We start from the raw sequence: 144,179 nt of genomic DNA, 5'->3' as shown, positions 1-144,179 counted from the left end.
GGCCCCGGTCACCTTCCCTCGAAGCTGGCCCTGCTCCTCTATATTGAGACCTGAAGGATGAGAAAGAATTAGCCTGCAGGGTGCTCCAGGTAGAGGTAACTGCCTGTGCAAAAGCCTGGAGGCAGGAGATCAGCGTGCCCTGGAAGACCTGGATGGAATCACTGATTCGGATGAGAGAGGGCAGGGGGGCATTGCAGCAGAGGGCAGAGTGTGGGCAAAGGGACAAAGATGTGACTGGAGCAGAGAGTTCCTGAAGACCACCCCGGAAGCCAAAAGGCAGCAGCAATGTGAGGGAACGTGCCTGGGAAGACCTGGAATGTCAAGTATAAAAATTAGAAGATTCAAGTGAGAAGGTTAGGAAAATGTGTCCAAAATGGTACTTAAGAAAGGTTGATCATTCTGTATTCCTGCTTATATTAAAAAAAAAAAAAAAAAAAAAAGAAAGGTTGATCAACAGAGAGCTGCTGGGGGCAGGATGGGAGGGAGGTGAGAAGCCTGTCAAGAGACAGTAAGAATTCTGTCCTGAGTTTATCCTAATTGTTAGATTCAAAGGGAGAAAGGTTGAGGCCCTGGCATTTCTGACACAACCTTGGCTTGAATCCTCGGATCCCTGAAACATTCTGTGGTAATACAGACGTGTAACTTGTTCCTTTTTCTCTGAATTCCATTTAAAAAAAGAAGAAAAGGCTGCATGTTATATGAAATGCTTATGAACACAGGTAAATCTATAGTGACAGAAAGTAGATTAGTGGTTGCCAGGGGCTAGAGGATGGGGTGAATGAAGAGTGACTGCTAATGGGTATGGGTTTCTTTCTGTTTTTAGTTTTTAGAGACAGAGTCTCTCTATGTTGCCCAGGCTGGAGTGTGGTAGCTATTCACAGGTGTGATCATAGTAGCACATTGCAGCCTTAAATTCCTGGGCTCAAGCAAAGCTCCCACCTCAGCCTCCCAAGTAGCTGGGATTACAGGTGTACACCACCATGCCTGGCTAATTAAAAAAAGGTTTTTTTTTTTTTGTGGAGACAAGGGTCTCGCTGTGTTGCTCAGGCTGGTCTGGAACTCTTGACCCCAAGCGATCCCCCCACCTTGGCCTCCCAAAGTGCTGGAATTATAGGTGTGAACCACCGCACTCAGCAAGATATGGGTTTTCTCTTTGGGATGATGAAATGTTCTGGAATTAGACGGTGGTGAAGACTGCATAACTTTGTGTGAATATACTAAAATCTATTGAAATGTATATTTAATTTACTTTTTAATATTATTATTATTATTATTTTTTGAGACAGAGTCTGGCTCTGTTGCCCTGGCATCAGCTTAGCTCACAGCAATCTCAAAGTCCTGAGCTCAAGTGATCCTTCTGCCTCAGCCTTCTGAGTAACTGAGACTACAGGCATGTGCTGCCATGCCCAGCTAATTTTTTTTTCTATATATTTTTAGTTGGCCAATTAATTTCTTTCTATTTTTTAGTAGAGAAAGGGTCTCGCTCTTGCTCAGGCTGCTTTCGAACTCCTGACCTTGAGCGATCCTTCCGCTTTGGCCTCCCAGAGTGCTAGGATTACAGGCATCAGCCACCATGCCTGGCTGAAATGTATATTTTAGAAGGGTAAATATTATGGCATGTGTACTAGATCTCAACAAGAAGGAAGGAAGGAAGGAAGGAAGGAAGGAAGGAAGGAAGGAAGGAAGGAAGGAAGGAAGGAAGGAAGGAAGGAAGGAAGGAAGGAAAGAAGGAAGGAAGGAAGGAAAGAAAAAGAAAGGGAGAGAAACGCCTCCTTTATAGCTGATCTTCACTAGTAACAAGCTGTGTGCAAAGTTCGGGGAGATGGAGGGAGTTTACTTTGTAGAAATTCAACACATTCAAGTTGAATATTAGACTTCCCTGTTATTAGAAGTCATTTTGGCTCCTGCATCAGCGGCTGGCACCTTCACCCCACTCGGCCCCTGGCCTCCGGCCCATTGCTGGTTCTCTTCACCCTCCCCCTCCCCCTCTTTATTTTCTCCTTCCCGATTGCTGATTGCTCACTGTAGATGTTTTTGTAAAGCGTTTAGCTGAGCAAAAGCATCATTGGCACAGGACCCGAGGTTTCCTTTTCTTAATTATCTCAAAATATTAATGGGGTCCAAATATTTTAGGTTACATGGATCATTTTTGTAATGCTTGAGTCCTGGGCTATAGGTGTTCCCGTCACCCAATTAGTGTTTATAGTACCCCTTAGTTTGGTATATTCATCCCTCCCCTGTCCACCCCCTCAGGTTTCCTTTAATGGAACCAACTCTCTTCAGGATTTAAGAAGCAGTTTCCCCCACTCTGTTACACTCTCTCCTGAAGGTGGCCACCGCTTACTGCCATTGTCTGCCCAGACTGAGTGTCGTGGAAACAGGGAAATGGGTCTGGTTGTAAAAGTCAGCCCCTGGTACATTGCAAGGGGTTCAGTAAATATTTCTGGGATGAATGGATGGGATTGTTTAGACCCCGCTTGAAGCCCACCTTCCTTTCTCTCTCCTTCCAGGGGATAGTTACGAGAAAGGATTAGAAGGCCCAGAAACTTCTAATGGGGTCAGCTATGGAAGACTCCCTGGCTAGAATGGTTGTATTGTCCAAGGAGAGGGAAGCTAGAGGTTCTTGGCGGACCCCAGGTTGGGGGTGGATGTGGGCCCAGAAGGGAGGAGGCAGTGATGACCTTAAGGTTCCATGTCTTGGTCCCTCCATGGGCCTGGCACAGCCAGGCTGGCTGTGGCTGCTCCTGGAGATCTTATCGGACCATGGCTGATACGTGGTACTGAGTCATGGGACCTGCGGCCTAGGAAAGAGTTCTGATGTTGAAACAGGCCCAGGGGAGGGGGCAGGGTTGGTATCTCTGACTTGCCACCAGCATAGACATCATCACCACCTACACTTCCTGTCACCCTAGGTCACCTTGATAGTCATCACTCATCTCTCAGCCTGTCACTCATTTGTCACCTTCACTGTCATCCCTGTATCACAACCACTTTCTTATCCAGGCTGTCACTTGACCCAGTTCCCAGTACTGTGTTACCTTCTCCAGCACTGCCACCATCCCTGCTCGCACCCCAGGCCCCAGGCTGTTGTCATCTGAACCAACCTTGTCTTCATCAACCTTCTCCACCCCAGCCCTGTGACTTGCTAGTCCCATTCCCATCCCTCCTGTCACCTTGACTGTCCCCATCTGTCCCTGTCACCTCATCATCTTTGCTGCTATGCCCCATCCTGGTCATATATGCCCTAACATAGTCTTCCACTGTTACAACCTGACTGAGACACTGGACCATCAAGACTTCCCTTTCCCTCTGTTGGTTCCCCATCACTGCCCATCTTCGCCTCTTCCCTGTCACCATCATCAACATCCTCCTTCTCTCCAGCCCCTCACCTAGGTCCCTAAATAGGCTTTCCCCTCTGGTGCTTTCCTCCTCAGCACATGCTCAACATGTACCCACCTTTAGGATTTTGCCCCTGGGTCTCCAGCCTCCAGCCTCCCCTGGGCTTCCCCAGCTGGACTTGCCATGCTCCTTACCTTTTCTCTCTGCCCTGGCCACGGGCGCTTCATTTTGGCCCCTCGGTTGGCTAGGACCTGAGGCCAGCACTTATTCCCAGGTATTGAAAGAATATTAGGTAGAGGTCTTGCCAGGAAGCCCTGAATCTTCTCTGCGTACACCTATGACACCTGGCAGTTGCCTCTGCTCAGCCTGCCCCTAAGATCCTCATTCATTAAGTTGACTATTATTTCCCTTTTTAGAATTCCCCAATGTCCCCACAGACTATTATTCAACCTGGTGACAGCCCCCTAGTACCTTGACTACCCATTATTTGTGTAATCGTATGTTTAAGGCCATCTTACCCAGCAGACAGGGCACTCTGGGAGGGCATTAACTGTATCTGTCTTGGTCACTGCTAGGTCCCCAGAACCTAGTGTAGTGCCTGGCTCTGGTAAGGGCTCAATAAACATCTGTTGAGTGAAGAAAAACCATCTATTGGGTCGGTAAATGTGCTGGGCACTGTGCTAAGTACCCATATTAACTTGTTCCTTCCCTGTTCTATTTTTGGCATCTCTTTCTATTTTATTTGCTTTTGAGCATTTCAAGAGCTTTTGACACAAACACTTCTGGCAAAGTTCAAGCAGAGAGAAGTACATTTCCAGTTAGTTACTCATCAGAAAGTGAGGACACAGGGAAAGCCAGTTACTCACAGAACAAGGAAAGCACTTTCTTATAAATCTTGAGAATCTCAGCAAGTAATGTCACCTCTTGATTTCATCTTTCTGTTCTCCAAGGGAGGCTGCTGAAGCTGGTGACTAAGAAGATCGGGTGAGGGGTCCCTGAAGAAGACCCTTTCTTCTCATGTCTGGAAAGCAAAGACTAGATCCTCCCTCATATATAAAACTGATGAGTTTGAGAGGTAAATATATAAAGGATTAAAATAAACATGGATATTTCTGTATTGGGGTTTTTTTTTTTTTTTTTTTTTTTTGAGACAGAGTCTCACTCTGTCACCTGGGTTAGTAAACCTGGATATTTCTCATATTCTTTGTCACAGTTGTTTCATTTCTGAGAATTCATCCTTTGGAAAATAATTGGAAACATAGACATAGCCTTTGCCCAAAGATCTTCATGGCAATGTTACTTATAATAATGAAACATTGAAATATAAGTGTATATTTATGAAAGAAAAAGTGAAAGTAAAATTCAAATGTTTGAAACAAACTAACTACCCAGTGATAGAAGATAGATAAAGAATGGTTTGCCTCTTAGTTTTGAAAATCTATTAAAAATCATGGTTCTGAAGAGTTGATAATTATTCTATAATCATGGCATTGGGTGAAAAGGGCATTATACAAACAGGCTTGTATAGAATTATTTTCCATTATGTCAACAGAGTACTTAGAAGGATTAATGGATGAAAAACAGTGAAAGCATTAATAGGCACTATGTTATTTCTGAATTGTGAGCAATTTATTTTTACTTCTTGTAGTGTCACATTTTCTTTGATGGGCATTACTACATTTACAATAAAAGCTGTGCATTTATAAAAAAGAGGCAAAAGTAATGTTTTATGTGAAAGTGTCAGTGTTTTATAATCCTATATTATTTTTTTATTTACTAGATTGTAAATTCTGTGAGGCCAGGATTCTTGCCTATTTCTCAGCACCAGACTTTGTAGATGTTGAATGAAAGGTGTTTAGTAAAGTACAATGGAGTTAATTAAATGAGCTTTTTTTGATGTATCTCTTTCTTCTTTTTACTTTAATTCTCCAGAGTAACCCTCCCTACACAGAAAGCAAGTTTTACAAAAGCAAAAGAATCCCACACAGGTGATGGCCTTTTTTTTTTTTTTTTTTTTTTAGTGGAGACTCAGTCTGCTCTCTGGGCTAGAGTGTAGTAGTAACATGATAGTTTATTGCAACCTCAAACTCCTGGGTTCAAGTGATCCTCCTGCCTCAGCCTCCCTAGTAGCTGGGACACAGATGTGTCCCACCACGCTTGGCCAATTTATCTATTTTTTTGTAGAGATGGGAGTCTGGCTATGTTGCTCAGGCTGGTCTCCAACTCCTGGCCTGAAGTGATCCTCCCGCCTCCGATTCCCAAAATGCTGGGATTATAGGCGTGAGCCACCTTGATTCAAGATGTGCTGTGAATTTGAGAAAATCTTATTAGAAATATGAACATAAGACCCTATTATGTACTCAGCCTGCTCCTCCTCCTTTGTTCCCATCTCAGAGAGGGGCACCACCCCACCAGAAACCTGGGAGCTACCCTACGCTTTGGCTTCCATGCTGCTGTATCCCCACAGTCAGCCGTGCGCCTCGGCCTCCAGCCCAGCCCCTTTTTCCATCCCGATGTGACTCCCTTTGTTTCCATCACAACCATCTCTTGCCTTTATGACTCCAGTGCCTCCTAACCAGTTTCTCTGCTCCACTCTTGCACTTCCCATGCCAAATCCCTGCCTTCTGAGCCACAGTCATGCTTTTGAGCTTTCTAATATACTAATCTGCCCCTGCCACTCCCCTGATTACAGACCTTCGGTGGCTTCCCTTCACTCTCAGGAGCAAGCACAAGACAGTTCATGATCCAGCCCAGGCTGAGCTCTCCAGTGTCATGGTGCTCCCAGCCTGCTCTGGCCACACATCTCCCAGGCTCCCTCTTCTCGGGGGAACTATCCAGCCCCTTTGTCTGACTCATCCTCACCTCTGCGGTTAAAGTGAATGTCCCTTGATGTTCCCCAGCCCCACACCTGGTTTGGTGCTCCCCTCTCAATTCCCATAGGCCCCTGTGTTTATTACCTCTAATATCTGCATTGTGACTTCTTGTTTACTCACCAGCTTCCCCACATGCCTTGAAAGTCCTCCAGGGCTGGGACTGTGACTTGCTTTCCAGTGTACATCCAGCAGCTAGCACTGGGGAGGGCTTCCATGGCATTTGGATAAATGAGTAATGAATAAATGAAGCGCCCTTGTAGGAACTGATTAACACTGCTTAATTTTTTTTTTTTTTGAGACAGAGTCTCACTCTGTTGCCCAGGCTAGAGTGCCGTGGTGTCAGCCTAGCTCACAGCAACCTCAAACTCCTGGGCTCAGGCAATCCTTCTGCCTCAGCCTCCTGAGTAGCTGGGACTACAGGCATGTGCCACCATGCCCGGCTAATTTTTCTATATATTTTTAGTTGGCCAATTAATTTATTTCTATTTTTTCAGTAGAGACAGGGTCTCACTCTTGCTCAGGCTGGTTTTGAACTCCTGACCTTGAGCAATCTGCCCTCCTCAGCCTCCCAGATGGCTAGGATTACAGGCGTGAGCCACCGCGCCCAGCCAACATTGCTTAAGATGCTAAGAAGTAGACATTCAGCCGGGTGCGGTGGCTCACGCCTGTAATCCTAGCTATCTGGGAGGCCGAGGCGGGCGGATTGCTCAAGGTCAGGAGTTCAAAACCAGCCTGAGCGAGACCCCGTCTCTACCATAAAAATAGAAAGAAATTAATTGGCCAACTAATATATATATATATATAAATCAGCCGGGCATGGTGGCTTGTGCCTGTAGTCCCAGCTACACGGGAGGCTGAGGCAGGAGGATTGCTTGAGCCCAGGAGTTTGAGGTTGCTGTGAGCGAGGCTGACGCCACGGCACTCACTCTAGCCTAGGCAAGAAAGAGAGACTCTGTCTCAAAAAAAAAAAAGAAGTAGACATTCAGAAAAAGATGTCCTAAAAGGACCCATAAATTCTCCAAAGGAGTTGAAGTTGTCTTCTAATCTAAGAAATAGTGTAGCCGGGCGTGGTGGCTCACGCTTGTAATCCTAGCACTCTGGGAGGCTGAGGCGGGCGGATTGCTCAAGGTCAGGAGTTCAAAACCAGCCTGAGCGAGACCCCGTCTCTACTATAAAAATAGAAAGAAATTAATTGGCCAACTAATATATATAGCCGGGCGTGGTGGCTCACGCTTGTAATCCTAGCACTCTGGGAGGCTGAGGCGGGCGGATTGCTCAAGGTCAGGAGTTCAAAACCAGCCTGAGCCAGACCCCGTCTCTACTATAAAAATAGAAAGAAATTAATTGGCCAACTAATATATATATATAAAATTAGCCGGGCATGGTGGCGCATGCCTTTAGTCCCAGCTACTTGGGAGGCTGAGGCAGTAGGATTGCTTGAGCCCAGGAGTTTGAGGTTGCTGTGAGCTAGGCTGATGCCACGGCACTCACTCTAGCCTGGGCAACAAAGGGAGACTCTGTCTCAAAAAACAAAACAAAACAAGAAATAGTGTAGATTTGATAGGCAGGAATTTGGGAGTGAATATGTAGATAGGAACAGCGGTATGCGAAGGGGAGGAGGCAATGGGAGCGATCCTCCTCATCTGTGTATTTTACCACTGACATTGTTTAGAATTGTTTATTGCCAATGGTGACAATAAGAAACAGACCAACTTTTGGGGTTTTTGTTTGTTTGTTTTTTGAGACAGGGTCTCACTTTGTTCCCTGGGCTAGAGTGCAGTGTCATCATCATAGCTCAGTGCAACCTAAAACTCCTGGGCTCAAGCAATCCTTCTGCCTCAGCCTCCTGAGTAGCTGGGACTACAGGTGCATGCCACCACGCCTAGCTAATTAAAAAAAATTTTTTTTTTTTGGAGAGATGGGGGTCTTGCTATATTGCTCAGGCTAGTCTTGAACTCCTGGCCTCAAGTGATCCCCCCACCTTGGCCTCCCAAAATGCTAGGATTACAGGTGTGAGTCACTGCACCCAGCCCAGTTTCATTATTTTTAAGTTCACTTCCAATGCTGTACCCCCTATTGGTTGCCCATGGGGAGGACTGCCCCCATTCCCACCTCCATTTAGTATGCCACAGGTAAGGATTACTGGGTGAGCTTGTCTGTTTTCCTCCCCTCAGAACTGAGCTGGGAGTGATTTTGCAGGTATCCAACCTCCCAAAACTCTGCAGGGTAAGGGTGTCCCTCCCTGTGACTCCTCTTGCTCCCTCCATCTCTCTCAGGGAAACCCTCTGAGTCTCATCGCTGGAGACTGTGGGAAGAAGGCCTTTCTGTGCAGGAATGGGAGCCTCTGCATAGGATCTAACCTGGGATCTAATCCTGTCCTTGCCACTAACCCACTCTGAGGCCTTGGGCTGGCTCTCAGGGCCTTACTCTGCTCACCTGTAAAATTGGGGTGTTATGTGAACTGGGCCTTGAGGTCTTTCATGGAAGGTCCCAAGCTGGGGAAGGAATGTCAGCCATGAGGATGAAGGGCAGTTACTCCCCCAGGCCTCCTCTTCCTGTGCTTCTCTCTGACCTGAGTGAGATATTATATCACAGGGGACTGGCTGGGTTGGGTGTGTCACCAGCAGGATGGAAGGCGAGTCTGGACAGGTGGATGGTGAAGCTTGGGCCCCAGGGTGGGGTGTGTGTGCATGTGTCCGGGAGAGGGGGGGAGATGGGGTGGATCCCAGGCAAAGGTCACGGACGGGAGAGGTGGCTCCAGCAGGCTTACTTGGTGACTACCTCCAGGAAATCCAGAGACAGACGCTGGGCTGGGCTAGGTCCTGGCTCTGCCATGGCCTGGGGAGGGGCTGGAGAGTGGAGAACAGCCCCTTGGTGAGGTCACTTTTAGGGTGGGAGCAAACATCCCTTTCTGGGAAGGAAAGGCAGTGTTATGAAAGCAAGAGCGATTCAGGGCTAGACGATAGGAAGGGCAGGTGATGGTGGATCAGGGAGAATGAGGTGTCTCCTTATTTGGGCTTCTTCTGAGAAGGGAAGAGAAGGGAAAAGTCATACCACCCAGACCCTCCATGGGAGAGAGGGCTGTCCTGGTAGAAGGCAGGGAGGATGAACAGGATGGCCTGGAGAACAGGGAAGTCTAGGCTCTCAGCCAGGGTGTGAGCAATTCACAGCTGAAGAGTAAACCCTGGGACACCTGAGGCTCAGGTCAGGCCAGCTCTGGACCTCAGTCTTTCCTCTGTGAAAAGGGGAGAATCTCCTTGGTCGCTGCCTATTTAATAGAGCTCAAAGACAAAATATCACTGAAGACTACGGAGTCTCCCTTATAAATGCATTCTGTAAGTCCTGAGGAGCGAGGAGAAAATACAGACGAAATCTGGGCTGAGTAGAGTGGTGAGGGAGAAGCCTAGACATGCTGGGGGGAGAGTGGAGCTTTAGGATGCAAGTAGATCTGACGGCCCCCACAACAACCAAGGACATTCTGACCCTGGCTTCACAGACATTTTGAGCCCCTGGATTAAGCCCCTCTCATTAGACCCCCATTTTCCTAATCCCATCTCTTTGCCCCAGGACCCCTCTGCAAAGTTCCTCAGTCCCTTCCTACTTCATTCCACACATATTTATTGAGTGCCTTCCATCTGCCAGGCATTTTCGAAACCCTAGGGATTCTGTGGTGAGCAAGACTTGTTGATCCTCATGCTCCTTTTCCTTCCCAAGGAAAACAGGCAAGAAAATAAGTGAGGTAGCCCAGCCTTGAGTGGCTATGAAAGAAAGAAGCCCACATGGCTGTGGGAACCCACAGAAGGCACCGCGTCCAGTCTAGGAGAGGCAGAGTGGACAGAATGTGGCTATCGAGTCTTGAAGAGTGAGTTGGCATTTGCCAGGAAGTGCTGTGGGGGATGGCACAGGCACAGGAAGTGGTGTGCTGGAGCACAAGAAGCAAGTGCTTAATTTTCAGGAATTTTGCAGACTGCTTATTAAACAATGCAACTACTAAAAATTAAATTATATAAACATATAATTAGCTAAATTATTTTAAAAACAAAGCTAATATGTAATCAAAACTCATCACTTCCTAATTATTATTATATTCTATTATCTATGCTCTTTAATGTATTTACATTTATTGTATCTTTAAGCTGAAGAAAACTCTTATAATGGTATGCTCTGCTCATCTCTTTCCAACTCCTTGTTCAGCGACATCACGTTGGTAGTTGGAAGCAGGCCACGGTGGAAATAATTTGCATTGTTGAAATTGACAGACACTACAAATCAGGGCTTATTTTGTCAATTGCACAGACCAGGGCTTGACCTACTATAGCCAAAAGGTCAAATCCAGCTTGTAAGCTAAGAATGGCTTTTATATGTTTGAAAAAAAATCAAAAGAAGAATGTATCATGACATATAGACATATGTAACATTCAAATTTCAGTGTCCACAATAAAGTTTTATTGGAACATAGACATGTTCATCCATTTACATATTATCTTATAGCTGCTTTTGTGCTACAATAGTAGAGTACTTGTGACAGAGACCATATGGCCCACAAAGCCTAAAATATTTACTATTTATCTGGCCCTTTACATCCCTGCTCTAGACTTAAGTGATGGAGAAAATGTTAATAATGCAGATTGATCTTAGAAGTGTATTGTGTCTGTAGCCATTATATTGTGAATAGCACAAAACATTGAGGAAACATTCATCTAATGTTTGAAAACTATCATCCAATTCAGCAAAAAAGGTCACTTACATCATTGGCAAATGGGTGATATTTCAACACATCTTCATTTTTTAATTTCTGTCTTATTCTTTAATGTAAATGAAAATATCAACCACCATTTATGCTGGAAGTACACTCATTAGTCAATGACATGAATGACTTTTCTGTTGAATTGGATAGTAATCAAGCATTTGTTCCTAGTCTGATTTTGTCAAATCCTATGATTTGCAACCATAGGTTGGCTGCAGATATAAGGGTTGGCAAAAATTAAAGAAAATATTCTATAGGGAGCAATTACAATAAAGACCACTGTATATTTTACTATTATCTGTAAATTATATGCTATTTTACAGTTTTATACCACTAAAATTTATAAATGCACATACATACATATGCATACATTTTTTATAAAGAGCCAGTTGTTATGCATTTACCAGCACACAATGGGTCGGAGAGTTCTAGGCAGACAGGGTTGAGGAGAGTCAGGGTGTTCAAGACAACATGAGAGGGGAAGTGATAAGGCTGGAACACTGGGACTGATGTGAGGGGCCTTGTGAACAAGGCTAAGGAGCAAGACACTGTGCTGAGGGCCGCTGGTAGCCAAGGAAGGATTGTGAGCCAAGGAGTGACCCCATTACATTTATGTTTAGAAGATCATGTTGACGGCCGTATAAGGATTGGATTGTTAGGGACAGGCTATAAGAGACTAAATTAGTGGAGGGAGGGAGAATAATAGTTGTAAACTCTTAAGAGAACTTAAACTATAGGCCAGGCTCTCTCCTCAACACTTCATGTGTGTGTTGTTAACCCACTTAGTATTCACAACAACTTCATGAGGTGGATATTATCTCCTTTTTACAGATGAGGAAACTGAGGCACAGAGAGATTAAGTAACTAGCAAGCAGCAGAGCTGGGATTTGAACCCAGACAGTCTAGCTTCAGAGACCACATTCTTAACCACTATATGTCAACTTTTCAGATTAGAAAGGTGGAGAGAGTTAGATGGTGTTTCTTAATTTTAATTCATGTGCAAAGTAGACCATGTGTTTGCAGATAAGCCTGACACCCAGTAGGAGCTGAGGACATTCTTTACACTTAGCAAAACTTGACTCAGTGACTAACTGGGTGTGCTGCTGAGGCAGGGGAGGGGCCAGGTGGACTTTGGGGGAGAATACACTCAATTGGGCTGCTCTGACCTCCTGGTTCTCTTCTATGTTTGCACACTGCCCCTCTGTCTGTAGGAAGTTCCCAGACTTGGGGACAGACTGAGCAGGAGTACACAGGTGAGAGAGGGCAGGAAGGTACAAAGCCTGTCTGGGCCTAGGATGGGGCTCTCTGGTCAAGAGTGTGTGAGCTAAGAGGAGTGAGAGGTGTGAATTATCATCAACAGGAAGGGCTTCCACAGAGGGAGCTCAGTTAGGAGGCTTGGGGTTTGGATAGAGGAGAGGAGAGAGGATGGGTCCTGCTGCCACTCTGGCTTTTCCTTGAGGGCATCTGTATTTAAGAGCAGAAGTTTGATAGTAGCCCTTGAAGCACAGTGGCAGACAGCTCAGCAGCAGATATGTATTTTAAAGGAATAGTGGTGCCTTTCTGGCATGAGTTCTGCTGAAAATGTGGGCAGGAGATAATAAGGGTGGAGATAGAGGGTTGGGGGGCATGAGGCTGGTGGCAGGGCGGGCCCCATGCAGGGTGTTGGTCCCCTGAGGCCACAACTGTCAACTTGGGGCTTCCTATCCTGCTGGCTCAGCAGGTCCCACAGGTTGGCAGGTGACTCACCCCTCAGCCTCAAATGGCCCTTGTTCTGGAAGGAGAAGGGGGTATGCAGAGTGTAGCACCTGTGTGTTTATCTATATGGATGCATGCATAGGTTGCATTACACGCCTGGCTCTGAGATGTGCACCTGTGTCTGACTATGTATATATACGAAGTCCCTGTGCACACTGCCCACATAGACTGCGTGCGAAGAGTGCATGTGGCACGAGGCAGAAGTGGTGTGGGTGAACACACAGCACTTCCCAGAGCACATGAGCATGGGCACAGGTGTCTCTCTGAAAGAGGGATGCAGCTTCAGAGCCTGGTAAGCCATCAGAGGAGGAGGCCTGGGTGGTGGTGGGTGGGGAGGGCTCCCTGATGACAGATCATCTTTTCCAAGAAGGGCTAGAGCAGCGGCAGAGCTGGGTGCCCTAAGCCTGTGGTGACGGCAGCAGCTTCCCTAAGCTTATCCCTAAGTCCCTGGCTGCAGGCCAGGGTGGTTTCCCCATCCTAATCTGGTGAGGGCATGCACACCCCACAGGCCACACAGGCAGGCCAGGAGCAGTGAGTGGCAGGTGGGCATTGAGTCAGAGGTTTCTTTTATCCCCTCTCTGGGTGGGAAGGACATAAGGATCCTGGTGGTGTCTGGTCTGCAGTGATACGGGGTGAGCACGTCAGACCCGGGTTGCACAAGCCCCTGGTGTTCGTGGTGCTGTATGCATTGGCATGTGCTGTGTGCACACTCGATGATTAGGTGTGTTGGCCCCTGACCCAGCACCCAGGGCCTGCCTAGTGCTGCCTTCCCATCATGCTACATGATCTAGGAGATGCTTGAAGTGGGGCAAAGAGTCTGGGCCAGGAGCCAGGAAGCCCAGACTACTCTAAGCTCTCACTTTGTGACTCTGGAGATGGTCCTTTACCATCTCTGGGGCTCAGCTTTCCCATCATAAGATGATGGGGGGCAATATTCCCTGTGGGGCCGCCTCACAGGGCTCTTGGGTAACAGATTCTCATGGAGGTGTACGGAAAGTCAGGAAGCCTGGTGCTGGGGGTTTTGTATGGGGGATGGTGGTGTCCCTGAGTTGTTCAGTTGAAGGACTCGGGGCTAAGATCAGGTAGTAATCTTCAGGGAACTTGTATTTCCCTGTAAGAGGTGTTCAAACCAAATGGAGTTGTGAGGCCTTTAGAGTTCTGGGGCTGAGCTTCAAAACAAATTATCAAAGTGACAGGCCAAGACCTGCCCTTGGTGAGGCTGGGAAATTCTCTCCACCCACTCCCGCCCCTAGGCCCCCACCCTGCTTGCTTGCAGAGGTAAACAGCAATGAACTCCAGACTGAGGAGGGGAATCAGCTCACATCTTTCCTTCCTCCGCGCCCCCCCACCCCCAGCTTGCTTTCTCTCAGGTTCACACTTCCTGGGCTCAGAGTTTTCATCCTGGGGCTGTAGGCTTAGCCAGAGCAAACAGAGACAGCACTAAAGTCAACAAACAAAGCAACACAGGTGAGGTGGAAAAGAAAACTTGGAAGCCACAACTAAGGATCATGGGCTGGGCTGGATGGAGTCATGTGTCTCTCCTCAGAGCAGGACCCTGGGGCTAAGGCGGGCCCTGTCAGTCCCTTGTGGGGTGCTGGAGATGGGGGCTGGTGGGTGGTTTCTCCAAAGGATTCAGGCCAAAAGCGTCGCTTAGACCGCCAGCAGGGGGCGCTAGCGCCAGCCTAGCGTGTGCTGAGAAAAGGATGTAGCTGGGAGTCTGGGGCGTGGGGTCCCCCTTTCCCAACCTATCCTATCAAGGGCCTCAGCTGCTGCAGAAAGCAAGTGGGAAGCTAACTGCGGGCAGAGTTGTGGGTAGGAGCTGGCAGGGCAGGCGTAAATATGCTGGAACAGGAGCAGGAGTGAGGAGTCCCAGCCCTCTGTCACCCCCGCCCAGGGTTCAGGGTCTTGGAGCCACGAATTCCTGGGGATGCTGAAAACACCCTCCACTTCTGCCCCCCATAGGGAGACTCACCCTCCCTGAAAAACTATTTCACTCCCAATCAGGGCCGGGGGAGCCCAATTCTCTCAACATACATTTATTGTGCATCAGCTTTGTTCCCAGTGAGGGACAAATCACTTGGGAATCTACATCTATGCCCCCAGTGGGCTCAGCAGGCAAGGGCTCCCCAGGAGTCTGCCTGCTAGAGGCCCTGTCACGCCTGGGTCCCCCAGTTGCTCAGAGAGCCTGCGGTCTGTTGACTGGGCGAGCGTTTGGAGGGTGCCTGGGGCAGCCTGGCTCCCAGACCCTGAGGGTGGACTAGGGGTTCATATCCAGAGAGCTGAGCTGCCAGGCTGCAATGGGAATAGCTGGGAGACCAGTCACTGGGCTGGAGCAGCTGAAGATGTGGGTGGAAGTCCCTGGACATCGGTCCCACTGTCTGTGGCATGAACACATTATACTCTAACCCCAGCCCTTCTGGGTTGGCCCTGGCTTCAGGCAAGAGTCCCTCAGGGCTGGAGATGGGTAGGAGGCATGAAGTACAGGGTTCCCCTTCCTCAAACAGGCTTCTTATCCACCACCCAGAGCATTTTCTGTTCCAAGCACTTGTCATGCCCCTTCCTTACCAACGCAATCCATTTTCTCAACAACTCTGCAAGGTAAGCACTAATATCTTCATTTTACAGATGAAGATGCCCAGTTAAATGTCTTGCTTTTAGTCACCCAACACAGATTACAGATGAAGATGCCCAGTTAAATGTCTTGCTTTTAGTCACCCAATGCAGATTAAGAAGCTGAGATGGATTCAAGTTCAGGTCTGTCTGTCCATAAAGCCTGAGCTACAAACAGCTCACCACCAAGGTGGGGCCCTGAATAGGCAAACCTCAAACCAGCCCCAAACTCAGGCTCCTGGCCAGGTTGTCCCTGAGTTTTTCCACTGCTTCTTTCTTCCACCACCTCAGTCTTTCTGTTATCCTCGTCATGATGTGCCTCTCATTGTGACTCTCCTCCCTGCTCCAATTAACCTGGTACCTGAGACTCCACCATTTTTAGAATCTTTCTTTCCTGTAAGTGTAAGGGTAAGAAATTGCTGCTTGAAGCTTTTCCTTTAACATGCTTTCTTATGGAAAGATTTTGAAATTGATTTAGGTAGAAACCAAAGGATAAAACCAGGTGAAGGACTGATGGTGGGAATGTAGTCATGGAGGGGTCAGGCTGTCACCCCTTGAGCCCACTGATTGGTCAGCATCACCAGGCATGGGGAAACTAGACATCATGTGACTCCTGATGGGATGCGATAGAAAGTACACAGCACCATCTACAAAGCATTCTCTGCTTCACACCACGCAAAAAATCAGACCTAAATAAAATCATACCATTAGAGCTAACTTCTTTTTTTTTTTTTTTTTGAGACAGAGTCTCGCTTTGTTGCCCAGGCTAGAGTGAGTGCCGTGGCGTCAGCCTAGCTCACAGCAACCTCAAACTCCTGGGCTCAAGCAATCCTCCTGCCTCAGCCTCCCGAGTAGCTGGGACTACAGGCATGTGCCACCACGCCCGGCTAATTATATATATATATATTAGTTGGCCAATTAATTTCTTTCTATTTATAGTAGAGACGGGGTCTCGCTCTTGCTCAGGCTGGTTTCGAACTCCTGACCTCGAGCAATCCGCCCGCCTCGGCCTCCCAGAGTGCTAGGATTACAGGCTTGAGCCACCGCACCCGGCCTAGAGCTAACTTCTTGTATATTCTAAGAAACACAGGAGATGGAGGAAAAGCCAAATGACATTACAAGGAAGCAGAGAGACAAATCTGGAACACGGGACTTCCTATAGGAGCTGATTTATTCAGCAAGCCAGTGACATAAACACATTAAAGTCTCAGAAAGGGGGGACTCTCTTGTTTAAGAGAACATTTAACTCAATGTACTATGTGAACTTGTTGAGATCCTGACTCAAATAAACCAACAAATCAATGCAAAAAGACACTCTGAAACAATTGTAGGTATTTGATCATTCCACGGAATTGTTCATTTTTGTTAGGTATGGCAATGATTATGTAAGAAAATGTTCGTATGTTTTAGAGATGAATACTGAAAAATGTAGGAATGAAATGATAGAGTGGCTAGAATTTGTTTTAACATACTTTAGAATAAAAATAGAGATTAAACTAGTTGATGATTCTAGAATCTGGATAAATGGGCATTCACATCTACTTTTGTGCATGCTTGAAATTTTCAGTTAGAAATGCTTTAAAGGGATGTGGGCATGTCTCTAGGAGTTGGGGTTGGGCATCTCTTGAGCTAGCCTGGCCCTGGAAAGACATCTCTGCTCACTCTGCATCCACCACCCTTGTCCTCTGACCTCCACATGATTGCAGGGAAGCCTTCTTTGGGACTGAAGCACAATGTGTTGTCCCTACAAGGGGTGCTGGGCTCTCTGGGTCAGCCTAGCCTAGCACAGGCAGCATCTCTGACTTGCACCCACCCTCTCCAACTCCACTCACACTCAACTCTGTGGTCAGTCACATCTTCCTGCCCTCTTCCTCGTCTCTCCTGCCATGGCAAGCCTGCCCTAAGACGTCCATCTTGGAGCTAAGGGACATCAAGAGGAGAGCTCAGAGTTGTGGGTATAGGAGGGACTTTGGCACCTGTCACAGTGGGGCAGGAAGATGAGAGTTGAGTTCATGTCCCTAGCCTGAAGTACCTGGACCCCACCCCCAGTTAGCTGAGACAGAAAGGGGTACAGATGATGAGATCAGCTCTCTGGATGCTCTCATGGCTGTAGAACAAGGCAACGGAGGCACCTAGACCATCATCCTAGAGCTGAGCAAGCTTTAGTCTGTCTCAGGAGAGTCCCTCCCCCAACCCTTACTGACTCTTCTAAATTCATTCACCAACATGTCCTCATTTCCTTGCCACTCTTCCATCTGACCATAACGTCAACCACAATCATATCATTAAACCACAATCATATCATTATCCTCTTCTATCACCTACATGATAAGTGATTCATTATTTTTTTAAATAAATTTTTAATTACTTCTTTTCTTTTTTTTTTTTTGCTTCCTCAGGATGTATTCCCAAGTCAAGTGATTCATTCTTATACTCTTTCAATTAATACCAGTTCAGTGCTCACGTTCTGGGGAATCTCAAACGAAAGCACGCAGGGCTTGTCCTAACAGCCTTGGAGAGAAGGCAAACAAAAGGATTTGTCAAAAGAGTAGTAAGTGCTGTGGCACTTACTGGCGCAGACAGGTGCTCTGGAAGCCAGGGCAAACTGGCCTCCACTCCTCCTGGGCTGAGAGAGAAGGCTTCACAGAGGAGGGGCACTTGAGTTGGCCCAGGAAGACTAATAGGAATTGTTCAGGCAGATCGGGGAAGTAGGGGAGGTAACCGCAGGTGTAAAGGCATGGAACAGCACAGCTGAAAAGTCCAGGCTGTGTTGCTTGGAATTTTCCTGTGCATCTTGGGGAGGGAGGCTTGGAAGACTTCAAGCATAGGGAAATCATGGCAACTTGGGGGCTAGAAATGTCGCTGTAAAATGGAGAAAGGGTGAGGAGATGCAGATTGGGAGATCCACAGAGAGAATCCTGGAGGTGGAATAGATTTGGGACAGACTGAGGGGACCACGAAAGAGGGAGCAGATGAGTGACTCCTGGAGGAAAAACTCCAGAGATGTGGTGGGGAGGAACATGAAAGGGGGCAGATGGGGGGAAGGTCAGATGAGCTCTGGTTGGCACAGGTAAAGGTAGGCATGCCCATTAGACATATAAGAGGGACAACATGAGAGGGAGCTGAATCACTTGTTCCTGAGCAGTGGAGTAAGTCTGGGCTGCAGATGGAGCTGGGGAGATGGCAGCAGCTGTGTGCTGGAAGAGGACCCGAGAGATGTGCAGGGCTGACGTCACCCTTACACACAGCAGGCACAGTACCCATGAACATGTTTTATCTAAGGACTCACAAAATGTCTTTTTTAATTTAAATTTTTAAATTTTTTTATCTTTTTAGAGACAGGATCAGTCTCGCTCGGTCTCCCAGGCTGGAGAGCAGTGACATGATCATAGCTCACTGTAACCTCAAACTCTTGGGCTCAAGCCATCCTCCCACTCAGCCTCACAAAGTGCTGGGATTACAGGCATGAGCCACTGTACTTGGTCCCACAAAATGTTTTAATTTGCTTCGAAATAAGAAAAAAATGAACTTGTAGACTGAAGATGTTTAATATTATTAATATATTTATGCCAGCACATTTATAAAAATGTTATAAAATTAAATTTTTTTTTTTCTGGAGGAAGGGGCCCCAAAAGGCAAAAATGCCAAGGGGATATATATCAAAAGGAATTGAAAGCAGGATCTCGAAGAGATAGTTGCACACCCAAGTTCATAGCAGCATTATTCACAATAGTGCAACCCAGTGTTCATGAATAGATGAATAGATAAATAAAATGTGGTATAGCCACACAATGGAGTATTATTCAGCCTTAAAAAAGAAGGAAATTCTCATACATGTTACAACATAGATGAACCTTGAGGACATTATGCTAAGTGACTTAAGCCAATCACAGAAAGACAAATAATGTATGAATCCACTTATATGAGGTATCTAGAATAGTCAAATTCATACAGACAGAAGGTACAGTGGTGGTTGCCAGGGGCTGGGGAGGGGAAATGGGGAGTTGTTTAACGGGTATAGAGTTTCAGTTATGCAGGATGAAAAAGTTCTGGAAATCAGTTGCACAACAATGTGAATACACTTACTAGTAGTGAACTGTACACTTATAGTTAAGATGGCAAATTTTATGTTATGCATTTTTTACCACAATAAAAAAAATGCCAGGAGCCTAAGAAAGTCAGAACAGGGCCCTAGGGTGTGGCAGAGACTGCCCAGAGATGGAGCTTGAAGGAGGTGAGAAGGCAAAAGGCTGCAGTGTGGGGCGCAATGCCAGAGGTGAGGGTCTCCCTCCCTCCATGCTCCATCCTTGTCTCTCCCGTTCAGAGATGCACTGGGGCATCCTCAAGCTGGGCTAGAAGCCAGGACACCTGGGTTTGACTCACCCTGGACCTTGGGCTCTGCCAAGAGCAGAAGAGACAGTGTCTGCCTACCCAACCCAGTCTGGCCCAGCCTGCACCTCAGGGACTAGTGCGGGTGTGGGAGGACCCTCCAGCGACACAGGGAGAGGCCTAGGAACCGGGAAGGCCCCACCCTGCCTAGGGTCCCCGTGTTCCACCAAGCCTTCCTGGCTGAGGCTCAATGCCTGTGGGGGCTGGTGCCCCAGACCCTGCCCCCACAGACCTCCTCTGCACAGGCCCTTGGTGCAATCACTGTGTTCCTGGAAAGCTGTCAATAGAATTCCACCTTCCCACTGGCTCACTTGAACATTTCAAAGCTGCTTTCTTGCTTAAGGAGGGCTCTCTATGATCATTTCCCATGGTCTCTATTCCCTTTGTCCTCATGGGGACAGCTATGCATGGAGAAGCCTCAGGATCTGAGCAGAGATGATGGGGGAGGAGGGTATGTCAGGGAGCAGCTGGCTTTGCTCATCTGGAGGGAGGCAGGGAGGTTGCACCACCAGGGAGCCCCAGTGTGAGTGGGGAGGCAGGGCAGTCATACTGCACTGGGGCTGCCTCCTTTCTCAGGTTGAGCAGGAGAGTGAAGAGAGTGTAGCTTGCCCTGGGGGAACTGAGATGGGCTCCCTGCCCACCCCAAGCCCCGTGTTCCAGACCCACAGCTCCTGACCAGATCAGATAGGGCACGTACCTGCATGGAGCTGCCCACTGACTGGGACTGTGCTGACGCAGGCAGGAAAATATTAACCCAGCAGAATGGGTGCATGCGTATGTGTGCACAACTCTGTGTGTGTGTGTGCATGTGTATCTTCACAGAGAGGCTTTCACATGCTAAACAAGACACAGATAGCACATGCATACACATGCACACTCCTGTCCATTAACACAGACATATGTGCACATATAGACATATAGAAAGACACAAATGCTTCTCACACATGCAGATAAATTCCTCCAGTGTTATCTCCTGGCTGCTTCTGTTAATGAGAACCCCTTCCCCAGGAAGCTTTTCCTGATAGCTCCAGCTCATACTACAAAGTAACGACAGGCCTGAGCTCTATCCCTGGTTTCAGATGCGAAGTTAGGCAGTTTGACATGGGTTTCAGAGTAGAGCAGGTCTGGGTTTGAATTCTCGTTCCTTGACTTATAGGATCTTTGCCCTGGGGCAAGTGGCTGTGCCTGATCCTGTCTGCCTTAGTCTTCATCTGCTCTGTCCTGGAGGCCCATCTATGACTCTAAGAAGAATGAGAACCTGGGCTGGGGGTGTGGAGTTCTGGTAATTGGTGGGTGTCAGAGTTAAAGACCATCCTGGGTCCTGCCTGTGCCCTGGCCCCGGGTGGTGGACCCTGGCCTCCTGGGGCAGGGGCAGAGCCCTAGTCTGGATGTTCCTAGTTCTGGGTGATTTTACGCAAGTTGGTACTTTGCTCTGAATATGTTTTCCAAGCTGAAAAATTAATTCGGAAGGGGACACTTACCTGGGTGAGGCTTAAGGGTCTTTTCCTTTGGAGCAGTCTTAGAATCTTCATGGCTTCAGGTGATTCCGGAGAGACCAGCATTCCTGGAGGGACCTACACTGCCCTCCCACCCCCATCCCTGCCCCTGGAGCCATTGCAGCTCCTTCCTTACCTGTTTACATGATGGTCTTCTGAGTTACACAAAGGATTCTGTGGCTCAAAAGAGTCTGAAAAACCTCAAGTGTAACTTACTTACATGATAAGTAAGTTATTCAAATGGTATGTTGGTTGAGACGATTAGTTGAAATGATTACTTTTTTTTGAGACAGAGTCTCACTCTCTTGCCCAGGCTAGAGTGCCGTGGTGTCAGCTTAGCTCACAGTAACCTCAAAGTCTTGGGCTCAAGTGATCCTCTTCCTGCCTCAGCCTCCTGAGTAGCTGGGACTACAGGCATGTGCCACCATGCCTGGCTAATTTTTTCTATATTTTTAGTTGGCCAATTAATTTATTTCTACTTTTAGTAGAATCGAGGTCTTGCTCTTGCTTAGGCTGGTTTTGAACTCCTGGCCTTGAGCTATCCTCCCACCTTGGCTTCCCAGAGTGCTAGGATTACATGTGTGAGCTAAATTTTGATTTGCATTTTCATTCCTAATTGGGTTTCAGTCAATTGTGTTTGCCCCACACTGTTTATAATAGATAAGAGCTGGATATGTTTAAAATTAAAGACAATCTCGGGAGGGAGTGTGTGAAATAAAAAAAAATTAAAAGCCGGGCGCAGTGGCTCACGCTTGTAATCCTAGCACTCTGGGAGGCCGAGGCGGGCGGATTGCTCAAGGTCAGGAGTTCAAAACCAGCCTGAGCGAGACCCCGTCTCTACCATAAAAATAGAAGGAAATTAATTGGCCAACTAATATATATAATATAAAAATCAGCCGGACATGGTGGCTCGTGCCTGTAGTCCCAGCTACTCGGGAGGCTGAGGCAGGAGGATCGCTTGAGCCCAGGAGTTTGAGGTTGCTGTGAGCTAGGCTGACGCCACAGCACTCACTCTAGCCTAGGCAAGAAAGAAAGACTCTGTCTCAAAAAAAAAAAAAAATATATTAAAGACAATCTGAATGCCCATTAGTAGGGGGATTCCACATTATGGAATATCCATCAGGTGGAATGCTGTACAGTCACATGCATGATATGAATTGGCATGCGAAGATATTCTCAGTTAATTTTGTTTTTTACATAGCCTTTCCTCTGAGCACTGAGTTAATGTTTGAATGAAAAAAAGTGTCTTGGCTGGGCGCGGTGGCTCACGCCTGTAATCATAGCACTCTGGGAGGCCGAGGCGGGCGGATTGCTCGAGGTCAGGAGTTCGAGAACAGCCTGAGCAACAGCGAGACCCTGTCTCTACTATAAATACAAAGAAATTAATTGGGCAACTAATATATATAGAAAAAATTAGCTGGGCATGGTGGCGCATGCCTGTAGTCCCAGCTACTCGGGAGGCTGAGGCAGTAGGATTGCTTGAGCCCAGGAGTTTGAGGTTGCTGTGAGCTTGGCTGACTCCATGGCACTCACTCTAGCCTGGGCAACAAAGCAAGACTCTGTCTCAAAAAAAAACAAAAAAGAAAAAAGTGTCTTACAAAACTTTATGTATCATTCTACTTATTGTTGACAAAGTGGGGCTGGCACAGTGGTTCACGTCTGTAATCCTAGCACTCTGGGAGGCTGAGGCTGGCAGATTGTTTGAGCTTGGGAGTTCAAGACCAGCCTGAGCAAGAGTGAGATCTCATCTCTACTAAAAAAATAGAAAGAAATTAGCTGGAAAATTAAAAATATATGGAAAAAATTAGCTGGGCATGGTGGCGCATGCCTGTAGTCCCAGTTACTCAAGAGGCTGAGGCAGATGATACATTAATCATAGTAAAAAAAAAAAAAAAGAAAAATAAATAAATAAATAAAAGGAAGCTGAGGCAGGAGGGTTGCTTGAGCCCAGGAGTTTGAGGTTGCTGTGAGCTAGGCTGATGCCACAGCACTCTAGCCTAGGCAACAGAGAAAGACTCTGTCTCCAGAAAAAAAAAAAATGTTAATAGTGGTTGAATTTTAGGTAATAAAATACTAAAAGAAAATGACCTGAGATTTTTAAAATTTATTTTTTATTCATTTATTTTTTACTTAGAACAGGCTTCAGTGCTGAATTTTTAAAAAATGTTAACAATTTCCAGTCCAGTGACAGACAATTAATTATGCCTGCTCGACTTGTCTGGCTATGTGTTCATAATACTTAAGTTTTGGCTAGGTGAACATTAATGTCCCCAATCACCAGTTCACACTGTAAGATTTTTAGTGTAGTAAGAAATGAGAGTTGATGGATACTGGATGATTTCCAACCTTTCACTAGCAAAAATAATTGAACTGCAGACAAAATTAGAATTGGAAAACCAAACAATTTCCAGAATGGGGACCAAAGACACATCAAAGTTTACAAAAATTGCCCTGTAGTGTACCAATATTACCAACTCATCAACCAATTTATCATTTCCACCAAATTAGTTTTTGACCTAATGGTCTGCTGCTGCCTTCACAAACCTTTTTTTCGGGGCTGCGTTTGGATGCTTAAATCAGCTGGGTAGAGGAACCTCGTATCTTCCAAACCTGTTTTATAGGTGGGGAAACAGAGGCCCAGGGACAGGGACTGAGCCAAGGGCACAGTGAATTTGATGCCCAGCTAGAACTCAAATCCACTTCAGCATGCAAGGCATCTGCATGGGTCTTCACTGAGGCTCACAGCTAGGGTTGCCAGATTCAGTAAACAAAAATGTAAGATGTCAGGCAGGACACTATGGCTCATGCCTATAATCCTAGCACTCTGGGAGGCTGAGGTGGGAGGATCACTTGGGGCCAGGAGTTTGAGACCAGCCTGAGCAAGAGCAAGACCCCATCTCTACAAAAACTAGAAAAAAATAGTGGGACATGGCAGTGTGCACCTGCAGTCCTAGCTAATTGGGAGACTGAGGCAGGAGGATCGCTTAAGCCCATGGCCCAGGAGTTTGAGTTTACAGTGAGCTATGATGATGCCACTGCACTCTAGCTGGGGTGATAGAGCAAGACCCTGTCTCAAAAAAAAAAAAAAAAAAAAAAAAAGTAGGATGCCAAGTTAAATGTGAGTTTCAGAGAAACAACAAATACATTTTTAGCATAAGTTTGTCCCAAATGTTGTGTCTGTGAAATTCAAATTTAACTGGGCATCTTGTATTTATCTGGTAACCCTACTCAACCCTGCTTCACAGAGCCTACCCTGTGAACAAAAGACCCCAGATGTTCCTTGTCTGCCCTCTGCTATTCCCACTGGCCCCAGAGATGCCCCAGGCCATGTCCAGACTAACATGCTTTGAAAGTCTGACCCTGACTCCCACCCTGGTGGCCTTTTTAGCTGCCTCACTTCTCTCCACAGCTGAACTTTCTGCCTCCTTAGCATTTGCTTCTTCAGCCCTGCGGACATCATCCATCCCGTCCAGCTCTTCAAGGCAGCTCTCTGCAAACACCTGCGTGGCTGGTCCTTCCCAGCACCCAAGTCTAAGGCCGCAACCACCTGCCAGCTCCCGTCTGGGCAGCCCAGTATCCTGCTTCTTCTCAGTCATCTCCTCTTCCCCAGAATCCCACCCCTGCCCCTTGTCCTACTCCCGGTGCTTCCTGGGCAATCCCATGGACTCCTGCAGTGAATACCCAGGGGCTGATATCTCCTGTTCTCTTTCTCCAGCTAGACCCCTATACCAAGCCCAGGCCTAGTTGCACCCCGGCCTGCTGGATGCCCCGGGGCCCCAGGAACTCCAGGTTGGCTACTTTGCTCTTTTCTTTCTTTAGAACACTTGCAAGGCTCCTCGGGCACTCAGGATAAAGTCTGAACGTCTTGGGCTAGCAGACAAAGCCCTTCACGGTCCACCTCTGACCACTTCTCCAGCCTTCTGCATGCCACTCACACTTCTCAGGTTTTCTCACAATCTCATCAGGCTTCAGATGGCTTCAAATATCATCATTCCCCTCCTCTCCCTGCTCATCTTGGAGGACTCTGCCCCCATGCCCATGTCATCTGTTCTGGAAGACCCTAGTCCCCTCCCAACTGGGTAAGCTGCTGCCTATGTTCCTTCCATCTTACCATGGAGTGTCCTAAGTTACCTGCTGCTTACCTGTCTCTCCCAAGGGACAGATGAGATTGTGTCTTCTCCACCTCTCCATCCCCAGCATCCAGCCCAGAGCCTGATCCCTGTTCCCAACACAGATCCCAGTTCCCTCCCTCACCAACGTGACCCCAGCCCAATCCAACTCTGCCCAGGCTCTGACCTCATCCAAGACCCCAGCTCCACTTTTCTGATCCATAGTCAGACGCGTTATGCACTGGCCCACACAGCTCCACTTTTGATCTTTTTTTTTTTTTTTTTTTGAGACAGAGTCTCACTTTGTTGTCCAGGCTAGAGTGAGTGCCGTGGCGTCAGCCTAGCTCACAGCAACCTCAAACTCCTGGGCTCGAGTGATCCTTCTGCCTTAGCCTCCCGAGTAGCTGGGACTACAGGCATGCGCCACCATGCCCGGCTAATTTTTTATATATATATATCAGTTGGCCAATTAATTTCTTTCTGTTTATAGTAGAGACGGGGTCTCGCTCTTGCTCAGGCTGGTTTTGAACTCCTGACCTTGAGCAATCCGCCCGCCTCGGCCTCCCAAGAGCTAGGATTACAGGCGTGAGCCACAGCGCCCGGCCTCCACTTTTGATCTTACTTCATCCCTGACCCTGACAGCATACATAGGAAAGGAACAAAGGCAGGTCTCTCCTACTTCCAGGGGTACGTCTCTGCCCTCCTGAACTTAGAATCTGTAGAGGAGCGTGAGGGGCAGAGGCTCAGCCTTCTGAGGCCACAGTGGAAGAGTTAACTCCTTACAGAGGACTTCTGACTAGGAACAAAGCCCTTGGACTGCAGCCTCCTCCTGCTGGGTAAGCTAGGAGGGGTGGGAACTGCGCCTATGCAGGTTCCAGACCTGGCTTGGTCTTTGGCACCCTCTAGAGGACGGTTTCATTCCTGGATCTGGACTTTGGGTAACCAAATCCTCTTCTAACAATGACGGGCTACAGGGCCACAGAAGCCCCCTGGACCTACTGCCCACAGTTCACTCACCTGGCAGGTATCTTACAGTTTGTAGACCAGTGACAACTCATGTCTCAGCACGGGCCACCTGTTCAAATCCCAAACTACACTCTGGGAGGCCGACGTGGGCGGATTGCTCGAGGTCAGGAGTTTGAAACTAGCCTGAGCAAGAGTGAGACCCCGTCTCTACTATAAATACAAAGAAATTAATTGGCCAATATATATAGAAAAAATTAGCCGGACATGGTGGCGCATGCCTGTAGTCCCAGCTACTCGGGAGGCTGAGGCAGCAGGATTGCTTGGGCCCAGGAGATTGAGGTTGCTGTGAGCTATGCTGATACCACAGCACTCACTCTAGCCTGGGCAACAAAGTGAGACTCTGTCTCAAAAAAACAAAAACAAAAACAAATCCCAAACTGCCTGCCTTGGGGCCCAGCCAGGCCCTGGCTCGAGAAGTCCTCTTGGACCGCAGCGGTCCTTGGCTCCCCCAACCCTGCCTCGGTCACTGAGCTCCCATAGCCCTGACCAAAGCCTCACACTCTGGTCCAGCTTTTGCCGCTTCACAGAGGCATCTCTTGCCTTTCCTAAGGGAGGTATTTCCTGAGGTCAGGGTTTATATTGCCTCCTGCTGGCCTCAGACTAGGACCCCCAGAGGACCAGGCCTGGGTTTCTACCCTCTCAGACTGAGGTTTCCCTGCAAGTATGGTTTATGCATCCTCCTTCCTCTCAGGCCAGGGGACCCTGAAGACCAGGCCTGAGTCTCCCCTTCCCCCTTCAGACTGGCGGCTCCCTGAGGACTGACCCAGGGTATCCACCCACCCTTTCCATCTGGCTGTTGATCTCCAGAAATTTCCACCTCCAGTGCCCATTCTGCACAGCTCTCCCCATGGCTGGGGGCTCAGGAGCCTCTGTAGCCTTCCCCAGGCCTGGGGCTCTGGAAGGGTTTCCTCAGGCTCTGGCCCAGAATCAGACTGGGAGGACTGGCCTTTCCTCTACGACCGTGAGGCCCAGAGTGCGAGCTCTACCTCTGACCTCACAAGGGCTGCCTCAGAACTCGGTCTCCATGGCGCCACTGGCAGGCGGAGGGATGATATTTTGGGCAGTACGGCTGGACTTGGCTCAAGTAGCAACAGCCAAATCCCTGCTCTACTGACCTCTCCCCTGGAAGGGCAGGAACAGCCCTTGAGGCTGCCTTGGGCGGGGGGTGGGGTGGGGGGTTGAGAGGCAGGCTCTAGACTGGAAACGGACAGCAGAGCCCCAGCTAGGGGTGCAGCCTGAGCTGGGGACAGTCATGGAGGAACGAGATCAAGATCTGCTTTAACTGAGAAGGCCCCAGAGCAGAGGCTGAGAATCATAAGCCACTTCAGCAGGGTGAGTGGGGCTCCTGCTGGAAGGTCGGGGGCAGGGTGGCCTCTCCAAGGCCCAGACCCAGAGGGCCACTCCCTGGGGAACACAGAGGGAGGAGGTGTGGCTGTGGGATTGTCTTGGGAGGAAGCCCCGGTTGGGAGTTGAAGGCCTGGCTTTCTGTTCTGGTGCAGTCCTGTGCTGCTGTGTGATATGGGCACATCACACCCATTCTCTGGGCCTCAGTTTCCTTACCTGTAAGTTGACTGTTGGAAGGACCAGCAGTGGAGCAGAAAATGGGAGGATATATGGGGCTGGGCTGTCAGCAGAGCATGAGGGTGGGACGATGAGAGAGCTGAAGACCAGGTGTACTGGACCAAAGCAGAGGGATGCAGGTCAGGGACAGGCCAACGGCTGGTGGTTACTCCCACTGGAGGCTCCTCCTGAGGGGCTGGGGCTGGGGCTAGAGGGTTTCTGCAATCAGGGTTGGGGATGTGAATTTGTGCTGCAGCTCGAGGGAACTGGGCTAGAGAACGAGGAGCACAAACAGGATGAGGAAATCAAGGGTTACTTTCATGCTGTCAGTTTGAGAGGAAATTGGGAGTACAAGGGGGAATTTTAAGGAGAGTGAGAGTGTAGACCTTTTGTTTTGAGGTGCATGGACTAAATGAGCTTTTAGGGCTTCATCCTGTGTATTCGTTGTGTGTGTGTGTGTGTGTGTGTGTGTGTGTGTGTGTATGTGTGTGTGTACGCAAGGAAGAGATCCTGGAAAGTCACAGTTTAAGTCAGCAGCAAGGGAGCTTGAGGTTAGACTAATGGCATGATACTCAAATATGAGAGGCTGCAGCCACTGAAGGTGGAGGCCTATTTCCGAGGTGGAGGGAGGTGGGGGGCATTTCCAAGGTCCAGAGCTGGGAAGCAGACGTGGGAAGGTCAGAAGGACCTCTGCAGGGCCTGGTCGGGCCTGAGGACAGCACGGGCAGGGTGGTGGGGGAACTCCAGGGCCTTTCCCCAGGGGCTGAGGCAGCCCCCGCCTGCTGGGCTGGGTTGAAGGGGTGGTACCAGCAGGAGCTGCCCCATGGCTTCTTCCCTAGGAGGCTGAGGTCCAGTGGGAATGTGGGGCCAAGTTCCATGTCGCCCAGCCCTAGTAACCTGTCTTTGGCTCCACAGCATCTAAAAATCTGAAAGACAAAATATGTCTCAAGTAATCGGGCAGAGGCGGTAAGCACCCCATCCCATCCCCCATCCCCAGCGCCATCCTCCACCCGGCACATTTCAGTGTCCCCTCCCTGGCTCACCCTCAGCCTTTCCATTGTGGCAGCTGCTCTCCCCAGATCCCCTCCTTTCCACCCACTCCAGCCCATGGGGCCCCACAAGAAGGGCCTCTCCCACCTGTCTCTCACCCCCCATTGAACAGCCAAATCTCAGGCTGGGCCTTGAGGTGAGGGGAGGCCCAGAGAGTCCCAGATGAGGGTCGGCCATGGGTCAGTGGGTTCTGACTGTCCCCATGTAGGTGGTACTCAAATGAATGGAACTACCACCTCTCCCCCTCTCAGGCTCAGTTCTCTACGGTGAATAAGAACCAGAGTCCTTGCAACGGCCAAGGCCCTGCCTATCTAGTTCCCTTGACCCTCTGACCACCCCCACCTCTGGCTGCCTGCTCTCCCCACTCCAGCCACCCTGACCTCCATTGCTCGAGTCCTTCAGCGACTATTCCTTCTGCCTGAGGCACCCTTCCCACGGTTACCCATTCGGCCCACTCTCTCACCTCTTGTCTTTGCTCTAATGACACCTTCTGATGAGGCTTACCCTGATGGCCCTGTTTCGAACACCTCACCCTACCCACTGCACTCCCAGTCCCTTTCTCTATTGTTTCCGCAGGACTTACTACCTTCGGACAGACAAATGTGCTTGCTTATACATTCCACTGTTGTCAGCTCCACGGAAGCAGGGATATTTGTCTGTTTGTGCACACTTGGATTGAGAGAACGAATAGTGCCCCTTTGTATTGATGTACTGATGACATTGCTGTCTCCAGCCCACATCTCTCTCCTTGGCTTTATTTTTTTATATTGTTTTTTATTTTGATTTTTTTTTTAGACAAAGTCTCACTCTGTTGCCTGGGCTAGAGTGCTGTGGCGTCAGCCTAGCTCACATCAACCTCAAACTCCTGGGCTCAGGCAATCCTCCTGCCTCAGCCTCCCAAATAGCTGGGACTATGGGCATGCGCCACCATGCCTGGCTAATTTTTTGTATATATTTTTAGTTGGCCAATTAATTTCTTTCTATTTATAGTAGAGATGGGGTCTCGCTCTTGCTCAGGCTGGTTTTGAACTCCTGACCTTGAGCGATCCACCCGCCTCGGCCTCCCAGAGTGCTAGGATTATAGGCATGAGCCACCGCACCCAGCCTCTCCTTGGCTTTAGATCCTGTTTCCAAAGACCCACTGGTGTCCTACAGGCAGCTCAGATCCCAGCTGAAAACAGCCTCCTCCACTCTCCCTACATCCACTCATCCTCCAGTGTCTCTGCTCAGTCAGGGTCCCCTTCTCCTCTGCTGCTCAAGCCAGATGTCCAGGTCCCTCTTCTCCATGCTTCACACCTAGTCACCAAGCTCCTGAAATATCTAGAATGTGTGTGCTTCCCTCCACTCTTTCTAACACCACCCTCCTCACGCACGGCCTTCAGGCTACCACCTGCCCACGTCAGAACTCTCTTCAGGCCTCGCCGCCCAGCCCTCCCCTGAACTTCCTTGGTCCCAGGCTTCCCTTGTCTGGGGGTGTTGCCATAACCGTCTCTTCCACTAAATGGAGCAACCCAAGGGTGGAGACTGGATTTTGACTTTGTATCCCTGGTGCCTGACTCATAAGTAGATGCTCAATAAATGTTTGTTGAATGGAGAAATGTTGCTTAGCAGGTTGAATAGTTGGCTTCAGGGTAGTTGGATAGTTTATGGTTGATTAATTGATTAGATAATTACATGTGTTAATAGGAGAGTAATTAAATGATTGATAGCTGGTTAACAGGAGAGTCAGTTGGTTAAACTGCTAGATTAATGAGTCAAAGGGTCAGTAAGTTGTTAGCTATTTAGTTCCTTGGTTAGCAGATTACTTAGGTAATCTGGTTGGCTGTTAGTTTCTTGGTTTATACGCTAATTTTCCTGGATACCCTCTTTTTATTCTATACTCTCTCCTTGAGCTATCTCATATATGCCCATGGCTCAGAGGACCATCTATCACCACATCTGGTGACCTCCACATGTATATCTAAGCAAGACTACAAGGCCAGCTGCCTCCTTATGGGTCATCTCCACCTAAGTGTCTAGCAGGCTCTTCAACATATCTTGAAAGGACCTTGTCATTCTTCTGCCTAAACCCACAACTTCTCTCCTGTGCCCCATGTGGGTCATTTTGCTGCTCTAGCCAGAACCTGAGGTCATCACTGAGCCTCCCCTCTCCATTCCCTTCTCTAATCAAACACCAAGTTGGTCAGGTTGGCTGTGCTCTCTGGCCATCTTCACTGCCGCCTCCTTAGCCTCAGGCCACTGTCACCCCTCGCAGTCTATGAGAGAGAGAGGGCTCCCGACACTCGCTATGCCTTCACTCTGCTTCCTCCATCTTGGCCTCCACGGTCTTCTGGTTGAGTTCAGAGTCTGTAATGTGGGCCATGTGTTCTTTGCCACCTCACCCTGGCCCCCTCTGCCCATCTTGTGCCACTTTCACTCCTCCTCTGGCTAGCCCATCCTTGCAGAATTCCTCTACACATCCTATCATAGCTGCAGGCCTTTGCACCTGCCATTCCTATGCCCAGAACTATCACCCGCCTCCCCGGATGCTCCTTTACCTGGCCAGCCTTGACCCTTCCTCTGGGAGAGCCTCCTACACCCTCCCCCCCCCCACCCCCTGCCAGGCCCTTCCCTTCCTCCACATGATCCCATGGTACCCACTCTTCACCTGTGGCAATACTTATCACACTTTATAGTAAGTAACCCTTTGCACTCGGATGTCGAGTGTGACTCGACACGGTTAGCAAAAATTATAGAGATTAAAATTACTCTTTGAATGTATCAATAATTTGAAATATAAAAAAATCCAAATAAATAAGTTTGTATGAAAAGAAACTTCAGTTTTTTATTCTACTTCTGTGCTTGTAAAATCTGGGGTATTTAAAAAATTAAATCCTGAGTAGAATAAAGGAATCAAGAAAAAAAGCAAGCAAGTGCAAAGGGTTAATTATTTTTCTACCAAAAATCTGGGATCACACCAGTGTCCTTTGCTGCAGTGCCTGAACACTGGAATACCAGGCATTCAATAAATCTTTGGATCATTGGCTGTTTGGTGGTTATTGTTGCTTTACTATGCCTTGCCTGCTGTGTGGTGATGAGGAAGGAGCCAGGCATCCAGACTTCTCTTGGTGTTCTTGGCTTCCTATTCTGTACACCTCTTCCCTGCCTCTGTGGTACCTCCCCAGGACTGTTATTGGGTTCCTGCCTGCATCAGGATGCTCACAGGAGGCGGCTGTAAGGGGATCCCTATATGATACTGCATGGGAGCTAGAGTTGGATGGAAGCCAGTGGTTGTCTAGGCAATGCTACATCCCCCTACATACACTCAGCCCTGGGTCTGTTTGTCTGGTGTAAGGAATAGAGCAACGACTGGGGTGGGTGAGATATGAGCATAGGGTCTCAGCTACCAAAGTGGAAAATGTTTTATTTCATTTTATTCCATGGCTGATGTAGGATGATGTAGTTGAGGGGCTGGTGTCAGCTTCCAGGCATCAAGACATTGAGGAGGGTGGGGTCACCAGTCTGAACAAGCACTAAGGTCACACTTAGAAGGACCTGCAGACCTCATTGCCTTCCCCAAACTTCAGTCCTCTACCTCTCCATCCATACAGATGTAGGAACATGCAACTCACTTTTTCATCTATCTGTCCATCCAAATGTGTACTTATTACACAAATTTTTATCAGGTGCCAAGCACTTTAGGAAGCTCTGAGGATCTAGTTGAGTGTAAGACAGATCCCCCAGTTCTCATTCATTCAACAAATATTTATTGCATATCTACTATGTGCCTGGCATTATTCTAGGCACTGAGGATACACCAGGAAGTAAGATCCAGTCCCTCCTTTTCTCCCTCCCTCTCTCTTGTTCATTCATTCACTCAAAAACATCTGTTTGTGTATACCTGGTTGTAGATCCTGGTGCATTTTGCTGACCCCTGCATCTCTGGCAGAACCTGGTGCATGTTTCAGGGCTCAGTGCTGTTTATAGAGCCCGGCAGCAGACTTTGCACACTCCATGCTGTTTGCAGAGTGCCTCATTATTGCCAGGCCCTGGCATGTGACCCCAAAGCTCTGCCTCCTGCAGCTAGGCAGACAGACAACTAAGCTCCACTTTTCAGCCTGCTCTCTCCCACCCTGCTTCTCCCCAGAGGCTCCTTAGCACCACAGACTTTACTTTCAACTCCCCACCCCTCACTCCTGTGTGGGAGGTGTGGGAAGGGTGCCTCATTTGTGTATCCTTCCCACGGGTCCAGTCCTAACTAGAAGGAAGTAGGGGGCCTGGCCTGGCCATCTAGCCTAGTTCCTCTCCATGTCCCTGTGGCTCTCAGGTGTCTCCCATCCTAGCTGTCCCAGCTGCCTTGGGCAAGAGGAGGTGTGGCTGGGGAGGTTGCTGGGTTACCCATTAACTCAACCATGAGTTCAGGGCCAATGGGCAGCAGGTGGACTTGAGTCTCCTTTCTGTCCATGGCTTGGGCTGCTGCTTCAGGTCCACCCGCAGCACCAGGATGAACTCCAGTTCGGTGATTACGTCGGTGCATACAACACTGAGGAGGCAGATGGTACAGGAGTTCCTGGCCGAGTGCCTGAGCACATATGTCATGATGGTGAGTGGGTGGGTGGCATTGGGTGGGTGAAGCACAGCAAGGGCAGCCCATGACCCCCTTCCCACTGCTGACCTTATGGGTCATGCTGTCCATTCCCCTGCCTTTGAGCTAGGAGCCTGGGAAAGAAGCAGAGAAAGGTAAAGAGAGGGGCCTTTCTCACCAAGTCTTCTGGGACAGAAAGGTCTCATAATATGTGGGAGTAGAGTGAAACCATGGGCTGGGGTATCCAGGGGCATGGCTAGAAGTGTGGACAAGGGAAACCAAGGGTAAAGAGATTGAAGAGAACCTTTGAATGTCAGGCTTTAAGAATTAATCCTAAAGGCAATGGGATGACATTGACAGTTATTGAGCAGGGGAGTGAGATGATCAGATTTAGGTTTTTGAAGGTAATTTTGGATGCAGTGTGAGGCCTAAGCAGGACAGGCAAGGCTGGCAGGAGGGAAGTCCGCTAGAGGCTGCGGTAATGATCTAGGATAGAGAGATGGTGGTGGCTGGTCTGTGGATGGAGAAGAAAGCCTGTGTTCGAGAGAGCTGTAGAAAGTGGGATCAAGGGGACTTTGCAAGCAGCAGATGTGGGGGAGGTGCTGATGTGACATTTTGGAGCCAGCCCAGCACAGGGTGAGAGGTGAGGTTGGTTTGGATGTGACCAGGTGAGATGCCCACGGAGAAATCCAGGAGAGACTTAAATATAGAGGTCTGGAGCTCAAGAGAGAGGCTTAGGCTGGAAGGAAAGGTTTGAAGTTCATCAGAATATGAGTGGTGTTATCAAAATTGTCCAGAGAGAGTATATAGAAAGAGAAAAAAAGAGGTTGAGGACAGAGCCCTGAGGAATGAAGAAGTATATACAAAGGAGCCTGGGAGAGAATGATCAAAGAGGTAGGAAAACCAGAAGGGACAGTGATACAGAAGGGAGGCAGTAGTTCCACCAGGAGAGAGAGTTAGCAATGTGGGAAGCTGCAGATGGGACAAATGAGGTGAGCACTGACAAGGCACCCTAGGGTGTGGGAACATGGAAGTCACTGGTAACCTTCACAAGGGCTCTTCTTTTTTTTCTTTTCTTTTCTTTTCTTTTTTCTTTTCTTTTCTTTTCTTTTTTCTTTTCTTTTCTTTTTTCTTTTCTTTTCTTTTTTCTTTTCTCTCTCTCTCCCTTCCTTCCTTCCTTCCTTCCTTCCTTCCTTCCTTCCTTCCTTCTCTCTCTCTCTCTCTCTCTCTCTCTCTCTCTCTCTCTCTTTCTTTTCTGAGATGGAGCCTCGCTCTGTCACCTGGAATAGAGTGCCATGGTGTCAGCCTAGCTCACAGAAGCCTCAAACTCCTGGGCTGAAGCAATTCTCCTGCTTCAGCCTCCTGAGTAGCTGGGACTATACGCACACGCCACCACACCCAGCTAAATTTTTTTCTATTTTTAGTAGAGACGGGGTCTTACGCTTGCTCAGGCTGGTCTTGAACTCCTGACCTCAAGCGATCCCCCTGCCTGGGCCTCTCAGAGTACTAGAATTATAGGTGTGAGCCACCCTGCCCGGCCAAGGGCTCTTCTTTAATGTGTGATCAGGACAGAAACCAGACTATAAGTGGGATGTGAAGTTTCTTGGAATCTCCATCTCCTCTTCCCTACTTCAGCTCTGTCACTTACCCCAGTGAGCCTTTGCCCTTCACAGGACCTGTAGCCATGGTTGTTGCATCTTATGGAGGGTCCGGGTCCAGGAAAAGAAGGGGCAGCCTCTGGGAAGGGAAGCAAAGGTAGTCAGCTGCATGCCAGATGAAGTAGGGGTAAGAGAGGCTGTGTGTGTATGTGTGTGCGCGTGTGCAGGCGGGTGTGCATGCACGTGTGTGTGTGTGTGTGTGGTTGTGTATGTATGAGTGAGCTTGAGTGTAACTGTGCAGAAGAGGGTGGGGCCCAGGGATACCAAGGGCTGGAGGGACTCTGGGTTCTTATCCTGACCCTGCTACTGAGTTAATTACCAGGTGACCTTGGGCAGGTCTCTTCCTGGCTTAAAGCCTGTCTTCTCACTTACTAAGTGTGTTGAATCAGGCCTTCACAGGCTTTCGAGCTGGGTTTAAAGTCCTGCCATCTTCTTTCTGTGTCATCTTCCACAAGTATAGTTAACTATTCAAAACTTTAGCTTTGGCTGGGTGTGGTGGCTCACACCTATGTAATCCTAGCGCTCTGGGAAGCCAAGGCGACCGGATCACTTGAGGCCAGGAGTTCAAGACCAGCCTGAGCAAGAATGAGACCCCATCTCTACAAAAAAGAAAAGAAAAGAAAAATTAACCAGGTGTGATGGTGCACACCTGTAGTTCTAGCTACTTGGGGACTGAGGCAGGAGGATCGCTTGAGCCTAGGGCCCAGGAGTTTGAGGTGGTGGTGAGCTATGATAACGCCACTGCACTCCAGCCTGGGTGACACACAGTGAGACTCTGTCTCAAAAAAAAAGAAAAGAAAAGAACTTTCGCTTCCTTGTTGGTAGACATGAACACAAATCGAGCTGGCAGACTCTGTGAAGGCCAAGTGCCAGCACCCAGCACACATGTGATACCCACGTGTTGGCCCCTTGTTACTATGACAAGTGCTCTCAGTTTCTCTCTCCTTCCTGCATCTGGCCCTCTCCCCCTCCTCTCTTACCTGCTTTCCTGCTTCCGCTCCTGAGCGGTGAGGACAGCAGCTGGATCCTGTCCCTCCATAATCCAGAGCAAAGTAACTAATTTATGACAAGACATTCCAGCCCTATGAGGGCTGTTAAACCTTGGAACCTCGGAGGCAGGAGGGTGCCTCCTCAGAGAGCTCTTAGGCAAAGCAGGCATCCCACACACACATTGGTACCTGCCTATACCTGTGTTTCCCTTCACTTTACTGAGGTTATTATTGAGCACTTACTGTATACTAGGCACTATGATGCTACACCCCTTACATGCAGCATCTTCCCAAATCTTCACAACAGCCCTGTGAGATAGGTACTATTATTATCCCAATTTTACAAATGGGGAAACTATGACTAAGAGTTTAGTCATGGGGAAACATGAGACTAAGTCACTTGCCCACGGTCACACTTTAAGGCACGGTCTTGACCCTTAACCTCTATGCTCTGTCCCTTAGCTTAACTGGCAGGCTTTTTAAGACTCTGGACTGTTAACTCTCCCCTAGGCGGGATAAGGCCCTCACTGTCAGGCTTTGGGTAGTTCAGGATGCCTCTCTGGGCTTCAGTTTCCCTAACTGGAGAGTGGGAGCAAAAATACTTGCTACAAAGGGTTGCTGTGAGTATTGAAGGGCAGTAATGCTTATAAAAGATTTATGAGAGGCTGGGCAAGGTGGCTCACGCCTGTAATCCTAGCACTCTGGGAGGCTGAGGCGGGTGGATTGCTCAAGGTCAGGAGTTTGAAACCAGCCTGAGCAAGAGTGAGGCCCCGTCTCTACTATAAATAGAAAGAAAATCAATTGGCCAACTAATATATATATATAAAATTAGCCAGGCAGGGTGGCGCATGTCTGTAGTCCCAGCTACTTGGGAGGCTGAGGCAGGAGGATCGCTTGAGCCCAGGAGTTTGAGGTTGCTGTGAGCTAGGCTGACCCCACAGCACTCACTCTAGCCTGGGCAACAAAGTGTGACTCTGTCTCAAAAAAAAAAAAAAAAAGATTTGTGAGGTTTAGGCTCATATAGGACATTGTGTTGTTTTTTTGATTTCTTTTTCTTTTGTTATTTTTAGTTGCCAGGCTGTGCCAAGAAGTGGGGGCTTTTGCAGTGGATAGGAAGCTCAGTGAGTCACCAGGGTGAAGGTTTTGCCAAAAAAGCTAACATGACCTTGGGCCCCATTTATTGTAGCCAGGATGAAGGAAGTGGACTGTTCCACTCTACAGCCTCCAGGGGTGTTGTCCTTGGAGCTGGCCTCCTGGCCTCCTGGGTGTTCGGGAGATGTTGATGGGCTAGGCCACATTCACTGACCAGGGAAGGAGAGGTGTGGCTGGAGCCATCTGCCCTGGAAAACCAGCCATGCGCGTGAGCCACAGGGCAAGGTTGCCAATGCATGTGCCACAGAGGGTGAGAGAGAGTCAGCTCAGGGTGATAGGGACTTTGGCTAACTGCAGAGTGCTGATGTGTGTAAGGGTGTAGCTGCCACTTCTTCAGCTGACCATTGCCAGGAAGAGTACAATGTGGGCCAGTGCTGCATGAGCTTCTCTTTTTTCAACAGAGGCTGAAATTTCTGGTCTTCAAGACCAACTTATCAAAACATAACAGCCTTCCAGACCCAACTCTGCACCCCCACTCCCATCTGTGCTAATCCTCTTCTGCTGTGTTCTATCCTGGACCCTACCATCTCTGGGCTCCCCTGCACCTGTCCTGGGGCTCCTGAGGGACCCAGTGGGTCTTGCTCAACTGCCTCTTCCCTATCCTCTCCTGGCTATTTGACATCTTCTCAGACTTCCCCCAAGCTATTCTGTACTGTGCCTGTCCTTTTTATTAGCAAATGGCTTGATCTCCTGTTTGACAGAGAAAATCATCATGTGGACCTCCTGTGTCAAGCTCCTCACTCTCCTGGCCCTCTTACCACCAGACCCATTATCTCCTTGAGAAACTGTTTCTTTCTTTCTTTCTTTTTTTTTTTGAGACAGAGTCTCAATTTGTTGCCCAGGCTAGAGTGAGTGCCATGGCGTCAGCCTAGCTCACAGCAACCTCAAACTCCTGGGTTCAAGCGATCCTCCTGCCTCAGCCTCCCAAGTAGCTGGGACTACAGACATGCGCCACCATGACCGGCTGATTTTTTGTATATATTTTTAGTTGGCCAATTAATTTCTTTCTATTTATAGTAGAGGCGGGGGTCTCGCTCTTGCTCAGGCTGGTTTCGAACTCCTGAACTCGAGCAATCCGCCCGCCTCGGCCTCCCAGAGAGCTAGGACTACAGGCGTGAGCCACCGCGCCCGGCCGAGAAACTGTTTCTTGAAACACACTCTCCTTGAGAAACACACTCTCCTTGAGAAATTGTTTCTACCTGGTGTCCATGACACATTCCCTCTTTGTTCCTCTCCCATTCCAACACCTGCTTCAGCTGAGGTTTCTAATGCCCACCTGTGAGTGCTGATGTGTGGCTCTAGGTTCAGCCACTAGCTTCCTTCTCACCTGTACCTCTCCTGGGGCCTTCACCCACTGATGGCTTTGGCTTTAGCTCTCATGTTCACTATTCTCCAGATTTTCTCCAGCCTACTTGGGTAGTTTGCTGTCTAAGGCAAATACAATTTGCACCACATATGTAATTTAAAATTTTCTAATAGCTACATTAAAAAGCTAAGAAGCAACAGGTAAAATTAATTTTAGTAATTATATTTAACCCATATATCTAAAATATTATTTCATGTAGTCAATATAAAATTATTAAGATAGTCTACATTCTCCTTTCCCTACTACTCTTTGAAAGCTGGCATATATTTTACACTTATAGCAGATCTCAATTTGGACTAGCCACATTTTAGGTGCATAATAGCCACATGTGGTTAGTGGCTATCATATTGGATGACACAGATCTAGATCCCAATTTCCAGCAGTTTGGACATCTAGAAGTCCCTCAAAAACTACATGTGCAAAACACATGGACTCATCAAAGGAGGTGCCATCTGAGATTGGCCTTATAGAGTATCAATTTTCAGGATTTAGGATCAAGTATTCCAGGCAGAGGGAACAGCATATGCAAAAACACAGAGGCACGAGAAAGCAAGGCATGCACAGAGCAGTGTGGTTGTTTGGTCTGAGGCCATCTGTCATAGGTGACTGCCTGGATTCAGTCCTGGCTCACCATGTGTAGGCTGTGTGACTTTGGATAAGCTGTTCAATTTCTCTAAGCTTCAAGTTGCCCCTCTGTCAAATGTGGAGAACACTAGTACCTAACTCATAAGATTAGTGTAAGGGTTAAGGGAGGTGATAGAATAACTTGCTTACCAGTACCTGGCACATAATAAGTGCTCAATAAATGGTTATTTTTATTTAATAGTGATACTACTGTTGAACATAGAGAATATTGGGGCAGATATGAAACTGAGAGGCAGAAGGAATGAAATTATGAGTTTGGACTTCATCCAAGAAATGGAGGGGAGCCAGTGAATGTTTGAGCAAGGGACAGACATGATCAGATTTTTGTTAGAAAGGTCTCTTTGGCTGCTAGCAGGAGGCTGGATAAGAGCTGGAGAGAATGTAGCAGAATTGATTGGGTGTTGGGGAGGAGAGGGAGGAAACTCTCATTTGAGACATCTGGGTTTCTAGCTTGGCCAACTGGGATGGGGAACATAGGGTGAGGAGCAGGTTTTCTGAGCGATGGTGAGCTTTTAACATAGAGCCTGAGACGCCGATGGAACACCCAGGAGAGTCCCAGCAGGTATTTGGAAATAGGGATCTGGCTCCCACGTGGAGATTGTGGGAATTTTAGTGTACCAAGCCTATCTGAAGCCATAGACCTGGTAGGAAGACCCAGGAAGGGTGACTAGGCTGAGAAGTGAAAGGGGCCAGGTATGGAGCCTGTGGTCATTTGTGTTCATGAGGCAGATGAAGGAAGAAGAATGTGAGAAGGAACTGTAGAGAGGGAGGGCTAGCAGGGTGAAAGGAAAACCAGGAGAGAGAGAGATGTCAGGAAGACCAAAGAGGCACTTTCCAGAAGCGCAGAGTGGTCAAGAGCACCAGAGTCAGCAAAGTCAAGTAAGACAGTGACTGAAGAGACCTTTGGGAAATGAGGCGGTTGCTGGGGCCCTTGGGGAGAACTTGGGTGTCTGTGACACGTGGAAGCAGAAGGCAGATCGAGGAGGGAATGCAAGGTGAGGGGTAAAGGAGCTGGCCAGGGAGTTCTTCCCTGGAGCCTGACTGGAACAGGGAGGGGCATCCAGGAGCCCATGGCTGGAGAGGTAGTCGGGAAGGTTTGTCAGACTCGAGTTTGTGGGTGCCAGTCAAGGGGAAGGAGACAGGTACAGGCAAGAGGGAGGCATTTCTAGAGGGAGAGGGTGGGCACAGGCAGTGGAGCTGAAGGGAAGGTGGACACAGACTGAGGTTGGGTGAGGGCCTCTATTCTCCCTGTGAAGGTGGGGTCATCTGAGGAGTGGCTGGAGGGGGGCAAGATTAAGAAGTTCGGGAATGAGGGCAAGAGATTTAGAACTCCACTGGCTTTCAAGGTTGTTGGGTGTAGGGTGCAGAGTCCAGGCATGGAGTGTGAAGATCCCTGGAAGAACTTCCTTCAGGTTAGCCTCTAGTGTGAGATGCTCTGAGGGGGCTCCGTTCACACCATCCACCCCTTCCTCACAGCCCTGCCTCATCCTGAACTTCGGGGGGGCTTGGGGTTTAGGTGCCTGGATGTGTATCGTAAGAGCCCCTAACTCTGCCACTGCCCCCAGCTCCCCAAGCTCAGGTCTGAGAAGTCTTGACAGGGGCAAGGGCGGAGAGGTCACAGGAGGGAAGGCTCTTGAGGAAGAGGGCATTGCAGAGGGTCTTTAAGGGGAATTCTGTGGAGGCCTACGGCCTGGAGGTGAGGAGCTGACTGAACTCTGAGCCCTCTCCTCTGAGGTTGGGGCTTCTGGGCAGGCGACCCTCTTAGAGACCCTCCCTTGTAGGTGTTTGGCCTGGGTTCCGTGGCCCATATGGTTCTAGGAAATAAAACATTTGGGAGCTACCTCGGTGTCAACTTGGGTTTTGGCTTCGGAGTCACCATGGGAGTGTACATAGCAGGCAACATCTCTGGTGAGTGAGTCCTGGTCCCGCCTGACCCAGCAAGAACAGGTGTTCCCTGAGGGCTCTTTTTTGTCCACTTCCAGCCACTCCTTCTCTGGCACAGCTCGTGCCCACCCCTTTGTTGGCCACTTGGGGGGAGGAGAATACTTCTAACCCCTTGCCTATGAGTGTGTCTGCCCCAGACTCTTCATGGGCCCCCCAACCCACCATTTTTATTAGCTGGGTCCTTTTGGGCAAGTTACTTACCTTATCTGTCCCTCACTTTCTTTAATGGTGAAGTGGAAATGGTGGTCTCTGCCTTGTGGGGTTGTTGTGAGGGTTAAATGAGAGGAGTCTTGCCACAGAGAACACACTCCATAAACACCAGCCATTATTATTACTGTTGTTGTTGTTCTCAATGTTATCTATACTGTTGTTTGATTTTGCTCTCACTCCTCAACACACTTGCCCCCTTCCTATAGGGGCCCACATGAATTCGGCAGTGACCTTCACTAGTTGTGCACTAGGTCGCATGCCCTGGAAGAAGTTTCCTGTGTACGTGCTGGGTCAGTTCCTGGGCTCCTTCATGGCTGCTGCCACCATCTACGGCCTCTTCTACCGTGAGTGTTGTGCCCTGGGTTGTCTGCCTCTGGCCTCAGCCTCCACCTCTGAAATATGGGCAGATGGAAACTCAATGTCCTGGTCTGTAAAAACCTCCAGGAGAGAAAAGCCTTGTAGCCCCCCAACCTTCTATTCTATAGCCTCATTTCGGGGACCCCAGTGGGGTTTAGCAGGGTGGGGGCTCAGGTTCGCATTCAATCTGTGTCTCCACAGCAGCCATTATCCACTTCTCGAGTGGAGAGCTGACGGTGACTGGTCCCACAGCCACTGGTGGCATTTTTGCCACCTACCTTCCAGATCACATGACACTGTGGCGGGGCTTCGTGGATGAGGTCAGTGGTCCAGGATGGGTACCCCTCCCCAAGCCTTCCACCCCTCAGGAAGGAGCCAGCAGGGAGCCCCTCACGTTAGAGAGGACAAGAACTCTGGAAGGGGATTGTACTAAGACATGTCTCTGCTGGTGGGTTTGGATTTGGGGCAATCCTGGGGCCCTGCGGCTTGTCTAGGGGCCCCAGGTAGGCTGCCACAGCATCTGCTCCCCAGGTGATAGTGACGGGGATGCTCCAGCTGTGTCTCTGCGCCATCACGGACAAGGATAACCCAGAACATCAAGGGACACAGCCCCTGGTGATTGGCTTCCTTATTGTCATCATTGGGGTGGGCCTAGGCATGAACTCAGGATATGCTATCAATCCCTCCCGGGACCTGCCCCCCCGCTTCTTCACCTACCTTGCCGGCTGGGGCACGCAAGTCTTCAGGTACTGCCCCTGGCCAGGCCCATTCCTTGGGTTTTCTGGGGGTCCTCTGCATGTAGAGGGGTGGGGGGTGATGTGAGGAGCAGCACAAGAGAGTCCTGTAGAGCTCACAGGTGGCCAGGGGAGGAGTGGGTCCCCAAGTTCCCCCAGACCAGCACAGATGCAGACCCTGATCCTGGACTGAATGTCAACCCTGTCCCTAAATCAGGCTGAGGGTGTCTCCTGGGGTATGATGGGGATGACTCCCCTACACACCCCATCTTGGCCTGAGGTGGATGTGGTGTTGTCCTGAGCATCAGTCCCCTCAGTAAGCCTCTGCCTCTTCCCTGCAGGGCTGGGGATAACTGGTGGTGGGTGCCAGTGGTGGCGCCACCTCTGGGTGCTTACCTAGGTGGCATAGTCTACCTGGTCTTCATTGGCTCCAGCACCTCACGAAAGCCCAAGAAATTGGAGGACCCTGCGGCATATGAAGACCACAGGATATCTTCATTGCCCAAGACCAGCCATGATCCATCCATGATGTCTTCCCTCACCCCTGCCTCTGTGGCCCCTACCACCAGATCTCCAGTCTCTTCTTCCTTCACCCCTGTCTCTGTGCCCCCTATCAAAAGGTCTTCATTCCAGCCTGCCCCACCTGTACGTGACTCTGTGAATGAAGAGCACTTCTAAGTGGAGATTTTTTGTGACCCCATCCCTATCCCAATAAAGAAAGCCTGTCCCACAGCAGCAGCCCCCCAACATTTCCTGGGGGCCTCCTGTGGTTCTTCCAGGAGCTCTAGGGTTATGCCTTAGCCCAACGCTAGAGCATAGAGCTGAGAGGCCTCAACTTGTTCAAGCTCTGGGAGCTGGGGCACCCCTTGGGGGAGAATGGGGAAGAGCTGACCTGTGACCTCAGTAGGAAAAGAATGAGAAGAAAGGATGCCAGACACAGAATGGGGACTTTTAGGGATAGGGGAGGAAGGAATGGTTTGGTGGAAAGGACCACAGATAGCTGGTGGGAGGCTGGCTTTGGGGATACTTTGAAGGTGCTCAGGAATGACTCTAGATTCTCTCCTGGTTCTTTCCTTCCCCCAGTTGTGGCCAGTTCTTGGACCAGACAAGGCAAGGCCCAAGAATGCAGACAGAATTTCTCAGGCTTTTCTTTCATTAGTGCGCTCCTCAGCAGCCTTTTAGACATTTTTTTTTCTTAATCACATGAAAATTTAAAACCACAGATATACAATATATCTCTTTATGTACTGTATGTATATCTGTGCTACATACATTAAAAAAGTCAGATTTTTTTCACCCCCTTCCCAAGAATCAATTTTCATTCCCTTGAGAATGCTTGATACAGGTTGAAATCAGGTAAGGGTTTGGGCTTCTTTTCCTTCTTCCTGGTGCCAGAGCATTCCCACATGAAGGATTCCAGAGTTGGAAAGGAAGATGCAAAGAGAAAAAATACTTCAAAAAGGTGAAGAGACAGGAAAACATCTCAAGGGGCTCAGGCACAGAGGTGGGGTGGAGGAGGGAGAGCCAGGATCTGCTGGCCCTGGGGCCAGGCAGGAATCGTCCTATTTTCTGGGACTCAGAAGGCAGCATCACCCATCACTCACTCATACATTTAGTCTTTCAACAATTATTGAGCACCTCCTGTGTGCAGGCCCTGCATGGACACTGGGGATGTGCAGTGGATGAGGCTGGGTCTCTGCCTTTGAAGAGTGCAGTCTGATGGAGGTAAGTAAGAATGCGGAAGGAGCTAAGTGGTGGAGGGTGGGAAGCCTGGAGGCTGTGGGGCTCAGGGTGGTGGTGAGGGGCTCACAGCCAGCCTCTGGGCAGAGGCCAGAGATACTTTCCCAGAGGAAGAGACAGAGTAGAGTGGGGGTAGGAGTGTCCCTTCTGGGATGGGAACCATACTTTACAGTTTGAGGGAATAGGGGGCAGAGGAGGCTGGGTTTCCTTCTGGAGGAGGGAGACATGGTGAGATGAAAGCCCACCTGAGCTGCAGTGTGGATGCTGGCAACGGTGGAGACAGGCCTACAGAGACTGTGGTGAGAGGCAATAACCCAGGAGGAGCAGCAAGGCACCTGATGGGTCAGTGCTGTGTGCGTGGAGAGGAGAGATGAGATTTGATCAATGCCTAAGAGGTCCAACTGGCAGGATCTGAGCTTGGTTTGGATGGAGGAGTGGGTGAGGGAGAGGGTGGAGTCAGGGAAGATTTCCAGTTTCTAGCCTGGGCCTGGGGAGTTGGGGAAGTCCCCAGTGAGAGTGGAACACCAGTGAGGAACTAGCTTGGAGAGGAAAATGATAAGTGATATCATGGACATGTTGAGTTTGAGTTGCCTGTGAGATCTTAGGGTGTGAGAAGTGTGTGGTCTTGGGCAAGTTACTCAACCTCTCTGGGCCTTGGTCTTCTCATTTGTAAAACAGGTGATAAGATTATTACCTACCATTTGTATTGCTATGATTATTGAATAGACTAAAACATGTAAAATGCTTAGAATAGTTTCAGGCACAGAGTAAGTGCTCAATAAACACTCACAGTTATGCCTTCTATATGGTCTGGATCTCAGAACAGAGCTGGAGACAGAGCTTCGGGAAGTCATGGCTTTGTGGATGTAGCTATGCTGTGGAATAAGAAAAGAGGAGGGTCAGGGAGCAGAGCAAGAGGTGGCCAGGAGACACTGGGAAAAACCCAAATGTCCCTCAGCAAGGGAATAGATACATGCACTGCTGTACAACTGCACATAATAGAATATTGTGTAACAGTGGAAATTAAGGCATGACAAGTTCCTGAAACAACATGAAAACATTCTGAAGGCATAAAAAACAATATAGTAGACGATACAGTATGACACCAGTTTTATAGCTGAAGAACAAGCAAAAAGTAATATATTCTTTGGGCATATATATATATGTAATAAAACTATTTAAAAAATGATTCCTCCAAGGAGACAGGGTTGGAAAGGAACACAAGAGTAGTACAGGCTGTTAATAATTTTCTAGTTGTGGCTGGGTGGATCTTACCTGTAATCCTAGCACTCTGGGAGGCAGAGGCAGGAGAATTGCTTGAGCTCAGGAGTTCAAGACTAGCCTGAGCAGGAGTGAGACCTGGTTTCTACCAAAAAGAAGTTAAAAAAAAAAAACCCTAGCTGGGCATTGCAGCACGTGCCTGTAGTCCCTGCTAGCCGGGAGGCTGAGCAGAAGGATTGCTTGAGCCCAGGAGTTGGAGATTACAGTACACTACAATGATGCAACTGTACTCTACCCTGGGTGACAGAGTGAGACTCTGTCTCAACAAAAACAAGGCAACTGAACACCCCTCCTCACGCTCGCTACCCCTTCATATTAAAAAAAAAAAATTCTAGTTCTGGGCCAGGTACAATGGCTCATGCCTGTAATTCTGTTTTTCTTTTTTTGAGACAGAGTCTCGCTTTGTTGCCCAGGTTAGAGTGAGTGCCATGGCATCAACCTAGCTCACGGCAACCTCAAACTCCTGGGCTCAAGCGATCCTACTGCCTCAGCCTCCCAAGTAGCTGGGACTACAGGCATGTACCACCATGCCCAGCTGATTTTTTCTTTTTTTTTTTTTCTTTTTTTTTTTTCAGCAAAACTGCCAGAAGATGATTTTTTCTATATATATATTAGTTGGCCAATTAATTTCTTTCTATTTATAGTAGAGATGGGGTCTTGCTCTTGCTCAGGCTGGTTTTGAACTCCTGACCTCGAGCAATCCACCTGCCTCGGCCTCTCAGAGTGCTAGGATTACAGGCGTGAGCCACTGACCCCGGCCACATGCCTGTAATTCTAGCACTTTGGAAGGCCAAGGTGGAAAGATGACTTAAGATCAGAAGTTTGAGACCAGTCTGAGCAAGAGTGAGACCCTTGTCTCAACAAAAAATAGAAAAACTATCAAGAGTGGTGGCATGTACCTATAATCCTAGCTACTTGGGAGGCTTAGGCAGGAAGATCACTTGAGCCCAGGAGTTTGAGGTTGCAGTGAGCTAAGATGATGCCACTGTACTCTAGCTGGTGCAACAGAGCAAGACTCTGTCTCAAAAAAAAAATGTTTTCTTCTAGTTCTGGGATTGGGGGTAAATTTATGAGTTTGTTATATGACTGTGCTTAATAACTTACATAAAAGTGATATATATTCGTTCGTATGTATCATATATTTAAAAAGATAAAAAGATGAAGAAACAGCTATAGCATAAGAATGGGACAAAGGGGAGAGGGTGATAGGTAGGGAGCCTGGTAAGATGACAGGAAATAAACGAAGAGGAGAGGCTGAGTATGTCTGATGTCCCATAGTGAGAGGAGCCAAGCCAGAGGAACCGGGGCTGGGAGCGACCAGGGAAGGACCCACAGCTGGAAGTCCCCAGCCATACAGTGGCTTCCCTTTGTGACCCTTGCCAAGCCCCTTTCCCTCTCTCAGCCTCACTGGCCCTGTGAGCATGAGGAGGTAGCCTTGGTCATTCCTGCATTCCAAAGCAACATGTCCCCATGGCTTTAGTCACAATACAGAGAGAGAGAGACATACATGGTGCCCTGGGTTCTGGTTCCTACCCTTTGCCCCTCACTGAACACTTCAGCCTTCTGGAGCTGTGTGGGCATCCTCATGTTCCTGGGAGGCAGCCCTGGAGGCAGAGCAGCCAGTGGGTCCATCTAGAACCCCCACCTGCTATCCCCTGATCTGCCATAGACTTGCACTAGGCCCACTGTCTGTAACACCTTTCAGGTTCTGGCCCCAATGTCAGGCTCAGATAAGCACTGACTGCAGCCACAGAGCAAGCCTTTGCATTCTCTTGGCAGACATTGGCTGAGAGCTTACACTGTGCCTGACACCATTTGAGTGTTGAGGAAGATAAAAGTCCTTGTTTTCATCGAGCTAATTTTCTACGTAAAATATATGGTGTGTTAGTGATAGATGCTAAGGAAAAAAGCAGGAAAGCAGAATAAAAAGTATGGGCAGGTCTGAAGAGCAGAAGGCCTCACTGAGAAGGTGACTTTGAGTAAAGACCTGAAAAGCCAGACTGGGCACAGTGGCTCATGCCTATAATCCTAGAGCTTTAGGAGGCCAAGGTGGGTGGATCGCTTGAGGCCAGCTTGGGCAACATAGTGAGATCCTGTCTCTACAAAAAACAAAAAGAAAAAACCTGAGGTGGGTGAGGAAGTGAGCCATGCAGATATTTGGGGGAAGAGCATGCCAGGCTGAAGAAACAGCCAATGCCCTGAGGGGCCATGGTGCTGGGATGGAAAGAAGGAAGGAAGAATAGAAGATGAGGTCAGAGAAGTAGGGATGGTGGGGGACTGAGACTAGTCCCAGGGGAGAGGTGAGACCAATGGGTGGGGCAGGGGTGAGTAAGGTCTCTGGAGGAGAGAGGCAGGTCCCACTCCAGAAGGAAGGAAGCAGCTAGGATAGAGTGAGTCTCTGCTTTTGGTTTTGTGTCCCTCCTGTAGACATATCTGTGCAGCTCCAGGAGCCAGGACTGGGACATGAGCCACAGAAGCACTGGGTCCTCTTCAGCATGGTTATTCTGTTCTAAAAAAAAAAAAAAAAAAAAAAAAAAAAAAAAAAAAAATAGAAGCACTGGGTCCTCTCCCATTCTTCCAGTCCCAGGCTGAGCACAGACTGGCTGTGTAACCTGCACAGGACTTCCTCTTTTCTCTGGGACTCTGTCTCCCCATCTGTACAATGAAGCTTGGCCCTGTTGGTATCTGGGGAGACCCCTGGCTCTGACTTCTAGCACTTTGAAGCCTCATGTCATAACCCCACTCCTCAGGCCAGGCCCCTTCAGGGCTTTGCAGATAAATGTTTGGTCCTCAGCCTGGTAGTGCCAGCTTTGGAAAGAGCCCCTTACTTCTTATATGGCCTCCTCTCCCATTCACTCTCAGGGCTTCACAGGGACACCAGCAGCAGCCTGGTCTGGGCTGGTCTTACTGCCTCTTCCCTCAGATGGTGTCCTGCAGCCTAGGAAGAGGTGGGAGTAATCGCCTCAGGCCTGGCCCTAGTGCTGACACCTCAGAATGAGGCAGCTATGGTCACTCTGAGCAGTGCAGCCTACCTTAGCTCCACACCTACCTCTGCACTGATTTTACAGTACGAACAGGGGATCTTAGAATGATCCCAGCCCTCCTGCTTGTGGCAGGGACTCATGCTGTGACATGTAAAAGCAGAGAAGCCAGCCAACCTTGGACCCAAATACCTGTTCTGCCACTCACCAGCCATATAACCTTAGGTAAGATGGGATAATAACACTCCTACCTCACAGAGCTGCTGTGATGATGACATGAGTTATGACTGGCACATGGGGAGTGTATAAGTTTGCTGTTATCACTATGCACACTCTGATGTGATCCTCATGTTGTCAAGCCCATCTTACATACAGGCAAAGAGGCTCTTGGCTCAGAAAGGGAGATTGGCTCAGTAAGGGGTAGAGAGTATAGATTACAGCCTTTGTCAAAGTGCCTCTGAAGCCTGTGCACTAATCTGGTACTCAAGGATGTGACCTTGGCTAGTTTTGTTAGGTTTTTAAATTGTGAAATATATTCTGTAAACAAGAGTGTATATAACAAGATCAGCTTGAGCAAGAGTGAGACTCTGTCTCTATTAAAAATAGAAAAATTAGCTGGGCATCTGGTAAAGTGACTGTAGTCCCAGCTACTTGGGAGGTTGAGGCAGGAAGATCAGTTGACCCCAGGAGTTTGAGGTTGCAGTGAGCTACGATGACATGGCACTCTACCTGGGGTGACAGAGTAAGACTGTCTCAAAAAAAAAAAGTATATAAAACACAAAGGTACAGTTAAGATAACAATAAACCAAAACAAAACCCCAAATGAAAAAAAATACTCAAGTGTCCACCACTGAACTTTGGGCAAGTTATTTACCCCCCCTGAGTCTCAGTTTCCTCACCTGTAAAATAGAATAAAGAGGCTCTGAGGAACTAAGGTGCTTCATGTTCAGTTGTTGCAAGTAGCATTCCCCTGCACGGAGCAAGGCTGGGTGGAGTTTGTAAGAGCTCATGGTCTCTCCTTGTCTCTGTGTTCAGGAGTCAAGGTGGGGGTGCTGAGGGGTGTGTACAAGGGGTTCTGGAAAAGACACTCTGGGTCCAGGGGGAGGGTCTGGATGAGTGGAGGCTGGAGGCTGGGTCGGGGCTGAGGGAGAAGATACACAGCTCAGAGCCAGCTAGATCCAGGCACACAGACGAGGCTATACATTTTGGACTGAGTCTCTGAGTTCTCCAGGGACCCAACAAAACCCTTATTGGCCAATAAGGAGGATTCCTCAGATGAGGGTTGAAAGAGGCCCCTGCCAGGGCCAGCAAGAATGTGTTCCTGCCTTTCCCAATTCTCACTGTTCCCCCAACCTTGTTCTGGTCTCTGGTCTCTGGCCCCAGGTCAGGGGAAATTAGAGAGAAGATGAATTCTTAAAGCTTAAAGGAGGCCCAGTTTAGGGGAGCAAAGAGACAGGTCAAAGATGTCCTCCTGGGCCCACCCAGCCCTTTTGCCCTGCAGTGCTCTCTGACCTGGGAAGGGGATGCCTCATCTGGGAGGCCCTCCAGAGCCCCACTAGAACAACTCTCTCCTTAACCCCCAACCAGTGCCTACCTGAGCTCTCAGGTCACCTCTCACACGTACCAGGCCAGTCTTGCTCACTAGGGACACAGGGTAGGGGATGCTCCAGCTAGAAGGAACAGCGGGAGCAAAGGCACAGGCTGCTGTGTGGCTATAGTGGAGGAGGCAAGGTGTGGAGGGCCTGGAGGTGCTTAGGGGCCAGTGTGGGCAGCTTGGACTTTCGTCTCTGAGAAATTCAATTAAGCCAAGTAATGGCTGAACCACATTTGTACCTAAGACCCTTTGGCCTCTGTGTGGAGGCTGGATTAGAAGGAGAGGGACTGGAGGCAGAGAGTAGTGAGAGGCAGCTGAATTGCTGCAGCTGGTAAGGCAGGGGACAGAGAAAAGAGGATGCTCCAGAAAAAAAAAGATTTGGAAACTGGAAGCTATGAAGCTTGAGTTGGCTGTGGGAAGGGTTGAGGGGGTTGCTCAGGGCTCTGCCTAGGGACTGAGTAGGTGGTGGAGACATCAGAAGACAGTTTTGGGTGGGGGTGTGTGTGATGGATTTGGTGTTGAACATGCTGAATTGGAGGTACCTGTGGGACATCTAGGGAAAGACAGGGACCTACACTAGAGACAGAGCATTTAAGCCCAGCAATGGCAGCTGAAGGTTTGCATGTGGATAAGGTGGCCCAGGGAGACATTATGGAGCCGTCGAGAACACCCATGCTTAAGGGACAGGAACAGCAGAGGAGGTAGCCAAGACCCATGATCCTCCCCTGGCCTCGGGAGCCTGAACATGCTGGGGCCTAAACTGAACATGTCCCTTTGGGCAAGGCCCTTCTCTCAAGGGATTCAGATAGCTCAGGACAAGTGAGAGAAGCTCACACTCTCTTACGTAACCTGGAAGAACACCCCAGAGACCCTCACCCCACAGGATTTCCCTGTAGCACCCAGACCTGCGGCTTTAGCCCTCGTCTCTTGCTTTGGAAATCTCTAACTCCTGCCCTGTCCTTAGCTCCCTGCCCTCTGGATGATGGTGTGCCCAGGGCATGGTAGTCTTTGTTTTTTTTTTTTTTTTTTTTTTTTTTTTTTTTTGAGACAGAGTCTCACTTTGTTGCCCAGGCTAGAGTGAGTGCCGTGGCGTCAGCCTAGCTCACAGCAACCTCAAACTCCTGGGCTCGAGTGATCCTTCTGCCTCAGCCTCCCGGGTAGCTGGGACTACAGGCATGCGCCACCATGCCCGGCTAATTTTTTATATATATATCAGTTGGCCAATTAATTTCTTTCTATTTATAGTAGAGACGGGGTCTCACTCTTGCTCAGGCTGGTTTTGAACTCCTGACCTTGAGCAATCCGCCCGCCTCGGCCTCCCAAGAGCTAGGATTACAGGCGTGAGCCACAGCGCCCGGCCGGCATGGTAGTCTTTGGATATCTCCTCTCTCACCCTCCCTTCTGACATGATCTTTAAATACCTTTATATGCTAACAGCTCCCCAAATTAGATCTCCAGCCCAGTCCTCTCTCCAGACTTCAGACTCCCATGTACAACCGCCTACTGGACAGATTTTCATCTCTAAGTCTGCTCCTCCCACACTCTTTCCTATCTCAGTAAACAGCAAATTCAATCTTCCAACAGCCCAGGACAAAAACTTTGAAGTCATCCCTGACTCCTCTTTTTCTCTCATACCCCATATCCCAGCTGTCAGCAAATCCTAGAGGTGTTATGTTATCTGTTATATTTTTGTTATCTGCAAAATGTATCCAGAATAAAACCAACTCTCACCACCACACCACTGTCTCCCTGGCTCCAGCCACTGCTGTATGTTTTGCATTATCGCAGTGGTCTTCTGACTGGTCTCCCAGCCTCTCTCCTTGCTCCCACTCAGCCCCATGGTCTAGTCTCAATATAGCAGCTGGAGTGATCCTTTTCAAACGTGAACTAGATTTTATCATTCACTCCTCTGCCCTAAACCTTCATGGCCTACAAAAGGCCCCACACCATCAAGTTTCCTTTGTTATCTTTTTTTTTTTTTAACACAGTCTCAACTTTGTTGCCCAGGCTAGAGTGCCGTGGCGTCAGCCTAGCTCACAGCAACCTCAAACTCCTGGGCTCAAGCCATCCTACTGCCTCAGCCTCCCCAGTAGCTGGGACTATAGGCATGCACTACCATGCCTGGCTAATTTTTTCTATATAGTTTTAGTTGTCTAGCTAATTTCTTTCTATTTTTTTTAGTAGAGACGGGGTCTCACTCTTGTTCAGGCTGGTCTCGAACTCCTGACCTTGAGCGATCTGCCTGCCTTGGCCTCCTAGAGTGCTAGGATTACAGGTGTGAGCCACTGCGCCTGGCCTCTTTTTTTTTTTTTTTTGAGACAGAGTCTCGCTTTGTTGCCCAGGCTAGAGTGAGTGCCGTGGCGTCAGCCTAGCTCACAGCAACCTCAAACTCCTGGCTCAAGCAATCCTCCTGCCTCAGCCTCCCAAGTAGCTGGGACTACAGGCATTCGCCACCATGCCCGGCTAATTTTTTTTTGTATATATATATATTAGTTGGCCAATTAATTTCTTTCTATCTATAGTAGAGACGGGGTCTCGCTCTTGCTCAGGCTGGTTTCGAACTCCTGACCTCGAGCAATCCGCCCGCCTCGGCCTCCCAGAGAGCTAGGATTACAGGCGTGAGCCACCGCGCCCGGCTCTCTTCTTTTTTTTTTAGACCACTGCATCAGGGCCTTGCAGTGGCGGAGAGACAGGGCTCGGCTCCTCCTTTACCTTTCTGATCTCTGCTATTCTTGCCGTCATTCACGTCCCTACAGCCTGGTGGCCTTGCTGTTCCTTCAAGGTGCATGGAATGCTTCCATTGTAGAGCCTTTGCAGTAGCTGTTCCTTCTGCCTTGAATATCCTTCCTCCAGATAGCTGCATGCTTTATGCTTTCCCTGGTGCTTATACTATGTATATCAACAAACAGAGAACAAATAGTATTACAAGAAGAAATGAAAATGTGACAAATTTAAAAAATATTGGTTGTAAACTCTACTAAAAAGTTTTAGAGCCTTCCTGAGGGAAAGTGTAAGCACTCTCCCAGTCTATACTCAGGCTCCTGGTTTGGGGAGACATACTACCCCCAGTGGCCACTGTGGAGAAAGCCTGGTCTCCTGTGGAATGGTTATTGGTGTTTTGTTTTGGACACAGTATAAGCTTCCCTCCCACTTTTCCTGACCTGATGGGCCACCCTGCCCCAAGGACTCCAAGATGAGCTATATGAGTTGCCCCTACTTTGTAGTGAAGTGGAGATAAGTCAGACCTAGTAGGAATTTCAGATTCCCAGTTGTGTACTTTGTGATCTTGGGCAAATGACTTAACTTCTCTAACCTTCAGTTTCCTCATTGGTAAAATGAGGATAATAATACATACTTCTGGAGCTTTTTGTGGGTTTTCATTTTTTAATTTTTAAATTAAAAAAAAAAAGCATTATTTAGAGAAGGGGTCTCACTATGTTGCTTAGCTGGCCTCAAACTCCTGGGTCCAAGCAACCCTTCCACCTCTGCCTCCTGAGTAGTTGGAACTACAGGCACCAGCTATCATGCCCAGCTTCGTGGGGCTTTGAAGAGAAAGAGATGAGCACATATTAAGTGCCCAATAGCTGTTACCTACTGTCAGGAAAGATTCTTGTGAAAGTGTGAGTAGATGAGGACATCTGACTTTCTTGTGTCGAGCTTGAAGCTGGTGAGAGGAGTGTATGTGTAGGTGGGGGAGACTGAAAGCCCCAGCCGTTGTCTGAGCAGCTCGACCACTGCTCTGTTCCTTCCCCGCTTCCCTAAGAGCTGTCCTGAGAACGGGTCCAGGGATGGGCTCCAAAGGCTTGTGCTGAGATGCCATGTGGCAGTGGGATTCTCTCCTGACCTCTCTGATGCTCAGTCTACCTACTACCTTCACAATGGCTCTGGGAAGCACGTGAGCAGGAACTGTTACCCAACCTGACAGATGCAGAAGCCAGTGCTGACACTGTAAGCAAACTGCATAGGGACAGAGTGAGTTGAGACAGCAAAACAGACACCTTACCTGTTCAGCTGGGTCTCTGAACCCATGTCTCCCAGGCTGCTGTGCATTATGAAGAGTGACCTTGTGAAGCCTAGAGCTGAGGGCAGCCTGGGCCGCTGAGAAGGACTTCCCAGTGGGTTGTGTTTGGTGAAGCCAGAGAGGAAAACAGCTTACCTTTTCCTGAGGCCTCAGCCTCTTCCTAGTATAGGGTGTTTCTAGGATAGAGAATCCAAGGCCTAGATTCTAGTCCTAATGTGGTACATGCACACTGTGACCCCAGGGAGCCTACTCCTTCTGGGCTCGGCCTTTGTAGGCTGAGAGGCTGGACTGGCCTAGAGAATGCCCTGGGACCCTCAAGCCATGGGAAATGGTGTGAGACACATGTGCTGAGGCTGTGTGGGGAAAGTTTGGGAGGCAGAACTTTCCCAATGGGTGTTTCCATGAGGAAGACTAACGAGGAAGGCAGTCTCTGCTGGGGAAAGAGCTGGCCTGGTGGTCCTCTCCATCTTCAGGAGAGGTAGTACACTGGCACGTTTTCCTTAGGGAACAAGGTCTCAGGCTGGCTTTTAGGCATGAAGCATGAAGACCAGCACCACATAGGACAGACTCCCCCAAACCTAAATCTTTTTTTTTGAGACAAGGTCTTTCTCTGTCACCCAGGCTAGAGTACAGTGCTATGATCACTGCTCACTGTAACCTTGAATTCCTAGGCAGAAGTGATCTCACCTCTGCCTCCTGAGTAGCTGGGACTATAGCATGTGCCACCATACCTGACTAATTAAAAAAAATTTTTTTTGTAGATATGAGAGATGGGGTCTCGCTAGGTTAGCCAGGCCTGTCTCAAATTTTTGACCTCAAGCAATCCTCCCACCTCAGTCTCCTGAGTCACTATAAACGTAAATCTATAGACCTGATTAAGACTTGCACCTCCCCATCAACACTGACATTCCTTCTTCCCCTCCCTTGGTCTGTTCTCTGGCCTGTCCAGGACAGGATTCTGGTTCAAATCAAAATCCTGACTGCTGTTTCAAACAGACCCTGCAACCAGGAGGGCCTGCTTTCATCTTCACAGTCCTGCACACAACCCCCCACTGCATGCCAGGCTGGCACCACTGTTGAGAGGAGCCAGCCCTGCCAGATAAGCCAGAGGCAATTCCAGAGATAAGAATCTGGTCTCTGGAAAGCTCTGGCCCATAAAGAAACTCCTGCTGAAAGAATGTGGGGGGAGAGGAGGCACTGATTCTCAGGGAGCAGCTGGGTGGGCTCCTGATGCCCACAGGCTCCCTCCATGTATGGTATAGCGTGGAGGAGGTGGAGGTGTCTTTCCCTCTAGTCTACACTCATGTAAAATCTTGTCCAACACTGCTGCTCAGTGAAGAATCCACTAAACCCATGAGAAACATTCCCTTGCTGAGGGGACCTAGGGTTTCCTTGGTGATCTAAGGGGAGCTAGTTTCCCCACCAACCTCTGGCATCTGAATCCCTTCCCTCTAGGCAGTGCCAACTCCTATCACCCTCATTTCCTCTCACCTGGAGCACTTCTGCAGACTCTTGGCTGGGCTTCTTGCCTCAAAGTAAACTCCACTCCCTCCTGCATACTTTTCCCTGAGGGACTCCTCTAGCATGGGCAGGTTAACTAAACTCTGTGGTCAAATCCAGCCTGCTACCTGTTTTTCTCACAAGCTTAAAATGGATTTAATGTTTTTAAATGGTTGGAAAAGAAGTCAAAAGAATATTTTACGACATGTAAAAATTATGTGAAATTCTTATTTCAGTGTCCATAAATATAAAGTGTTGTGAGAACAGAGCCATGCCCATTCATTTGTATATTGTCTAAGGCTGCTTTCACACTATGATATAGAGTTGGGTAGTTGCAACAGAAACTGTAAGTCTCACAAAATCTAAAATATTTACCATCTGGTTTGTTACAGAAAACATTTGCTGACTCCTAATCTAGATCATAAATCTGGCCAGGCCACTCTGCTTAGGATTCTTCAGCGGCTCAAGTCTTTTCATGAGCTGATCCCTGTCCACCTCTTCAGCCTAATCACTTGTCCCCCCAGCTGTCTGCCCACTCTGGACAACTAAGCCTTCTTCAAACCCATCACAAACCACACCCTTAGCCCTGTCTCATGCTGTTTAACTTCACTTGGCATGCCTCTTTCCTCCTGCAAATGGCAATCTACCATCTCAAGCCTCAAACACCCCCCATGTGTCCCTCTCCAACCACGAGAGCTAACCTATACCTACCATAACTTCACAAAATACTCCCCCTCAAGGGATCTTTAGCTGCTTATAACAGATTAATGACCTATTTGTGATAGACCAACTAATTCCATTAAAAACATTTGTTTAGGTATGTGTCTTCCCTGGATTACTAAATGTTAAGAAAACAGGCTACATCTGTTTCCCAGAGCCCTAGCACAAGGATGGCACAGGATAGGAAGGCGAACATTCACAAGAAGAAGCCTGTTTAGCATTCCATACCTTTTACTTGGCTAGTATTATGGAGAAAAAAAGATGTTTACATATTTTCCAGGTACCAAGTATCATTTTTATGAACTTTGAGCCCCTATGGTGGATCAGGTACCTCTATGTATGTTAATTCTTTTGATCCTCACAACCCTGGTGAGGTCGGTGAAACTTTCATCCCATCAAATGGCAAGCTGTTACGTCGCTGAGCTAGAATCTGAAATCAGGGCTCCTGCCTCCTGCTGCTTCTGAAATGCTCTCATGGGTACAGTTTACCCACTGAATCCACTGCTTGAAAGATATAATGGATGCTTATGGGCTGCCTCTTGTGTGCACTAAATGGGCCCAGATAAAGGTGGTTTTGTTGTTTTCTATTATTTTCCACTAGTTGCCTGTTTCTACTGTTGTATCTGATACCTTTCAAAGTAGGCTGTCTGGGTGAGGACCAAAGGGCTGCTTTTTCTACAGAAATTAAGTGTCTGGCCTTGTGACTCCATTAACAAATCTCCTGCTGCTCTGGTGCTTGTGGCTTGTGCTGGAGCAGAAGGAAACTGCTATAAGTTTGGCCTACATGCCAGCAATTGTGCCAGTGCAGAAGGTCAAACTAATGTAATTATCAACGCACCTGCCTTAAAGGAGTTTGAAGAATGCCTCCAGTGGGCGGCTGGACATAAGCCCTGGGCTGTCCACATACTTCTTTAAATAGTCAAACAGAAGTGAAGAGCTCAGAGACAGGGAGAGCCAATATAGCTGTTGAAGGCCTAGGAAAAAGCAACATAGGACAGTTGTCCATGTGAGACTCTTTCTAACATAGCAGTTAGAGCTATATGGTCAGTTCAGAGGCCACAGTGTGAGCCTGGCAGAAGGAAAAGCTTGGTCTATGTCCTTTACCATGGTGGATGGCTAAATTGACTGTCACTGAACATGCTTGGTGAAGTGGTGAGAGAAGTACCAGGAACTTAAGGAAATGGAATTCTGTAAAGCAACCTGGCCCTTCTCTCTAGGTCTAGAACTGCCACTACTGAGAACCACTAAAATAAGTTCAGCTAGACAGATCTATGAGAGTTTTTGGCAAAAGACTTAGATAAGATAGCTGGGTTTAAGACAACATGTGTGATTCCAGATATGGTATACCAATTCAATGTTTGGTATTTTAGACTAAGAAATTCGCTGTGTCTTTCCAAAGATTTCGATCAGTTTGCATAAAGAAAGCAAGGTCTGTCTGGTGTTTAACTGAGGTTATGACTAAGTGACCTAAATCTGGTTTGGGGCTAAAATTCTGGTTTGTCCAAATAAAGTCCAATATTCCCCCAACCCTCAGAGCAATCACAGTGATGGTGTGAGGAGCCTCTGCAAATATATGACCGAATACTTCAGAACCATACAGTCAGAGATCTGGCCATATTGAAATGCTTTATACAGACAGGAATAGACAAGGGGATTTCTGACACACTCATGCTTTGGATGTATCAGTATAAGACAGTATGTGAGGCTGTGATTCTGCCAGGCAGTGGGGAACAAGCATGATTTATCTGCTGGCAGATCAGTCTCCACTACACCTAATCATTCTTTTATCTAAGTGCATCTTGATCTTCTCAGTCCTGGACATCAAAGTAGTCAATTACTGGCTCCTTGGTTATTTTCTGAAAATTACAGCTGCCAGGATTCCTGAAAAGCAAACAAAGAATGATCAATCTTTTCTTCTTTGGAGGAAACAGATGCAGGTCTTCAGAACGTTAAGGATTAGCTAATTTACCATTTGTAAAGCTTTGATAAGATAGGGGGGAAACATGAGCTGGTAATTGTTGAAATTTGGTGATGGGCACATAGGTGTTCACTATATTAGAACTAGTCTAAGAATAAGTCAAGCAAGGGCAGGGGCAGGGGAGACAGCATGCCATAAATAGGCCAAAGACTCCACATGGTTATGTCTAAGTGGACAACACAGTCGTGGCAATATCTTGGAACACCCCTCACATTTCCAAAGCCTCTGCCCATGTGGGTATTCAGATTGTGCTGACTAGAACATGGAGAGGGGCTGGTCCTGGGGAGCTACATGGCTCCAGATGCTCCTGGCTGAGGCTGTGTCCAATGGGCAACACCTAGCTATCCTGTCCAGTCCCACAGAACAACAATTTGCTATGACACTGCTGGTGACCTTGTAAACTGCCCTAATCACTGGTCCAGAGATTTTGTGCAGGAAGCCACAGTGGAGGCACTGCTAGGACTTCCGTGTGGAAGGTCAGAACAAGAGTAAGAATCCCTCTGGGCTTCAGAGTAACTTTCAGTCGTGGTCACAGTAGGGCATCTGGACTCCCCTCCCAACAAAGGAGAGGAAGAGAAGGTTGCATAGTGCTCCCTCCCTGCTCCTGTCTGAGAAAACATCAGGCAGACTTGATCCTTGCAAATTTGGTTTTCTTTTCTCTTTAAATCATGAACACGTTTTTGTTATAAAAATTATTCAAACTATATAGACGTAGACAGAGCAAAACATGAAAGGTTCCTCTCACCCCCGTGACTGATAGCTGTTACCCCCAAACCTACTTCCATCTTCAGAGTAACTATCGTTAACCATGTGGTGTTCTAGTGCTAAACCATCTGGTGTGACAGACTGAATCTGTTGCCCAGTGTTAGCATCTACATTGTACAAATTATGTCCAGGGACTGCTCTCCCCGGAGTGGAATCTGGTATCACAAACATCAAACTTAGGACCCCACTGACTCGAACAATGTGTCTGACACCTCAACCAAACCTTACATATTTGAGCATGGCATCCCAAGGCCAGGCCTGAGGAGGCCACCAATGGCTGGTGCAGCCTGGGACAGTTCAGCCCCTGTTGGCTTCTCTGAACAGACAGGCCCCTTTGGAAAGCAGCTGAAGAATCCTTACTTGTCTATCTGATGTCTGTGATGAGGAATCGGTGGTGGAGGCCGTGTCTGCATTTCTCTTTCAAGCACAACTGTCAGCGTGGTAGGAGGGCAAATGGACTTCCCTCTGAAAAAAGTCAAAATACCAAGGATTGAAAAATGAGAATCGTTTGTGGAGATAGGCAGACAGCTAGAAACTCAGTCTCGACACTGCTGAGTACCCTCTGGTAGGACCTGTCTCCTCCCAGGTGTGGTCACCTGCATTTAACCCTCGTCCCTTCCACCCACCTCTGCTGGGCCTGTTGCCTGCTTCCTCCCATGTCACATTTGAGTGTTCTTCACTGGGAAGTTATTCCTGTTCCCTCAGGTTCTGACAGTGATCCTAGGTCCTGTCTATCCCCTCCTGGCTCCCATTACTCTCTCAGTTTCCTCTGATGGCTAAACACTATTCATAGGGAATGCCTTGAATCAGAGTCCAGCATTTGTTTCCCTCAGGCCAGGAGGACAGAGCCAGGAAGAGGTCAGAGGGAGGATCAGGGGATAAAAGAGGAAGGGACAGATGTGATGGGCAGGCATCCTGCCCAGGCCTCCAGGGTCTGTTCCTTCTGCCTGAAGAAATGCTGCCTCCAGCGTCTGCTGTGGATCTGGGCAGATGTGAGGCTTGTGCACTTTGAGTGTGTCTGCCCTATGGACTGAGGCATGGGCTTTGCTCTCTGGCTCAGGCCTTTAGATCATCTTACAAGTCCCAGGGAAGCAGATTTTCCTTCTATTCTTCTAAGAGGGAGACTGGAAGTAAGAAAAACAAATATGGATAGACCCTACTTCTTGGGTCCAGTTTGCTCTGCTGAGGAGTTCAGCAAGATCTTGCTGTAACAGCAAGATCAACCTACCTAGAAATTCCCATGGTAAACTACTGGGCCACCCTGAGACAGGGTTTGTATAGTAAAGGCAGATAGGTGCTCAATTCCATTCTCTAATAGGTTGGTGCAAAAGTAATTGTGGTTTTAGCATTGTTGAAATTTGCTGTTTGATATTGGAATACATTCTTAAATAAATGTGGTTATGTTATACAAAAAAAAAAAAAAAAAAAAATCAACCTACCTGATGGCAGTGACCACGACATTGCGCTTTGGTTCACTATCATAGCTCACGCTCTCAAGGCCATAAACTTGGGCCAGATCATGGATAATCCGGCGGTGGTCTCTGTTCATGGGAGGGAAGCAGTGGCTTTTCTTGCTATTCTTTCCCTGTATTGAGGGAAAAGATGACTGAATGAGATCATCTTGAAACAGAAAATGCTTACAACTAACCTTTCCACCACAAGAATAGTGTGTGTTAGTAAGAGGGGACTGAATTTTAGAGGCCCATAGCACACAGGATTTCATTAACTGTCAAGCAAACCCAGAGAAGTTCAGGAAGATGGGAGCTGATGCACTTCTTTCATCTACTGTGTGAGCCATAAGAGCAGTAGCTGGACAGGGTGAGGGACAAAGAAACTCAGACTGACACTGTAATTGTTCCTTCTGACAGGTCCAATAGCTGGGGAGTGAGTGATATTCCCAAGACATGACTAAATAAATTGAAGACTTATGAAATAAGAAAATTTCATTTCCTATAAAATATGTTCTACTCTAAAAATCATACAGATACAGACATATAAACAAGAAATACATTTGCTCAGGTTTCTTAATTAGGAGAGGAACAATGCATTCCATATTTTCCTTCATGTTAGTATTCTGTTGGGAAGTGATAAAAAAAGGGAGAAAGGAATGGGAAGGGGGTAGGGAAAACCATCATCCTTAGATATGCAGCTCAAGCTCAAGCAGCCATCTCATCCTCACTCCCAGGTCCCACTGACTGAAGAGGAAGACGATGCAGCACTGGCAGCTTCTGACTAAATTAAAGACTTTTTCACTGGCCGGGCACAGTGGCTCACACCTGTAATCCTGGCTCTCTGGGAGGCTGAGGCAGGTGGATTGCTCAAGGTCAGGAGTTTGAAACCAGCCTGAGCAAGAGTGAGACCCCATCTCTACTATAAATAGAAAGAAATTAATTGGCCAACTAATACATATAGAAAAAATTAGCTGGGCATGGTGGCGCATGCCTGTAGTCCTAGCTACTCGGGAGGCTGAGGCAGGAGGATCGCCTGAGCCCAGGAGTTTGAGGTTGCTGTGAGCTAGGCTGATGCTACAGCACTCACTCTAGCCTGGCTACCTCCTTGACAACCCTGGCCGCCTCCAGGACAGGGGCCTTGCTCTCCTGAAGGAGTCTACCTCACTCTCTTTAGTTCCAGTCATACTACTTTTATCCTTCCCCCAGGGTTTCTTTCCTGCCTTTGGGATAACAAAGAGCCCGTGTGCTCTCCTATCGTATCACAGCCATTCAAACATGTGAGGGCTTTGTGTGTCTTCCTAAGTGTCCCATGTAGTCACTCAGCTATCACTAGTGAGCACCCTTGCCAAGTTTCTCTACCCATTCTTGGGCACTTAGCCAGGATTTTTGTTCACATTTGATTGCATATCTTTTCTGCAATAATTGAACTAGGAGAGGCTTCCATAGATAGGCTTTTGGGAAAGAGAAGGATCCTCAAGGAAGTAACTTTTTCCTACAACTACTCTAGGCTGACAGTGTTTCTGCAACCTGATTTTTTTTTTTATCAAGGTAGCCTTAGAGAAATGTCGAGTGGGATTTTGACTTCAACCTTATTCACAGCCTCCACAAGGGTTTCCATTTCCTTCTCGATGTCACTGACAAACTTTAAGTCCTTCCTGAAATGAAAAAAATCACCACAGTTAATTTCATCTGTTCCTGCCCTTCTGGGAACCTCTTCCATCCACCCTTTGCCTGTAGAGTACAAACAATGGACAATGTTGACAGAAAAACTGCAGAGGTCATGAATTGTCCGATAACAGAAGGTCAACTGTGATGAAACAAAGGAAGATCAAAAGAGAAAATAATTATGAGAAAAGAGAAGACAAAAGGAGAAATAACCATCAGAGGGCCAGGAGACAGGAGGAAAATAAGAGCTGTTACTGCTCCAAGTGAGAACCCATGGGAATGTGAGACCTGGGTAGACAGAGGTAGAATGAAGCCCAGAGATATTTCAGTTCAGTCTAGTTCAGCCTGAAGACTTATAAAACAAGGCTCAAATTCTTACCATATCCCCATCCCCATCCCCACCTCAACTTTAGTTCTTTAAGGGTATAGTTTCGAGAAACCAAGAGAAGGCTTACAACAGATAAACAAACTTGAACTGGCTTATTCACAGAAGGAATACATATTAGTCACTAGATCTTAAGAGACCAAATAATCTTATAAGCTTCAAGTAAGAAAGTAGGTAACAAGTTACATACCTGGCATCTTCTTTCAAACTATCACTGAATTTTGACCCTGAAGAACGTATATTGAAAGGATCAGAATCATCACTGATATGAAATGCCTCTGCTAACCTCCTGCAAGTGGGAGAGAAGTATGCAAATAAAAGGAAAGGAGTAGGAGGGAAACTACCTTATAGTTACAAAGAATTATTACCACAGCCTAAATTTTTTTTTTTTTTTTTTTTGAGACAGTGTCTCGCTTTGTTGCCCAGGCTAGAGTGAGTGCCATGGTGTCAGCCTAGCTCACAGCAACCTCAAACTCCTGGGCTCAAGCAACCCTGCTGCCTCAGCCTCCCGAGTAGCTGGGACTACAGGCATGCGCCACCATGCCAGGCTAATTTTTTCTATATATATTACTTAGCCAATTAATTTCTTTGTATTTATAGTAAAGACGGGGTCTCGCTCTTGCTCAGGCTGGTTTCGAACTCCTGACCTTGAGCAATCCGCCCGCCTTGGCCTCTCAGACACATCCTAAATTCTTTATACATTATTTATCTCATTTCAGTAAAACAGATTATTAAGGAAAGAATAACAACAATTTGGGTCAAGATGTGGTATTGTCTTCATTGAAGAAAATAAATAAAATAGATATGTGGGTCTAAGCAAGCCACAGGCTGAACACTGTGGACTTGGATTATTTGGGAAGAGAAGGTTGGGGGTGTGAGATCACTGGGAATGGTTGGTCAATGGGGATTGACATTCTCTGAGGCTTAATGTAAACATAAAGGACATAAAATAGACATATAAATGTTAAAATTAATATCACATTATAGAAAATCTGCCATTAACAACAGAAACACTGTATTTTAATATATTTATTTTTTATGTTTTTATGGCACATTGTAATTGTAAATGTTTATAAGGTACAATTTGATGTTTCGATGTTACAATACATATATATGTTGTATAATGACCAAATAGGTGTATTAGGTATATCCATTACCTCATACATTTATCATTTCTTTGCAGTGAGAACATTCAAAATCCTCTCTCCTAGCAATTTTGTAATATACTATACCATACACCTTACTGTTAACCATCATTACCCAACTGTGCAACAGAACACTAGAACTTATCCTCCTAATTTTAACTTTTTACACACTGATCAAGTTCTCCCCATCTTCCCCTTTCTGCTCCTCAGTCTCTGATCATATATAGTATTTGTCTTTCTGCATCTGGCTTATTTCATTTAACATGACTGGATGGTCCATATATGTTGTTGCAAATAACAGAATTTCATTCTTTTTTGTGGGCAAATAGTATTTATTCCACTGTGTGTTTGTGTGTGTATTCATATGTATATACATATACACACACATACATACACACATATACACCCTATTTTCTTTAAATAATCTTTTTTATTGATACATAATATTTTATATATTTAGGGGTACATGTGATATTTTGTTATGTGCATAGAATGTGTAATGATCACATCAGGGTATCTGAGGTATCCACTACTTTGAGTATTTATCATTTCTCTATGTTGGGAACAATTCAAGTCCTCTCTTCTAGCTACTTTGAAATATAAAATACAGCCGTGATCGTATAGTGGTTAGTACTCTGCGGTGTGAAATATAAAATACATCATTGTTAACTGTAGATACTCTATTCTGCTATTGAACAACAGAATTTATGCCTTTTATCTAACTGTATGCTTGTACCTATTAACCTACCTCTCTTCATCCCCCCTCCACATGCTTCCCAGCCTTTAGTATCTATCATTCTACTCTCTACCTTTATGACATTAACTTTTTTAGCTCCTACATATGAGTGAGAGCATATGATATTTGTCTTTCTGTGCCTGGGTTATTTAACAACACAATGACCATCAGTTCTATCCATGTTGCTGCAAATGATTTCATTCTTCTTTGTGGCTGAATAGTATTCTGCTATATACCCCATTTTCTTTACCCATTCATCTGTATTGACACCTGAGTTCATTCCATATCTTGGCTATTGTAAATAGTGCTGCAATAAACATGAGTGTGCAGATATCTTTTTGACATACTGCTTTCATTCCCTTATATACCCAGTAGTAGGAGTGCTGGATCATATGGCATTTCTATTTTTAATTTTTTGAGGAACCTTCATACTATTTTCCATAGTAGCTATACTAATTTAAAATCCCCCAAACAGTTTCCCTATAATTTTTTAAATTTATTTATTTTTTAAAATTCTTTATTAGAGACATGGTCTCACTATGTTGCCCAGGCTGGACTCAAACTCCTAGGCTCAAGGGATCCTGCCTCCTCATCCTTCTGAGTAGCTAGGACTATAGCCATGTGTCACCACATGCCTGGCTTGCCTATCATTTTAAGTGGCTGCAATTGGTATATATAAAACTGTTTCAGGCTGGGGATAGTGGCTCATGCTAATCCTAGCACTTTGGGAGGCCGAGGTGGGTGGATCATTTGAGCTCAGGAGTTCGAGACCAGCCTGAGCAAGAACAAGACCCCATCTCTACTAAAAATAGAAAGAAGTTAATTAGATAGCTAAAAATATATAGAAAAAATTAGCTAGGCATGGTGGCGCATGCCTGTAGTCCCAGCTACTTGGGAGGCTGAGGCAGTAGGATTGCTTGAGCCCAGGAGTTTGAGGTTGCTGTGAGCTAGGCTGATGCCATGGCACTCACTCTAGCCTGGGCAACAAAGCGAGACTCTGGCTCAAAAAAAAAACAAAAAACCAAAAACCAAAAAATCATGCCGTACACTATAAATAAATACAATTTTTATATCTCAATAAAAAATAAATTAAAAAAAAATATTTTTTTTTTGAGACAGAGTCTCACTCTGTTGCCCAGGCTACAGTGCCATGGCGCCAGCCTAACTCACAGCAACCCCAAATTTTTAAATTAAATTAAAAAAACCTGTAAGTTTCCCCCACTTCATTGTATGATTAGCAGTTCTCATACTACTATTTGGTTTTCACACTTACTGTTTTTTTTTTTTTCGAGACAGGGTCTTGCTCTGGGCTGGAGTGCAATGGTGTGATCATAGTAGCTCACTACAACCTTGAACTCTTGGGCTCAGGCGATTCTTCTGCCTCAGCCCCCTAAGTAGCTAGGACTATAGGCATGTGCTGTCAAGCTCAGCTAATTTTTAAAAAATGTTTTGTAGAGACGAGATCTTGATATGTTGCCCAGCCTGGTCTTCAATTCCTGGCCTCACAAAGTGTTGAGATTATAGGCATGAGCCACATAGTGCCCGGCTGCACACATACTGTTTTAATAGTTCATAATCTTCTAATTATGTATTTCCCATAATTTACTTAAACATTCCACATTTACGTTTAACAATTCCCTAGTTTCTTAATATTATAAATGACAATTAATATATCTGTGCAAGAAAATTTCAAAATAATTTCCCTGGAAAATGTTTCCAGTTGTGGGGTTGCATGAAATGGACATAAGACTCTTGATCAATGTGGCCTAAGTGGTCACTAAAAATGCCACTTTGTGCTTATCTGAATCTCATGGCATCTCACCAACATCCAGTTATTTATTTACTTTAAATAGAATTCAGCTTAGCACTTAGTACAGTTTTAATCTACACTGTGACAGATGTCACTTGCAAGCTTAATGTCCATAAGAATCTTGTTCATATTGCTAGATTTTCTAATTTTTCAAGAGAGGCTTACTTTTCAAATTTTCAAGAGAATTTTTAGGGGGAGATTTTTTGATGTTATGATTAGTTGGCTACCAATTCAAATTTAAACATCAATGAAACCTGTCTGTTGGCTGAATTTAACCTGCTAGTTCTTGATTTATGTAATGTGTGTGTGTGTATATTTATATATAAAACTTTAGATGACATTTTCTTTTGAAAATTTGCATTTCTTTTTTTTTGAGACAGAGTCTCTCTCTGTCAGCCAGGCTGGAATGCAGTGGCTGGATCACTGATCACTGCAACCTCGAACTCTTGGGCTCAAGTGAGGTCTTATATTGCTCAGGTGGTCTTGAACTCATGGCCTCAAGTGATCCTCCTGCCTTGGCCTCCTGAAGTACAGGGATTACAGACATGAGCCACCACGCCTGGCCCATTTCTTTTTTTTTCTTAGATTAGTATGTATTAAGAAAGAATCTTTAGGCCGGGCGCTGTGGCTCACGCCTGTAATCCTAGCTCTTGGGAGGCCGAGGCGGGCGGATTGCTCAAGGTCAGGAGTTCAAAACCAGCCTGAGCAAGAGCAAGACCCCGTCTCTACTATAAATAGAAACAAATTAATTGGCCAACTGATATATATATAAAAAAAAATTAGCTGGGCATGGTGGCGCATGCCTGTAGTCCCAGCTACTCGGGAGGCTGAGGCAGAAGGATCACTCAAGCCCAGGAGTTTGAGGTTGCTGTGAGCTAGGCTGACGCCACGGCACTCACTCTAGCCTGGACAACAAAGCGAGACTCTGTCTCAAAAAAAAAAAAAAAAAAAAAAAAAAAAAAAAAAAAAAAAAAGAAAAAAAAAAAAAGAAAGAATCTTTAAATAGTGGGGATCATTATGTCATCACTAAGATTGAAGAGAAATTAAAAAGACTTTAGAAAATAGAAGCCAGTTCTAATCACTAACTAACATTTACTGAGTATCTACTATGTGCCAGGCTCATGTGAAGACCTTTACATTTACCAGTTATAATGTATGAACCCTTATAATAACTCTGGAAAGTAAATAATATTATTGTCACCACTTCTAGATTTTTTTAGAAAACTAAGGTTAAGAAGGAATATGTGACTTGCCCAAGGTCTCATAGCTAAGCATTTTTGTGATGTTAGGATTCAAATCCAGGCAATCTGACTCTAGAGCTCTGGCTCTAGCTGGTATATAATACTGTTTCTCAACTACACAAAGTGCATTTCCATGTTTTAGAGGCCTTCTATGTATTCACTACAGAGTTTCTCAATACCCAGGACTCCTAACTCACATTTGGAGTTGAGAACACTAACACTGTGACTAATGGTTCCTAAAGGGCACGGGTTTTGCCCAGTACTTACAGTACTTTCTTAAAAAAATTTCAAGGCAAGTTATAAGAATATTACAATGAACTTTTACATACCCTTCTCAATTCTCCACTATTAACATTTTACAGGGCAATTTCTTTTAATTACTCTTTGTTGGAATCAGAAAGCTTGCCAGTTACTGAGTAAATGTCCCTTAATCTGATAAAGAGTAACTTACCGCAAATTAAATATGTTTGCCGTAAGCAACTTAATAGTGAAATATTTAAAGTTTTCCTTACGAAATCAAGGATTAATCAGTATATCTATTATTACAACCTTCCACTGAACGATGTAATTAAGGCCCTAGCCAGTGCAATAAGGTAAGACAAAGAAACCAAAGAATTGGAAAGAAATAAAACTAATATTATTAGAAGACATGATTGTATACATGCAAAATCCAAAAGGATCAACAAACTAGAAATAAGTGAATTTAGCAGTTTTGCTAAGCAGATCAATAAACATCAACTGTATTTCTAAACACCAGCAACAAGCAATTAGAAAATAAAAATTTAAAATACAAGAAAAAAGGCCGGGCGCAGTGGCTCAGGCCTGTAATCCTAACATTCTGGGAGGCTAAGGCGGGTAGATTGCTCGAGGTCAGGAATTCAAAACCAGCTTGAGCGAGACCCCGTCTCTACTAAAAATAGAAAGAAATTAATTGGCCAACTAATATATATAGAAAAAATTAGCTGGGCATGGTGGCGCATGCCTGTAATCCCAGCTACTCGGAAGGCTGAGGCAGGAGGATTGCTTGAGCCCAGGAGTTTGAGGTTGCTGTGAGCTAGGCTGACGCCACGGCACTCACTCTAGCCTGGGCAACAAAGTGAGACTGTGTCTCAAAAAAAAAAAAAAAAAAACAAGAAAAAAAAAACCATTTATAACAGCATCAAAAACTTCAAAGAGCAAGGAACAAATCTATCGAAAGATGTGCAAAATCTACATACCGAAAACTATAAATTATCATTAAGAAAAATAAAGGAGACACGAAATGGAAGGATACACTTTGCTCATGGATTAGAAAACTCAATATTATAAAGATGCCAAATCTCCCCAAATTGATCTACAAATTAAATACCAACTCAATCAAAACCCAGCAGATTTCTTAGATAGATATTAGCTAAAATTTAAGTGGAAATACAAAGGGCCAAGAATAGTCAAGATAATCTTGAACAACCATGTTTGAGGAGATATACTACCAGATATTAAGACTTGTTGTACAGGTAAAATAATTAAGGCACTGTGATACTAGTGCAACGGAACACAGTAAGCTCAGAAATAGACTCACATATATATGAATACTTGACTTATGACAAAGGTGGCACTGCAGAGTGCTGGGTAAAGGACAATCTTGGTACTGGTCAAATGAATATTCATATGGGGAAAAAAACCTGAGTTGCAAACTCTCCTTATACTATATTTTAATAAATCATTCCAGGTCAAGTGGAGATCTAAATGTGAAAGGTAAAATAATAATGCTTCTAGGAGGGAGGAGAGCATGGGCAATATATATAACCTTAACATTTGTACCCCCATAATATGCTGAAATAAAAAAATAAAAATAAATAAATAAAATAATAATGCTTCTAAAGAAAAAAATGCTTCTAGGTAGTAACAGTAGATGACCTTAGGATAGACAACATGACCTTAGGATAGATAAATTTTTCTGAAACAGGACATAAAAAAGCACTCATTAAGGAAAAGGCAGACAAACTGGGCAAACTAAGATTAGAAACTTCTCTTTATTAAAACACATCATAAGAGAAAAAAAAATGAAGGTACAGAGTTCAATAAAATGCTCACAATATATAAAACCAACAAAGGAATCATATCCAGAATATATAAAGAACTCCTATAAGTCAATATGAAAAAGAGACAACACAATTAAAAAATAAGTGAAAGACCTGAGTAGGCATTTCACAAACAGGGATATCCAATGGCCAATAAATGTAAGAGAGGTGTTCAACCTTGTAAATCATCAGGAAAATATAAATTAAAAGCTTAACAGGCCAGGCATGGTGGCTCACGCCTATAATCCTAGCACTCTGGGAGGTCGAGGAGGGTGGATTGCTCGAGGTCAGGAGTTCCAAAGCAGCCTGAGCAAGAGTGAGACCCCGTCTCTACTATAAATAGAAAGAAATTAATTGGCCAACTAATATATATAGAAAAAATTAGGCAGGCATGGTGGCGCATGCCTGTAGTCCCAGCTACTCAGGAGGCTGAGGCAGTAGGATTGCTTGGGCCCAAGAGTTTGAGGTTGCTGTGAGCTAGGCTGACACCACGGCACTCACTCTAGCCTGGGCAACAAAGTAAGACTCTGTCTCAAAAAAAAAAAACAAAAACAAAACAACAACAAAAAAACAAACCACTTAATAACCTGCTACATATCCACAATAATGGCTAAAATTAAAAAGACTGACAATCTCAAGTGCTGACAAAAATGTATAGTGATGGGAATGACTACTCTGCTTGTGGGAGTGCAATTTGGTACAACTACTTTGGATGCTGTTTGGCAGAATCTTCTAAAGCTGAACATATATGAATCCTATTAATCAGCAATTCTACTCCTAAGTTTATATCCAACAGAAATGTACAGAAATATACAGCAAAGCAGCCAGGCACAGTGGCTCACATCTGTAATCCCAGCACTCTGGGAGGCCAAGGCGGGAGGATTGCTTGAGCTCAGGAGTTTCAGACCAGCGTGAGCAAGAGCGAGACCCCATCTCTACCATAAATAGAAATTAGCCAAACAACTAAAAGTAGAAAAAATGAGCCAGGCACGGTAGTGTGTGCCTGTAGTCCCAACTACCTGGGAGGCTGAGGCAGGAGGATTGCTTGAGCCTGGGAGTTGGAAGTTGCTGTGAGCTAGGGTGACACCACGGCACTCTAACTAGAGTGCCGTGGTGTCATCCTAGCCCAGGCAACAGAGTGAGACTCCGTCTCAAAAAAAAAAAACAAACAAAAAAAAACCCCAGCAAAGCAAGTATAAGAATATTCTTGGCCGGGTGCATTGGCTCACGCCTGTAATCCTAGCACTCTGGGAGGCTGAGGCAGGTGGATTGCTCAAGGTCAGGAGTTCAAAATCAGCCTGAGCAAGACCCCGTCTCTACCAAAAATAGAAAGAAATTAATTGACCAACTAAAAATATATATACACAAAAAATTAGCTGGGCATGGTGGTGCATGCCTGTAGTCCCAGCTACTTGGGACTGAGGCAGTAGGATCGCTGAGCCCAGGAGACTGAGGCTGCTGTGAGCTAGGCTGATGCCCCAGCACTCACTCTAGCCTGGGCGACAGAGTAAGACTCTGTCTCAAAACAAACAAACAAAACTTATATAATTTCATTACTTAAAGTTCAAAAACAGAAAAACTAAAGTGTTAGAAGTCGAGATAGAGGTGATATCTTCGTAAGGTACAAGAAAATGTTCTGTTAATTATTTTTTCACCTGAGTGCTTGGTTACACAACTATATTCACTTGTGATCATTCACCAATCAGTACACTTCTAATCTTCCATATGTATGTTATACTTCAATACAAAAGTACATTAAACAGTATTTTAAACCTTTTATCTCTGTTGGAATCAGGAAGTTGGCTAGTAAGTATGCTGTGACATGTGATGTTTACACAATGCCCCAAACCACACAGCTCATGTTTCTGAATATGCTGAAATCACCTGAGTGGTTTATTCTTAGACAATTCAATTCCTGATGATAGCATTTCTCTTGCTCTTTGATAGCAATAAAAAAGACTCAGAACAGTGTTGAATGTCTTTTTTTTTTTTTTTTTGAGACAGAGTCTCACTTTGTTGCCCAGGCTAGAGTGAGTGCCGTGGCGTCAGCCTGGCTCACAGCAACCTCAATCTCCGGGGCTCAGCGATCCTACTGCCTCAGCCTCCCGAGTAGCTGGGACTACAGGCATGCGCCACCATGCCCGGCTAATTTTTTGTATATATATTTTTAGTTGGTCAATTAATTTATTTCTATTTTTGGTAGAGACGGGGTCTTGCTCAGGCTGGTTTCGAACTCCTGACCTTGAGCAATCCGCCCGCCTCGGCCTCCCAAAGTGCTAGGATTACAGGCGTGAGCCACCGCGCCCGGCTGAATGTCTTAATGGTTGCTCCCTCTCATTAATTTCACAGAGCTCAAAGGCATGGAGATTAAAAAGTAGTTGAAACTACTTACTTTTTCCTTTCCAAGGCTGAACACTCCTCATCACACTCCAGCCTTGATAAGCAAATGAAAAAAAAAAAAACAAAGTCAGGGTACAGGCTTTATAGCTCCTACCCAGCAAGAAAAGAAGTCTTAGATAGTCAACCTGAAAACATAGCTGACTCTTGCCAAAGGACAACTCAGGCCAGGAAGAGTCTGTGAGGCTAGGTTCCACTAGCACCCCCTGCCCTGGGAATTTCATCATCTCCCTGGGACCCCAATCTAGGAATGGCTGGATGAGGTCCCTCTCAAGGACAGGTGGGCAGGCTTCTGGGTTATGGGGGTCAACGAGTCCTCACAGTGTTTCCTGGCTGCTCAGCCACCAAATGCTCCCCAAGTGCCCCTCTAACAGCCCAAATTCCCTCTCTAGATATAGCCACCACTCTGGTTCTGTATTCTCCTGTGGGTTAGGCATGAGACATCCAGACCTCTGCTTCTAGCTACCTTCTGTAGTGAGGCCTGGAAGGTCTCTTCTAGTCTTAGCTATATTTTGAGTAGGATTCATTGGGGTTGGAGTGGGCTTGGCCTCTTAACATCAAACGCCTACTGAACACTTACTGTGTGTGCAAGGCTCTACTGTGGGGGATCGAAATAAATGAATCATCAGTGCCCTCTAGACTACCTGAAGAAAGAAGGCATATATATCCATTTAAAAAATTACCTGGCTTGTTGAACTTCCTTCTTGGTAATTAACTTACTGATCTCCACAGAATCTCCAAGCTGCATGTCTGTTATTTTAGAGGCCATGGAAATAGCAGCTATTCTGAAATATAAAAATAAAGAGAAGAGGCATTGCAGTTTCACAAGAACCTGCCCATAGTGGGGATGCAGAAGACCTCTTTCAAAGCAAACGTATGACAATCTGTGTGGCCTTGGAAGCCCACCTATTATGAACTACCTGCATGTTATGTCGTATCTCCTCAATTAGATTCTAAGCAGCTATATAGGAAGCAATGAGGTGACCCAACTGCTCAGTACCCCCTTGAACATGCAGGCCTATGCCTGGCATCCAGTAAGTATTTGAACACAGCCAATCTGATATCTGCATACTCCTAAAGTCCTATATCTATGGCACATTTCTTCATCTAACCACAGATACACACAACCATTCTCTCACACCTCTACCTCTGTACTCAGATCCCTGTATGACTTCATAGGTCCCAAGACTTCAGAAGGCTGCAAAGATACCTCACAAAACAATCAGAAACCCCTATACCAGAAGAGGAGCACAGGATTTAGCCCTGGCTGTGCCACTTAGAATGTCAAAGCAATTCTAAATGGCAGAATGTTAAAGCAATTAATCTAACTTCAGGGCATCTTTCCTTTTTATGTAATAAGAGTAAGATGGAAAGGAGGAGGAGGAGGAGGAGAAATAAAAAGGGTATTTTAGGCCAGGTGTGGTGGCTCACGCCTATAATCCTAGCACTCTAGGAGGCCAAGGCAGGAAGATCGTTCAATGTCAGGATTTCAAGACCAGCCTGAGCAAGAGTGAGACCCCTCAGGAGGCTGAGGCAGGAGGATCGCCTGAACCCAGGAATTTGAGGTTGCTGTGAGTTAGGCTGATGCCACGGCACTCTACCCCGGGCAACAGAGTGAGACTCTGTCTCAAAAAAAAAAAAAAGGCTATTTTACAAACTAAAGTTAGGGAAGAAACGGTACATAAAGCAGCACTTTTTCTTTGAACCAAAGAAACTAGATTTTTAAAAAATTTCTTCAGGCTGGGCGCAGTGGCTCACGCCTGTAATCCTAGCACTCTGGGAGGCCGAGGCGGGCGGATTGCTCGAGGTCAGGAGTTCGAAACCAGCCTGAGCAAGAGCGAGACCCCGTCTCTACTATAAATAGAAAGAAATTAATTGGCCAACTAATATATATAGAAAATATTAGCCGGGCATGGTGGCGCATGCCTGTAGTCCCAGTTACTCGAGAGGCTGAGGCAGCAGGACTGCTTGAGTCCAGGAGTTTGAGGTTGCTGTGAGCGAGGCTGACGCCATGGCACTCACTCTAGCCTGGGCAACAAAGCGAGACTCTGTCTCAAAAAAAAAAAAAAAATTCTTCAAAAAACTTTCCAACCTCTAGAAAAGCTGCAAGTATTCTACAATAAACACATGTATCCCCTTCACCTAGGTACACCAGTTAATATTTAAGTAGCACTAACCTTTGATAAGTACTGGATGCTTCAGAGCAAATCACCATCTCTTTTCTTCGTCCACATTCGCACTGTAGCTCTACCTGAAATCAGATTTACATGGAGCAACTTTCAGCACATGGAAACCAGATGAGTAAGCAGGTTTCACTTTTATTTTTTTTATTTTATTTTTTTTTAGGTTTCACTTTTAAATCCTCTCTCAGATCAAACCATGGCAGAGAATAGAGAGTGAGTGGCAACTCTCCAAGATAGAAGAAACTAAACGTACATGCAAATTAACAACACAGTAGTTGACATGCTAGGAGGGAAGTGCCCTGGTCACAATGTACCTTTCTGGAAACTATTGTATTTCTGTTCTTAATCCCGGCTGATGGGACAGCCCTAGATGAAGTTTTCACCACTGATCCAGAGGTGGACACTTGACCCAGACCCAACTGAGGCCTAGCCAACTCCAGCTCATCCCACTGCTTTCACCTACTCAGGGTAGACTTGCCTTATCCCACAGGCTAGGCTAACTCTCCCATTTACATGCTTTCACAGCACCTTCCATAAGGGTGTGACGATTCCTCCATGACATGACAGTCATGATTAGTTAACTGAGAATGTAGCCCATCAAATTGTGAGGAACCATGTGTCTCTTGCTTGCTAATTTAGCCCCAGCACCTTGGATAATGTCTTACACAAGATAGGCATTTATATTAATAGGTGTGTTAAATAAGTGGATTAGATAGAGTCTCTTGAGAATTTGATATAAAGGAGGCAGAGACTGTGGTCAGGTGGCAGTACTTGCTGAATTAAAAGGCCAAAGCAAACTGGGTGGCCAGAAGCCTACATGATTTATATAACCTTTCTCTTGTTAACTTAACTTGCATTTCCTTACAACCAATGATCCCTGATTAAGAGGCATGCCCAGGGGCTACTGCAGACTGTTCTGGACTCACTAGCAGCCCCAGAACCACAGTCAACACCCCATCTGGGGCCACAAATACCTACCTTGGCTTTACAAGCAGTCACGGGGCAGGGTGAGCTGGGGTGGCAGGGTGCCATACACTGGTGGCCACAGTCAGCTCTGGGGGTGGTGCAGGGCTGCTTGCAGGCCTCATCCACAAGACATTCTCCTTTGTGACAGAGTCTCTGACACTTGTGCATCCCACACGGAAGCGTGGCACTGCAGGGTAACCCGCAAGAGATATCAACCAGGTGACAGGGTATGTTGCTTCGTAACTAGGAGAGACAGAAATAGCCAGATTCTCATCTCCATGTGGGATTTAGGGTAAATTTTAACTTCCTCTTAAAACATTTCTGAACTTTTAAAATATTTTTTTAAAAAGCTCTTATCTGAAAAAAATTAGTTTGATTTTCAAAGTTTGAAAGGTTAGTTTGAGCAGAAAACAAATCTGAACTTTATTTAATAATAATGCTTGTTATGATCCAAAAGGATTTGTGGCAGAAGCCAAAAATGTAACCTGGGACATAAACTTTCCAAGGTGGCAACAAGCAAATGGAAACAGATCACTAGGGAGTACCTGAAAAATGCTAAGACTAACTGAGAGGATCAGGTATCTTTCCCTTCCTATCCAAACTGCTATGGCTTTGAGTTGACAGACCAACCCTTGCAATGGCTGGGGTGGAAGGCAACCTTGGCCCAGGGTTCTGAGACTGCTGACAGGGTTGTTTTATGTAATTAAACATTCAGATCTCTTCACATCTCCCAACTCATGGTCTCCATAGCTTCAGGCAGTCCTGTCCTTTAAAAAATTAATAGGCAACAGGCAATGGAATCCCCAGTTCAATTTTTTCTTGAAAAATTGTCTGCTTCTAGGCTTGCCAAATGCAGGAAAAACTGCTGGAATTTTGCTCCTGTGGGACCAAAGGTTACTCTTTTTTTTTTTTTTTTTTTTTGAGACAGAGTCTCTCACTTTTTGTTGCCCAGGCTAGAGTGAGTGCCGTGCCGTCAGCCTAGCTCACAGCAACCTCAAACTCCTGGGGCTCAAGCAATCCTACTACCCCAGCCTCCCGAGTAGCTGGGACTAAGGCATGCGCCACCATGCCCGGCTAATTTTTTCTATATATATATATATATTAGTTGGCCAATTAATTTCTTTCTATTTATAGCAGAGACAGGGTCTCACTCTTGCTTAGGCTGGTTTTAAACTCCTGACCTCGAGCAATCCACCCTCCTCGGCCTCCCAGAGTGCTAGGATTACAGGCGTGAGCCACAGCACCCGGCCCAAAGGTTACTCTTATGTATTCACTCAAATTCTTTCAAGAACTCTCAAAATGAGAAATATATTTCTGCAGTGATGCATAACTTCCACTTTTGAAGAAGCTTCTGAAGGCCAGGACAAACATGCTTCCAATAACTCTAGAATCAGTATTTGGTAGAATGTAGTTCCCAATCATTAAACCTTACCTATTCTATTGCCAGGGGATGGGGATAATTTTTGTACATGCTCTGTCCTGTCACCCTCTCCACACATTATTTGCCTATTGTCCCACTATTCTTTAGGATGTTACTTCCTCCAGAAAACCTTCACCAGGTAGGGAGCCCTTCTGTTCCCCTCAGTATTCTGTATTTCCCACATTGCTGCAATTACCTGTTTGCGTGTCTGCCTCCCACCCCAAAGTGAAGGCTCCATAAGGGCAGGGGTCATATCGGTCTCATTCACTTCTGAATCACCCAAATCTAGCCTGTCACCTACCATACAGTAGGGTCTCAATATCTGGATAAAGTTTGAATAAGTCATCAACACAGAGATGATACATGGATGTCTTAGAATGGATAAACTCAAAGAGGAAGTGAGATTTATAGAGGAAGAATAAACATCAAGGACTTGAGAACCACCCACAGGAAATAAGTGGAGAAAAATATGTCCATCAATATAAGAAAAGAATACTGAAAGGATGTTGTTATAGATGTCAAGAGAGTGTCAAGAATTGTTGGCCAACATGTTATAAAACAGTATAATCCTAAGCAGAGTAGGGAAAAGTGTTTACCACACATGCCTAGTAGTTTTACACCACAAAGTTAATAAGCATCATTTCTTTCTCAGTAGCAGAATTATATCTTCTCAACTGTCTACAATGAATATGCATTTTTTTAAATAAAAGAAAACTTTAAGTGTTTTAAAGAGTCTATAAAACTCTTTGACAATGCCAAATATGGTTTCGAGTTTAAGAATCAGGGTGAAAGTCTTTCAAGGTACCAGCAACATAGAAGTGTAGGTGAGACTAAAGGAAGGCACATTGGCCCAGTGGTCAGGATGGGCAGTTGCACAGGGAGAAGGAACAGTGAGTGGCAGGTGGTGGAGAGTCCACTTCTACTCTTGGGATGCTCTCACTGAAACACCTTTCCCCATGCTGGTTAATCTAGTTCTCTCTGAACACAGTACATGTTCTCAAGGCCAAGTGGTTGAATTTCATTTGGTTGTAACCAGATTAAAAAATAACAGCACTCAAGGTCAGGAGTTCAAAACCAGCCTGAGCAAGAGCGAGACCCCGTCTCTACTAAAAATAGAAAGAAATTAATTGGCCAACTGATATATATATAAAAAATTAGCCGGGCATGGTGGCACATGCCTGTAGTCCCAGCTACTCGGGAGGCTGAGGCAGGAGGATCGCTTGAGCCCAGGAGTTTGAGGTTGCTGTGAGCTAGGCTGACGCCATGGCACTCACTCTAGCCTGAACAACAAAGTGAGACTCTGTCTCAAAAAAAAAAAAAAAAAAAAAAAAAAAACAAACATTTGGCCGGGCGCTGTGGCTCACGCCTGTAATCCTAGCACTCTGGGAGGCCGAGGCGGGCGGATTGCTCAAGGTCAGGAGTTCAAAACCAGCCTGAGCAAGAGCGAGACCCCGTCTCTACTATAAATAGAAAGAAATTAATTGGCCAACTGATATATATATAAAAAATTAGCCGGGCATGGTGGCGCATGCCTGTAGTCCCAGCTACTCGGGAGGCTGAGGCAGAAGGATCACTCAAGCCCAGGAGTTTGAGGTTGCTGTGAGCTAGGCTGACGCCACGGCACTCACTCTAGCCTGGACAACAAAGTGAGACTCTGTCTCAAAAAAAAAAAAAAAAAAAAAAAAAACCAGCAAAAAAGATTCAAAATGGTACCTACTATATGATTCTGCTTATGTGACATTCTTTTTTCTAATTTTTAATTTTTTATTATGGGTACATGATAATAGTTGTGTATTTTTATACGGTACATGTGGTGTTTTGATACAGGTATACAATGTGAATTAATCAAATCTGAGTAGTTGGGGTATTCATTATCTCAGGCATTTCTTTGTGTTAGGAACATTACAATTCTACTATTTTACTTATTTTAAAGTATACCCTAGCTTATTGTTGATTATAGTAACTTTATTGTGCAATCAAATATCATTCTAACTATCTAACTATATTTTTGCACCCATTAACCATCTCTACTTTATCCCCTCCTCCCCACTCCCTTTCCCAGCCTCTGGTAGCCATCATTCTATTATCTGTCTCCATGAGATCAATTGTTTCTATTATTTAGCTCCCACATAAGAGTGAGAACATATGAAATATATCTTTCTGTGTTTGGCTTATTTCACTTAACATAATAATGTTCTCTAGTTCCATCCATGTTGTTGCAAATGGCAGGATTTCATTATTTTTTTGTGGCTGTATACCATTGTGCACATGTACCACAATTTCTTTATCCATTCATCTGTTGATGAACACTTAAGTTGATTCCGTATCTTGGCTACTATGAATAGTGCTGCAATAAACATGGGAGTGCAGATATGTTTTTTGATATACTGAATTCCCCTCCTTCGGATATATACCCAGCAGTGGGATTGCTGAATCATATGGTAGTTCTTGTTTATGTGACACTCTTAAAAAGTAAAACTTTGGGACAGACAACTGATCATTGGTCGTCAGGGCCTAGAGGTGGAGTAGGGGATGACTATAGAGGAGCATGAAGGAGCGTTTGGGTGTGACTGAAAGGTACATTTTCACTGTTGTAGTGACTGTGCGTACACTTTTGTTAAAACTCACAGATCTGTACACTAAAAAGGATAAATTCTGTTGTTAAAACTCACAGATCTGTACACTAAAAAGGATAAATTCTGTTGTATACAAATTTTATTTAAGAAAAAAAAAGAAAAAGGGCAATAGACAGCTTCTATTTCTTAAAATACATTTGGGAAATGTTGACAGTAACAACTCTTAGGTAATTAAATCATAAATCTTATTCATTAAGATCAAATTAATGATTAAATCATGGTCCTGTGTCCACAATGATGAACACTTGAGAGAGAAAACTTACCTCATGTTTGCCCATGCACCACTTCTGAGTTAGGAAAGTACAAGGGGGGCACTTCTCCTCACTGTGACAAGAATGATATACTACAGAGACAGAAAGGCAACATCAGGAATAATTTCTAAATAAAGCAATATTATACATGTTATAAATGGCATATGACATGAAACTTTTAAATTCAGGAGCTAGGAGTACTTTTTTAAATGGTCACAGGAAAGTAAAAAGAACTTGGCTTTACATTAAAGTGTTGAAGGATTAGTATGAGTGAGAAAAAGAAACCCAACTGAGGGGGAAGAGATATGCCAAAATACAGAAGCAGAGGAGGCAGCTTTCCCACCTCATCTCTTGCAGCACAGCCATGTGGTCTGTTCATCCTCCTGTATCATTTTTTTTTTTTGGCCCTACCTTGTACAGCAACTGCTCACTTTTGCTCATATATCTTTGCTATCGATTCTGTCTAAAATGCTTCTGCTGTCTCCTTCCAATTTCTTTATTGCTTATATGGGGCAGTTCATCAAAACTCATTTCCTACAACAAAATCTTCCTTGGCTGACCACACTCTAGCCTGAGCTCCCTCACACTCCCTGATGGTTTCAGTGCTTATGTAGGTGGGTTGCTGTCGTCTCATAAGAAGGTTGGTTTTGTCATGTGTTATGTGTACTTAACTACCATCCCTCTTCCTCTCAGGGAGAACATAAGAACCTCAAGATCATGTGCTATTTTTTTGTTCTTCTGAAGCACACTGTGTCTGACACCATGCCGTATATACAATAAACACTTAAGAAAATGGAAATGTGGGTCTAGCATGGTGGTTCATGCCTGTAAACCTAGCACTGTGGGAGACCGAGCAGGAAGGATGGCTTGAGCTCAGGAGTTCAAGACCAGCCTGAGCAAAAGCAAGGATCCATATCTACAAAAAATAGAAAAAACTAGCCAGGTGTGGTGGCAAGTGCCTGTAGTCCCAGCTACTTGGGAGGCTGAGGCAGGAGGATTGCTTGAGCCCAGGAGTTTGGGGTTGCCATGAGCTATGCTGACACTATGGTGCTCTAGCCCAGGTGATGTAGTAAGACTTTGTCTCAAAAAAAAGAAAATGGAAATGAATGCTGAACAAAAAGCAGGCTAAAATAACACAATTCACAAAAATGGTTAACTTCTTACTATGGATATTGCTCAGCAGAATTTGGACTTCATCTGTAATACCTGCAAGTGAGTGTAAAGGAAGGAATGGGTGGGTATTTGACTGGGTGGCTTCATGCTGGCATGAATGCCACAGGAGGGCCTTGTAAACTATGCTGGGAGGGCCATCCTAAGGTCTCCAGGGAAGGAATGAACTTTTCACTTCATGAAGCATTTACTTAATTCTGTTTTACTCTATTAATTTAAAAAATTAAGAGCTAATTGTCTAGTTTGAACATCACTAGAAAAATAAAGAAAAAAAAAAGAGCTATTGTCTATTTATAAGTCTGAATCATATGGTCAGGCTTATTGTGAGTATCACATCTGGTGCCTTGAGTTATTACTGGTTTGCCTCTGGGACTTGGTAAAATAAAATGATGGACCCAATATGGTCCTAGAGGAAAGCCAGCAACTAGACTTGACAGACATGAAAAACTGGTGACATCAAGTAGCTGTTGGCCTGGTAGCTCAGCAGTTTATCAGAGAAAAACTGGAAACAACCTAACTGTCCAGCAACACATGTCTGACTGAATAAATTATAGCTCATCCATGTAACAGGACACTTAACTGCCATTAAAAATCTATATTGTAGGAGGCCGAGGCGGGCGGATTGCTCGAGGTTGGGAGTTCGAAACCATCCTGAGCGAGACCCCGTCTCTAGTAAAAATAGAAAGAAATTAATTGACCAACTAAAATTATATATACAAAAAATTAGCCGGGCATGGTGGTGCATGCCTGTAGTCCCAGCTACTTGGGAGGCTGAGGCAGGAGGATTGCTTGAGCCCAGGAGTTTGAGGTTGCTGTCAGCTAGGCTGACGCCACGGCACTCACTCTAGCCAGAGCAACAAAAGTGAGACTCTGTCTCAAAAAAAAAAAAAAATCTATATTGTAGAAAAATACTCATTGACAAGCAGAGAGACTAAAAATATAAGAGGAAAAAATCTGCTTCAAATTATTAAATACAATAGGATCCCACATTTATTTTAGGAAAAAATGCAAATATATATATTTGAATGTGGAAAATGACCCTGAAAAATACGCACTAAAGTGTAACTCTTCAAAGGTGACATAATAGATAATTTCATTTCAATCTTTTGACTTTATCTCTATTTTCTTTATTTTTATATAATAAATACATTGCTTCTGTAACAACAACAACAAAGTCACTTTTAATTTTATAAAAAGATGCTCAACTTTAAAATATGCACCGAAGTGGAGCCCACAAAGAAAGAAATTCCTGAGAGACAAGAACTTTTCAGGTGTATTTGACATCCTTAGAATAAAGCAATGGAGGGCAGTAGGATTCCCAGCTGTGGCCCAGATCACACATCCACCTTCACAGAAACAGCCCCTGAGCATGGGGAGCAGGGGGAAGCCATCACAGCATGACCTTAGAGCAGTGAAGACACAGCAACATCCTAAATGACATGGTGTAAGCAGGTTGGGAAGTGCAGGTGTAAGATGAAACTCACCTGGATGGTCACATTCATGGACTCTGGCGCAGGTTTGGGTACACTCAGGGGGCCTAGTACCACAGGGAACTGGAGGGTAGATCACTGATGCACCACAGTGGCAGGTTAATTCATCAAAACCTGGAGGGGCAGCAGGTGAAACAAAACAATTATTCATGAGTTTGAGATATGCACATACATATTTATACATACATATTTTTATGCTTGCATTTTTTAGAGGAGAATTTGAGTTTCTTTTTAATTAAAACCAAGCAAGTAAAAAAGGCACACACACATATGAATTGTTCCATTTCCTACTATGAACATGACAACTTCCCAGTACTTTTCTCAATCATTTTTAATTAGATTGGAGGTTGTATTAATGATTATTTAATATTACAATATGAAATTTGTCAACATTTCAAAGATCTGCATAACCCAGTGAACAATTATTTTCTAAATGATCAGTGTATGCCATTATAAAATCATGCATGGGTAAAAGATCCATTCAAAGTACAAGATCCCATTTTAGCAACTGTAGCCAATAAAAAGCAAACAAATAAAACACAAAAATCACAAAGTATAAAAAAGACCAATGGATTTTAACGTGACAGAGAACAAAAACAAAAACACTGACTCAAGTCCTTTCTGAAATAAGGTTGAGTTTTGGTATAATTTCAAAGAAGAATATCCATAATCATTTGAAAATTTTTTTTTTTTTTGAGACAGAGTCTCTGTTGTCCTGGGTTAGAGTGCGATGGTGTTAGCCTGGCTCACAAACAACCTCAAACTCCTGGGCTCAAGTGATTCTCTTGCCTCAGCCTCCCAAGTAGCTGGGACTACTGGCATGTGCCACCATGCCCAGTTAATCAGACTGAATGAGAAGTAGATCAGAGAATTCAGCTATCTTCTATTAAACCAGGCATCTGCTATTCTATTTTGTTAAAAATATAGTTAATTTTCTAAAAATATTATGGTACTTATATACATGCAATGAATATATATTATTTTAAAATGAACTAATGAATCAATTAGTTTTTAAATTTCTCAGTTTGGGGCTGTGATCATGCCACTGAATTCCAGCCTAGGTAACAGAGACCCTTCTCAAAAGAAAAAAAAACCTCTCAGTTGTAATTTCTTTCTGACGTGAGTTATATTTATCTATATCCACCATATTAAAAATTAAAACTGGCTGGGTGTGGTGGCTCACACTTGTAATCCCAGCACTTTGGTAAGCCAAGGCAGGATGACTGCTTGAGCCTAGGAATTTGAGACCAATTTGGCCAACATAGCAAGATCTTATCTGCATAAAAAATACAAAACTTTCAGACATGGTGGCATGTGCCTGTAGTCCCAGCTACTCGGGAAGCTAAGGCAGGAGGATTGCTTGAGCTCAGGAGTTAGAGGTTGCAGTGAACTATGATGATGCAACTGCACTTTAGCCTGGGCGAAAAAGTGTGACCCTGTCTCAAAAAAAAAAAAAAAAATCCACACCAATTTAAGCAAATCAATCTTGAGACACTCACTGGCTTGCCAGCATATCTGGCAGTTCCCACGATGACAAGGTTCTTCACACCTATGAAGGCCACAACAGAGTTTCCTCCCACAAATCAAAGGACACTTGTGCTCCTTATCCTGGAAACAGAGATTTATATTTGTTCACAAAATGGTCTCCATTTTATATTTTCCATAACAAGCAGGTTAATAGAATAGCTTCAAAATAATCAAGAGAAGGAGAAATAGGTGGGGATATGGATGAAACAAGATTAGTTATGAGTTCATCACTACTGAAGCTGGATGTTATATATATGGGACTCACTATACTGTTCTCTCTGCTTTTGTATACATTTGAAATTTTTGATAATAAGAGGAAGTCATCAAGCCTTAAAACTGGTTTTATAAGTCTTGGTTACAGCACAACTTTATCACTCTTTACCTTGTCAATATATAAATTTAAAAAATAATAATTATGTATTTAATATACATACATATACATGTATATGTACTTCCTTGCTGGTTATCTTGTTATATGTGTGAATGTACATATACACACATAATATACACATAATATATATGACAAGATAACACATTACCAATAACCAGGTAATGTATCCTTTAATTAGTTTCATAGGAGTAAATATTTCAAATAAAGAAACTTGCTCCCTTTAAAAAATGTCACACTCATTTTACCTACTGATATGACCTAAGGAATATATGAAACCTGAAGCCTGAGTTGCTAAGTCTAGGCCAGCCTGTGTTGGGACAATACACAGTGTCCTACAGAAAACTGTGCTCATCTGGTGGTCTTGATCTCTGAGGCCTGAGTCCATCTGTCTTTCTTCTTTCTTTTCCTCTGTGTTGTTACCAGATGCCACTGGCTGAGTTCTTGAGCTGGCTGAGGCCTTAAAAGGCCCAGTCTGGTTCCCTGCTGAGTGGGTACAGGGACTATGAGAACTTTCTGATTGCTGCTTATGGGTCCCTCCCAATGATTTCTCAATCTGGGCTGCATTCCAGATGGCTGAAGCTTACAGAAGCCCAGCACCTGGATGAAAGGAATCTGAATATGTCTGATGATAAATCCACTTACCACACAGCATATCTCATTACATTTATGCCGTCCACACAACCGTTTCTTGTTACACCGCTTGTCACACATAAATGTAGCATCTGCTGTAGACAATTTAAAAGAAAAAAACAGACAAAGGATATGAAGATTCATTCAACAAATATTTGAGTGACCATAGGCTGAAAAATTAAAAATGTAACAATGTAAATAAACTAGCGATAATGAAAACACATATTAAAACATCATTTTCACTTGTCGAACTGTTAAACATTAGAAGGGAAAATAGCAAGTCTGATTAATACATAGTATGGGTTAAGGTGTGCACTCATCTTAGTAGATGGGTGTATAAACTTTTGGAGTACAGTTGTCCCTTGATATCTGTGAGGGACTGGCTCCAAGATCTCCCTTAGATAGCAAAATCCACACATACTCATTAGCATATAATCATCCTCCCTTATACTCTAAATCATCTCTAGATTATTCATAATACCTAATACAATGTAAATGATATGTAAATAGTTGTTATATTGTTTAGGGAATAATGACAAGAAAAAAACTGTACATGTTCAGTACAGATACAATTTTATTTTTTTGAATATTTTTGATCTGTGGTTGGTTGAATTCATGGATATGGAACCCGTGGATAAGGAAGGCAGACTCTCTATATATATGTATCTATAAAGAATTTAAGTGGTAATCCTATTTTAAGGAATCCTTTCTACAAATACCCTTTCAGAAGTGGTTAGGACATCAAAGGCATAAGCAAGAAAAGAAAAAACATATAAACTGACTTCATCAAAATCAAAAGCTTTTGTGCATCAAAGGACACCACAAAGAAAGTAAAAAAAACAACAACCCACATAATGGGAGAAAACATTTGCAAATATATCTCCGAAGGGTCCAAGATTTAAAATATAAAGAACTCTTTCAACTCAACAACAAAAAGACAAACGACCCAATTAAAAATGGGCAAAGACTTTAAGAAATCCTTTCTCAAAGAAGATAAACGAATGGCCAGCAACTACATGAAAAAATGTTCAAAATCATTAGTCATTAGGGAAATGCAAATCTAAACCACAATAAGATATTACTTCACACCCACTTAGGATGGCTATAATTTCTTTTTTTTTTCTTTTTTGAGACAGAGTCTCACTTTGCTCAGTGTCTATAGGTGAGTGTGTAACTGCAAGCTGTAGGGTATGTGTGTGTGCGTGTGTGTCTGTGTGTGTGGCGGGGGACACATCAGCACATGTGTGAATCTGCCCTATGTGATTGCTAAACCTCACCTCTTTGGGCATGAACCACCTCTGGGACTAGGAAGCCCTTCTTTCTTTTTTTTTTTTTGAGATGGAGTCTCTGTTGCCCCGGCTAGAGTGCTGTGGTGTCAGCCTAGCTCACAGCAACCTCAAACTCCTGGGCTCAAATGATCCTGCTGCCTCAGCCTCCCGAGTAGCTGGGACTATAGGCATGCGCCACCATGCCCGGCTAATTTTTTGTATATATTTTTAGTTGGCCAATTAATTTCTTTCTATTTATAGTAGAGATGGGGTCTCGCTCTTGCTCAGGCTGGTTTGGAACTCCTGACCTTGAGCGATCCTCCTGCCTCGGCCTCCCAGAGTGGTAGGATTACAGGTGTGAGCCACTGTGCCAGGCCAGGATGGCTATAATTTCAAAACCCAGAAAATAAGTGTTGGCAAGGATGGTGAGAAATTGGAACTCACAAACATTGCTGGTGGGAATGTAAAATGGTAGAGTTAATATGGTAAATAGTATGGCAGTTCTTCAAAAAACTAAACACAATTACTGTAGGATCCAGCAATTCTACTCCTAGGTATAGACACCAAAGAAATAAAAATAGGTATTCAAACAAAAATGTCTGTACAAATGTTCACAGCAGCACTATTCACAATAGTCAAACAGTGGAAACAATTCAAATATCCATCGACTAATGAATGAATGTGGCATATTCATAAAACAGAATATTATTCAGCTATACAAAGGAGTGAAGTACTGATATGTGCTACAACACGATAAACCTTGGAAACATGATAAGAGCTGGGCATAAAAGGTTATATATGTCTCCATTTATGTAAAATATTCAAAAATGGTAAATCTATAAACAAAGCAGATTAGTGGCTGCTTGGGAGGAGGCTGAGTGGACAGTGCCTGCTTAATAAATACAGTGTTTCCTTTTGGGGTGATAAAAATGTTTTGGAACTAGATTATGAATGTACTAAATGCCACTGAACTGTACATTTGAAATGGTTAATGCCATGTTATGTGAATTTTATCTAAAAAAAAAAAAGTGGCCTAGATGCTGAAGTATTTATAGATGAAAGAATATTTGAGACTTGTTTTCAATGTTCTTCAGCTAAAATAAAATGTAAGGAGAGAGGGATGGATGAAATGAGAGATAAAATGTTCACAACTGATGATGAAAGGTGATAGATATGTAAGGGATCCTTACTAGTCTCTCAACTTTCATATATGATTGAAATTTTTCATCACGAAGTAATAAAAAGTGGGACAGGATAGATACTACACTATTAGTAATGGGGGAAAACTGGAGACAGCCTAAATGACCATCAAAAGGGCCAACATGAACTACAATATGGTAGACCTACATGTGGAATACTCTGCAAGATACAGCACTTGACACACTGATATGGAAAAATGTCTTTGATATATTAGTGAGGGAAAATACCAAGGTACAGATTAGTATGAATCAAAATTTAGGGGGAAAAAACCAAAACTACATTGACATATGTATACTTATATGAACAGAGTAAAACATCTGAAACCATACCTAACTAACTACTGAGAGTAGTTTCATCAGGGGAGTGGAATTAGGAGGTAAAAAATGGGTGAGGGCATATTTTCATTTTTCACTTTACATATATATATTTTTTACTCCAAAGGTGTATTAATTTTTTCAAATTATGTATTTAATAACCAAAAAATTTTTTTTTTTTTTGAGACAGAGTCTCACTCTGTTGCCTGGGCTAGAGTGCCATGGCGTCAGCCTAGCTCACAGCAACCTCAAACTCCTGGGCTCAAGCAATCCTTCTGCCTCAGCCTCCCGAGTAGCTGGAACTACAGGCATGCGCCACCATGCCCAGCTAATTTTTTGTATATATTTTTAGTTGGCCAATTAATTTCTTTCTATTTTTAGTAGGGACGGGGTCTCGCTCTTGCTCAGGCTGGTGTCGAACTCCTGACCTTGAGTGATCCGCCCGCCTTGGCCTCCCAGAGTGCTAGGATTACAGGCGAGAGCCACTGTGGCCGGCCAATAACCAAAATTTTAAATATGGTTTTCCGGCAGATATTGCTGGTTACTTCCCACATAGTCACCCCCTGCCTCCTTCAGGCTAAGAGAACCTTAACTTTCTTCAGAAGTTGAGTGTCCATGTGCTTCTTAGTTTTAGAGGTGAATGCTGAATAGTCTTGCCCACCACAGTAATTCCATTTACTTTGCTAGTGACAGGTTTACACTGAAGCATGTGATACAAAGTGTACTGAGGACCTTTCAGGACTACTTTCTTTGCTCTAAAAAAGGAGGAGAAGAAGCTGGGGACTGTGGCTCACACTTGTAATCCCAGCACTTTGGGAGGCTGAGGCAAAAGGACTGCCTGAGGCCAAGAGTTCAAGACCAGCCTGGGGAACATAGTGAGACCCTGTCTCTACAAAAAATAAAAAAAATTAGCCAAAAGCTGAGACAGGAGGATTGCTTGAGCCCAGGATTTTGAGGCTGCAGTGAGCTATAATAAGGCCACGGCACCCTAGCCTAGCCCAGGCAACAGAGTGAGACCGTGTCTCAAAAAAAAAAAAAAAAAAAAAAAAGAAAGATAAAATAGACGAAGTGGGCCAAAATGGCCAAACATTATATAAAACCCTCCAGAGATCATAGATCATTCCCCCGAGGGAACACCAAATTTATTATTCATGTAAGAAAGCACCTTCATGAGAACCAAAAATCAGTCCGCCAAGGCAGTAGGTACCACCAGCAGGCTGCAAAAGTTGCAGCATTACTGGGCTTGGGGTGCCCTCTAGTGCTGATATGGCCACAGTGATCAAAGACTTGGATCACAACTCTTAATTCCTTTTGATTATCTCCAAAGCCTTCTCAAGGACGAGTTCAAACAAGGTCAGATTGTGAAGATTAGAATAAATTCCAAACTCTTCAATACCCAGATATCAACAAACATCCACAAACATCAAGAACATACAGACTGAACTCCTTGTTCTACTACTTTCCCCCCTTCTCACTACTATATTTCATTAGTCAAAAAAAAAAAAAAAGCCCGAAACACAAAGAACACCTAGGAAAACATGACTTCACCAAGTAAACTAAATATGGTAGTGTGACCAAATCCTAGAGATGGATATATGACCTGTTAGACAAAGAATTCAAAAATAGCTCTTCTGAAAAAGCTCAATGAACTTCAAGACAATGCAGAGGAATTCAGAAGCCTATCAGAGATATTCAATGAAGAGACTTAAATCATAATTTTAAAAAAACAGAAATTCTGGAGCTGAAAAACTAAACTGACAAATTGAGAAATGCATCAGAATCTCACAACAGCAGAACATATGGAGCAGAAGAAAGAACTAGTGAGCTTGAAGATAGGCTATTTGAAAATACACAGAAGAGAAAAAAGAAAAAAGAATCAAAAAAGAACAAAGCATGCCTACAAGATTTAGAAGATAGCCTCAAAAGGGCAAATTTAAGAATTATTGGCTTTAAAGGGGAGGGAGAGAGAAAGATTGGGGTACCAAGTTTATTCAAAGAAATATAATAATACCAGAGAACTTTCCAAACCTAGAGAAAGATCTCAATATTCAGGTACAAGAAGGTCATAGAACATCAAGCAAATTTAACCCAAACAAGACTCAAGGCATTTAATAATCAAGCTCCTAAAAGGTCATGGGTAAAGAAAAGGTCCTGGCTGGGCGCAGTGGCTCACAGCCTGTAATCCTAGCACTCTGGGAGGCCTAGATGGGAGGATTGCTTGAGGTCAGGAATTCAAAACCAGCCTGAGCAAGAGCAAGACCCCATCTCTACTATAAATAGAAAGAAATTAATTGGGCAACTAATATATACAGAAAAAATTAGCCGGGCATGGTGGCGCATGCTTGTAGTCCCAGCTACTCGGGAGGCTGAGGCAGAAGGATTGCTTGAGCCCAGGAGATTGAGGTTGCTGTGAGCAAGGCTGATGCCACGGCACTCACTCTAGCCTGGGCAACAAAGCGAGACTCTGTCTCAAAAAAACAAAAACAACAACAACAAAAAAGAAAAGGTCCTAAGAGAAGCATGAAAACAGAAAACCAATAACAGATATAGGAGCTTAACCGAATAAGTGAAAGGTCTCTACAAAGAAAACTATAAAACATTAATGAAAGAAATTGAAGAGGACATAAAAAAATGGAAAGATATTTCATGCTCGTGGATCAGATCAATCATGTTAAAATGTCCATACTTCCCAAAGCAATCTACAGATTCAATGCAGTCCTCATCATAATACCAACAACATTCTTCACAGAAATAGCAAAAATAATTTTAAAACTTACATGGAACCAGAAAAAACCCAGGATACACGAAGCTACCTTGAGCAAAAAGAACAAAACTGGAGGAATCAGATTAACTGACTTCAAATTATACTACAGAGCTGTAGTAACCAAAACAGCACGGTAATGGCAATAAAAACAGACACATAGATCAATGGAACAGAATAGAGAATCCAGAAATAAATCCACACATCTATAATGAACTCATTTTTGAGAAAGGTGTGAAGAACATATGTTGGGGAAAGGACAGTCTCCTCAGTAAGTGGTGCTGGGAAAACTGGATTATCCATATGCATAAGAATGAAACTAGACCCCTATCTCTTGTCACATACAAAAATCAAATCAAACGCGGTGGCTTACGCCTGTAATCCTAGCACTCTGGGAGGCCGAGGCGGGCGGATTGCTCGAGGTCAGGAGTTCGAAACCAGCCTGACCAAGAGCGAGACCCCGTCTCTACTAAAAATAGAAAGAAATTAATTGGCCAACTAAAAATATATAGAAAAAATTAGCTGGGCATGGTGGCACATGCCTGTAGTCCCAGCTACTCGGGAGGCTGAGGCAGAATGATTGCTTGAGCCCAGGAGTTTGAGGTTGCTGTGAGCTAGGCTGACGCCATGGCACTCTAGCCTGGGCAACAAAGCAAGACTCTGTCTCAAAAAAAAAAAAAAAAAAAAAAAAAAAAAAATCAAAATAGATTGAAGACTTAAATCTAAGACCTGAAACTATGAAACTACTAAAAACAAAACACTGGGGAAATGCTCCAGGACATTGGTCTGTGGGCAACGACTTCTTGAGTAATACCCCAAAAGCACAGGCAACCAAATTAAAATTGGACACATGGGATCATATCAAGCTAAAATGCTTCTGTACGGCAAAGGAAACAATCAACAAAGGGAAGAAACAACCCACAGAGTGGGAGAAAATATTTGCAAACTACCCATCTGATAAGGGATTAATAACTAGAATATTCCAACAACTCAACAGGAAATAAATCAAATAATCTGAATAAAAAATGGGCAAAAGATCTGAATAGACATTTCTCAGAAGACATACAAATGCCCAACATTTTTCATATGCCCAACATATGAAAAATGCTCAACATCATTAGTAATAAGAGAAATGCAAATCAAAACTATAATGACATATCATCTCATACCAGTTAAAATGGTTTTTTTCAAAAAGATAGGCAATAACAAATACTGGTGAGGGTGTGGAGAAAGAGGAAGCTTTGTACACTGTTGGTGGGAATGTAAATAAGTACAACCACTATGTAGAAGAGAATGGCGGTCCCTCAACAAAACCTAACAATATAACTACCATATGACCCAGCAATCCCACTACTAGATATATATCCAAAAGAAAGTCAGTATATCGAAAAGATATTTACATTCCATGTTTATTTGTAGCACTATTCACAATAGCCAAGATTTGGAATCAACCTAAGTGTCCATCAGCAGATGAATGGATAAAGAAAATGTGGTACATATTATATATACAATGGAATAGTACTGAGTCATAAAAAAGAATGAAATCCTGTCATTTGCAACAACATGGATAGAACTGGAGAACATTATGTTAAGTGAAATAAGCCAAGCACAGTAAGACAAGTCTCCCATGTTCTCACTCATATGTAGGAGCTAAATATTAAAACAATTGATTTCATGGAGGCAGAGAGTAGAATGATGGTTATCAGAGGCTGGGAGGGGTACTGGGGAGGGTTAATGGGTACAAAAATATTGTAGAATTGGAATGTTTTTAACACAAAGAAATGGTAAATAAAGGTGATGGATACTCCTATTACCCTGATTTGATTATTACACATTGTATGCCTGTATCAAAATATCACATGTACCATATAAATATATGCAACTATTATATAGTACCCAAAATAATTAAAAATAAAAAATTTTTAAAAATTAAAAAAAAAACAACAGAAGTGAGAATAAAGACAATCCTCATAGATATTGTTTAGTTGTTGTTGGGCAAAGACCCAATATACAGATTTGCCATAGTTAACATATACCCATGAGGAGAAAACCAAGAAAATCACAGAGAAACTGAACTGAAGTCCTGGAATCACTGAGCTTAGAATTAACCACTCTTGGACTTGTTCTGCTGCCAGACTTCCTGTTAAAGTGTGACAGTAAACTCCCTTATTGTGAAAGTCGCTTTTCCTTGGGTTTTCTGTTATCTGCATCCAAAAGTTCTCTAACAAATACAGCTTTCTTCCTAACTAGAATAAAAGCTTTTATTTTGCATGTACTTTTCTTCTATCACTTTTCCAAAAAGGTTTTAAAATAGCTTGAACAACACTTGTGTGATGGTTATCAAAACAAGAATAGAACAGAAGTGTGTGAGTAATCAGGGTCCAGGCCTAAGGCAGAGATAATATCCTTGGCCTCAAGATGCTGCTATGTCCCTGCTCCCAGGTTTCCAGCAGTCCTGCCAATCCTTAAGGGGATCAAGCATCAGAGCCAGGGTGTCAAAAGTTTGCTTCATTAGGTATCATTTACTTTCATTCCCCACTCTCTCAATAATTTATAAAAATTTCAAACATACACAAAATTGAAATAATTTTATAGAGAATACCCATGTACCCACTATCTAGATTCTATCATTAGCATACTTTTTCCATATATATATATGTGTGTGTGTGTGTGTGTATATATTCATTCTTTTATCCATCTATCAATTTATCTTATTTTATTTTATTTTTTTTTGAGACAGAGTCTCACTTTGTTGCCCAGGCTAGAGTGAGTGCCGTGGCGTCAGCTTGGCTCACAGCAACCTCAATCTCCGGGGCTCAGTGATCCTCCTGCCTCAGCCTCCCGAGTAGCTGGGACTACAGGCATGCGCCACCATGCCCGGCTAATTTTTGGTATATATATTTTTAGTTGGTCAATTAATTTATTTCTATTTTTGGTAGAGACGGGGTCTCGCTCAGGCTGGTTTCGAACTCCTGACCTTGAGCAATCCGCCCGCCTCGGTCTCCCAAAGTGCTAGGATTACAGGCGTGAGCCACCACGCCCGGCCAATTTATCTTATTTTCAATGTATTTCAAAAAGCTGTAGACATAAGTACACTTAAACTTTTCAGCATTTCATTATCTAGAATTCAATTTATGGTTCTTTTCTTTGGAGGTAAAACTTATACAATAAAATGTGCAACTTTTAAGCATACCTTTGCTGAATTTTGACAAATATATAACCCAATGCTCTATCAAAATACAGAACATTACCTTCACACTAGAAAATTCCCTCATGTCCCTTCCCAATCATACCTTCACTTTTGAGACTGGTACATGGAAGCTCCTACAGAAAAAGAAAAAGAAACTGTAATTACTCTAGGAGTAAAACAACACAACTATAGTATTATATATACTACATTTAATACATATATCCCAAATATCCTGTACTTCTCTGACAGTCACTTAGTCACCAACTTCACAAGCCTGGAACTAGCCTAATCCCTATATTAGTGTGAGGACCCCAGGTTTACAGACTTTTCATGCAAATACAATTCTAACAATGTGGTTGGGTTTCCAAATTCACAGATTAGGAATGATAAAATCTGAATGGAAACAGAGGCTGCTAAAACTATGCAAAGCAAAGAGTGGTAATCGCCTGACAGGGGTACAGACAGAAAAAGCCATAAAAAACAGATGTAAGAATTGGAAAGAGGTAAAAAAATCTGGTGCCATTTAATGCATGGGCAAATGGCTCTATACACTCAAGAGCACTCCCGACGATACCACCAAACCATAACAAAGTGAAATATGGCAGACCTTTGTTTTGGCCTCTGAAGTTTCATTACTGTGGTTTCAATTACGTGTGAGTAGCCCCTAAGGTCTATCACGTATAATTTTGCTGAGACACGATCCTAGATAACATGTATGGTAAGGCTGGTGTGTGGGGAGCAAGTCAGCCACTTGGGTTAGAATGAGAATGAGCCTGACTGGCTGCCCAGAATTTATATCTGATTTCGGCTTTGATGTCACTTACAGGCTGCCATGTACTCAGAAACTAGAAAAATGATAAAAGCATTCCTTCTTAGTAAAAATGACCTAAAAAAAAAAAAATTAAAAAGCAGCTACTAGAGTTGATAACAGACGTGAGGAGGTCTAAGAAAGAAGGTTCTTGGCTAGAAATAATATGTTTTAAATAAAAAATGAGTTGCCTAGGATTATTGATATGACATAGTTCCCTCCACATGCTTTCTACAGATACAAAGCAAAAGTGACTCATGAAATTGAGATAATGTTCCTGCCAATTTGCAGAACAATGGACTGCAAATGCAAACACTGGACTGTACAGCAGAAATTATATGCTGGAGTGGTTATCTACAAATGTGGGAAAAGGCAGAACTCCCATAAATCCTTGCACATGAATTACCAAAAAACTTAAATACAGCCTGCTTTACTAAGAGGTAGTAAGATATGGTACACACTTCTCCCCACCAAAGTGATGAAAACAAAACAACCTTTGGAAGTTTAAGAAGTAAATTTAATATATCTAGAAAACTCATTTCTGTGGAAAGCCCATTCCATTACAAAAACCATTTCTTTTAAAATCCATATTCATAAAAAATCTGGTTAAACAACGTGGTGGTGAGTATCAGCTTTTGGAAGTTTTTGACTTTGTCAAAAGGATTTAACAGAATTTGTATTGACAGTGAGCTCCTCCATCAATTATAGAAATGAATTTTATTTATAAACATTCAACTTATAGCTTTCAAGAATGTACTCACTGCCATGTGGTCCACTATCATTATAGAAGAAGGACAAAGAGTGAAAGAGAAGCATGAAAGCACAGGGATAGAGAAAGGGATTGCTGGAGAGATAGAAGCAAGCTGACAGCAGCCATTTCTATTTTACATGTCCCAACCCTGCTTGCAATCTTAGTAACAAAAACATCTGTGGGCACTGCTAAATTTATGATTGCTAAATCACAGTATCTCCGTCTTTAATCTATTTATGAGGCAAAAAGTAGTCTTATACCTGACATTCAAAATAACCTGTACTGCCCCATTGTATACTGCAATTTTTCAGGAAAAAAACCCACATATGCTTACACAAGATTTGTCACATGTAAACTGCACTACTTTTATACTTTTCTCCCTTTTATTCAGAAGGTGACCTATTAAACTAGCTTCCAATTTATGGCCTATATCTTCAGAATCATTTTCAAGTTGTCTGCTGCCCAAACGCTGTGTTGTATTTAATAGAACCAACTGTTCAGAATTGTCTCCACCCTTGCCTATCCTCTGCTGGGTCAGGTGTGGTATGCACTGAAATGACCAGTAGTAGGTCAAAGAACAGGAAAAAGCAACACTCAGGATGTTTCCATGGCTTGATTATCTGAATACTACCATAGGAAAGCTTCCTGCCTCTTCTGGTTATGTACATATGAATGGGCACTACAGTCTAACCGAAATGGTAAAAAGCCCCTTTTATAACACAAAGTCTGATCAAAACTACCCAAGGCAGAAAATAGAAACTGACAAAACAGTTGTTCAGTGATGAATTAACTTTACCTAAAGAGAGGTCTGGCCTCTACACTTGGTTTCTGAGAGATAATCTCTAAGCCTACTAGAATGCCACCTCTGATAGCAGTGTTGTTGTTTGCCTGGAGCCTTGGGTCACTGGATAGTCTAATATTAATAATATGATTTAGGGACACTGGATAGTCTTAATATAGGGGCTTTGGGTCACATAGTATCAGCAGACCTCTAGAGAGACTGGAGACTGAGATCAGCCATGTGGACAGCCAGCCATAGCTACACTATGGAGCCCCTATAAAAACTCTGAACTCCTAGGCATGGGTGAACTTGCGTGGTTGGCAATATTCCATGCACACTGTCACACATTGACACTGAGACAGTAACCCTATCCTGACTCCACAGGGAGAAGACAAAAGAAATGCCACATTCGGTACTTTTTTGGACCCTGCCCCACATACTTCTTTACTTGGCTGATTTAATCTGTATCCTTTCCCTTGTAATAGAACTGTAAACATGAACATAACCATCAGTGATTCAGTGAGTCCTTGCACCAAATTGTCAAGCCTTGAGGGTGGTCTTAGGGACCACTGAATTTAAAGTTGGTATCAGGGAACTTACACAAACTCAGGTGGTAAAATAAATGAAATTATAAAATGTTTAAAAAAAAGAGGTCAGTATCAGAAGTGGATAGTCACACAGACTATTCCGTCTAATTTAGCAGCTGTTTAAACTCTTGGAGTAGGTGTCAGAAGTGAGGGTAAGTCTTGTGGCCTGTGTTTCCTCTAATGTCTTAGTTTGCTGACTCCTTGCAACAGTGCTATTATTCCTCTTTTCAGGCATCTAGCATGAACACACTTGTATTTGGTAGAGCTATTTGTGTATCTGCCTTATCCCTACCATTGGCCTCTGAGCCTTTAGTACCTCAATCTCCCCCCATACATGTCCTACAACTGGCCCATAGTGGCTATTAGTATACATTGAATGGATTCAACAAATCATACAGAGTATAATAGGAATAAAACTGAGGTTATTTTGATTGCTCCCCTCCCATAATCACCATTTTAAAAGGCACTGATGGCAGCAACTCTAGCATTGTTTAGGATTTACCTTTGTTCTGAAAGAGCATCTGCAGGAAATAACTGATGTGCGAGAGCATGGTCCACAGTCTCCTTCATGGCAGAGTTTTTCGCAGGTATGAATGAAATCTTTAATAAAAATGAAAAGAGCCGGGAATGAAAATAGAAACTACTCATTTTCATACTTCCAAATTCACTAGTCACACTGGTCTTTCACCTCTACTCCTTGAAACTCCAGAATCAGAGTTGAGGGAAGAAGGATGTAGCCAATACTTCTTCCTATATCTTCCCTTCATCCAGCAGACTGGGCCTTTTCTGACATGGACAGGGCCCAGAATTAGACAGTGGAATATGCTTTGGAGTGTACAATGCTTAGTCTAAGTCAAAGAATAGATCTTCTGACTCTTTCTTTAGGCCCCAGTCTCTAGGTTAGATTGGATCTCCTTAAATTGTAGCCATGGATGACTTTCTTGAAATGCTTTTGACTCTGAGAGTCATCTAGGGATCATAAATCCCCACAAGCCATGATCCATAATCTCACTGTCTCAATCTCTATGAATGTCTGGTGATGGGTGGCCTGCATTCTGCTAAGCTAGGTTTAGGACAGGTCCTGTTTCTGGGATCCCTCTAGGATAACTCAGAGTCTCTTTTTATAGCTAATACTGATATGATGTATTTTTTCCCTCCTTTAACTTTTAGTCTCATTTTATTTTGGACTCTAAAATCTGTTTCCTGAAGATAGCATATAGTTGGATCTTAATTTTTTTTTTTTATCCAGCCTGAAAAATCTGCTTTTGTTTAATTCATTCACATTTAATGTTATTATTAATGTAGCTGGATTTATGTCTGCCATTTTACTTTTCTGATGGCCCCATCTCTGCTTAAGATAATCCCTGACCTCCACCCACCTTTTACTACATTTTTTTGAGTTTTCTTTTAATGGTTGCTCTAGGGCTTACCATATGCCTCTTATCAGAATTTACTTCAGATTTATACTAATTCCAGTGAGATACAGAAGCTTTACTCCTACGTTCTATTCTTCTTCTCTTTTGTGTTATTTTTGTTATACATATACATAGATATCTATGTTATAAACCCAATACTACATTGTTATAATTATAACTTCATATAATGTTATATCTATTAAGGAAGTTAAGAGAGGACATATATATTTATAGTTTGTTATATTTTTTAATTTACCATTTCTGGCTTTCCTCATTTGTCCCTGTGGGTTTGTTACCACCTGGTATCATTTCCTTATTCCAATATAAGTCTGATCACATCCACATCTTTTGTGCTATTATTGCCAAATATATTTCTAGATGTTATAGGCCTAACAATTATATATATATTATTATATACAATTATTTTTTAAATTAGTTGAGAGAATTTAGACTGTCTTGCTAGTGCTCTTTTGTGTTTTCATGTGTACTTGAACTTCCATCTGGGTTTACTTGGTTTTAGCCTGAAGAACTTCTCTTAGTATTTATTGCAAGGCAAATTGGCCTGATAGCAACGAATTTTCTTTGTTTTTTTTTTGAGACAGGGTCTTGCTCTGTTGCCCTGCTAGAGTGCAGTGGCATCATCATAGCTCACTGCAACCTCAAATTCCTGTGCTCAAGAGAGATCCTCCTGCCTCAGCCTCCTGAATAGTTGGGACTACATGCACACGCCACTATGGCCAGCTGATTTTTGTATTTTTTGTAGAGATGTGTGTCTTGCTCTAGCTCAGATTGGTCTCAAACTTCTGACCTTAAGTGATACTCCTGCCTTGGCCTCTCAGAGAGGTAGGATCATGGGCATGAGACACTGTGCCCAGCCAATGAATTTTCCTGGTTTTTGTTTATCTTCATTTTTAAAGATAGTTTTGCTGGAAATAAGATTATTGGTTGGCAGTACTTTTCTTTCAGTACTTTGAATGTGTCATCCTACTGCCTTCAGGTTGTGATGCTTTCTCAATAGTTTCTGATGAGAAGTCCACTGTTAATCTGTTCTCTTGTATGTGAGTAGTCATTTTTCTCTTGCTGCTTTCAAGATTTTCTCCTTGTCTTTGGCTTTCAGCATTTTTATTAGATGTCTGGGTGTGGATCTCTTTGCATTTATCCTAACTGGAGCTTGTTGAGTTTCATGGATGTGTACACTAACATTTTTCAGTAAATTTGAACATTTTCATTTATTATTTTTTCAAATATTTTCCTGTTCCTTTCTACTATCCTTTTCATATCCCCATTACATATACACTGATGAACTTAAAGGTGTGTCACATTTCTCTGAGCATGTTCATTTTTCTTCATTCTATTTTGTCTCTGTCCTTTGGATTATATAATCTCTACTGACCTATCTTTGTGTTCACTGATCATTTCTTCTGCTAGCTAAAATCTACTGTTGGGCCCCTTTAATAAATTTTTCATTTCAGTTATTGTATTTTTCAATTTCAGCATTTTCATTTGGTTTTTATAATTTCTATCTTTATTGATATTCTTTATTTGATAAGACATAGTCTTCATACCTTCTGTTTCCTCTTCAAGCATGGTTTCCTTTAACTCTTTGAACATATTTATAATGGGTATCCCAAAGTTTTTGTTAAATCTGACATTTGTTCACTGTCACAGGCAGTTTCTGTTGCCTGCTTTTTCTACTTCTTTGCATATTCATAATTTTTGCTTGGAAGCTAGAGGTTTTAGCTAATATATTACAGCAAGTCTGTATACTGCTTCCCCTCCCCACAGCTTGTTTATGTTGTGGTTTGCTTGTTTGTTTTGTGACTTGGCTAGACTACTTTAGTAAGAAACCACTAGTGTCACTCTTTGGATGGCATAGTCTTGGGGATGCACACTTACCCTGGGATGTCAGTGGTTTTAGCAGGACTCTCTTTGATGTCTCTTTCTCTGATCTCTCCGTTAAGCTGTGTGCCTCATTTGGATTACACTACACTAATTGCCAGTCTATTGTTTTTGACTATGCCCTAGGGCATAAATTGTTCAGCAGTCTGAGTCAATTAAATTTGGGCCCCAGTAGGCTTTGTAATAAATCTCTGAGGTTTGTTCTAATCCCAGGAGGGATCCTTTTATTTTTATTTTTTATTTATTTTTGAGACAAAGTCTCACTTTGTTGCCCAGGCTAGAATGAGTGCTATGGCATCAGCCTAGCTCACAGTAACCTCAAACTCCTGGGCTCAAGCAATCCTCCTGCCTCAGCCTCCCGAGTAGCTGGGACTACAGGCATGCGCCATCATGCTCGGCTAATTTTTTCTATATATATTAGTTGGCCAATTAATTTCTTTCTATTTATAGTAGAGACAGGGTCTCACTCTTGCTCGGGCTGCTTTCAAACTCCTGACCTCGAGCAATCTGCCCACCTCAGCCTCCCAGAGTGCTAGGATTACAGGTGTGAGCCACCGTGCCCAGCCAGGAGGGATCCTTTTAGCTATCTTCCCCTGATTCTCTCTGGTGAGCTAGCTGGCCTACAGTTTAGCTTATTGCTCTTTATTAAGATGAGCTCTCAAGTGCTTTACTAAGATAAGCTTTCTAAATTATCCTTGGGCCTGAAATTCCCCATACTCTGTTTTAAATAAAGTTAGTTCCTTTGGAGAATACTTTAAAGTTCTTTTTTCTTTTTTTTTTTTTTTTTTTTTTTTTTTTTTTTTTTTTTTTGACACTTCTTAGAAGTCAATAAAGTTCTTTTTTCTTATGAACTGCCTCTCTCCCAGGGTAAAGTTTCTGAGGCACCCCTCTAGGTGCTGGGTGGGGCAGTAGCTTCTTGTCTTCTTGGTTTGCTTCTCTGTGTGGAGCCTTTGCCCTATGAGTGAGCTGGAGGATGACTGGGGCCCCAGTATTCTGCTACAAATGGCATAGAGCCTCCATTCTATAGACGGCAGCTAGGTGGATAAAGGGAGCCCCTAAACCTCTCAGCTACACTCACCAGAAATTCAGCCTCTTCACCTTAGAGTTGGAGTGTAAGAGAAATGTTGGCAGTGTGCGCTTCTGGGTGAGTACAGTAACCCTTAACTGGGAGCTGAGGGGAGAAGCAGCCTTGTCTTCTTGGCCATACTCATCCTGAGTGGAGCGTTTGTCAAGCTGAGCTGAGGGGAGGAGGGAGGGTGTATATTGTAGCTCAATGCTACAGACTCTTGCTGTTGCTTACCTGAGTTTTATAGATTTTCTTTAATAAATATTTCTTCATTTGATGTATGCCCTTAGTACAATTTCCAGAGACTTTAAATGGTTGCCTTTTTATAGCTTTCCCCAGCTTTGCTTGTGTTGCTGGGGAGCAGATCCACAGGGAGCTCCTCATACTATCATCCTGAAAGTACAATTCTACCCAATCTCTTATACCAAAGCTGTGTCTTTGGGATGGAAATTTCCTACTGGGTGAGATACTTAAAAGACCTTTCTATAGATAAGCTAGGTCTCAAAAACTTGAGAGCCATTGTTACCACTGGCCACAGGTTTGTCTTTGAGCTTCTCAGTCTAATTTAGCCTAGTTTCTTAAAAGTTTTCCATGATTAAAAATCTGCTAAAGGCTAGGTACATTGGCTTATGCCTGTAATCCCAGCACTTTGGAAGGATGAAGTGGGAGGACTGTTTGAGGCTAGGACTTTGAGATCAGTCTAGGCAACATAATGAGACCCCATTTTTACAAAGAAAATAAAAAAATTAGTTGGGCACAATGGTGCACACCTGTAGGCCCAGATACTTAGGAGGCTCATTGTGGAAGATTGCTTGAGCCCAGGAGTTTGTGGCTGCAGTGAGCTATGATGATGCCACTGCATTCTAGTTGAGTGACAGAGCAAGATCCTGTCTCTAAAAAAACAAAACAAAAATAGCTCATTCCATCCAAGTTGTTACAAAAAAAAAAAAAAAACAATAAGAAAAAAAAAAAATAGCTCAGTATAGCAGTTATCCTCCAATCTCTTAACCTGGTTTTGTCCCACCCCAAGGTCTGTTATTGACAGTTACTATCCCTCTCTTGTTCAAGTCCCCTTCTATTACCCATTTCACATTTCATTTTTGTCTCATCGCCAACAGGATACTGGAGCCTTAGGTAGGATTTCTGATTATTGTAGATGAAATTCTTACAGAACCCGTGTGCTTTTGGAAAAGGGAAAAACTTTATCATCCTTCTTGATTTAGAAGACATTTGATCTCCATATCATAGATACACTTTCTTGGTAGGCAGAGAACTAATGGATAATTGGTTATCTTAATGCAGCTGGAACATGTATTAAAATATGAGAAGAACATTTCTCCTCTATACATAATTTTAAACTCATATTAAGAAAAAGGATTAGGTAGGGTACTTCTACTGATTCCTGCAGGTAATTAGAAATAATGTGAAATCTATCTTCTTGATAAAATGAAAACCAAATCTAAAGATTCTAGCATTACCAAAAAGAGGCACAGTTAGTTATAGGAATATCTTTCCTATTCAGTCTCAGTTGCCTACTTTCATTTTTCTAAATATACAGCCTTTGAACACTCACTCAGGAGAGAAGTTGCCAAGTCACTGCAAAATTGCATATATATATTCCCCAAAGACTAAGTCAGATAGGCTCAGTCAGAAACTCAGACTATTTTATATCTAATTCCAACAAGCTTTTTCTGGTTTCTATATCCAAGTAATCAGAAGCCACAAATCAGAAGGGGGGGTCATTAAAGATAAGCAAGCAGGTATATTAAAAGCATTGACAAGAAAATAAATAACAAAAAGCTTTAACAAACAGATAAAACAATTCAGGGCCGCCCCGCGAGCATCCCTCCCGCGCGGGAGCCGCTCGCCGCATCCCATTTAAAAAAAAAAAAAAAAAAAACAATTCAAACTGCATATTAATATGGGACAAATTGCCTGAGAAACCTCTGCAGTCTCTGAGGGCAGCTCTGTGTTAACTATAATACAGTAACGGAAGTTTGTGAAAAAGAAAGAAAGAAATTACTTCCACTAATCTGTTTAAAGAAAAGAATGTAAATTTTACAAAAATCTTTGTTGAAAATGATGTTCAAGAGGTGCTATCCTCAGTAAGATGGGCAACTTAGCTATAGAGACTGATAGTCCTTGAATGGCCTAAATGGCTAAAGTTATATTGTACTTAGAATTTTAGTTCTTTTTTTTTTAGAGATAGAGTCTTGCTATGTTGACCAGGCTGGAGTGCAGTGGCTACACGCAGGCGTAATCATAATACATTGTAGCCTCAAACTCCTGGGCTCTGGTAATCCTCCTTGCCTCAGCCTCCCAAGTAGCTGCAACTACAGGTGCATGCCACTGTGCCTGGCAGAATTTTAGTTTTAAATATCTTACCTACAGTTATTTTAGCATGTTCCTATTACATGAAAATGCTTTTAAATACTTGCTGAACCCTGGGTTAGTAAAAACATGTATGGTATTCATACTAATGTAGGCTCCTAAAAGAAATCATTACCTACCCCCTTGGAATAGTATCTCACCACAGCTCTCTAGAATTAATAACAAAATACCTGAATCACTGACATCACTTGGGCAAATGTATATTTTCACAGGTATATTTTGAGGAGGAAAGAAAAAGTACCTATATAAATTTCATCTTACTATTTAGAAGAACTTCTGATATTGTAACTGGAATTGAATACTGCTGTATTTAAGTAGTTATTGCTGCCAAACATTTACATTGATATTTTTAAAGCCAACTTTATGCCTACTAGTTACCTAAGGAACCACAAGGCAGAGGCTTGCCGCACACTTTTCCACATGAAGGGACAGGATCCATGCACGTTTTCCGACCATTACTTCCAAGTTCTAGCAATTGGCTGAGAGGAGTTTGGCCACAAGGGCAACAGCGCACCAGCTGGGGCAGCCGTGGGCATGGCTGACAGGGCTGAGGGTGGCACACTTGAGAACATGTATGGTTCCCACATTTCAAGTCCCTGTTAAGAAAAGCATACTACTATATAATTGTTGCATAAATTGCAGTTTTATTCCAACTGAGGAAAATGTAGAACCTTACTTGCCACATATCTTTAAACAGCCGAAATCCCCAAATCCATCAGACTTTCCTACATCTGCTCCACATAACACATCTCGGGAGGTGCTGCCACAGTAGCATACTTGAGGACACAATTTCAAAAACAAAAGATTAGTAACCTGTATGGGTTCTTAAAATGTTCCAAACAATCTATAAGAAAACACAAAACACCATTCATTAGAGTGTTAATCAGACCTGACGCAGAAATGAATGTGGGCTTATACAGCAGCTCTAAGACCCACCTAAGAGCTTTATCACAGGAAGAAATAAAAAAGCCCATGTTAAACTCTGTTAATATGTCCCAGTGCCTCTGTAGCACATCCCAAGAACAGCATTAGAGTGAAGCAACTCCTAAATTAAGAGAACATTATCTGGTCCATAAGACCCCATGGTTGAACACCATGGATTATGAGGCTCCCTTGGGCCTCTGGAGATGTTACAGGTGATGGATGAGCTAAGCTGGTAGTAGTGGTGGAGGGATTGACACCTGGATTCCCCATCCTCACTTCAATCCAAGAAGCATAGCCTTTATACTTTATATATTGGGGTTTACATGAAATGCTTGAAGAAAGGTCCCTGTTGCTAAAAAGAAATATAAAAAATTCATATTATGGTATAAAATCCTTAATAATTTGTATACTACTACTGTTGAATTTGAAGTAATCATGTTTGAGCATTCACACTGAGTAAAAAGTTTCAAATAACTTGAAACTAGAGAACCCAGCCTATTGATTTTTTTATGGGTTTAAGAAATAATGGATTCCTTTATTTGCTGGGGTCAGCAATAAGCATGTGTTATTTTTAGAGAGTTATGTTATTTTGGATGCACTAAAATATAATAGAGTCCTAATAAGGATTAATTTTCATTAACATAATTTTCTGATAAAATGTCACTTTACATTTTTAGTTTACAATAAAAATTTATCTCATTAAAATCAATCTGTGGTAGTATACCTTGCCCTACATAATAAATGCTGACCAGAAGAGTGAAAATCAAATTGAAATTATGCAGATCTAATATTGCTTTCCTTCTTCCTCAGAACAATTTAGATATTTACTTGCACAGAAAATCAACATCTGAATAAATGCAACATCATAAAAACATCAAATCACACATGTAATAAAAATCGAATGTTTCTAATTAGGTATAATATTTGTAAAATAGTATGTTGAACAGAACCAAAAACTTTCACTGAGACATGGGAAGAGGAAAGCATCAAATCACTGAAGATACAATCCAGACTCTTGATTTTTAAAATACACATTCCATTTTTCAATAAGTACATATGTAATTTCATCCCCTGTTCTAAAACTCATTCAATCATTCAATAAAGACTCATATAATGCAGGAAGTGCAATCAATATTTGTGGAATCAATGAATTAGTAAACAAACCCTGGCAACTGAGAGCTTCTGCAAGCAGGCTTTTCTTTGCTAAGTTTCTGCTCAAACAGAACAGAGGCTTTTTTCAGAGGTAATAAACAGACAACTGTAAACAATAGTGTCAAGGGTCCTAACACTGTGAAAATAAAAACAAAATGGAGCCCCTGTTAATCAGGAAATAATCTGAATACAATACTAAAAAGCTCTGCAATGCTTAGGCACAAGAGACAGAAATATCTGTTGACAGAAAAATTAGAGTCACAGCTGGCTGAATAGTATTAAGGAACTAAAGACAGTCTGGAGAAAGGACCCTGTTGCCAGCCTTAATCTGTTCAGTATTTTATCAACACATGAATAAGACCCAAAAGGAATGCTTGTTAAATCTCTTGATAAGGCTGAAAGGGATCCTAGAAGGATTATAATTTGAGAAAAACTATATACATGGCACAAATACTCTGCTAGATATTTAGTGCAGACAAACAAAAAATTTTCAACTGAAAATTTGAAATATCAACTATACAGAAAGGAAGAAACTGGGATCCATACAAATTTGTACAAGACAGACTTGGGTAATCTAAGTGAGTAAAAGCCAGTACGAATCAAGAGCTAAACATGGAGGGTTCCAGGGAGTAATGGTGAGCACTTTGGACTCCGAATCCAGCGATCTGTGTTCAAATCTCAGTGAGACCTTTCTCTTTAATTGGGAACACCTTTTCTGGCCGGGCATGGTGGCTCATGCCTGTAAATTCCACCACTCTGGGAGGCCGAGGCAGGCGGATTGCTCAAGGTCAGGAGTTTGAAACCAACCTGAGCAAGAGCGAGACCTCATCTCTACTAAAAATAGAAAGAAATTAATTGGGCGACTTCCGGGGCCCCGCTCTTGGGGCCCCAGAACCTCGTCCATAATTTAAATAATAAAAAAAAAAAAGAAATTAATTGGCTAACTAAAAATATATAGAAAAAATTAGCCAGGCATGGTAGCACATGCCTGTAGTCCCAGCTACTCGGGAGACTGAGGCAGAAGGATTGCTTGAGCCCAGGAGTTTGAGGTTGCTGTGAGCTAGGCTGACACCACGGCACTCTAGCCTGGGCAACAGAGTGAGACTCTGTCTCAAAAAAAAAAAAAAAAGCTAAAAATGGCCAAGATCAAGGGGACTCTCCAACACCATTGTCTATACTGCTAATACCAGAGTGCCAGTAGTATATACTTAACTCCTGCTTTGCCTCAAAATGGATTTGATGTAGCTTGTAAAGATATGTGAAATTTAATAAGGGAATGGAAATTAAAAGATGTAAAAAGGAGGCCGGGCGTGGTGCTATAATCCTAGCACTCTGGGAGGCCGAGGCGGGCGGATTGCTCAAGGTCAGGAGTTCGAAACCAGCCTGAGCAAGAGCAAGACCCCGTCTCTACTATAAAAATAGAAAGAAATTAATTGGCTAACTAACATATATACAGAAAAAATTAGCCGGGCATGGTGGCACATGCCTGTAGTCCCAGCTACTCGGGAGGCTGAGGCAGAAGGATTGCTTGAGTCCAGGAGTTTGAGGTTGCTGTGAGCTAGGCTGACGCCACGGCACTCACTCTAGCCTGGGCAACAGAGCCATACTCTGTCTCAAAAAAAAGATGTAAAAAGGAAAACAATAGTATGAATATAGAATGAGCCATAGTTTAAAAATGTACACTATAAAGGCAAACAATAAGTCGGTTATATAGGATTCCTAAGATAAAATGAGATCAATAGTTTTTGAGGAAAAACAACTATTTTAGGAACTAAGATCAGGCAGGGAATTTATCCTAAGAGGACCTATAAAAAGAACAGTAATATACAGCACTGTTCCTTACATAAAATCTTAATAGAGCACACCACAAAACATTTTACATAGCTGTTTCTTACTGTGAGTGCCAACGTAGGTCAATAGTATCACACCAAAGTGAAATTTAATGAAATAAAAACCTAGAAGGCACCAATACATTGTGGCCCAAGATCCATGCTGATTAAGGGCAATTGTAAAAACAGAAAAACAGAGAGGAGGGGCTAGGTGGGTGAATGTATCGACTACAGATACTGAAAGCTATCTTCTCTTAACACTTTCTCCCAACTGAGATTCTGAGAACTACTATGTGGCATGGGTTTGTGATTATATGCCTGATAAATACCTGGATTGAGCTTTTCTACACCTCCTGTTAAATACAGACCCATATGGCATAATAGATAATCAAACTGTGCATACAGTTGACATTCTCCTGAGGACAATATCAAAAACAGGAGCTTGAACAGAAGATTATCTCACTTGGGCCAGAGATAAAACTGAGGGAAGTTCCCACAGGCAGGGGCAGGATTCAGAACAGGTGATTAAAGTCTTTAAGTTCTACTCCATAGAGAATAGACTACAGAAGTGTCAGCCTGGAAAATAATCAGGACACATTTAACCAGTTATCTGTCTCAGTCAAAAATCTCAAGGAATTTATTCAGAGAACCGCTAGCTTTGAGCAATACTGATTTTTTTTTTTTTTTTTTTTGAGACAGAGTCTCACTTTGTTGTCCAGGCTAGAGTGAGTGCCGTGGCGTCAGCCTGGCTCACAGCAACCTCAATCTCCTGGGCTCAGCGATCCTACTGCCTCAGCCTCCCGAGTAGCTGGGACTACAGGCATGCGCCACCATGCCCGGCTAATTTTTTGTATATATATATTTTAGTTGGTCAATTAATTTCTTTCTATTTTTGGTAGAGACGGGGTCTCGCTCAGGCTGGTTTCGAACTGCTGACCTTGAGCGATCCGCCCGCCTCGGCCTCCCAAAGTGCTAGGATTACAGGCGTGAGCCACCGCGCCCGGCCTAGCAATACTGATTTTGATGAATCCCACAAAAACACTGGCAATCCTGTGATCACTTCTAAGAGAATGTGTGATCTGGTAAGCATGTTTCACAAGGAAGAAATGAAGCAATCACAGTTGTTAGGCATAGAAAGGAAACACTACGAAGAGACTATATAACAGCTGATTTTGAACCTCCCAGGAGGAACATAAAATGTGGAGAAAAGCAGATCAATGAGAGGATATTTGAGGGCAGCAGATGTTGGTTCAATAAAAGAAAAAACTGGGACAATTAGAGTTGTCCCATGACCAAACTAGCTACCTAAAAATACAGTGAGCTTTCAGGCTGTTTAATCAGAGACTGAGTAACTGGCAACATCGACTCTGGGCAGCAAAGTGGGAATAACTACAGTAAGAGAAAACTGAATTAGATTCTTCTGACTCATTTGAAGATTCTAATAACAAGAGAATGCAAGACCAAAGATTAAAAACATCAAAAACATACTCTTACATTCAGAATTTTTTAAAATAATTTTTTTCTATCTATATAGTTACTTGCTCTTTTTTCCCACTGAGGTATAATTAACATATAATAAACACATATTTTTTAGGCATTCAGTTTGATATGTTTTGATAACTGTATACATCTGTGTAACCATCACCCAAAATAAGATATCAAACATTTCCATCAACCCAGAAAATTTCTTTGTCCCTTCTCCCAATTTCCATCCCTAAGCAATCATTTTCTAATTTTTATTATGAAAGATTAGTTTTATTTGTTCTTAGATTTCATATAAATAGAATCGTAAAGTTCTCCTCTGTATCTAGCTTTCTTCATATAATGTAATGTTTGTGAGATTCATCTATTTGTTGAAAATGTCACTATTCCATTCCTGTTTATCGTTGTGTAGTATTCCACTACATAAAATACCATAATTTATCAATTCCCTCTTTTGTTGATGGACATTTGGGTTGTTTCCAGTTTGTGGCTCTTATGAACATATACTCCTGTACAAGTCTTTTTGTGACTTAGGTATGCAAACATCTAAGAGTGGAAAGGCTGGCTCATAGGATATACAAAGGTTTAATTGTATAAGAAACTCCCATAAAGTTGTTCGAAGTGGGTGTCTCGTTTTACACACCTGCCAGCAATATATGAAAGTTTCAGTTGCTCTACCCCTGCCAACATTTGGTCATGAGTCTTTTTTATTTTAGCCATCCTAATAGGTGTGAAAGGGTACCTCACTGTGGTTTCTTTGTTTTTTAAACAGTTTTATTGTGTCATAATTCACACACCACGTAATTCACCCAAAGTACACAACTCAATGGCTTTTAGTATATTCAGAGTTGTGTGCCCCCCCACTATAATCAATTTTAGAACATTTTCATTAACTAAAAAAAAAAAAACACAAAAAAAACGTGCTGAACCCCTTAGCCATTACTCCCCATCCCTAGGTAACCACTAACCTACTTTTTGTCTCTATGGATTTGTCTATTCTAGATATTTCATATAAATGGGATCATACAATATGTGGTCCTTTGTGACTGGTTTCTTTCACTTAGTATATCTTGGAGGTTTGTCTGCTTCGTAGCATGTACCAGAACTTCATTCCTTTTTATGGCTGAATTATATTCCATTGTAGGGACAGAGTCTTGCCATGTTGCTCAGGCTGGTCTCAAACTCGTGGCCTCAAGTGATCCTCTTGCCTTGGCTAGTGCTGGGATTATAGGCATGAGCCACTGTGCCCAGCCTCATGTGCAAGTTTTGTGGGGACACATATTTTCATTTATCTTGGGTGTATGCCTAGGAGTAGAAATGCTGGGTCAAATGGTAACTCTTATGTTTAATCTTTTGAGGAACTGCCAGACTGTTTCTCAAAGTGACTATACTATTTTACCCTCATTCTAGTTTTAATTTGCATTTTCTCTATCGTCAAAAGGTGTTAAGCACATTCCATGTGTTTTGCAGTCATTTTTATAATTTCTTTTGTGAAGTATCTTTCAAGTCTTTCACTCACATTTTTGAGTTGTTCATATATTTTTATTGATTTATAGGAATATTTTAAATATTCTGGATACAACCTATGCTTTTTCTTTTTTTTTGAGACAGAGTCTTGCTCTGTCGCCCCAGGTGAAGTGCAGTGGTGTCATCACAGCTCACTGCAACATCAAACTCCTGGGCTCAAGTGATCCTCCTGCCTCAGCCTTCTGAGTAGCTGGGACTACGGATATGTGCCACCATGGCTAATTTTTTCTATTTCTTTTTAGTAGAGACAGGGTCTTACTCTTGCTCAGGCTGCTCATGAACTCCTAAGCTCAAGCAATCCTCCATGCTTGGCCTGACTGCTAGGATTACAGGCATCAGGCCCAACCTATTCACTTTCTTAAAGTGTCTTTTGATGAGTTGAAATTTTAAATTTTGATGAAGTCCAATTTATCAATTTTTTTCTTTCATGTTAGTGCTTGTGTCTACAAAATCTTTGCCTAACCCCCAAGTCATTAAAATATACATACAGTTTCTTCTAGAAGCTTTATGTTTCTGGATTTTAGATTTATACCTATGATTCATATAGAATAAATTTTTGTGTAAAGACTGAGATAGGGGTTGAGATTCATTTTTTTTTCCATACATATATCCACTTGTTCTAGTAACATTAGTAAGACTTTGCCCAGTGGATTAACACCTTGGTTGAAAGTGAACTGATTGTGGCTGGGCGCAGTGGCTCACGCCTATGATCCTAGCACTCTGGGAGGCCGAGGCGGGAGGATTGCTTGAGCTCAGGAGTTCAAGACCAGCCTTAGCAAGAGTGAGACCATGTCTCTACTAAAAACAGAAAGAAATCAGCTGGAAAACTAAAAATATATATATAGAAACAATTAGTTGGGCATGGTAGCACATGCCTGTAGTCCCAGCTACTCGGGAGGCTGAGGCAGGAGGATCGCTTGAGCTCAGGAGTTTGAGGTTACTGTGAGCTAGGCTGACGCCATGGCACTCTAGCCTGGTGACAGAGTGAGACTCGATCTAAAAAAAAGAAAAAAATCATCTAAGCATTCTATCTCTAGTTCTCTCTACTTAAGGTACCAGAACTGAATAGAATCTCTGTGACTACAGGTTTGAGACCAATTGATATGTATCATGACAACCATAAATAAGGTTTCAGAAAAGTACACGAGCATTGCTAGCTGGTGTGCTCACCACTTACCTTGGTTCAGTATGATCCGGCAAGGCTGGCACTGATCCCCATGGCACAGCTCAGCACAGCGGTGCTGACCACAGTTCAAAACATTCTCACATGGATTAGAACAGTGGACTGAGACAGCCTGTCCACAGCGAACTGTGTGTCTGTAAAGACAGGAGATGTAAAGATGCATCAGTCTAAAAGTTCTTGTTGGACTGTTAAATTAACACTGAAGTCCAAACCCTCCCCTCGAACCCTACTAAACCTTTCTCTTAACCTCGTTTCCTCCATTTTTTCTGTATGTCTCTCACCTCCAATTCTTATTTCCTCAATTACTTTCCATTTCTCCACATTTTCCATCCTGCCTTTTTCTCTCTCCTATTTTATGACCAGTGAGGAACTGAAGGCTATTCTTAAGTATTTTTTAGTGTGATATCATTTCTATGGGGAAAAAGCCCTGGAGGAAGGTTTAGAAGATCTGGGTTCTAGTCCTAGCTCTGCCTGGAGCTCCCACAGTACATTTCAGACAGAGAGGGAAGGGCAGCTATAATGTACCCAGATCTGACATACCCACACGGAAAGCACAATGGCATTTTCTTGACACCAGCATTTTGGCTTTTTATGCAGCTACAATACTTAGAACATACTGTATGTGAATTTGATTCAGGGTGGGGAAATCATTCTAGTTTTGTTCTACTAAATATCCTGATTTTGTCAACTTCCTGGCTAGAGAAGGATATGAGGCCAGTATTTTTAGACAATTATCTTCAGGCCTGTTTCCAGGGTAATGGTTTAGCACTTGGAGTCTATAGTCCTACAAGAAGAGTTTTATTCTGTCCCCTACTTCCATTTCAACTATATATTTATGTTAAATACACAGATGATCAATTTGCAGTACTCAGCATAATGGCTAACATTGACCTACCATGCTACCATTTTGCCTAGCACTATGGCTAACATCAACCCCCTGAGGTGGAAACTACTATTTTTCTACTGTATGATAAGAAAAATAAGGTTCATCGGGACCAAGCAACTTGCCCAGAATCAACAACCAGTGGCAGAGCCAGTATCTGACCTTTGTGACCCAGAACCCTAACATGTGACTCTCAGGCCACACTAAGTTCAGTAAATGCTAAATAAACACACACCACTGAAAATCTACATGATCTATCTCATCTCGTGGTTCAGAAATCATTTTTATATCTTACTGTACCTCAGAGGCACTCCACAGCTATCAGTGGTCCTTGCACTGATGATGCCAGAGAACTTGTATTATAATGAAAAGCGGGTGCATTCTGGGGTCACTTAATCTATCATTCAACGACATTCACTGAAAACCTCCTAGATGCCAGGTACTATGCTAGGCATAGGAAAACGATCACTGCCTCTTGGACCTTAAGAGACCTGGGTTCAACTCCTGGTTTGTCACCCACCAGAGGCTAAAAAAAATTGCTGTGGCTCTGGCATTTCACCTGAAATGGGTAAGCTCACAATCTCACTGTGTATACAACTTCTTAATCACTTATAACTGTGGTCCCCGAACCCCAAGCAGCAGAGCTCCGCACGCCTCCCACCCCCACCTCCACCCCAGTTCATGGAAAAACTGTCTTTCATGAAACTGGTCCCTAGTGCCAAAAAGGCTGGGGACCACTGACTTGTAAGACTGTAAAACAGGATCAGGGGAGCACACGAAACTACTATTTATAGAAAAGTACTATTTATATCTATCATTTATTTATATCTACCTATAAATCTTTTACTTTAGAAATTCACAGCTGGATGCAGTGGCTCACACCTGTAATCCCAATACTTTGGGAGGCCAAGGTGGGAGGATTGCTTGAGACCAGCTTGGGCAACATAGCAAGATTCTGTTTCTCCAAAAATTTGTTTAAAAGTTAGTTGGGCATGGTTGCACATGTCTGTAATCTCAGCTACTCAGGAAGTTGAGGTGGAGGATTGCTTGAGCCCAGGAGTTTGAGGTTGCAGTGAGCTATAATCGTGCCACTGGACTCCAGTCTGGGCAACAGAGTAAGACCTTGTCTCAAAATAAAAAAAAAAAAAAAAGAAGAAGAAGAAAAGAAAAAGAAATTCACAAGAAAATCATTGGAAACTGAATGAGGTCTTCTTTAGAATGTAATTCTAATGTTACCTGGTCCGTCCACATTCACATGTTTTAGTCATAAAGGCAGGGCAGGGTGGGCAAGGTCCAGGATGACAGAGACTGAAAAAGAAAGACTTCAGTGAATAAACTATACACATGAATCTAAACTTGAACAAAGCTGCTCCAACTAGGTCCTATTATGAATGAGCAACAAATAAACCTACTATAAAATATCTTTGTATTTTTCTAAAGTTGATTAAACTATTTTTTAAAAGATATCAACTATATTTTTACAAAGAAAAAAAGTGACAGCATTATCACTTCAGAATATTTAACTGGAAAAATAAAGCCCAACCAGAATACTATTTTTATTTGGGTCTGGCAGTCAAAGATGACATATTCAAATATGGTCTTCGCTCAGTTACAGCATTGTGTGGGCATAAAAATAGCTTGCTACTCAGGTGAACGGCAAGATGGCCAATACAGTCCTACAGAACATCAGAATCTAAGCAAACTAACAGAGCTCAAATCTACTAGGTCCATGAGAAGTAGATACATTTTCTCATCAGCTAGTGAAACAATAATCAGGCACTTGGTGCCTGATTGAGAACAGTGCCTCACTTGGGGATAGTGAAAAGGCTGCTGACATGAGGGGAGGCATGCTAGTAAGTAACATAGGGACAGAACACAGGGCCATGGAAAGAACTGAGTTGAGTGATATGCTATAGGTCAGAATCAGAACCCTGAACAGAATACTTTTTATAGGAGCTATGTTATAGAGACTAATAGAAAAAAAATTACAAAATAGAATTTGAATTTTCAAATAAATACTGTTGGGTGGGCGAGGTGGCTCACGCCTGTAATCTTAGTACTCTGGGAAGCCAAGGTGGATTGTTCAAGGTCAGGAGTTCAAAACCAGCCTGAGCAAAAGTGAGAACCAGTCTCTACTAAAAATAGAAAGAAATTAATTGGCCAACTAAAAATATATACAAAAAATTAGCTGGGCATTGTGGCACATGCCTGTAGTCCCAGCTACTAGGGAGGCTGAGGCAGAAGGATCACTTGAGCCCAGGAGTTTGAGGTTGCTGTGAGCTAGGCTGATGCCACAGCACTCTAGCTCAGGCAAAGAGTGAGACTCTGTCTCAAAAAAAAAAAAAAAAAGACAAATAAATACTGTCCTCTTCAAAACAGACACCCTGGTAAATTACAGACTGGTACAGAAATACCACTATTTAAAACCTTTTGGGAACTTCTACAACTGTTTTTGTGGGAGGGGGCATTCTAAGTGATGGCAAATTACAAACCTTTAGGAATTAAAAGTCATTCAGAGGGCCAGCCTGTAATCCTAGCACTCTGGGAGGCCAAGGCCGGTGGATTGCTCAAGGTCAGGAGTTTGAAACCAGCCTGAGCAAGAGCGAGACCCCCGTCTCTACTAAAAATAGGAAGAAATTAATTGGCCAACTAAAAATATATACAAAAAATTAGCCGGGCGTGGTGGCGCATGTCTGTAGTTCCAGCTACTTGGGAGGCTAGGGGAGAAGGACTGCTTGAGCCCAAGAGTTTGAGGTTGCTGTGAGCTAGGCTAACGCCACAGCACTCTAGCTGGGGCAACAGAGTGAGACTTTGTCTGAAAAAAAAAACAACAAAACAAAGTCAATCAGAGCCAAGTCTAATTAATTAGGTCAGTGATAGAATTTGGCATAAATACAAGTGTGCCTATAAAGTGGTCTGCCTGAGGTTTTTAGTTTTTTTAATGGGACTCTTAAACCAGCTCTAATAATCTTTAAATAAGATTTAAACACTGTGCTGAAATAATTAAAAAAGTTTTTAAGGCCGTGCGCGGTGGCTCACGCCTGTAATCCTAGCTCTCTGGGAGGCCGAGGCGGGCGGATTGCTCGAGGTCAGGAGTTTGAAACCAGCCTGAGCAAGAGCGAGACCTCGTCTCTACCATAAATAGAAAGAAACTAATTGGCCAACTAATATATATAGAAAAAAGTAGCCGGGCATGGTGGCTCATGCCTGTAGTCCCAGCTACTCGGGAGGTTGAGGCAGAAGGATTGCTTGAGCCCAGGAGTTTGAGGTTGCTGTGAGCTAGGCTGACGCCACGGCACTCACTCTAGCCTAGGCAACAAAGCGAGACTCTGTCTCAAAAAAAAAAAAAAAAAAAAAAAAAAAGTTTTTAAAATAAAATAATTTAAAAAAAAATGGAAAAAAAAATAATTAAAAAAAACCCAAAAAACAAAACAAAAAAAAGATTTAAACACTGAAAACAACCCAGAAACAAGTGCCTAGTCTTTTAAGGTGACCTATTTTGACAGATAGTAGACATAAGGTTAAGCATGTTTCTTTAAAGATGAGTATCATAATTCAGTAGTCGTATTTCACATATGTCCTAACCCTTTCACCTTTCAGGTGAAACAATTTTCATTATTGCACATTTAAATAACTATAGACTGACAGATAAGCTGCTGGTCAATGTGGTTGACTCCAGGTTGTTTCAAATATCCCAGAAGCCTGGGATTCAGAACCCACTTTCAGAGATTCTGATTCAATTGCTCTGAGGAAGAGACTCAGTACTGATTTTTTAAAATGTTCCTTAAATGATTCTAATATGCAGCCAGGCTCAAGAACCACTGCTCTAGAGAATTTTATAACTTAGGAAAACAAACCAAAACAGAGAAAGGGGCCAAATGTGGCTTCTGAGTCCTGATAAATGTCAATAAGAGAAATGCAAAGCTTTCTCTGAGACCAGGAAAGTGCTGCTGGGGAATGGATTTCAGCAACCTTTATGTTGCTGATAGAAGTAAAAGGACAGTTCCAAGTGTGAGACACAGGAGTGGTTTTAAGGTGTCCTTTCCCTTCAGACATGGTGTTGACCACCTGATTTATGTCACTTCTGATGTTCTCTGGTAGTTACAATAAGAGCACATTTCTGCTAAAGGCTTCAGGAAGACAGTCCATGCAGATGGTTAATTTCTTATTACTGAATTTACTTAAAATGTCAGCTAAAGGAAAAAATGGTTTAAGTAAATGAGTCCCTGAGGAAGAGCCTATGCAAGCAGTCAAGGGGAAGCAGGCAGATGACAGCCTAGCAGATTGCAGGCCATGCTGTTTAGCTTAATCTGAAACAGCTCTACACCCACTGACATTTTCCAAGCGCCACCGCCACCTTGATCGCAATGCCCCTGGTCCAATATTTACCCCTGCTCCATGCAGTCGAAGCACCAAGATAACACTCTGATGTTTTACTCCTAACATTTGGGTAATAAAAAGCAAGAATTACCATTTTCTGACCACTTGCCAGACTCTGTACTGAGCCTCATAGGTTCATTAATTCATTTAATTTTCATAGAACACTATTATTATTATTCATATCATTATTATTTTACAGATGCAGAAATCCAGGCTTAGAGAAGTTAAGTAACTAACTTGTCCAAGGTACTGTAACTATTTAAGTGACTTGAACTCAGTTTTTAAACCTTGGTTTGTAGGAATGTATTTGTAACTGATCAATTGCTTCTCTATTACTGTGCATTTCTCTTATTATTTAGAAGCTGATTGGATACATTCTAAAGCTTGCTATTTACTGTAGGGAAAAGATTCACATTCTCAAAACACTGTCTGATAGGACCTTAAACAATTTTCTTTCTCCAGACAGAAGGCTGTTGTATACATTCTCTTTGGACCTGCATATCACTGGGGGATAAAATACTTGAGTGTCATTTCTTCTTAGAAGCCAGCAATGTAATACAGTGGAAGGAGGTTTTGGAAACTGCTGCTTCACCATGTCCTAGCACTGTGACATTGGGCAAGATGTTTGGCCTTTCAAAACCTCATCTGTAAATGGAAATGATAAATAACCATACATCACTGGGTTGTGGTAATGACTCAATAAATTGACTTCTGTAGAGTGCCTGGCACAGAGTAGGTGCTCAGTAAATGGTCCCGTATTACCCTTCACCCCGATAAGTTACATGCTAACCAGATATGTGTACTTAAAGCCACCAGCAAAGCATATCCACCAGGAATCCCAAGAGGTCTTAGCATTCCAACTTACAGGTTACAGGAATGTGGGCAGTCCTGGCCAGGCTGTTTCTTTCTACAAACCTCACCACAACTATGTGGAATTTCATTTCTGCTCCATTCAGGATTCTTTACCTTGCCTAAAACATATCAGATCAGAGAGTCAATGGTAAAAAGCTCCAACCACCTCCTCAACTTTAATGAAACAGTATAGTATAGCTAGACAGCATGAAACGTTAGTGTGTTTTTCATTTGTTCAACAAATGTATTATTTCACATTCTAAAATAAAAACATGAATGTAATATAATACTATTCATCAACAGCTTCACTGAGTATGATAAATCTTAAATTCTGGATTACCCAGGAAAGATAAATAAAAAGAAGTAATTTTTACTTATGAAAATGCCATTTTGACTAATGGACATATTTAATCTGATAAAAATACCTACAAGATAAGCTTTTTGTAAATGGCCTTGAGACAGACATAGAAAAAGCTGTTGTAAAGATCAGAGGAGGGGGGCCAGGTGCAGTGGCTCAAGCCTATAATCCTAGCACTCTGGGAGGCTGAGATGGGAGGATCTCTCACAGTCAGGAGTTCGAAACCAGCCTGAGCGAGACCCCGTCTCTACTATAAAAATATAGAAAGAAATTAATTGGCCAACCAATATATATAGAAAAAATTAGCTGGGCATGATGACACATGCCTGTGGTCCCAGCTACTCGGGAGGCTGAGGCAAGAGAATTGTTTGAGCCTAGGAGTTTGAGGTTGCTGTGAGCTAGGCTGACGCCAGGGCACTCACTCTAGCCTGGGCAACAAAGTGAGACTCTGTCTCAAAAAAAAAAAAAAAAAAGATCAGAGGAGGGAATAAGGGAAGAACACTAGGGGAAGGGGAGCAGACAGTAAGAGATGGAAGGGATATAAATGCCCTCTGTATAGGAATTCGCCTATTCAAAAGCTGTAAAGTAGGCATAAAAGAGCTATAATTTTATAATCAATGTCACTTTGCAAATCTTGACTATCCATGCACTTAGTGCAGAGGAGGAAAGAGTAAAACGGGCTCGGATTCCTCTTTGCCCTTGAGGAATTCATCCTCACTTGGGCAATTTGCACACTAAAAGACAGTCATCCCCACTTCAAGGCCTCTGCTTTTCTCTCTATAATGTATCATGAATAAAATAAAATTTTATTCATGCTGAGAGGTTCAATATGCCTAAAGGTCAGTTCCTGAATCTACAGTTCCTGAATCTACAGTTTCTGCCTTGTCCTGAATCCTCAGTTTCAGTCCCACTTGTCCAAATGTTTGCTGAACATCTCTGCTTGGGGTTTCACAATCATCTCAAACTGATTTTATCCATAGCCAAAGTTCACATCTTCCATCTACAACCCAACCCCTTCTTCAGTGTTCCCTACTTCTGTCAGCATCACTGTCAGAGTCACACTCAAAAACTAATCTTTGCTGACTCCTCTTCTTCTTTCAACATTCTATTTAATCACCAAATCTTGTCAATTTTTCCCACACAGTATCTCTCACCTCATTTCCTCTCCCACTCCTGCTCTTTTCTCTCTACTGGCAAAACTTCATCTCTAGACTACTACAAAAGCTTCCCTTGCCTCTGTGCTTTCTTGCTCCAACACAGTGCCCTGGTTTTCCCTTAACCTCTTCCAATGGCTCCACTTCTTTTCCCTGACTCTATATGATGGGTTTTTTCCTTTCCCTTCCAGGGTTCTGTATCACATCCCTTCTTTACTTCTTACCCTTTTTACCCACTAGGTTCTCATCCACTCCCCTCAACTGTGGCTATCATCCCTATGTCCTGATTTTCAAATATTCCTATGTGCCTGTTGGACATCTATCACCGAATGTCCTGCCCACTCCTCCAACTCAACAATTCTAAACTGAATTCACTATTCCCACCAAACATAGTTCTTTTGACCTGTTCTTTTCCTTGGTATCACCAGTTCCAAAAGGATAAAACTTTGGAGTCACATTTGGGTTTCTCCCTTTCTCTCTGCTATTAATTCCTGTTTACCTTTTCCTTTCTAGCCTGCTCATTATAGACCTTTATTATTCTTCATCTGTATTATTTTAAGTCCCCAAATTGTTTAGGTACCAAAATACTATACACACAGCCATCAAAGTAATTTCCATGAAGAATCACAGCCTGGCCGGGCGCAGTGGCTCACACCTCTAATCCCAGCACTCTGGGATGCTAAGGCGGAGGACTGCCTGAGGACAAGAGTTCTGAGACCAGCCTGAGCAAGAGTGAGACCCCCAAAATAGAAAAAATTAGCCAGGCGTGGTGGCAAGTGCCTGTAGTCCCAGCTACTTGGGAGGCCGAGGCAGGAAGATTGCTTGAGCCCAGGAGTTTGAGATTGCAGTGAGCTATGATAACGCCACTGTACTCTAGCCTGGGCAACAAAGTGCGACCCTGTCTCAAACAAAACAAAACAAACAAACCAACAAACAAAAAGCCTCAGAATTTAACAGTAAAATATGTAAGACCAGAAGATTCCTAGTAAAATAGTGGCCAAAGTAAGAAAGGTGTAACAAAGGGGAGCTTCCTTTGGAATAGGGCATTTGGGGTCAGATCTTAAATTATACAATGGATGAGAATTTAAAGAAAAGGGGGGAAAACATCTGATAGTCAATGAGTTCACCAAGATATTGAATCTAGAAGAGTTACAGTAATGACTAACTCTTGGTGAAAGCTGCTAAGTAAAAGGAAAGGAGAAATATGAACTGATTGGTTAGAAAAATAAGGAGAGCATGCAAGAAGAGCTAGTCATTTCAAGAAGGGAGGGGGGATCAAAGGTGTCAAGGGCTGTCATGCTGCCAAAAAGGTTATGAACCCATAAATCAGCCCTAAATATGGTTAGGAAGAGGTCACTGATAACTTCTGAACACAGTTTCAGTCTGGCAACAAGGACAGAAGCAAAAATGCAATGGTTCAAGGAGGAAAACAAATGGTTAAGAAACAAAATCCGAAAAATCAACAATTAGATGGAGAAGGTTAGTCATTAAAAGACAGGCAAGGCCGGGCGTGGTGGCTCACGCCTGTAATCCTAGCACTTTGGGAGGCCGAGGCGGGTGGATTGCTCAAGGTCAGGAGTTCGAAACCAGCCTGAGCGAGACCCCGTCTCTACCAAAAATAGAAATAAATTAATTGACCAACTAAAAATATATATACAAAAAATTAGCCGGGCATGGTGGCACATGCCTGTAGTCCCAGCTACTCGGGAGGCTGAGGCAGTAGGATCGCTGAGCCCCGGAGATTGAGGTTGCTGTGAGCCAGGCTGACGCCACGGCACTCACTCTAGCCTGGGCAACAAAGTGAGACTCTGTCTCAAAAAAAAAAAAAAAGACAGGCAAGAAAGAAAAAAAAAAAGACATGCAAAAAACAGGCTAGCAGTAGGAAGAATCATTCCTGATATATAGGGGAACTGAGCTATTCAAAAACAGGAAGTAGTATTCCATAAAGAGGGCGGATACAAGGATACAGTTTGTAAGGGTGGTTTATAGAAAATCTCTCTGTTTATTATAAATGCCAATAACTTATTTCTTGGATTAAAAAAAAAAACACTACTTTTTACTTTTTACTCATGCTGCTCAAATCTGGAATATCAAAGCTGTTACAGCTAGGGGTTAGGGAAGCTCATATCCATACTTGTCTCAGCCACCTGGTCGGCTCTGGTCTCAAGCTAAGACTAGGGAGACCTGCACGACAGTTCAGAAGCTGTATGAGCCTGGTTGGCATGATGAGAAGGCCCATCTCCAGAAAAGCCTGTGAAGGGCACAAAGGCTGTGACTCTAGCTATGTGATGGACCACATAAGTATGGTCTTGTAGGCTCTTACAGCTTTGAAGTCTTAGTAACTTCTAAAACATGCCCAGTAGACCACCTCTCCTGGACTGGGAACTGAGGTTCAATACATAAAGTGAAAGAAGACTCCAGTGTATAGAAACAAACTTACCGCAGAAACAAATGTAGGTATTAGGAACATGTGCAGAGACATTCTGACAGGCAGGGCACCTCCAACCACTCTGGCCATCTGTCAAGAAAAATGAGAATAAGCCAAATGAATTTTCTTTCAAAAATCACACAGAATCTTCAAAAATTTAAATCTGTAAAAAGCTACAATGCAGGGGTAGTAATTTCAATGTTAAGTATAACAGACATTTAAGAAACAAATTCATACACACACACGAAAAAATAAACAAATTCACAACACTGAATGTTTTGCTTAAATACTGCATTTGGGATTATATTTATAAGGATTTTCAGATACAGTGAATCAAGTGGGTATCTATTTTGTTTTATTTCTAATGTCAACATTATCTGAATCTTAGCTCAAAAAAATAGGGTAAAATTTTGTTTTAGTTTTACTTTTTAGAAATAGAGTCTTGCTGTATGTATTGCCTAGGCTGGAGTACAGTGGTATGATCATAGCTCACTGCAACTTTGAACTCCTGGGCTTAAGCAATCATCCCACCCCAGCCTTCTGAGTAGCTGGGACTACAGACATGTGCCACCATACCCAGCTAATTTTTAAATATTTTTGTTGAGATGGGGTCTTGCTATATTGCTCAGATTGGTCTCAAACTCCTGGCCTCAAGCAATCTTTCTACCTGAGCCTCCCAAAGTATTGGGATTACAGGCATGAGCCACTGTGCCTGGTCAAAATATTTGAGTATATCCAGAAAAACCTATACATTTTGAATTAAAGTTCCATAGTTTAGAAAGCATACTATTAACATTTGCATTATCCATAGAATACTAGTATACTTTGGGAAAAGCCTACAATATACTATAGAGAAGATCTGTGAAAGGCAGAAGCAACTTCAATATCCTAGAGGTATCCTAGCATTCCGGGAGGCCGAAGAGGGCGGATCGTTTGGGCTTAGGAGTTCGAAACCAGCCTGAGCAAGAGCGAGACCCCGTCTCTACTAAAAATAGAAAGAAAGTAATTGGCCAACTAAAACATATAGAAAAAATTAGCCAGGCATGGTGACACATGCCTGTAGTCTCAGCTACTTGGGAGGCTGAGGCAGAAGGATCGCTTGAGCCCAGGAGCTTAAGGTTGCAGTGAGCTATGATGATGCTATTGCACTCTAGCCTGGGCAACAGAGTGAGACTCTGTCTCAAAAAAAAAAAAAAGATCTAGTGTTTGATAGCACAATAAGGCCACTAAAGTTAACAATTTTTTGTATATTTCAAAATAACTAGAAAAGTGAAACTGGAATGTTCTTAACATGAAGAAATGATAAATGTTTGAGATGACAGATATCCCAATTACCCTGATTTGATCATTATACAGTATACATCGGTATCAAAATGTCACATGTACCCCATAAATATGCAGAACTATTATGCATGCATAAAAATAAAAATTTAAAAATGGACAAAGAGCCAGGCATGGTGGCTCATGCCTGTAATCCCAGAGCTTTGGTAGGCTGAGGCAGGAAGATCACTTGAGCCCAGGAGTTTGAGACCAGCCTGGGCAACATACTAAGACCTTGTCTCTAAAAAAAATTTAAAAAAATTAAAAAAGAGAGAAGAAAAAAATAATTAAAAATAGAATTAGCATATGATACAGTAATCACACTACTGTGTATACATCCAAAGGAAATAAAATCAGTATGTTGGAGAAAAATAAATAAATGCTAACATTTTCAATAAAAGTAACTGAGTTTATCACAACCTAAATATAATTTAATATTATTATGTTTAGCTAGTTTATTTAAGATCTATAGCTGAATTCTGGTCATCTGAAACATGTGATTAAGGTAACACACTCTCTTTGAAGACAAAAATATTTAAGTGGAATTAAACAGTATTTTTAAAGGTAGCTTTAAGACCTGAACATATCAAATGAATAAGAATAACTACTCAGAAGTGAAAAATAATTCACCTGCTTGAGATGCTGGAGACCTTGCCCATTTCTTTATGCAGGTCAGATGAAACACATGATAACAGCTCTGACAATTCCACACCGGGGCTGTGACTCGAACCAATTCACAGCATACCATGCACTCATATTTTTCTGTAGTTAGCTGTTCAATTAGAGAACCTGTTTAACAAAACAAAACAAAATAATAAACACAGAAAAGCATTCCTTACTTTAGTCAATCAAGGATCAGCATGTCATTTTAGAAAAGAATCAAGACATACAGATTTAAAGGGATATCCCATTCTGAGTAAGGTGGTTGGCTGTTCAGAAGGAGCAGGAGTATGCTGAGGTAGAGGATTTAGGGGGGAGACACTCAGATGGGGATTCCCACAACTGAAGAAACATCCCTAAGAAACTGCCTAGGAAATTACCAGAGTAGCCAAATGCTCCTGGTAACACAGCTTAAGCATGCATGGGGCAGTGCACTATAGAATCTTGCCTTGCATTCTCTGATTCTAGGAGGCCTTGAATCTAACAGACCCATGGATTTAGGGTAGGGAGGGGCTTGTGAAGCTACAGTGGTCAGCTGTAAGAAGCCTAAGCCCAGGCAGGTTCCAACAACCCATGGAGGGTGACATGGTTCCAGCAATTGCCCTTAAAGTCTTTAGACACTCACTTAACAAAGACTTGGTTGGTGTCTACCACCAGCCCCTCTAGTAGGGTTCCCAGACTGAAGGAGACACAGAGTTGGGGTCCAAGAACTCACCATCTAGTGAGGGAGACCAGTGACCAGTGTATAGCATCATAAGAACCCTCCTAGATTTATTCCTGAATACCTTCACCCACTTCCAGATTTTTTTCCTCAAACATGATCATGACAAAGTCTTTTTAGATCCCAACATAGCCAGGCAATCTCAAAGCTGAGTGTATATGTGTATGTACCTGTGTATATTTCTTAGTATTATTGTTGTTTTCAGGTCCAAATGGGTTAAAAGAATGAAATAACTGATCTCAAATGCAACATTCCAAGTGCTATGCAAAAGCACTTTACACATATTATTTAATCCTTTCAACAAGGCTGTAACATAGGTTCCATTTTAAACACAAAGAGAAGGCTGGGCGTGGTGCCTCACGCCTGTAATCCTAGCACTCTGGGAGGCTGAGATGGGAGGATCTCTCACGGTCAGGAGTTCGAAACCAGCCTGAGCAAGAGTGAGACCCTGTCTCTATTATAAATAGAAAGAAATTAATTGGCCAACTAATATATATAGAAAAAATTAGGCAGGCATGGTGGCGCATGCCTGTAGTCCCAGCTACTCGGGAGGCTGAGGCAGTAGGATTGCTTGAGCCCAGGAGTTTGAGGTTGCTGTGAACCAGGCTGAGGCCACGGCACTCACTCTAGCCTGGGCAACAAAGCTAGATTCTGTCTTGGAAAACAAAAATAAAAACAAACAAACAAAAAGAAAATATTAGCCGGGCATGGTGGTGCATGCCTGTAGTCCCACCTACTCGGGAGGCTGAGGCAAGAGGATCACTTGAGCTAAGGAGTTTGAGGTTGCTGTGAGCTAGGCTGATGCCAAGGCACTCACTCTAACCTGGGCAACAAAGCGAGACTCTGTCTCAAAAAAAAAAAAAAAAAAAAAAAAATACCACATTGAGCAATGTCTGGCATATACCAGTTGCTCAATAAATGTTTATTGAATGAATGAATAAATGAGTGATACCTAGTCTGTTCCATTATCTCTTGCCGTGAAAGTTGCAGGCATCACCAAAGATTTTGAATAGCTTTCTCCCTTTATTCTCTCCCTGGAATAAAAATACTTTGTGTGGCTGATTAAAGGGAAACCTACCTGCTTTAGATGATACATGAATATATCATAAAACTGAATTCTATTATAAAACCAAAGAACAAGACTTAGATTCTTTATTAAAAGTAGGGCTAGCCGGGCGCGGTGGCTCACGCCTGTAATCCTAGCTCTCTGGGAGGCTGAGGCGGGCGGATTGCTCGAGGTCGGGAGTTCGAAACCAGCCTGAGCAAGAGCGAGACCTCGTCTCTACTATAAATAGAAAGAAACTAATTGGCCAACTAATATATATAGAAAAAATTAGCCGGGCATTGTGGCACGTGCCTGTAGTCCCAGCTACTTGGGAGGCTGAGACAGAAGGATCGCTTGAGCCCAGGAGTTTGAGGTTGCTGTGAGCTAGGCTGACGCCACGGCACTCACTCTAGCCTGGGCAACAAAGCAAGACTCTGTCTCAAAAAAAAAAAAAAAAAAAAAAAAGTAGGGCTACCGTACCCTGTATAGGTTAACTTCTATGAATAACACAATTTTATTTTCTACAAGTTAGCATGTAACATGTAGAAGATTCTGGTGGAGTTAAGTAAGAGAGCTCATGAGAGAGATTAAGTTTGAGGCTTCTATATACAAGAGGCTGATTGGGACAGAAGAATAATCTGTGAGAATTATTTTGGGGGTGAATTTTATAGAAAATGCCTATTGACCATTCCAGAATAGAATGGACTTAGAAAGACACAGAAAAGTAAGTGAAGTATACTTACTTCACTTAACATACTTAAAAATACTACATTGTCTGTTGTTTTGATTTTTACCCCAAAGATTAATTTTTTTTAATGTTTCTCTTATTCATCAAGTTTAGAGCTTGTTAATAGATAAGTATTGTTTTATAATTGTTGTTTTAAGATCCAGTTGCAGAAAAATTTGACCACTAGGATGCACATACATAGGGTGATGGCTACCACCTTTCAATCACCCACAAATTATTGCTAAACCTCTTCCAAAAGCTTTCTCTCTCATATCCCACATTCAATATGTCAGCAAATCATGTTGGCTCTACTTTCAAAATATATCTAGAATCCAACCTCTCTTGCTATCCCTCTGGTCCAAGCCACATTTAGCTTCCCTGGATTATTACAATGGCCTCCTAACTAGTGTATCCACCTCTGCCCTTGCTCTAATATAGTTTATTCTCAACACAGCAGCCAGAGGCAGACTACCAAAATGCAAATTAGGCTGGGTCGGTGGCACACGCCTATAATCCCATCACTTTGGGAGCCCAAGAGTTTGAAACCAGCCTGGGCAATATAAGGAGACCCCAGTCTCTACAAAAAATTTAAAAATTAGCTTGGTTGGTGGTGTGCACCTGTAGTCCCTGCTACTTAGGATGCTGAGGCAGCATTGCCTGAGCCCAGGAGCTTAAGGTTGCAGTGAGCTATGATGATGCCACTGCACTCTAGCCTGGGCTACAGAGTGAGACTCTGTCTCAAAAAAAAAAGCCAATTAGATAATGCCATTCTTCTGCTCAGAACTTGCCAATGGCTCCTATTTCTCAAATTAACAGGCAGCTTTCTGCCTGAGGGTCTTTACACTTGACATTCCCTCGGCCTAGAGACTTTTCCTAGACATTTACACACCTCAGTCCTTCATCTCCTTCAGGTGTTTACTCAAAATATGACCTTCTCATAAAGCATTCCCTAGCCATACTTTAAAAAATTGCAACCTACTCCCTCAACATTCCCTATCCCTCTTCCACACTTTATTTTCCTGCACAGCACTTAAAACTATCTGATATACCATATATTTTACTTATTTTGCTTATTATCTAAGTTTATGCATAGAATGTGTGGTTCTTGAGGGCAGAGACTTTTACTAGAATGGTATCTGGGACATAGCACCCAATAATATTTGTTTTATAAATTAAATAAAAATATAACCAAAGGTTCCAGAAAGGTCCTAGAAAGAGAAACAGTATAACTGTTTCACTGACAATATTAACTTTCCCTTCAGTTGTATCAAAATATGCCTAACATGTGAAATATGATACTGCCCTGGAATAACCCTGTGCTGATAAACTATCATGTTTCAGGTCCAAGAGTCTTGCCCTTGCTGGGTGGCAGCCCTGTCCTGATCACTGGCTCTTCTTCAATCCCAGTAGGCCTCCTCCCACTATCCCTATCATTTCTCAGTGACAGCTGTGTCTACTCTATACTTCTAGTTGGACAGCATGCCAGTTAAGAGGGTGCTGACCCATTGAAATAATCAGTAGAACAGAGACCTAACTGTAGTGTTGACGGCAAACTTTTCAGATATGCCAGTAACTGTTTAAAGAAAAAAAGATAAAACAATCTTGATTTGAAAAATCCAAGAGTAAAAAGACACTTTTTAAGACAATCAGGGGAATTTGTGGACTGTGTGTTAGATGATTTCAAGAAAGTATTGCTAACTTTGTTAAGTAATGAAAACACTATGATTATGAAAGAAAATGGCTATTTTTTTTTTTTTGAGACAGAGTCTCGTTTTGTTGCCCAGGCTAGAGTGAGTGCCATGGCGTCAGCCTAGCTCATAGCAACCTCAAACTCCTGGGCTCAAGCAATCCTCCTGCCTCAGTCTCTCAAGTAGCTGGGACTACAGGCATACGCCACCATGCCCGGCTAATTTTTTCTATATATATTAGTTGGCCAATTAATTTCTTTCTATTTATAGTAGAAACAGGGTCTCGCTCTTGCTCAGGCTGGTTTCGAACTCCTGACCTTGAGCAATCCGCCCGCCTCGGCCTCCCAGAGTGCTAGGATTACAGGCGTGAGCCACCGCGTGCCCGTCCGAAAATGGCCATTTTAAAAAACCAGATGTATGCTGGAAGCAAATGGGGGTAAAATAATCCAATATCTGGGATTTACCTTAAAGCATATTAGCAAAGCAAAAAGAATATATAAAACAAATGAGAGATTAAATATTAATGCACATGTATTTTATAGCATATTGTATATTAAAGTTTATAAAGATTTCTTAAAAGGAAAATATTACACCATAATGAGCAAAGAATAAGGGGTATGGGGGTAAAAACTTAACCTATGTAATGAATACTATCATGGTGACAGGCACACTAAAAGCCCTGACTTAAGTATTATACAAGGCATCCATGTAACAAAAACATTTGTACCCCATTAATATTTTGAAATAAAAAAATGAAAAAAAATAAGCAAAGGAATATAAAATTTATATAATAAATTCCAACTATGTAAAAACAAGCATTGAAAAATTCTCTAAGAAAATAGAATAAAAGGTTAAAACTCATTTTATCTAGGTGGTGGGACTAAAGGCAAGTTACCCACTAAAGTAACTTTAGTAAGTACTAAAGTAACTACTTTGGTAGCTAACTTTAGTAAGTTACTAAAGGTAAGGCAGCTATTTTTTTTTTTTTTTTTGAGACATTGTCTCACTCTGTTGCCCGCACTAGAGTGCTGTGGTGCCAGCCTGGCTCACAGCAACCTCAAACTCCTGGGCTCAAGCAATCCTCCTGCCTCAGCCTCTCGAGTAGTGGGGACTACAGGCATGCACCACCATGCCCGGCTAATTTTTCTATATATTTTTAGTTGGCCAATTAATTTCTTCCTATTTTTAGTAGAGACGGGGTCTTACTCTTGCTCAGAGCTGGTTTCAAACTCCTAACCTTGAGCGATCCACCCGCCTCAGCCTCCCAAACTGCTAGGATTACAGGCGTGAGCCACGGCGCCTGGCCTGGCAGCTATTTTTTTAAAAGCTAATACAATATAAGCATGGTCAATACATTCAAGTTGGTCTTGCCTAGTGTGAAGGTTATATGTCAGATACCGTGTAATCTATATAAGTCTAAAGCCTGTGGCAGAATTTAGGGACTGGAAGTAAAGGGTTAGAAGTCAGCACAGCATAGAGGCAGTGGTTCAAAGTATGGAGCTGGGGTCAGGCGCCGGTGGCTCACGCCTGTAATCCTAGCACTCTGCGAGGCCAAGGCAGGTGGATTGCTCAAGGTCAGGAGTTCGAAACCAGCCTGAGCAAGAGTGAGACTCCATCTCTACTATAAATAGAAAGAAATTAATTGGCCAACTAATATATATAGAAAAAATTAGCCGGGCATGGTGGTGCATGCCTGTAGTCCCTGCTACTCAGGAGGCTGAGGCAGGAGTTTGAGGTTGCTGTGAGCTGGGCTGATGCCACGGCACTCACTCTAGCCTGGGCAACAGAGTGAGACCCTGCCTCAAAAAAAAAAAAGAAAAGAAAGTATGGAGCTAGATGAAATCTTCCAAGGAGACCTTATCAAGTGAGAAGAACAGAGGCTAAGATAGAACCCAAGGAAATACCAACAGTTAGGAAAGAGGTGGAAGAAAAGAAACTTGGAGGACACAAGCAGGAGTAATCAAGGAGAACAAGAAGTACCAGAATTGTGTGATGTCAATGAAGTTAAGAAAGTTACACTTCAAAAAAGACTCCCTCTTTGCATCAAGCTCAAAGGGAAGTTCAGGATAATAAGGACTGAAATATATCTGTCCATTGGATGTGGCAAATAGGAAGCCATTCATGAGCTTGGCAATAGCTGAGTCAAGTGATGATGATGGTGACAGATACAGAGAAGTGAATTAAAATAGGAAGGAGGAAGCAGAGTGGATGATTCTTGATTAGACTAGAATAGGAGAGAATCTTACTAGCAGGCAGGGAAAGTTTTTCCTTTGGAGGGGTAGAGCAGACCTGGGATGAGTTTTGGGCTAAGAAGTTAGAATAAGAGATGTGAAAAGGTTGATGAAAGGAAATTTCAGAATGAAAGATAAAGAAGGATAGGCACAGATGTCTCTGGGTTTGCACAAAGGGAACAAAAAGTTGAGAAAATTATGCCTGATGGTCTTCCCTTTCTTAGTGAAGTAGGAGGCAAGAAGGTTCACTGAGATTAAAGGAGATGAATATGAGAAATAAAAATAAGATCCTAAGTCCCCCAATTAACTGACGGACCCCCTCTTGGCCAAGGGAGCCCCAGAGAAACCTTAAAACTGAAATCATGGCCCTGACAGGCCAGACAATGCGCATTATACTCCCTCCCTTGTTAACTGCCATTAGGCTTTCCTCTCTAAGGGCTAAACAGAAAGTCCTTTCGAAAGACCTGTTCCACCACTGATTTCAATCAACTGCCTAATGGTGCTTCTCCTTTTGTGGTTTCAGCACTGTGCCTGACTAGCATTCCTTCTGGGGTAAGGGGCCAAGGACCAGGGAGTGGTTCTGGTTAGTCTGTGGAGGCTGCACTCAAAGGGTTTTCATGTTCTCTGTGTTACTTTTTGAGGTAAGAGGGCCAAAAAACTCCACCCTCGGATCATGCTAACACTGTCATTTTTTGTACATGCGACCTATGAAGGGGCATGAAGCTTAACTGCACATGTGTACAATTCTCCTTTCATCAATATTCATGACTCCTCCTATAGTTTGTTAAATATGTGTATTTGGCCACCCCATTCAGCATAAATTCCTATTGTCTCTCTCTTGAAGTATGAGCTCTCAGCTTCTGCCTGAGGCTATGCTTCCTAGCCTGTTAGAATGGCCACCCTGCAGGATACTACTCTTAATGAGAAATAAAACTTTCCAAATTTATAAACCTCATTCTTCAGCTGACACATGTTAGGAAAGCTTGAATAACAGTACAAGAGGCTTGGAGTAGTCTTAGATGAAAATGAGAAGGAAAGCTGACCAATATTATGTAAGGAAATGGGCAGTACTGAAAGCCAACTGAGGTTGGAGACCACTATTCAAAAATATTTACTGAAACCATACTATGTACCAGGCATTCTTTCAACACTAAGGATATCAGTCAGCAAAACAGGCAAAAATCTTCTGTCCTTACAAAGCTTATTATCTATTGTGGGAAGGTAGATAATAAATAACAAATAATAAAAATATGTACCATCATCAGATAGTGGTAAGTGCTATGGGGGGAAAAAAGGAGGATAGGGAACATTGGCAGTGGGGTTTAAGTCTTATAGTTTTAAACAAGGTTATCAGGAAGGCTTCTCTAAGAAGGTGAACAAACATGTGACTGCACCGAATCTGCATGGTTAAGTGATTTCCTAGAACAGCATTCAGTTACCCTGATGCTGGAATGGAAAAGGTAGATTTTCCAGGGGTGGGATTCTGTCAATTGGCTTGGCAGAGGGGTAATACTTCAAATGACTTATGATAAGGCCCAGCCTGAAGAAAGAATGAAGGGCTGGGGGCTGGCAAAACCAATAGTAGGTGCAAGACACTGAGAGAGCCAGGACTGAGGTGGTTATGGTCAGAAAGTGGAACAGAAGACTTTAAGAATTCAGAGACAACACCCAGGGTTTGGGTGTTGTTGAAGAGAAGAAATGAAGATGAAGGTCACTGCAGTTGAAAAGATCAAAAAACTTGAGGATGGCACAATCTGTATGATCACTAAAATCACCCAGAAAAATAGCAGGTTTTATGGTAGATCATTCTCAAACTTGAGCATGCATTAGAATAAACTGGAGGCTTGTTAAAAAATTAAGATTGCTGGGCATCACTTTCAGAATTTGTTTGCTAAGTCTGAGTTGAGGCCTAACAACCTGTATTTTGAACAAATTCTTAGATGTTACTGATGGGTGCTGGTCCAGGACTGCACTTTGAGAACCATTGGGGTAGAGAAAAGATAGAGGCAAGATGCACCAGTAAATAAAGGCTGGGGCTGGGAGATTTGGAGAATGATAAATGACAAAGATAAGGAGACATGGAAGGTGATGTAGCTAAAAGGTGTTGTAGCAACTAGCTTCAAAAGAGCAGGGATTCTGATACAAAGATAGAAGAATAATGGCTCAGAAATGACACTGGGGGCCAGGCACGATGGTTCATGCCTGTAATCCTAGCATTCTGCGAGGTGGCTACAGCACTCTAGCCCAACTGACAGAGAGAGACTCCATCTCAAAAGAAAAAAGAAATGACACTGAGGAAGACGGAACATGTTCTTCCCATCTTCCAGAAACTAAAAACAAGTGGATTAAGGAAAACAGCAAACTCTGACAGACTTTTAGGAAAGTAGTGAATTGACAGAAGGGCATAGGTCAATTAAGAGCAGGAGCACAGCAGAAGCAGGGCATTTTGTTACCACTCATTGACTGATAGATCAAGACAGTCTGAGAGAACAGGAGCAGTACTAGGTTCTTTTAGTACAGAATGAGAGACCGCTCTTAAATAACCATGGAAACTTATATTTGGGGTGATACTCTCCCTTTCAATCAAGCTTTCCTCTCCACCACTCTATTAAAACTGTTTTTATCAAGGCCAATAACCTTTTTGTTTGTTTGTTTCTTAATCCTTTAAATTGGAAATACTCGCTGCTCCCCAGGATGGGGGCTCAGTGTTTGGGGAAACAGGGTGGGAGTTGTTTCCTGAACAAGGCCAATAACCTTGACATTGTCAAATCAAATAGTCAATATGCAGTTGTCATCTTTCTGGACCTATCAGCAGTATTGGGCACAACTGGCCACCCCCTCCTCCCTGAATCTTTTTATTTGGCATTTAGAACATGATTCACTTCCTAGCTCAATAACTGTTCCTTCCCCATCTCCTCTGCTGAATCCCCATCTTCCAACCTTGAAACACTGGAGTATAGTTAAGGCTCAGCCCTCAAATTTTTCTTCTCTAACTACAATCACACCTTAGGTGATGTCCTCTAGTCTGTGAAATATGATCTTTACACTGACAATTCCAAAATTTAAATCTCTAGTCCAGATCTCTTCCCTGAATGCCATTATGTCATATCCAACTTCCTACTTAACCATGTTCATTTGGAAGTCAAATTTGAGGCAACTCAAATTTAACCAAAATTTTTATCTTCCCTGAGTAAGAGGTAAATAAAACAAAAGGAAAAACACCATTTCCTACAAAGAAGATTAAACTATCCCAGATGGGAGATTAAGGAGACATGACTAAATGCAATACAGTTCCCTGGATTTGATCCTAGAACAGAAAAAGGACATAAATGGAAAAGTTGTTGAAATCCAAAGTCTGTAGTTTAGTTAATACTATTGTACCAGTATTGCTTTCTTAGTTTTTGAAATTAAATTAAATTTTATTATTTTTTGAGATAGACTCTTGGTATGTTGCCCCGGCTAGAGTGCAGTGGTGTCATCATAGCTCACTGCAACCTCAAACTCTGGGACTCAAGCAATCCTCTTGCCTCAGCCTCCTGAATTGCTATGACTACACAGGCACATGCCACTGTGCCTAACTAATTTTTTCTATTTTTGGTAGAGACAGGGTCTCGCTCTTGCTCAGGCTGCCTTGAACTCCTGACCTCAAGTGATCCTCCCACCTTAGCCTCCCAGAGTGCTAGGATTACAGTCATGAGCCACTGTGCCTGGCCTGCTTTCTTTCTTCTGCTTTCTTTTGACAAAGGTGCTCTGGTTATACAAGATGTTAACATTAGAGGAAGCTGGGTGAGGGATATAGGGAAATTCTTTGTACTGTCTTTGAAACTTGCCTATAAATCTGAAATTATTCCAAACTAACAAGTTTTTTAAGAAAACACCTTTTCCTCTCCCAGGCTTTACCATTAAATGCCAATTCCATTCTTCTAAATTGCTCAGGCACAAAATCTTTGGCTTCATCCTTGTTTTTGCATTCTCTTGTATCTAACATCCCATCTCTCAACCTGGTCAACATAGCGAGACCCTGTTTCAACAAAAATTTTTTAAAAATTAGCTGGGTGTGATGGTGTTTACCTGTAATCCAGCTACTCTGGAAACTGAGGCAGGAGGATTGCCTGAGCCCAGGAGTTCAAGGTTGGAATGAGCTATGGTCACATCACTGCACTCCAGCCTGGGTGACACAGTGAGACCCTGTCTCTAAAAAATATATATATTATACATTTACATATTTTTAAATGATATATATATAATCATACTATCCCTCTTCACAAAACTTTCCAGAAGCTTCTCATCTTCTTGGAATCAAATAAATCTAAGCATATCACATTATCCAGCCCCTGCTATTTCTCAGCCTCTGCTAACTCCCATTCATTGCCCACGATGCCCTACCCCCATCTCAATTTGTTCCTCCCTCTGCCTGGAAGGCTCTTCTCCAGAGAGCCAAACAGTGTACTTCTGTACTTCATTCTGGTCTCTGTTCAAATGTCTCCTTTCAAAGACATCAACCTACCTAAAATAGCACTTAGCCTTGGCCCAGCGTAGTGGCTCACACCTGTAATCCTAGCACTCTGGGAGGCCAAGGCGGGAGGATTGTTTGAGCTCAGGAGTTCGAGACCAGTCTGAGTAAGCGCGAGAACCCATCTCTACTAAAAAAATAGAAATAAATTAGCTGGACAACTAAAAATATATAGAAAAAAATTAGCCGGGCATGGTGGCACATGCCTGTAGTCCCAGGAGTTGGAGGTTGCCATGAGTTAGGCTGATGCCACGGCACTCTAGCTCGGACAACAGACGGGACACGCTGCCGCGGCGTCAGCCTGGCTCACAGCAACCTCAAACTTCTGAGCTCAAGCGATCCTCCTGTATCAGTCTCCCAAGTAGCTGGGACTACAGGCATGCGGCACCATGCCCAGCTAATTTTTTTCTATATATTTTTAGTTGTCCAGCTAATTTATTTCTATTTTTTTAGTAGATACAGGGTCTCGCGCTTGCTCACGCTAGTCTCGAACTCCTGAGCTCAAACGATCCTCCCGCCTCAGCCTCCCAGAGTGCTAGGATTATAGGCACCCGGCTCTGGAGAGTTCTTTTAAAAGCGTCTCGAGCTTAGAGAAAGAAGTCAGACAGATTTTAAGCTTCAGCAGATACTTTCCAGTGGCCTCAAAGAAGCAAACTACCATGTTATGGACAGGGCCACATGGCAGGGAACTGTGGGTACCCTCTAGGAACCAAGAGTGATTCCTCTGGCTAACGGCTAGCAAGAAAACAGGAACCTTAGTCCTATACCTGTAAAGAACTGAATCCTACCAACAACCAGTGAGCACTAAAGAGGACCCTGAGCCTCAGATGAGATCACATCCTGGCCAAATTTCAGCCCTGTGAGACCCTGAGCAGAGAACCCAGCTAACCCATACCCAGACTCCTGACCCACAGAAACTGTGAAAGGATAAACTTGTGTTATCTTAAACCACTACATTTGTGGTAAATCATTATAAAGCAATAGGAAATTATTAACCAGCCCTAAGGATTCAAAAACAACCCTAGCATAACAACATTGCTTTGCTTCACATACAAGTTGAGTTTCCAAGGACTGTCTGGTGAAGCAAGCAACTAGAACTATTGGCTAGTGTAAAAACAGGTCCTGGGCAGGTGGTGGCTTCATAGGTTAAGCTATATCTCACATTAAATTGGAGAGATACCAAGATTATGAAGGTCTATGAGGAAGAGCTAGTGGAATGAAGCTAATTAGCCTTAATGAAATATACACTCATCCAGGCAAAATGATGGATGTATTCAAATATTGCAAAAGGCTGATTTGCAATGATGGGGAGAGGAACTGTGAGAAGACAGACTAGTTGCTATGCTGCTCTACAGGATAAAACTTGAACCAAAGGACAGAAAGTATTTATAGGAAAGAAGCCTTGAGTTCAATGTAAGGATGAACTTTCTAACAGTCAGAGCTGAGTACCTAGTATGTCCCAAGAGCTGTGTTAGGCAGTAGGGTTACAAAAAATGAAAAGATACAGTCTCCGCTTTTAAGGAGCTTACAGAATAGTGGATGGCACTGACACATAAACAAAGTATGGTTTCTAGGAATAAATTCTGTAATAGAGGCATGCATATGTAAGAGAAAGACATATGTGTAAGGGCTGGGATTAATGCTATCTGTAGATGTGAGAAAGGGTTCCTGAGCATGTGACTAAAGCAGCTTTTGAAAAATGAGTAAGAATTCACCAGCGAGTTGAGTGATAGAAATTCTAGACAGAAGGAACTGCATGCAACAGCATGAAAAAAACAAAAGAAACAGTATAGAATTCAGAGAATACAATGTGGTGGATACTGAGGCAGCAGAAAATGAGATTGTTGAGTAAGGCAGAAGCCAGAATCTGTAGGTGATGAGGACCAAACAGAATTAAGCAGGACAATGACATAGTTCAATGTTTTGGAAAGATTGCTCTCTGATGCTGGTATAAGAGATGAACTGAAAGAGAGAAATTTAGAGATGGTAAGGTCAGTTAGGTCTCTGTAACTAAGCAAACAAGATGAGGCACATGAGATGATGCAGGTTGAAACCAACAAAGGAGGTAGATACGTTACAATCCTCTACTTGCGCTTTCACAACTCAAAAAACTCTTATTACTGGATAAAACATCCATATTTACATTTTTAAAATACCCTCACAAAATTCCTTATTTGTAAAAAAAATAATAATAATCCTTATTTGTATTTGCTTATGATATATACAAAATCAAGTGGTTACCTACTAGAGAGAGGGGAACAGCAGTTGGTAGTAGAACCCAGGCAGATGGTGAATAACGACAGAGACTTTTCACTGTGTACCTTTTTACTTTTTGGTTTCTAAATTGTATGAGTATATTAAAATATATTCATACAAAATATATTAAAATATATTTTATATATTAAAATATATAAAATATATATTAAAATATATAAATATATTAATTATTTAAAAATGAAAATAAACAAAGACCAAAATATTTACACCCATCTAGGTAGGTTTACCTGTGTGTGTTTCCACATTCTTTAGCACATGGTTCTGTTTGCCTCGGGAGAAAGGAGATACTACTGGTGGATCCTGCCTCCGTATAGTGCATTTCTCTTGGTCAGCCCTTCTGGAAGACTTGATGACTGCCAAGTTCCCACTGTCACAGGCAGATTTTATTGGTCTTTCATTGAGATTATCCTTTGGAATGGAGGCCATGTTTCTGGGTCCTACATTTGTATGCCGTTGGCCCTCCTGTTTTGGTGGATTCCTCCCTGGTCGTGGCCTGGCCCCTTCCACTTCCCAGGGAGGCCTCTTCTGTGGGTATCTTCTCTGTTCATTTCGTCTGGCTCCATATCCATCCAAAACTCCTTTTCTAACAGATGTATCTGAAGAGTCAGGGTGGAAAACCCCCACAGGTTTGGCATTTTCAAATCCAGCATCCTCAGGTTTTGGAGTCATTCTGTTGCCCCACTCACATTTGAGTTTCCCCTTAACTTTTGGTCCTCTACCATAGCTGTGTGCAAATTGCGTTGCTTTTTTGGGTTTTGCCCCCCTGGGATCTGCACTGACAGCTTCCTTCTCACTGTCAGAAGGGCTGTGCTCTCTGGGGTTTGTCCCACTCTCTGATCTGGTCACGCTTTCTAAGCCAGCTGTATCTGAGGTCTGGTCAGTGAGACCTTGTGCTTTCTTGACTCTGATATGGTGCTTCTCACTCCTCAATTTCTGCCAAGGCTGACTCTGAAGGCCATGGCTCTTGGGTGATTTATTAGAAGCAGAGGATTGGAAAGAAATCTGTTGGCTCTTAGGTTTGCTTCCTGAAGAATGACAGCTGTGCTGATGAACAGCAGGGATGTCATCATACAGCACCTGCCTGGAAAGGTGACAGGGAGATGGTGAACTGTAAATTCTTCTACCAATCCTATTAGAGTCTAGCCTCCTTTTAGTATCACAGTTTAGACCTGAATTTTTTCTTTCCTGAGGAATGAACTCAGCAGCATCCGTATTGAACTTGAAAGTACCTAGGACACAAGAAATAGATATACCAGTAAAAAAAATAATCTTCACTCATAAAGCCACATTTAAAAACTATTTTCCTAAGGACTTTTTCAAAACAGACCTGTTTCCTGTGAAGGTGCCTGTGGAGGACTCAATCATTTCATGTCTAGCAGCCACATATTACTACTAGCCACTGACAGCTAAGTGTGTTGCTGAGTAAAAATACTCACCTGGGCCATAAGGCACTGAGTATACATGTATTTATTTTATTAAAAAACGTAAGGTCAGCTAACAGTTCAGGGATATCAACCATCAGGTTCCACATGGTCTTTCAAAACTCTAAAGTAGCATTTGTGTAATATCAAGTAAACAGGCTTTGGAGTAAACCAAATGGGTTTAATGTCTGGCCCTCCAACTTACAGAATGAACTTAGGGATATCACTTGACCACTTTTAGCCTTAGTTTCCCCATCCATGATAAAGGATAGTAATACTTATTTCAAAGGGTTATTAGGAAATTTATATTACTTTTCATCTCTTTCCCCTAGGAATATATTACAGGTTTTCTAAATACAAACTCCATAACATGATCTAGAATCCCAAAGTCAAAAAAATTAAACATATTCCCCTTTAACCCACTCATCCCCCCTCCCAAGATGCTTCTTGGTATAGTCAACTTAGTCCTTGAAGCCCAAAAATGAAATGATTTATCTAAGGACACAAAATCAGTAAGAAAGTCAGAACTATGTGCAGCATATAGAATATGCATTGACAGGGCCCAGAAGACATGGGTTTAAGTCCCTGCCCACCACTTACTATGACTTTATGCAAGTTACTTAGCCCCTGTTTTCTTACACTTAATGAAGATAGTAACAATCCCTACATCAAAGAGTTGCTATGAAGAGTAAAGCAAGTTAATAACAAGCAAAAAGTAATTAAAACAGTACTTTATTATTGCTGTTAGGACTATAGACTACCTGAAACACACAGGCTTGAACACAGATGGGTGCAGTGTAGAGCCTGTTTTAGGTTTAATAATAAGGCCTAACATGTATTAGGTATTTAATATGTGCCAGGCACTATTCTAAGGACTTTATATGCATTATTCATTTAATTCTTACAGTCCTGATGAGAAAACTGAGGCACTGGTCAGGCATGGTGGTGGCTGATACCTATAATCCCAGCACTTTGGAAAGATAAAATGGGAGGACTGTTTAAGGCGAGGAGTTCGAGACCAGCCTGGGCAACATATCAAAACTGCCATCTTCATTCAAACAAACAAAAAAAAGAAGAACAAGAAGAAAGAAAACCCTAGGCATAGTTAGTAACTTGTCGAAGGCTACAGAGGTATTGCAAAATAGACTCAGGATTCCAACTCAGGATGTGCAGCATTAGTGACCTTGCTTTTACACCATGTTACACTGACAGAGGTGGGTACCATAGAAACATATAGTAAAGAACTGAATGAGATCATAAAGGTCATTAGGTAACTGCTCACTCAATCCAGGATTTGTCCTGAAAGCTTTCACATAGGCAGAAATTTGGGGATGGGGTAGAGGGTCTCACAAAACGGCAAGAGGATTAGACAAATTCAGAAAGTGGCAGAGGTGTACCAGAAACATAAAAGATAACTTAAAGGTGGAAATGGGTAGACTGGACCAAGATGTACTGTGTAGTTCTCTCTTGCTTGAAGAAGCAAGGCTGGAGGGAGGGGCAGAAATAAGGTCAGTGAGGATGTCCAATGTAGCCTGGTAAAGGAAAGGAAAAGGGTGTTTCATGCGGAGCAGTAATGAGTTGATGCAACCAAGAGTCTAGACAGGATTGTACCTATTCAAATGGAGTTTATGTTCCACCAGACATGAGGCAGTACACAAAACTCTCAGAAAAACAACCCTTAAGAGACATGAGGAAGGGAAAAAGGATACACCAATCAGGAAACCAGACCACAGCAAAGATTAGAGACACTCTTGTCTTTCACTATTTAAGTAACTGGAAGTTACTTAGTGAATAGGAAATCTCGTCACCAACACATGACTATAATACAAGTAAGTGGTACCCTAGATCCAAGATAACACAGCAGCCTAGTAGGTATCCAGCAGGTGGGCGGAACAGCATCAGGGAAAATCCAACTAGTAGATTATAAAGTCCAGAGACAAAGCCTGGCTTGGTGTGTCTGCCCATGGGCAGAAAGATATTCCCTGGATTGGGCTGCTGTTTAAGGACCTTGATTGGGGATGAGAGGTGTGAGTTAGAGATGACGCTAAAATAAGAACACAGAATAGGAACTAAAGCAAAAACGAAGGGACATGAAAAGGAATGGGGGAGGTCTTTGGACTAGTGATTTTTGCCTCAGTAGATGCATTATGGGGTGGAAGCAGCAACCTGGGGCACAATGCCAGAAACCAACACTATGACTCACAACCAGCCCCCACCCAATTTTGCTTCAGACACTGAAGGATATAGAAATGGGTCAGAAGGGAGCCAGTGGAAGGGAAGATCAATGGATCCAGTTTAGAGAATCTGGTGAAGGACTAAATGGGGAGAATAACAATACACCAGCCCAAAAAGTTTTCTATCCCTGAAGATGACTTAATTAATACTCAAATGAGGATTAGGGTACACCAATGTTGTGTGTTTCTAACTTTTTAAACTGAGAACTACAGCAGTAAATACATTTTACTTGTCACTCGGTACACAAATACACATATAGTCTTCTTGGTGCCCAACAGCTGGTTGGTAGCAAAACTTAAGATTCAAACCAATGAATTTCCAAACCCCATGCTGCAAACTGCTGTCCTGTTTTTCAGAAAGAGTGGATCATATGTAGTGGGTTGTGACAAGCATTTTAAAAAATGACATAGAAAATAGAGTATATTGCAATAGTAAAGGAAACCACTGCCTCCTGAAACTTTTGGTTTACACTTATATTTTTCTAAGTGTGCACTAAAGTCGTGATGCAGAATGTTTCCCTTGGGTCAAAGGGAAACACACTGAAGGGAACGGAAATGAATGTTATATTAAGAGCCAAATAAGACTGCCCCTACACAGAGGAAACTCAGGGTGGGGAAGTAGGCTAACAATTATGGAACAGGTACAGTACAGGGTGGGAGCCTTCACAGCAATGAACTTATTTACTTCTAACTGACATCACACAGAGTTTGTGGCAGGCTGAGGTTTTAAGCCATTGGTGTTTGGCTCGCGCCCGCGCCACCACCCCAGGAGGTATGAACACACCCTAAGAACAGCGCGCAAACCCGCTACACGTCAGAGCCCGCCACCCTCATGGGCGGTGACTCGGCCGACGCCCGCCTGTGGAAGGTCAGTGCACTGCTGCCCCAGGAAGAGCCCTGTGGGCGAGCAGGACATCCATATCCCATATGGACTCGCTCGGCGACGGGACAAGACCACTCTCCTCTGAAACCTAGCTGCCGGGCTTCACCACCCGGTAACAGAGATCGTGCTTGGTCCTTCCGAGCCACTATCCCCAACCGTAGCATGTGCCATTCTCGCGATATGAATGGCCGGAGCCCTAAGACTTCGTCACTGACCCAATTTCCGCTCCCTGAGAGGAGGCCCAGTGCCGCACGGGCCGGGACATTACCTGAGACAGGAGGCGCCTCCGCCATCCCGTGCTGCAGCCTAAAGCAAGCCTCGCAGCCAAGCAAGCTCTGTCACCCGGTCACGTGTCCCGGACTTCCGGCGCCACGAGAATGTTCACATCTGCGAGCGGATAGACCGCCAAGGATGTTGCGCGGCCAGAATATACACGCGGCGCGTCCATGACGTCAGACAGATGCGCCAGGCTTCGAGCAGAAGGAGGGGGCAAGTAGCTGGAGGTGGCGAGAGTTGCAGGAGAGAGGAGTGGAATTTGCGTAATCATTGTGTTTTTCTTTTTGAGATTCGCTGCGCTCTTATGCTACCATGCCCTTCTTGCAACCAGGCCTTACCTTGTCCCATCCCGGAAAGATTAAAAGGCTGACCTTTAAAGATCAGAAAAGAGACATCTTTGAGAGCTGCTACTTCTGTGACCTCAAAATGCTATATAAGTTTCTGTATCCCAGTGGGGCTTGGGTATTTATTTTGAAGGCTCCTGTGTATACACATTAAATAAATTTGTATGCTTTTTAAACTGTTAATCAACCTCGTGTGAGGTTTTTTCAGCGAACCGCGGGGGCGCGGGAAGGTGAGGTGTCAAGGGTCTTGGCCCCCACACCCTTTTGTCCTGCCATCCACACAGCTTCAAGTGGTCTTCAGGAAACAGCTCAGACGTCACCTTATTCTTAGAGTAGTTTAGGCTTGGGGTTTTAAAACAGAGCAAAACATGGATATCACAATTCCAGACTAAAAACAAACAAAAAACACTAAGGCATTCTGGGGAAAGAAGTCTGTAAAACAATAAAAGGCTAATACACAAAAGAGCTCTTATAAATCAGTTATTTAATAGAAAATGATAAAATTACATTTAAGAAATGACGGCAAAACAAATACAGATGGACACTAAACATGAGGGGAAAGTTTGGAGTCACAATTTTTAAGGTACAGAATTTACAATGAGGGGGGGAAATGGGCATTTATTGAAACCTTAAAATCTGTACCCCCATAATATGCCGAAATAAAAAAAAAAAAATTTGCAATGAGGCCTGGCGCAGTGGCTCACGCCTGTAATCCTAGCACTCTGGGAGGCTGAGGCTGGTGGATCCCTCAAGGTCAGTTCGAAACCAGCCTGAGCAAGAGTGAGACCCAGTCTCTGCTAAAATAGAAAGAAATTAATTGGCTAACTCAAAATATAGAAAAAATTAGCTGGGCATGGTGGTGCATGCCTGTAGTTCCAGCTACTCGGGAGGCTGAGGCAGGAGGAACACTTGAGCCCAGGAGTTTTGAGACTCTGACTCAAAAAAAGAAAGAAAAAAAACTATTAAAATGAATGTGTGGAATTGTTTTGTTGTTGTTTTACCAATTAGGTTGGATAAAGGACTTGTAAAGGCAATTAATGGGAAGATAAATGGGCAATAATTATGAAAAAGCCTCACTAATACTAAAGAAATGCAGAATTTAAAAATAAGGTTTTAGTTCAATTTTTGTTTTATTTTGGTTTTGCTTGTCATTTTCATAGCCAAGATATCTCTGGCACCTTTAATCTTAGGGATAGCACTTCCTTTACAGGAAGTCCATTCTACTGAGTATCTTAACCTGACCCTTACCAAACATCTCTGGAAATTCTTTAGGAATACTTTATTATGTTTGAAAAATTGACCAAGAGCTTGCTTGTTCCCAAAGCCAGGTCTTGTGCTTAACACCACTGCTGTTGCTGTGGAATTTTGTGGGACAACTCTTACAGACTCTTAGCTAGTTTCCCTGGAATGCAAAATGCTTCATACTACTTGGGTCTAGAACAGATTCAGGAACATCCCTTAATTCCCCAAAGTACAGCCAAGACCAAGGTGTAACATTTAACAAAATTTTAATGAAGGCTTGAGGATTACAAAGGCCAATGCTGACAGCAGTTTACAATTGACATTAAAATTAACCAATCCTAGTCTCTGCCTAGACTCAGAAATCCTACATGTGGCAGAGCACTGGCTTAATTCTCATCAATGGAAACCTCCGGAATTTTCTTACCAACTCTCTACTATGAACCCAGAGACTAAAAAACTCTTTCCCTACCTCCCCATCCAGCCAAGGATTTCCTTAAGTGACTGACAGTGGGAACATTCATTTCCTTCAGGGAGAATTCATATGTTCAGTCCTCCAAGTGTAGCCTCTATGGCCTAAACAAAGCAATCACAATAACTGGTAGGATATTTCCCAGAGTCTCACTTATTTAATCTTAACCAGTAACACAGTGAGGAACTAAAAGTTCAGGAAGTATTGCACCAAGCTCTGCCCAATTCTTTCATACAGTTTCTCTTACACTGAGAAATAAATCTCTCAGATCAGGCTTATGTATGGCCCTTGTCATTCAGTTTGTCATTTCTTTGAGAAAATACTCATAGTAAAACACAATTCCTGAGGAATAAATGATAACTTTCAGTTAGTTATAGGACAGTTTAAAGAGCAAATTTAAGAAAATTATCTAATTCTGTAGAACATAGGTCTGCCTGAACTATACCATGACATTTGCATTTGTAAAGTAATTCACTGATCCAGGCTTCCCTAAGAATACAAAATAGATTCATTCATTCACATATGTTTTAATGTATATTCTGTCTTGGGCATTGCTTTAAGTGCTTGAGGTAAATGGTGAAATAGACAGACATGGTCCCTTCCTCATGAAGTGCATTATCTAACAGGGGAGATGAAAACTAGGTATACAAACAAAACAGTTACAAAATATGTTAGTGTTATAAAATAAGCAGGGTAACAGTGACAGAGACTATCAGAATCTGCTTCAGAAAAGGTGGCTGCACTTTGTTAAAAATGAAGCAAGCCATGTGAATGAAGGTTTAGGCAGAGGGAATAGCATATGCAAAAGCCATGAGGCAGGAAAGAGCTTCACGTGTTC

General features: G+C 43.4%; 2 protein-coding genes across 5 annotated transcripts; one reads left to right on the top strand and one right to left on the bottom strand.

Annotated features, from left to right (window-relative positions):
- The first annotated feature begins 27,472 nt into the window (after positions 1-27,472).
- Positions 27,473-43,305, top strand: AQP7 (aquaporin 7). Of its 3 annotated transcripts, none has more exons than XM_012770161.2 (8): positions 27,473-27,676; positions 28,820-28,870; positions 33,419-33,536; positions 41,110-41,236; positions 41,689-41,826; positions 42,041-42,159; positions 42,371-42,585; positions 42,915-43,305. In XM_012770161.2, the coding sequence occupies exons 2-8, from the start codon at positions 28,845-28,847 to the stop codon at positions 43,249-43,251; spliced, it is 1,080 nt and encodes a 359-aa protein (XP_012625615.1). In that variant the 5' UTR covers positions 27,473-27,676; positions 28,820-28,844; the 3' UTR covers positions 43,252-43,305. The 3 variants fall into 3 exon arrangements, with proteins under 3 accessions (XP_012625615.1, XP_075864916.1, XP_075864915.1); XM_076008801.1 differs by lacking the exon at positions 27,473-27,676 and adding an exon at positions 27,807-27,906 and having other exon boundaries at positions 42,044-42,159; XM_076008800.1 differs by lacking the exon at positions 27,473-27,676 and adding an exon at positions 27,807-27,906.
- Positions 43,306-58,017: 14,712 nt separating this feature from the next.
- On the bottom strand, positions 58,018-142,301 carry NFX1 (nuclear transcription factor, X-box binding 1). 2 transcript variants are annotated; one of them, XM_076008799.1, is made up of 24 exons: positions 141,279-142,301; positions 136,700-137,701; positions 123,241-123,399; positions 121,303-121,380; positions 117,364-117,469; positions 113,355-113,426; positions 111,230-111,369; positions 103,815-103,914; positions 103,517-103,734; positions 96,870-96,967; positions 93,544-93,574; positions 84,720-84,802; positions 83,659-83,767; positions 82,154-82,273; positions 79,512-79,591; positions 75,205-75,435; positions 74,221-74,294; positions 72,727-72,828; positions 72,039-72,080; positions 62,845-62,943; positions 62,193-62,259; positions 60,593-60,738; positions 59,514-59,618; positions 58,018-58,291 (listed from the first exon to the last, which is right to left on the bottom strand). In XM_076008799.1, exons 1-24 carry the CDS (start codon positions 141,301-141,303, stop codon positions 58,219-58,221), a joined length of 3,360 nt encoding a protein of 1,119 aa, XP_075864914.1. In that variant the 5' UTR covers positions 141,304-142,301; the 3' UTR covers positions 58,018-58,218. The 2 variants fall into 2 exon arrangements, with proteins under 2 accessions (XP_075864914.1, XP_012625620.2); XM_012770166.3 differs by having other exon boundaries at positions 84,720-84,799; positions 141,279-142,300.
- Positions 142,302-144,179: the final 1,878 nt, after the last annotated feature.

The sequence above is a fragment of the Microcebus murinus genome, chromosome 12 (assembly GCF_040939455.1).
Source record: "Microcebus murinus isolate Inina chromosome 12, M.murinus_Inina_mat1.0, whole genome shotgun sequence".
Taxonomy (NCBI): Eukaryota; Metazoa; Chordata; class Mammalia; order Primates; family Cheirogaleidae; genus Microcebus; species Microcebus murinus.
The sequence above is the reverse complement of the archived record's forward strand: the minus strand, read 5'-3'. Positions and strand labels throughout refer to the sequence as shown.

Excerpts from the sequence above, each read along its gene's own strand:
- AQP7 (XM_012770161.2), top strand. The coding sequence starts at position 28,845 with ATGTCTCAAGTAATCGGGCAGAGGCG. Across the intron at positions 28,871-33,418 it reads CAAGTAATCGGGCAGAGGCG|GTCCACCCGCAGCACCAGGA; the intron begins GTAAGCACCCCA and ends CTGCTGCTTCAG. Across the intron at positions 33,537-41,109 it reads TGAGCACATATGTCATGATG|GTGTTTGGCCTGGGTTCCGT; the intron begins GTGAGTGGGTGG and ends CCTCCCTTGTAG.
- NFX1 (XM_076008799.1), bottom strand. The coding sequence starts at position 141,303 with ATGGCGGAGGCGCCTCCTGTCTCAG. Across the intron at positions 60,739-62,192 it reads TTGTGGAGGCTGTGAATAAG|GGAAAGAATAGCAAGAAAAG; the intron begins GTTGAAGTCAAA and ends CCCTCAATACAG. Across the intron at positions 58,292-59,513 it reads CACAGACATCAGATAGACAA|GAATCCTGGCAGCTGTAATT; the intron begins GTAAGGATTCTT and ends TTTGCTTTTCAG.